The sequence below is a fragment of the Malurus melanocephalus genome, unplaced genomic scaffold (assembly GCF_030028575.1).
Source record: "Malurus melanocephalus ecotype Western Australia unplaced genomic scaffold, MMel_1.1 scaffold_10, whole genome shotgun sequence".
NCBI lineage: Eukaryota > Metazoa > Chordata > Aves > Passeriformes > Maluridae > Malurus > Malurus melanocephalus.
Genome location: NW_026623242.1, coordinates 4,992,337 through 5,108,916, shown reverse-complemented (window position 1 = coordinate 5,108,916; position 116,580 = coordinate 4,992,337). Strand labels below are relative to the sequence as shown.

The window sequence follows — 116,580 nt, the reverse complement described above, 5'->3', positions numbered from 1 at the left end:
TACATCTGGAGAAAGCTTCCAAAACCCATTTCTTAAAGTTGCTGCTGCTTTGGGAGCCTGTGTTTACATCATGGATGCCACATATAGACAGATCTGGGTTAAAGCAATCTGGTCTAAGCAGAGTGTCCTCTGAGCATTGCTTCCAGCAGAGTTTTGCCCTCCAGACGCCAGCAAGTGCCCAGCCGAAGGCTCTGATGCGGAAAGAGGACGTTTCAGATACCATTATTCCACTCATTGCCCTCCTTCAGGCCGGGGAATACCCTTTGCGTGGAGGAAGACTATTTTTTCTTTAGAGGAAGCAGAGAGAGGGATTCACCTCTCATGCTGTACATCTTCTCTTTGGGGCTAGAAGATTCTTTCCCTTTGACCAACCCAGCTGAAATCAGGCATCACTGTAGGCTGAAGAAAAAAACTCAACTGGCTTGGATACAAAGATATTGAACTCTCTCATATATTATAGTGCATAGGCATTGGTTTCCCTCATATATTGTTGGGGACTCTCAAGTTCCATCCCCTCCGCCATACCCAACCTCAAATTCTGTACAGTGTACAAAGTCTGAAATGCGCCCACTACTCTTTATCTATCTTTCTTAGGTGACATGGAAATTGCACCCCCTCTCCTTGAGCCGGATGTCCAGTCCCCCGCTGCCGGCCCGCGCAGGAGCTGCTCTGGGGGCTCCCCGAAGTCGGGACRTTCCCCGCCGGCGCGGTCTCCCGGCACCCTGCGCATTCCCTGCCCCACCCGCCGGGGCTGTGCGGGCGCTCTGTGCCCCTCTCCAGGGGCTGAGCAGCTCGTCTCCGCAGTCACCTGTAGCTAGCGCTGATTTTTCTGCATTCCTCCGAAAAATAGCTATTCTCAGCCTCGATCCCTTCCCGCGTGTTTTACTTAAGTGAGCCAAATGTCCATGTATCAGGAGCGGAGGTGGTGTCGCCTTTTTCGGAAAGATGCGGTGTTTGTTTTCGCTGTCGCCTCCCTGCGCCCCCCAGGCTGGTAGCGCGGGACCGGAGGGGTGTCGAGGGCCGGCTCGGCTGCCCCTGCCCCCGCCCCGGGGAGGAGCTCCAGCCCCAAATGAGGTACGATTTCACCTTTGGGTTCGTCTCCCCAGAGCGCCACTGGAATTACTGCCGTCCCGGTCCCCGGTGCGCCCTGGTCCCCAGCTCATGGCTCTGCTCTTCGCCGGTGGTCCCCGCTCGCTGCCCCGACGTGGAACGGCTGCGTCCCCCCTGTAAAATGAGGGGAGCGGGATCTCCGTGCGGGCGGCGGGAGCCGCTGTTACGCCTGTGGGAATTGAGCATGGAGGGAGGTGAAACAGCCACCTGAACGCGGAGAAACACCCGAACCGACAACAAGTAGTCTAGCCTGGCAGGGCGGCACGGAGAGCGGCTGGGGCCGGAGCCCGCCCGGGAACAAAAGCCACTGTCGCTGCTCCGACAAAGGTAGCGGCGGGGCGGCGGGACGAACCCGCGGGGCTGTGGGGGAGCGGGAGGGACCCGCGGCGGGGCTCATCCCACCTGCCCTTCCCCGAGCTGCGCGCTCGCCTTCGTGATTTGTCTGAGAAAGTAGCGAGCCGAGCTCCACACAGACAGCTTTTCCCAGGGTGTGACTGCTGCCTGCGCTTATGGGGTGCTTGGTAATTCTTCCCAAAAAGCAACCGTTTCCTCCCTCCCACGGTGGGGGTGGGGGGAAGAGAAAAATATCTATGCCTTCTTTTTTCCCCCTCATTAAGCTGTTAGGATAATATAAGATAGATGCCCATTAAATAATTAACCGCACACTTTCTGTTCCATCAGCTCGGTTCGCAGAGCCCCGCGAGGGAGAAGGGGGTGGGGACGGTGGCGGATCCGTACGCGGGAGAAGCAGCAGCAGTGCCATTTCAGTAGCCTGCTTCCAGGGGAAGCGGGAGACAGCCCGGAGCTSTGCCCGGAGCGGGCAGGCGGCACAGCCCGAGTGTGCGGAGCTGGCCGGCGGCGGGTRGCGGGGCGGGCCGAGCCGGGAGGGCTCTCCGCGGAGAGCGGGTCCACGGGAGATCTTAGGGATGGCGGGGTCTGGGACAGGCCGACCGCGGCGAATAGTCCTCCTACCGTGGTGCCTGGGGGGCTTCTCCTCGATTTCTTCTGTTTGCGTTTAAGGCAGAAGCTCGTCCCCCGCGGACCTGCCGGCGACCGGCTGCCCCCCGCCCAGCGACCGGCGCGCCCTCCTCCCAATCGCCGCCACCGCCTCCCGCGCTCTCCCCAGTCATGTCCCACCCGGAGCGATGGGGAAGCTCGAGGACAACGAGAGGGTGATCCTCAACGTGGGGGGCACGCGGCACGAGACCTACCGCAGCACCCTGAAGACCCTGCCGGGGACCCGCCTGGCTCTGCTCGCCTGCGAGTCCCAGAGCGAGTCCCCGGGCGGCGAGGAACCGCCGCCGCCGCCCAACCCGCCGCCGCCGCCGGCGGGAGGCTGCCCGGAGCCCGGCAGCGGCTGCAGCCCCCGGGGCAGCGGCGGCGCCAGCGAGTTTTTCTTCGACCGGCACCCGGGGGTCTTCGCCTATGTACTCAACTACTACCGCACCGGCAAGCTGCACTGCCCCGCCGACGTCTGCGGGCCGCTCTTCGAGGAGGAGCTGGCCTTCTGGGGCATCGACGAGACCGACGTGGAGCCCTGCTGCTGGATGACCTATCGCCAGCACCGCGACGCCGAGGAGGCCCTCGACATCTTCGAGGCGCCCGACCTGCTGACGGGCGAGCCGCCCCCCGACGGCGACGACGACGACCTGGCCGCCAAGAGACTGGGCATCGAGGACGTGGGGGCGGCCAACGAGGGCAAGGGCGGGCGCTGGCGGCGGCTGCAGCCCCGTGTCTGGGCTCTCTTCGAGGACCCTTACTCCTCCCGCGCCGCCAGGGTAAGCGCCGCCGGCGGCGCTCCCACCGGGGGCTGGGGAGGCCGAGGGGCGGCCGGGGGCCCCTGAGCGGGAGTCGGCATCACGGGGAAGCTCGCCCCGCTTGGGCTGTGCGCTCACAAGCTATGCTTCTGTGGGCCCCTGCCAGGTGGGACACTGGTCCACGTGGGGTGGTGATGCTTGTCCCCTCCACATCTGCAGGCAGTGTCAGGCAGCACGGGGGTCCCGCTGCACCAGCATTMTCCCTTGGGACTGTGCATGGGGTGYGGTGGGAGCTGTGCCCCRAGAAGCCTGCAAGGGAGCTGGGGTGACCCCCTGGGGCTGTGGAGGGGTGACTCACTGATGGACCTATTTGTGTGTGGGTGTGAGCAGGAACAGCCCCAGGGCACCTTCATCCTCCCTGAGCTCCTGCGTGGAGGTGCGTTGGGGCCGGGGGAGATGGCCTGAGGTCTCGCGTTTGGGGTCAGGTGGTGACGGATGACACAGGAGAGCGACCTCAGCCCTTTCTCAGCTTTGCTCTGTCTGCACTGGTAGGTGATTCGGGTTCAACAAAGTAAATATGACAGGGGGTCACCCTGGCTCTTCCTCCATTGATTTCTCAGGGTGACCCTGACTGGCTCAGGCACTGAGGGTCTGGGGACAAGACAGTAAGTGATCATAATGACTTTCTGTTATTTAGATAGGAGTTTTAGATTTTGATGCTCATGACTTTATACTTTGATGACTTGGATTTTAGTTCTATCATTTTATTGTAGTTGTCAGTGGTGATACAGGTTCACTTTCAAACCCAGGGCTTTGAAGCAAACAAATGGTTGCAATTCCTTTGAATTTGCAGTGGTATCTCCAATTTAACTAGAAGAGCAACCACCAGCAAATCCTCCCTGCAATACGRGACAGAACTTGCAATGGGAAATGTTTGATTATAAAATAGCAATGAGTATGTTGTAGCATATTTATCAGGATTTCCACAAAGTATTCAGAGCTAGAGCTCATTCTGCAAAAAGTGCAGTTATGGTTGGTGTAATCTCCTGTTCAGTTCCACTTATTTCCCTGGTAGTCTCATGGATGTGTGCATAAGTGTGTRCTTTAGTGACTTCTGGAATTGGCATGATGCAGTTTCTGCCCGCTCACCCCATGAGCTTAGTGAGGTAAGTTAAACAGAAAGTAAAAGTCATCGCAGTTGTTACTGTCACTTGCTGAGTGCCAATGTTTATGTTTTTGAAGGTTGCCTACCAGTATGCTTTTCCTTGACAGCTGGCTCCACTTGATTCTTAAAATACGTTTTTAATAAAGAATGGGTTCTGAAGAAAAGCTACCAGAAGTGTCTCTTTGCTCATCAGTGACATACCCACATCTCGCGTCTTAGCTGTCTGAATTCTAAAGAAAATTTGGCTGTCAGTTACCTGACAAACTGTAGTGTATGCAGCAATTGCCCTGCATGTTTTCTTTCACCTACTGCCTAGTGCAGAATTACTGACAGTGTCAAAACTGTGGCTTTTACGATAGAGAATCTTTCTGCTCAACTTTGCTGGAGAACTGAGAAGTGCGGAGTACGTGTTGAACGGAAGATACCAGGAGAAGTAGGAAGGTAGCATGCTGTTGCATCCTGGACTTGCAGTTGGATTTTGAGCCTAGCCTTTGACAGAACCTGTAGGCACTTCCTTTCCAAATTTTCCATCTGTAYTAGATCATCCTGAAGCAGTAAGTGGCTTGGGTAATGGTATTTCAAGTTTGCGAAATGAATACTATAATTAACAGAATAGTAGGAAATTGCAACACGGCAATATTAATATCTTATTTACATTTTTATAACTTAGAAACTGGTTTAAAATACTTTATTCTGATTTCAAACCCAGGCAGCCTGAGTAAGGCAGTGTCAGAACCATAGCAACAGCGTGTAAATCTGTATTTTCGTTTTCTAAAGATCTGTACTTGATCTTTTGGTAGAGAGACAATTTTGAGAATTTCTGGCGAGTTTTAAAGCATTAAAGTGAATTTGTATTTAAGGACTGGCATGCACTTAGTAAGCACACTTGAATTCAGTAATTTAAGGTGATGGTAACCTTAGTTTAGAACTGAGACAGTACGTTTTTCCACACCTGAAACAAGAGCTGTTACTTTCTGACTATTCTGGCAAATACACTCCTGTTTTATGTCAGCTGAGATGATGACTAACTCTAAAAACATTTGAGTGAAATCCTGGCCTTACTGAAATCAAGACAAAACTCTGTGAACATCAATCTTTGCCTCACAGTGTTAGTTACTGACTCATACACCACTTAGGTTATGGTGGGGCTTCTTAGTGGTAAACTTTCCTTRGAACTATGATCATCATTTCCTTTTAGCATTATTGATTTAGATTCACTAGTGTCTTTTTTGGGAACTACAATGCTTATAAAGATGGGATATTTTCTGTTAATGAAATGGTACTTAATATTTGTGATTTTCTWTATTCTAAACTGTGATCTCTAAAAATAGAAATTTATAGAAATTCAAATATAAGTTGCCATGGTAACCTCTTTGGGGATAGTGCACGCACAAGATTATTCTAGCAAGACCATCCAGTGATGTTATATAAATAGTGGAACTAGTTTGTTGACAAGAAGGTTTACTTTATTTGAGATGCTAAAAAAATTCTACTTTCTAGTGCAGGCAATTTGATAGATAACGACATCTGCTAAACACTGGGCTTGTAAATATAAAATGCAATCCATGTATATATGATTGCTTTGAAACCTGCAACACTTTCTTTGTTTTCCCAAGTTCCGGAGTAAGGTCTGAATGTTATTTCTGTTTTCATATTATCGTTTTGGATTTCMTAGGCTGTGAAATGAAATTAAAGAGTACAGCCTTACTCCTTCTGTTCTGTGCTTAATGGAATGATCATTCACAAAAGGCTATTTGACAGAATGCTGTTACATAGATATGAAAAGCTGCTGGCATAAGGTACTGTCATAGGCAAAGAAGTCGCTGGGCAACTGAATGTTTCAGTGTGTTTGTTTGRACACCTCTGAAACAGACACGTGATTCTTAACCTGACTAGGACATATGCACTGTTTTGCTAGTTAATATCTGTGAGTGATTTTGGTGTCCAGTGGTTCATAAGTGACAGGTGCTTGCTTTGGTAAAGTGCAAAGATACATCTAAGTAGTTCGTAAGAAAGTACGAGAGGCAATATTAAGTGCTGAGTTAAAAAAGTGTCTGCAGATGTCCAGCGGGAACTGGAATGTCAGTGCTCATCTCAGATACCATATTTCAAACTAATTACCTTTAAAGCCTTTCTACTTTTGAATAATAGTTGAAAAATGCTGTTTAAAGAGGTAATTAGTGTTTGTCATTGATTTTTCCTAAGGATTATGRGTTACTCCTGTACTGAGTGCAGGGATTCACCAAGTCTATAGCTATATACCCTTAAAGGTTTGAGAAGACTGTAAATCTCTTCATGGGTAARGAGACAGCTCCTGCCAAGTTGGGGAGTTAAGCAGTGCAGGAGTCAGCGTGGCCCAGGACACTTGAGCTGGCACTCGGGTTCACAGCAGCTGAAGGAAAATTGCACAACTCTTTTGCCAAGGATTTTATCTCTAGGAAAGATCATAATTACTTAGTTTACAAGAAAATATAAATCCTAATTAGCAAGTATTTCTCAAGTTTGCTGTAAGTAAATACTCACTGCAATGCAAATAAACCCACAAATGCCTTGCAGTCTAGGCATCAAGATACTTACATCTTGGAAGTGTTCTTAAAAATACTGATGCTGCTTCATGGTAGCATGGATAGCTGTATTTGAGCAGTGGGTGGTATTACTGAAGGGAAGTACAAAGTTCCCATCTAGTGCTTGACATGATGTTAAATTGTGAGATTCCTGTCAGCGTCCCTCTGCATATACACCAGCTTTGAATATTCGGTGAGGTGATGAATCAGCTAAAGTGAGTGAGATGGGAGAGGGGAAAAATAGAATTTTATAGATTCCCTCAAGAGACTAAAGATACAGAAATTATGTTGGAGAACATTCTTATCAGAGATAACTTACATCTTTATTTGGTGGCTTGCTTACATTTTCTCCAGGTACCTGTTTTGATACCTGTCAAGAAAGCCTTGATTTATGAAGCCTGTCATGTACTATGAATGACTGAAGTGAGTTATATTTTTAGGGCCTTGCCTGTTTTGATGCAAGACAGCTTTTATTTATGGTGGAAACAACACTGCTGCAGTAGTCTGAAATACTGTGAATGGAGTGGTGAAGGTAGATTAATCTAAGAATATATGTTTATATGTTAATCGTGAATAGCAAAGGTTTTCTTTCTTAACAAATAGGAAGCCCTTTAATACATAAGTGGAAATCTTCACTCTGTCTTTTATTCAATGAAAAAAGCAGGTATACTTTAGATTTTTCCATTCAGTTATTAGGCAGTCATCTGTTCGAAAATAGAAAAAAAAATAGCTAAGATTGATACAGAAACTTCAAAGAGGGTGTTCCTTTTGTTGGTAATCAAAGCACTGAATTTATTTGTAAATGAGAAWATAGTTAATTACATTAAATTGGTGAAAACCAATTTTTCCTGAAACATTTATACTATGGGAACTGTCTTTTTTAAAGACACATTAAGATGTGTTCCTAATGACGAAAGTCACAATACATTACTGTTACAGGTATTCATACGCTCTGTAGCTTCATGTATGCATGGCTGACTAAATCACATTGTAAGTAAGTATTATTAATTTACTTCTGGCATGCTGGCTTTTAAAAGTCTTAGTTGGAAATTCTAGCTTAAGGTATGCAACATAAACTAGCTTTATCTACCTTAAGTGTAGATGATGTGTGATGATACTGGCATATCCGTGAGGTAAAATCAGCAAGATTTCTGCCTTCCTAACTTCTGCCTCTTCCTCTACAGCTGTTCTGCCTGATGCTGCTAGTGTTTCCATGGAAACAAGCCAGCTCTTGGCTTCCTCTTCCCATTGAAAACAGCCTTCTCACTGTCACTTAYTCATCTGGGAAAAGGATTTTGTCATGGCTCTGACATAAATGGCACAGTGATGATCTATCCTATCATTTCAGAAATAGATGCTATTAGGTATGTGCAAGTGCATATAGCCAGATTTGTCTTTCAGTAACTCTGAAATAATTTGGTTAATGGACTTAGGTTGAATTTGCTTTCATGTAACTGGAAGTGGAAATCAGCTTATTAGACACAGCCCAAGATAATAATGGTGAGAGAAGTATTTTTGGTTGAAAAATCAGGCAGACCATGTTCTCTTATGTTCTTAATATAGAATGTAATATTTGTCATGTTTGTTTACAATGGTAAATTTCTTAAATGGTTTACTTTGAGGATGAGAATTTGTCCTCAAACTGATTAAGATGGTGGTGGGAGGAATAGCTCACAACTTGGGATAAATATTGTACAGGTTTCAGTGCTACTGTCAGATGTTGAATCACGTTATCATGCACATCATGTGATGCAGCCAGAATATGAAGTAAGTGATGCAAGAAAACTGGTATCATTAAAATCCTTTTATTCTTAAGGTGTTTGGTACTTGGTCCAAATTAAATGTATCAATCAATACTCTGTGAAGAAATCAGCATTTTTGCTTGATTTGGTGAATTTGTGTTAAGTCATAATCAAAAAAGTTAAGAACTCAGGCAACTTCCATACCTTCTATTAATATCCTTCACTGTAGAGACTTTAATGTACTATAAGAGAAGTTTGTGTGAAATTTGCCTATCCTTTTCTCCCTCAGTGATCATTGGCAGAATGTGATTGTTCTCTTCCTATGAAGTTGCCTTGCAGTTGGGGTAGAAGAATAAGAGAAGAGGAAGGGTTCCCTCTATAAACTTTTAATATTTTAATAATCTCCTACAAAAGTGCTGTCCAGTAGTTTTAAGGTGGAAGAAACAAGTTCTTCTCATTATGAAGTGCTGTTTCAGCACTCTATTTCTCCAGAGATGACTCCTGCTTGTCCTGTACTTTACTCTTGGCTCATCTTAGGGAAAGACAGTTTCCTTCAGCTACAACTGGAAAGAAAGGGTTTATGCTCTCTATGTTTAGCACCCAATAGGAGCAGTATGTTCTGTTTAAATCTTCTTTACTAAACTTTTCTTTAGACCCCACTTTTGTCAGCATGGTTTACATAAACTTACTTATTCAGTGTAAAAACTTGTGGGGATTTCTGCAGGTTGTTTTTTTTTTTTTTGTTTTTTCCTTTCAATTGTGAGTAACTTAGGCAAATAAAATACAGATATAGTAATATAATATCAAGCTGTTATTCTATTTGGTATATTTATTACACAGTTCTTTTACACACTCTCATTCTTTCACAAGCACACACTTTTCCTGTACAAATTAGTAATTGCATAGGAATAAAAATGATATATGAAAGAAATGTTAAGCAAAGCTATTCAATAATTTTATATGCAGAGGAAATAGGGGATCTTTGTCCAGTCGTATTTATGTGTTCTTACTTCCAAAGAGCCTTTTTGCTGATGCAAGAGATGAAACATGGGAATATTTCACATGTCAGAAATAATTTATGCTGGTGAACAAAATATTCACTTGGGGTAATATGCAAGGACATAGTAATATAAGTTTCGCTTTGCACTATTTATCAACATGATAGAAGGGATTCCAGTTATAGTGATGACCTGCTACAATTTTTTCCCTATAGTGATATATACGTGTATATGTTGATGTAACTGAATGGTAATTTTGTCTGAGTGCTATAGAGAATGAACATGAAATCACAAGTTTTTGGTTTTTTATTTTGTTTTGTTCCACTAACATGTTTAATGAAAGTCTTTGTTGGTGCTTTATGATGACTAATGCAGTTTTGAAGGAAAAACTCCCCTTCCATCTGTTAATCAGTAGTGTTAAAAATAGAATGCCATCTAATCACATGAAATACAATTTCTTGTGATTTGTGATTTGCTTTACAGATTTCTTGACTGAAGTGGTGCCTTGAAGCTTAAAAATGAAATGATCCAATTGTGTATTATAGCAATGTGTTGTTATTCCTCCTGCTGCTTTTAAGCTGAAAATTCTGAGATGTTGCTGGGGTTTTGGTCTTTTTACCAGTAGGTTTAATTATTACAATAGTGTGATAATTCAGTTCTTTATTGTTACAAGCAGCCTTTTGTAGTTTCTTGGTATTTCTAGGCAAACCTTAGATGTTGAGTCTTTGATATATTCCAGCAAAACCTGCTAAACAGAACAGCATCTTATAAGCTCAATGCAGAATAATGTGGTAACATTCATTAATATGCATGAAATACGACATACAATGTGATTTAGTCTTATTTCTGAAAKAAGTATAGTTTCTTAAGTGTTTACATATTCATTAGTGTATAGCATACAGAATTATATTTTTTTGCTTTGCYTAGTCTTTATAAAAGGGTAAAACATCCTTTGAACATTGCACATTTGACTTGGATAAGTTTTAGAGTACTAAAGATGTAGTAGATACACAGCAGTAAACTTCTTTTTTAATTGTTTAATCCTTACCCTAAGAGAAATGATTCTTTGGCAATGACTTCCACCCCATTAAAATGCTTGCTTTGATAAAAGCACAAGGCTATTCCAGTACTAGGCATCTGACAGTACCTGGGATCTTACAGCAACAGAAATCAAATGCTGAAACTCAGTTAATGGCAGAGAAAATTGCGTTGAAGAAGATGAAATTGAGTAGAGTAAAGGAGAGGGCTGCAGCGAAGTGCTGTGAAGTGCTGGGTACATGTTGTTGCCACAATGAGGAGCACAGGCTGAGTTCCCAACAATTCTGTGAGGGGGCTGTGTTGGCGCTTGCTGCAACACTGAGGGTTTAACCATCCCCAGCAGGACCCTGCTGGTGGGCACTCTAAATGGGGGAAGAATAAATCTTCTGATCATATCTCTGTTGGCCTAAATAATTTCTCAGGTTGTAAACATTCAAAAAATATATTAGGCTTTTATATGCTGCCCACAATAAGATAGAGGGTAATCAAATACGTTGTAATTAGTATTTTAGATAAAGCCTGTGCAATAACAGAATTTTAATTTTTTTTTTTAAATATAGAGATAAAAATTATTACAGGAAAATGTAAAAATGTTTTTGAAGTATACAAATCTCTTAGTATAATTTTTTTTAGTTTTTAGATAATATCAAAGGAGATGTCCTCATTAATCTTTATTTTTACATAGATATTTAAAAATTCTCTGAACTTTTCAAGTGAGAAATCTTTGACAGTCAGTAGTCCTCTACTAATATGAATGAAAATTATGTTTAATAATTGCTTTCAGGAATATCTTCATTTTCACAGGATCATTGTTAAAATCTGAAAGAGTTAACTTGGGTAGTTTTTATGAATATCATCAAAAGTGTTACACAAGTGTTTTTTGTGTCAGGAATTTTTCATTATTCTAAGTTTAATCCAGATACAGTTTGGACAAGAACCAGGACTTGTCTTCTTGGTTTCTGATCTTATTTGGGAAATAAATTTTATTTCACTTGCAGTTCTAGATCTAGATCTAGAAATAAATTTTATTACTTCTGCAGATCTAAATCTGTCAGATTTTCATTTGAATTTTAGGATATAATCGATGCACAAGCACATCTGAATTTCACCTTGAACATCCTTCCCTTTGTCTGCAAAATTATGTAAAAAAATTATAAATAACTCAGTGGGAATGGAGCTTTGTCTTTCTACAGCTTTGTCAGGAGGGGAAGTGGAGAGGGCGGTGCTGATCTCTTGGTATCCGGTGACAGGATGTGTGAGAATTGTTGAAAGCTGCATCAGAAGTTTAGGCTGGACACTAGGAACCATTTCTCTATTGAGAGAGTGGTCACACACTGGAATAAGCTTCCTAGACAAGTGGTCAATAACCCAAACCTCACAATATTTTAGAAGAATTTGGGCAATGCCCTTAAAATCATGCTTTAACTATTGATTGAGACGTAAAGTGGTCAAGCAATTTGACTGGATGATTATTGTATGTCCCTTCCAACTGAAAGAATCTATCCTATTCTAAAAAAAATAAGTTCTGGTCTTCCAGCCTTCTTTCTCTTGCAGTGGAAAATTAAGTCCTTTAATAATRATGTTGTTTCATATATTCATGGTTTAAAAATGAAAGTGTATACAGTAAAAGGCATACAGTAAATGACATCAACTTYTTTTTAGGGTAGAAAGCAAACAGGGTAGGATTTCAATGTAGGTATTGAACATCAGCTTTGCTCATTATCTCTTCATTGTGTTAAATTAGTTTAAACACCATAGGCATCTTCATCTTTTGGCTAGTAAATTTTATTGCTAAGTATTAGAGACTATTTGAATATAGTTTCAAATTTGAGAATCAAGACTTTTGACAGCAGAACAGAGTTATTTTCCTGATTGCCTCAGTGATATACCTGTGTATCTTGGAAAAGAAATGGCTGTGTTTGCCATTTGTCTTCAAAACAGGCRTATGAAGCTAATGTTGCGGTGACCTGCAAATAGTCAACAAAACTGGTTTGATGCATTGCAGCTACAGGGTCTCCTTGGTTAGTCATTGCATTTTTAAGTTAGTGCTTTGATAGCTGAAAAAATGATTTAGGGGAATTAAAACTGAAAAGAAATATTTAATAACAGGGAAAATTACATCTTGGGGGTAAATGAGCCATTATGGACTGAAGTAAAGAACATATTTTCATTATTTTGGTTTCTCACAGTATATCCAGCCAAACCCTAAAACTGGGAAAGATATTTTGTGTTGCATATGTGTTTCTTTTGACTGATGTTCACTGTTTGGTTTGGAAGATGCTGGGTTTTTATGATCTGCAGGTTTATCTACTTAAAATTCTTGCTCCAATTGCCACTTCCTTAATCTTTTAGTGAGATGGAAGCTTTGATCTTTTGATCTTTTCAAATTTACTTCCCTAATGACTAGGTTATGACATTTTTGAATGTGGTGAGTCAGTGCAGTCCCCACCTCCATCCTKGAGCTGTGACAGCAATAACTGTCTCTTAAAACTGTCACTTAAGGCTCTCAGAATTGGCTCTTATTTGTTTCTTCGCTCTTCAACTGCACTACATTTCATTCAGTAACTTGCACAGTCACTGACCCAATGATTAGTGATTCCAGTACTTCTGAATCAATGTCCTTTCCAATGCTTTTGTAGCAAAATTTATCATTTTGCTATGGCTTGAAGTGCAATGATAGCTGCAGATACCCATCTGCTGTTAATATTACTTTAGTAACTAATGAAGTGTTAGCAGTTTTCATTTGAAAATGAAATGAAATGCAACTTACTGAAAAGAAAATCCTTTAAAATTTCAACGACTTTGTATTCTCAAACATTTAAAACATTTAAATTTAGTATTAGGTAGCAGAAATGTACCCCTTCGTCTCTAGACAAGTGCAGATTTAGTTTATGTTGGGTTTATATTTCATAAAAGCAACCTCTCTTGCACTGCTGTCCTGACAGATTATTGAGATGAAGGCATTCCGCTTTGAAATGATACCTGCTTTCTTCAAATATGGAGAGCTGATTTTTTAAAATAATGTGAAGAAATACTAAACTCCTGTTTTATGCTGCTGCTGTTTGTGTGCTCCTTGCAAACAGAGATCAGGAGGTGTGTGTTAGTAATTATAATAAACAAACTTTTYTGTTTGTTTACTGGCAAAGCAGTTTTAAAATAACAAGGTAATTGTTACAGTTTCTTAATTACACTGTGAGTAATATGTAGCCTGCAGAAACCCAAGCCTTTTCTGTGGCTGGAAGAATCTTGGAAAAAGTGGAGGCTAAAGGAAAATGTGAGATCTAGATTTTTCATTGCAGTTCTACTGTTCAAACAGGTACAGTGACAGCTGTGTGCACTGCAGAAATGGGGCTGAAATGTGAGTGTGAGACAGGAGAGAGAATGTTTGGGATCCTGGTGCTTTCAGACTTCAGGTGTTCTCATCCATGTATATATTAATGTGGATGCAAATATTTGTGAGTGTKTATAGATGTATGCACATATACAGACACACATGTACATTTATAAGCAAATTAATATACAGGTCTTCCTAACTTGTAATTATGATAGTCAATAAGATTTTATTTTCTTTTTTTCCCCCCATTTGTCCTTGAAGATTTTAGTGAAGAAGGCTGCATCCTAGATTTCATTACTTAATTCAGTGTTCTTGATATTACAAGTTTAATTCACCTCCAGACTCTAAGTTTGAGTGGAGTGTTGTGGACTGTGTGAATATCTTGCATTTTTAGGCCATGATGGATTAATCTTACTTGATGTGCATATATATTACTGTATTGGCTTACAGTTATTAATTGTGTTTGATATCAGAAGTAGTGTTCCACTCATCATAAATTTTGTCTCACTAAATGTGGGAGAAACCTGAAGGAGTTACGTAACTTAAGACATTTTCCGTGAATTGCTATCTCATTGGTGACTCTCAGGGCCAATTAAAGTGATTCCTGTTTGTCAAAACACACGTTCTTTACAATATTTTATAAGACATTTTAGGAAAGTCATGTCTCCCAGGGATGTATTTTCTCTTTTTCAGCTCTAGTAAGGGGATATTAAATAAAATCAGATTTTTAAAACCTGTTTACATCAGGTTGTGCTGATACCACACACAATGACTTTTCATCTTTGAAGTATTGCAGCCTGTTTTATTATTCATTTATCTGTCTTTTTTTCATTTAGTTCTTTTTTTGAAAGGAGTAGAGGATCAGTTCAACTTAAGTTCATACATCTCTGCTTCTTGTGAGGAATATTGACTAAAGAGAAGCATGAAACCATGAAACCAACATTTAAGCAGAAGATGCAGGATGTCACAATACAGTGAAAGCTGGAAGTGGTGTAGGGATTATGCCATGGTGAACTCATTTGGTCAGGCTAGGTGGGACAATGAGAATGAAGAGGGTTCAGGAACTAAAGAGATAGGGAGTTCTAGAGAGCCACGTTTTTGTCTCCTGTGGTTAACCCTTGCCTTCATAAGAACATACAAATGCTCTCTTACCTTAAAAATAAAAATAAATTTGAAAAAAGTAGTACTCAAATAACAGAGTTTTAAAAGAGGAGGAGATTGTATTTTTGTTAGTGGCTGTCAAATATAGCGCAATGCAGAGCTTAGGTAGTTTTTAAAGGTTGGGGATTGTTTGTTTCTGTGCCTGAATAAAATAAAGCATACATAGTGATTTTGTGGTGTCTGTTTTCTTTTTTTTTCTGTTTTTTTTTTTTTTTTTTTTTTNAGTGGATCTATGATAGAAGTAAAGTATGACTGTAGTAATTTAGTAATTTGAATTTAGTAATGAGTATAAGAGGATATCCTCAATATACTGATAATAGTGTTGTCAGAGCAGAGTTGGAAAAGTGTATTCAGAGAAGAAGGCTTAGATCCTACACCTGAAGAATACGGAAAAAAGAAAACTGACTTCTGTAAGAAAGCAGTGACCCTTTTGTGAACTGAGGCAAAGTCTACATGGAAGAAGATTCTTCACTCATGTTAATAAAAGTTGCTTTTTTGCTTATAAACACAAGGAGATTGAATTAAAATCATAGACCAGTAGAAAAAACCTTTACAATCACGGATTAAAGTGGGATTTGGTACATATTGTTCTGCCATAGTTTTTTTCCCCAAAATTTTATTAAGTAAAAAGTTTCCAGAATTTAATAGTATTCTCTGAATGTCTGTAAAGACCTTTGGTATTCGGTCTGTGCAGTTAAATTCTATCACAAGAGAATGTAATGTCTCAAAGTGAGAAATATTTTTTAATCTTTTAAGTTGGCTCTGCTGTCAATTTGATCTGCAGTATATTAGAATAATAAATATGTTGAATGATCTCATGTTGATTCTTGGTTGTGTTCTGTAGCCACTTTCTAGGAGATGCATTTTATTAGGCTTTAAAAGAAGAAGAAAGAGGGCAGTATTCCAAAGGCATGGCCAGTGTCATCAATACTTTGGGTAGCACTTAATTTTATATTTCAGGAGCATTTGCATTAGTGAAAGCTAGTTGCTATTCTTTGCTGCTTTTTATTAGGTCAATAATTTGTGCTTAATTATATAGGTCATTATTGGCTAAGCATACAGTAGTGTTGTAATTGAGTTAGTGTCAATTTTTCTATGAGGTTTTTTTTCAATAGAAATTAATCCTTAATTCTGAAATATCACTTGTCTTTGTGTCCTGCTTTTCATGTACAAGAACTGTAGCTGTAAGTTTTCCCTGTAGTGAATTTGTCCTGTATAGGTGAATGCATTTTCATGAGCAAGATGTGTAACGTATGGTTTAGCAGTTTATTGTGAAACAAAGCCAAACATTTTGCTGATTGATCAGAAATGTGAATTGTTATCTAATGTGAAAGCCATGGAGAGGAAGAGCATTGCCATCAAAATTCAAGTGTTGATTCCTTGGGCCACTAATGATGTTATTTTGATATTTTTTTCTTTTCTCTCACAGGGGCAAGCTATACTGAATTACTGTATTGGGAAATACCTAGTAGAGAAGCTGTAGTGAATTATTACAGGAAATTCATTAATAGTTTAACTGTGGTGTTTCTCTACTGGGGAAAAACAAAACAAAACAAACAAAACTAACATTTAGTTATGTGTGGCCAAGATTTCAGGATGTGCTTAAAGCGTGTGACGATATTGGCTGAATTAATTCCAGAAGACAGCAGTTGGCAAGCCTTAAGTCTGCTCTGATCGTGGATAGGCAAGCAATTTCTTCATTCAGTTAATTCCTTTGGAATAAATAAGTTGCAGGATAAACAAGTGAGCTCAGTTTCATTTTCTACCTGAAGGGATGCCTGCCTATACCCTTGACAGAGGAAGGCTGGGTTTGGGRGATTTCTTTTGAGGTTTGAAAAATTCTTCTCTAGTGTGTCATTAATAGCTGTGTAACGCAGGGCTGGATTTCAGCATTGAGTCCTAATACAAAGAAATGTCAAAACTTAAAACAACGTATAACATTTTATTTAGAATTCAGTGCACATTCCCAAGCAGTAAACCAACTGTAAAGTATTTGGCAAGAGAAAATTTACAGAACTATAACTTCATGTGTGTCACATATGCTTTCTCTTTTGCTCATGTACTGTTGTGCATTGTTCTGAATTTGGCAACCTGGTTCTGAACCAGGAATGTAGGACAGATCTGATTTCATGTTCACCACATAACTTTAAAAATCCCAAACCTTCATAGGAGTTTACCATGAAAAAATAGTTCTGTGTATTCCTAGTTGTCATTGCAAATTGCTGGCATTGAGTGACTAATTTGACCCTGAAAAAGCTACAAGCTGGTAGCCATTATAATAATTTGCAGTGCATTTTAAACTGAGTTTGGCACTAGTTCTTAGGAAGGTCCTCCTTATGCCTGTGATATTTATTAGTGTGAAAACCCTTAAGAATGAAAGTATTTTCAATTTTTATCAAGTTAAATACCTTGCTTTTCGTAAAGATTGGAGTTGATAGTACTGTTCTGTTGAATCAAGGCTATTTGTGCTTGAAAGAAGCACACTGCTTCCTGTATTAGTCTGGCAYTCGCTGATTCAGGAAAGGATTTCCTAGAATATGCAGGGAATACTGGACGAAGTATTGTCAGATTGATGAGTTAAGCGTGCTAGAGGATTGAAGTGCACCTATGAATAGGAGACCAATCTGCAAAAAACACATTAAGATCTTGAGAAGAGAGGATCTTAGAGGAAAAATCAAATTGGGGGATGATGAAGAAAAATTATATATTTGAAATGGCAGTTAAAAAGAATGGTGAAGAGTGAGGGTGGGGAGGAGTGTTTTGTTTGAAGACTATAAATTAAATAAGGCTTCAGAAATTAGGAACTGGTGATGCCCTGAAATGTAGGTTGTTTTGGTTATAGTTGCACCTGGATTTGTTTTAGTCTTCTGCCTGGGGAARAAATAATACATGTTAACAGTTATGTAGAGTGAAATATTTGCATTTATCACAGTCCTTGGGAATTCTTCAGCTGATTAGAATAAAATGTTGGTAGGGGAAGGAGAAGGAGAAGGGCAGGGAGAAGCCTCAGTGCCCATTTGTGCAAAGCTACAGTCTTCTTAGGTACAATTATACAGTTGGTTCTTTACTTTTAAAAAGCAAAATATAAAATCTATGAGTTTAGCATGAATCTCTCGGAAGATTTATCTGAATGGCAAAAATTATGTGTACCTCTGTAGGTTTTAGAATGGGATCCTGTACTTACATTTGCTTTTTATTTTCTGGAGAATCCATATCTCACAATCCTGACACTGTGCTTGTGTATAACTCTCTATCAAACATGCTACAGTATCTGTAGCTTTTGAAATAAGGGATTTTGAAGTTAAATGCCTGAAAATATATAATGTGGCACAGCAGTTTAACTGTGTTGGGCAAAACTATCTAAGTGTCTACCTGTATGTAGCCATAATAAGAATATTATTTATACAGTAAATTTCAAGAAAACTGAACACTTGAGTGTTTTTTTATTTCAGTTCACAGGAAAGTAAAAAATAGGTCATGTAAGAAGAAGAGAGGCTAATAAGATAAATGTTTAATATTTGAAGTTCAGAAAAACCACTTAGTGGCATAGAGTTTTATTTTTTAATTTTAAAACATTTTAGTTTTTACAAAATGGCCGTGGATAAAATTATCCTCAAGGGACTGTCTTATACATTCTGAGCTGATGCACTTAAATGAAGGCTTTTTCTCCCTCTCAAAACCTTTTTTAGCGCTGTTGTTGAAAGAGCATTGATGCTAAGGATGATGATTCTGCTTTTTGTGTGGCAGTAATCCATAGCAGAAACAGTTCATTCTGAAATTCCTCTTCAAAATAATGTAAGACTCCTTCAGCCAAGCAAAGGATTTCCAGCTCTGGACTGCGTACAAGCAGGACTTTGTTATGCAGTGGCAGAATTAGAGAGGCATGTCAACGGAATGATGAAGCAAGCCACCTCTTCTTTGTTGCTGTGAGTATAAAAAGACATTATAAATCATAAGCACTATATATAACAAAAACATTTCTATTTGCCACATTATAAGTTCACCACAAAAAAAAAAAAAAAAAAAAAAAAAAAAGTACTCTGCTTCTAGGATGCATTTTTGTCATTTTTATTACTGGGTTTCAGATACTTATGTATGCATTCAATTAAGACAAAGACACAGGGAGACGAAGAGCAATAAAAATAAAAAATGAAGCTTGGAGATTTGTTATACCCCTTTTCCTGAAGTATAAGTGATGGCAAGTAAAGTGCCAAACTTTGAATTATTTTGGAACAAACAGGAAGAAATGGAACAACCATGTGTGAATGATGATTTTATGACATCTTTCATCACAGATTCACTTTAGAATGCCTTATTGATAATAGTGGAAAAGAAAACTCTGCCTATATATGCACAGTCAGAAACAGTTCCATTTCTGCACTAAATTCAGATTTTTTTTAAAATTCAAGTATATGAATCATCATCATCTTTGTTTCATGAATTTGTTAATTTTCAGAACAAACTAATTTTCTTTGGGCTATTTTCTACTTTCTGTAATTCACTTGTTTTTCTGCTTAATTTTTTTTCCCTCTTTTTTTTTTTTTCCTTATCATTTGAGGAATCTAAATTTAGGTAACCCATTTCTCCTCTGTAGAAAGATTTGTCAGCAAGGATTCCTCCCATAAGTGTGGGTCTTTGTATCTGTAGAGCTTGTGATGCATCTCATGAGCTTAGATATCAGGTCCTGTACTACAGAATAAATGGTTAGAGTCCATACTCCCCTTTTCTGTTTTATTGAGCAATGTTTAAAAACCCCATAAATTTTATAGACTGAAAGCTCAGAACTGTTAAATGTAATGAACAATGCTACTTTATTTTCAAACACAGTTAGACTTAACAATCTTATAACTGCAGGGAGAGCTGCATCTAATTTTTAATCCTTTCTGCAGATCTGTTGTATCCCTGTTACAGAATCCTCTACACAAGTTCTGCCTGAAAAATTCTCAAATTTTGTGGTATATGAAGACACAGCTGCGTGGCCTGGAGGTGCAATCAGTGTACCTAATATTAGGAATCTTAAGTTACCCATCTTTTTAATAATTTGAGATACGGGCCTTGATGATTAAAAATAGCTGAGGGAGATTTATTCGTTTGGACTCAGTAAACTCTCTTTTGAGTGTTTTAAATATAATCCTGCTATATGTGTGACTGAAATGGGCATTTGTGCTCTCTACTTTTTTGGAATGCATTTTTTTTCCCATAAGCTCTACTACTGAGAACTAAGCAAAGTGCAAAGTGAAAATTGTATTTGTTGCCTAAATGTTGAATTAGCACTGTTCTCACTGAATTGTTTGCTGAAGCTGATTTGCCTAAATCCTTGCAGCAAGCTTCTATGACTATGCTTCAATCAGTTAAAGAGTGCCCAGTACTCATTTAGCTTAGTTTGGCTTCCAAACCCATTTTCCCACACATAACAGAATGCACTAGAGGCTGTCTCTGATGTCAGTAAGTTAATTTGCAAATCAGTTTAGCTAAATTGGAGACATTTCTCTGTGATTTCTGTAAAGGTCACTTGTGATATTAAGGTGTTCTGACCCTTGTAAGATATTCTAGGAAACCACTGTTGCATGCCTGGAGCTATGAACTCTGGTCCTGACTGCCTGAGATGTCTGWAGAATACTTGCTTTCAGTATGCAGTGGTTGAAATTAAAGTATTGGAGTGAAATCAGGTTGAACTGACTCCTATCTACTCTGCTACATCTGAGACACTCACTGCTTGTGTTTAATGCTTTTCTTTTTCCAATCCTTGCCTTAGTCTCTTCCAGCTGTAAACTCCATCTATATACAGAGTGTTGTTGCCATGTATTTGGCTTGTGTATGTTTTGGATTGTGTGACAAGAGTCCTGGGATCAGTTCTGGGCTTCCCTAGTTGTTACTGCAGTAGGCAGAGTAATGAGTTCCCAATGCAATTCGCTGTCAAGTTTGTGAACTCATCAAAGTCTAGCATATTGTAGAGAGCTTGGATGTTCTGTTTTCATCATGTCAGTAAAATCATCTTAATTCCATTCTAGCTGATCTTAATGTGGAAGAACTGTGACAGCTGCCAGTGTACTTTATTKCAACTTTTAACATCACAAAACCACCAAGTGATGTTTTTTCACTCTTCACATTCGTGCTGAATTCCCTTCTTGTTTGCTATGCCCCTCAAATGCCCAACAGACTGTTTGAATGCTCTTAGGATGTGCTGTGGCTGCAGGAACCCTGTAGGGGCAGACCTCTAAATCTGTTACTTCAATRTTAGTGATTTCCATTCCCCTCGGCACACCCTACTTTCCGTGTTTCCAAGGAGCAGAGGCTGACATGGCTGCATCACATGGGAGGATTTACATGAGGCTGGGATTCAGGCTGATTCGTTCAGAATCAGCAGAGAAATTCTTGCAGTAAATAGCAGGCTTGTGTTTTTGTAGTGGATTGCAGCCAGGAGGATGGCAGGGTGAGGTCTGTTTGTCCCCTGCCCTGTGGGGCAGTGAGAGCAGTACTGACAGAGCTGGCATAGACCTGTGGAGGTCCATGCAGGTGCAGCCTTGTTTTTGTCTTTCAGGCCTTTTTTGGTGGCAGAGTAAGAGACGGACCAGAACATTAGCAACCATAAAAGCTGTTTTTCTGCATGAAATAGTGGCAATCACATTCAAAATGGACGACAGCACGTTTTAGTTTTAAAAGGTATGTAAATAGTCCCTGTTCAAAGGGAAAGTAAAGCAGGGGCTCAGCAGGAAGCCTGAGAGGAGTCTGCAGTAGGCACACACCTACTCAGCAGTGCTAAAGTGATGCTCAAGTGGAAGGCACAATGTGCCTGTGCAGCATCACAGTAGCTCAGTTTAATTTCTTTTTATTCTATGAAGCTGGAAAAATTCCCTAACCAAAAGTCTCATTCTGCTGTTTTAGGTTTTGGTAAAAGAAGCTATTGGAGCTGAGTTTTGCTGATTACCCTCTTCTTCATTGAATGTCTCCTCTGAACTGCTGTGCATCCCTGTTCATTTTGAGGAAATGAATGTACCTCTATGTGTTGTGTGGGCTAGTAGATTGTACAATTGCAGCTTATATATAATTTCCTCTGTCTGTGTCTGTCTGGAGAACAGAAACACCAAGATCTTCAGAAGATCTTTTTGTCATTGTAGGTAATAGACCCATACTTTCCTGTGGGTCTATTATATATTGTGTGTACTCACAATATGTAACTTTTAAGTGCAGAAATTACAGTAAAAGGTGTCTATTAAAATTGTGCAGTTAGCACCAATTAGGGAATACCAAAATTCAGCATTTAACAGTAACCATTCTATGTATATGTTTAGGACTCAAGATTGTGGTGCTGGGTGATACTATTTACTTGGACAGTGAAGGGTTGCTGCCTCCACAGTTTGTTCACCAAACTCCATTGCATGGTATAGACATGTTGGTTGGTAGTTTCTTGTTTGTAATGTTCTTACATTTCCTTGAAAGCTATGCAATGAATTCAGTAGCTATAGAACAGGCTATCTGCTGTAATCCAGCGCAAGGATCCCAGTGCAGACTGGTAATTGCTTTTATTCAAGATTAAGATGTATTATTTTGTGCTAAAAGGGTTTCCCTTTCTTTGGATTATATCTGTTCCACCTCTGTGGGAAGTGAAAATACTCTTGTAACTTCCAATGTCATCAGGAAGATGAAAGGAACAGATTCACTGGTGTCGTGGTTTGGACTGTGCTGAAAGCCAAAAAGCACTGCACCCACGAYGTTCCCTCCTTCCCTCCTTTCCCCCATCGGAGAGGGAGAAGGGAGAGCAAAAGCCCAATTATCACGAAAATGTATGGCTTTCAGGTAACATAACATAATTGAGAGAAAGATACGTATGTGCTCCAGATAATGGTCAGACAGGCTAAATAACTGAAGTTGCAAAATAGATTTATTACTACAAACTACTAACAATACTATGGCACCGGGGAGGGGAACAAAGATAGGGAAAAATTTACAAGGTGAAGGAAAAAATAAAAACGGACATTTTAAGAYACCTGTTATCTATTCCAGGACCCATCTCTTTCCCAGGTCCTCCCTCTCCACCCCCCATGTCTTCCCGCACACATAGGGGACAGGAATGAAAGTCTAACATAGATCAAACTACTCATTACRGTTGTCGTCCAACATCATAGGAGTAGTGTTCTTACAGCTCCAAGCTGTGGAAGGTCTTTTCCCAAGAAACAGTCAGTGTATAACTGCTGGTGGCAAGGGATTCTTTTCTTTACCTCATAGGAGAAAGGAAAGAATGTTCTTCAAGGCCAAACTGCGTTGTTTCGGCGGCGTAGGGCCACTATCACAAATCTCCTGGCAGAACACAGCTTCTTTTAAGCATCCACTTACTTCAGACGTAAGGACGTAAGGCGGGGGTATCTCCTCCTCCCCGCAGAACACATTTTCTTCTTAGCATCAACTCGCTTCAAATGTCATGGGGGGTGGGGGGGTGGGGGGGGGGGCAAGCCTCTTCCCCCTTTTTGGCTCCTGATCAGTTCAATCCAGTCCTCAAAGGCCAGGGGTTTTTTTCACTCAGAGCAAGGTCGCTCTCTTTTCTATACAGGTCTCTCATTGATGAAACAGTCCTTTCGAGAACAGCTTGTTTTCTCCATGTTCAAGAACCACGGCAACAGCACAGCAATCCATCTCATCTGCTCCTTACTGTGATCTTGGGTCTCCATTTTTCTTCTTACATCTCTTCACCCTCCTGCTCTGTTTTTCCCCGGTGCATGATACTAAAACTAAATACTAACAACCTAAAAAACTACATGGGGGCYGCCCCTATCTTGTTTTGAATTCTTCTTAAGTACAAGACCATACATCATCACAGAGGTGTAACCAACCTGTGCAATTGGCCCAGGCCTGATGGACAGCCTGTCCATCAACCTCAGAGCCACAATGGATTGGCTCTAAAACACAGGGGGTAGGGCTCCTTTTGCTGGAGAAGAAGGAGAAAGCTTCCAGAACTTCCTCACAGGAGCCATCTTTGTGGTTTCTTAGTCCCATCCTCCCATCACCAAAGATCGGACCGAGTAAAACCATGACAAGTCGTTAAATGAAGTATAATGAGATGAGTCTGTAAAGATGGCCTTGGTTTTTTCATTTCTCATTAAGCTGCCTTCTCAACACTGCTGTGGGCATCAGAATGATTTGTATCCGTCCAAGCTGACTTTTTCCTGAAGTGTGCTAATGTATACTCTGGTCTGTATGGACAGTTTACTGCATAGTGTTCAGCAGTGTCAGAGTACAGATATTTTTTGTCAAAGACCAGGAAATACCCTCCAAACATTGCCAGAAAAAGTAAAGTATTATGGAAAAACTGCTTCTGAAGGACAGCTTCCTATTGCAGCTTTGTTTTTCCAGAAGCTGGAAGCCAACTCTTATTCTCTTAACTGCAGTTAATTACTTCACCCATTTCACAGAAAACTGTCTCCTAGTTGACTAGAAAGAGATCACTTGCCTACATGCCATTGGGAATGCCCTAAATATGAATAAAACCCCTTTGATTTAAATTTCAAAGCAACAGTTCTTGCCAGTGSTACTCTAAAATGTTCGTGCAGTGTGTGGCTGCTCGACATCACTTTGCTATCTTTTGTTTCATGCTTGTATTATAATTTCTAGCAAATGAGAAGAGTTGTGAGAACCAGTTTTACTGCTTTACTGGCTGGTGGAGGCTTATATGGCACATTAACCTCATACTCATGTATTTCTTTAATTAAGTTTGTTCCTAAGTAGTTTAGGATTTATTACATTTTAAAGTTTATACTTACTGGGAGATCTGACTTAGAGAAATTTATGCTTCATGATTTTGACCTGAAGATATGCAAACTTCCAGGGTTTGGCTGTTGCAGAGTTACTAGTTATGTTTAATTCTGGGTCCAAAATAATGTTTTATTGAGTCAGGAGTCAGGCAATGTAAGCAGTAATGTCAAGAGGCATGAACTGACTCATTTGCTTCAGTGTATGCTGAAGCCAGGATTTGACCAAATAAGCATCAGCATGATTAACCCTTTAACCGATTAACACATAAAACATAAAACAATATCCCGTTTCTTCATAACCTCTGTTCTTTTAGCATGTCTGCTTTTATTATGGAGCAAAGATCGAAATATGTGGACTAGGGGATATTATCCATACTACCAAAGTAGTGAGGAATTTAGAAATTACAGCTTATTGGAAAGAGCGTAAGGTGGTTTGTTTTATGGAATGGGATAATGTGGAAAGACACAGGGGGCCTCAAATAGGCTGCTAGATAGGGTAAGCTTTTCCAGTGCCCACACCAAAGAGAGCAAAACATACTTGGATTAAATTGGAGGTGGAAGGATTTAGTGTGCGATAAGTTTCATTTTAGTTCAGTGCCTTAGTGTAGCCAGAACAGATTCTGATGATACTGAGCTGAAGCCATAAGCATGAAACCTCAAGACTTACTTTGCTCCTGTCTCCTTGCATCTTTCCAAATTCTGTGGAGTTGCCAATAGGCTTTAGGATTTAAAGTTCAAATTACACTTCTGAGCTGGACAGTTATAAAACAACAAATAATTGTCTTGGATGAGAAAATTTATGCTTCATTCCCATCCACACTTGCTTTATGTTTTCTTCTTGCAATAGTTTGTAGGAATTCTAAACAATGGTAGAAGTTGTTAAAAATTAGGAGATTATATATTTCTAGTCACATAAATTTGGGAAATGTGCATTTGCCAGTGGATTGCAGAACAAGAGAGTGTTCTCAAATTATAAATTATGGTTTTGTGTTGTCCTGATTAATTTTTTTTAATGCATTCTTACTCAATGTTGTTGTGTGTAGCTGCTAAAAGCACAAAATGACAAAAGTAGTTCCCTATGACTCCTATGAGAGAAAAGTTGTCTGGCAACGTAGACTGAAGTTATGTGTGTTCATATTTAAATAACTGTAAAAATAGTGATGTTGAAGAGAGCCGTAGTTCACCAGGAAGAGTTGGCTGGGAGGTTGGAACATTTTTGCTCTACAGTCTCTATGTGCAGTCATGAATTCCTGCTCCACAATTTCTAGTCAYGAAGCAAGCTTTAGGATTCTTTTACAAGTAGTCTGAAAGGTGACTAAGGATGTGCAGGATCCCATTGTTTTGGCCCCATCAAATTCAGAGTCATCATTTATGATTTCTGCCACACAAATCAAGATTTACAAGCCTGCTCTACATAAGACAAGATGTCAGCCAATTTGTACCWCTGTATCTAGACTCCGTATGAAGGACTTGCACAAGTTTATTAATAATCCAGTGAGGGATCTAAATAAATGCAGGGGAGATAGAAACATTTATAGTGCCTGTGCTTGTGCCAAAAATACTTCATCTTTATTGAGAGATCTATCTTCTCATGGAAAATGATAGCAAGGTTTTTACCTGAAGTAAGATCTGAAAATAGGTTTTGAAAAACTTGAAAATAATAACAGAAGCCTTCTGAAATACTCTCTAACACCTTGAACTCAACCAGTCTTTATCTTCCATGTATTTCTGTATTTGTTAAACTGCTTCTTCTAAATTTGTCATGCCTTCTGATGTTGTGCTTTTTGTTGTTAGTTTTTATGCAGGAAAATGCCTTTTTAATGCTCTTAAATGCTTTTCTGAATCAGAAAACTGTAATGTTTTCCAGTAGTGAGTGCCTTTTATATGTGAAAGTACATTCAAATGCATGAAAGGCAGCTGAAATGCTGGATAGTATTTATTACTTGGCTAGTAATAAATTTGTCCAAACTTCAGCTTAGAGGAGAGAGAATGTATTAATAAATTTTGTGTTGTTATTGTTGCATAATTTAGATATGGGGAAAGAGGAATAATGCGAAGGGGCAACATTTYACTTTTTTAAAATCAGCGGCTAATTCTGAAATATTATATGCAGTAAAAATTTTATTAAAAATCAGGAAAAAATTTTAAGATAGGTTTAAATATTTTGATGTTGAGAGGAAAAAGAGCAACCGAAAAACTAAACCCTGAATAAAAGCAGAAAAAGTGTACATTATGGACTAATCTCTTAACATTTAATTTTTCTGTGGGTTCCTCAAACTGAGAAGTCCATTATATTTATTGTTGAAGTTACTGTCCCTGGTTAGGCATTTAAGGCTTTCTGGGGACCTGAGAAGAAAACAGGCAGAATATAGAGCTCTCTGGAGGACTTTTGCAGTAGCCGCATTAACAAGAAAACCACACTGGATGTCAAACACCCAAAGCAAAACTGGCAGATTGCTTGGGTCACAGAAGAAGGTGTCGTGGGTTCAGGCTGCCTGAAACGTGTACCAGCACATCTCAGCCATGTKCACTTCAGACAACTTTTTGTGTGGTTGTCAGGAGAAGGCTCATTAATTTCAGAATAATAGTTGTCCTGGGAAAGGAAAAGTGGAAACTTTGGCTAAGAATTTCAGTAGAAGTAAGCAGTGTGGAAGGCATTAAAAAAAGAACCCCAAGCCTGGTATGGTCAATGGTCTTGATGAGTTCATTAAATCTCAGGCTCAAGTACAGGCAAATTTCAGAAAAATATAGTAGATGAGATTTCTTATATAAACATGAATATATTCCATTAAAAGCCTGTGTAGATACGTGTAGGGAGACTTTATGAACATCTGTTGGCTTTTTCTCTGTGTTCATTATGCAAAAATATGTCTCTTGCTCATTTTGAAGTTTGGACATTAAACTTAATTGATTCATAAGAAGGTGTCATGGATAATAGACTGCTATTAATGTGCATAACTTAACAAGGTGAGCTTTGTTCTGCTGAATCAGTACGTGTATTTCAACAAAAAAGGCCCAATTACCAACAGAAATGGAACAGAATTTCTTTGTTTAAATAAGGTATAAATAAATGTTATCAATTTAGATTCTTCTCAGTGGAGAAGAATGACAGAAGTTTCAGTATGAGAAATCACAACAGTTAATGTCGCTGTAATGGCAGCTATTCTAAATTAATGGAGTATGACTGCAAGCAGGCAAGGGAAGGGCTTTTCCTCTTAAAGAAGTATTATTTTCACAGACACCATTGGGGAAAAAACCCCACTTTAGAAAGCATCTCTGCCATTTGGAATGCGTACTCAAAATGTTTTCTTACATGCTTCTGTAATGTGTGCCATGATCCTCTTTACTCTGTAAAGTTTGTGTTGGTGTTGTCCAGGTGTCACTGTGCTGTTGTACAAACGTGTAGGCTTGTCCTTGCCCTGTGACTGTCACCTGTCCTGAGGGGCTGAGTTACTTAGTGCCACTGGTGTGAGATTCTGCTGTTGAGTCCCACCTGGCTGATGTGTTGTCAGCTTGCAGACCTCTGAGTCTTTCTCCTCTTGTAGAGCATTCTGTATACCTTTAGTGAGGGACCTTCCTTCCCCCTACATGGGAGAACTGGGAACTCCAGCCTATGTGCTCTCTCTCTGCACGTGATATGAGGTCTTTCACGCAGCACTCACTTTTGATTGGCTTCCTTGGTGGTTCTCATCCCATTTCCCATTCTCTGTCCCATTTCCAAAGTTTGAATGACTGTTTCACTTTGAAAACTCAAAGGAGGAGAAATACTTTTTCAAATAAATAAATAAATTTTTTCAAAATAAAAAAGTTCTGAATGAGTCAGAAATTTTGACTAGAAATGCTCTTTGCAAGAGTAGTTACTAGATGCAGGTCAATAAGCTTTTGAGGAGAAAGACTTTGTTCAACTTGGTGGCAGTTTCATGCAATAGAAATGTACTGTTACCTGTTCCTTGTGCAAGGAACCTTTTGCAAAAGTATGACATGAAAGTTATATTGTGTGAAGGAATAGCTACTAAAAAAATACTAATAATTAAATATTTGATTTTTTTTTCAATTATTGACAGGAATTTTTGCAGTCCTTATGTGTGCTATACTCAATACTGTTTCTCAGTCACTGTAGCGTGAGTTGAAATATGAGTTAACTCAGTTCAATGATCTGTTTGACRGAGTAATGAAGATGGACAGAGTCTGAGGTGAAGGCCTCTTGTATAGGAACGTCAGCAGACACATATGCCCACCATGTAGGCTCATTTTGTTGATAATATTTTTGCTCACAGGACTGTCAAGGTTAACTGTCTCCAACAGATGTTTTACCAGGAGTGCTACCTTTCTGCTGAAAGGTTTTCATCTGGTACAACAGAGGTACAACAGCATGTTTCCCTGGTACTCACGTCATGGAAAAATTCAGAGCAATTCTGCTAAAGGAAGAAATGCTACACTGATGAAAGATATGTCTTGAACATTTAAGGTTAACAAGGTCTTTGAATGGTCAAAGTTGTAAATAATTCAATCAAAAGGGGAAGGGGGCAAAGAAGCCCTGAAAAAATCTACCCCCTGATAACTACATGACTAGATATTCTTATTTCTCAAATGAACCCAGAGTTTGGGCCATGCCATTATAATTTTGACAGTGATTCAAAATGGGCGGTGTGATGATTTAGCTTGTGGTCTTCTGCCTGAGGGTTAGAAAAATGATGTTTAAGTCCTGTTTTATTCACTGATTTGGCTGCCTTGGAAATTAATAATAGGCCAGGTAAATCTGGATATTGAATCCAATTGAAACGACGATAACAAGGGAGGTGGACAATGACCCAAACAAGGATCTTTTGGACTAACTGTCCAGAATATCCATCATGGGGGGCTTTTTGGAGGAAAATGAACCTCCTGGTTGTGTTCTATGTTAAGAAGATTTACTTCAGAAAAGGAGAAGCTGTAGTACCTGTGGTGGCAAAAGAGCATAAAGGGTAGTTGGAAAATGAGTATGTATGATTGAAAGGGCAAAATGGGGCACCACTGCTCTTCCTTCTGTCCATCCCAGGAGTGACAGTCAGTTCCACTGGGAGTGATAGACAGAATTGGCTTCATAGCATTTCTAGTATGATTATTAGCTAGCACTCTTTTTAGAAGAATCTGATCTTGCATCAGTGAATTCAAGATTACATTGGCTGCAATCAATAGCTTTTTTTTTTTTTTTTACAATAGATTTATCTTCATTTTCTTAGTAGAAATKGATGTTTTGCTCTCTGTGTAGTTTCTGGATATATCCAAGGCAGTCGTTCTTTCGATCATGACTTTCTGGCATTTAAAGAGTACCAAGCATTSTAATGGACATGGAGGAAAAGCACTTCAGAAATCTTTCAAGCCTGACAAAACCAGGGTGTTAATCATGGTAAATGGTTATTTGAAGAAGTCTGCCTGGGTAAAGGCACTTCTAGCTTATCTGTTACCGATAGTAAACAGAACTTGAAACATTAGGGGTTTTTATGTCCATCTCTTCTACATGGAAATTTTACTTGTCATAAAACAGCAGAAACTAGAATAAACTTTTAATTTTTCTTAATGTCTGATATTTGGAGCACAAAGAATAAGGTGAGAAGAGCAATAAGATGAAAAAAGTGCATTTTTCTTAAATTCTCTCTCTCTGAGTTTTTATCAATGAAGTATGTTAGCATGAATAATAATTTACTAAGCCATATTTTTGGTGACTTCAAGACAAGTTGGCTACTAATAATGGGAATAGAATTTGGCAGATGACTACCCCAACTCCACAATAATATTTGTTAAATCTGTCTTCCTTTTTGCTATGTTAAATAGAGCTAGTAATCCTAATATATTTTCTCTTCAATGAAGAGTGATAACTATATAATTATTAATGCAATGCCAGTCACTTAAATGTGTGGTATTTAGTATGAATAATAGTCTTTCTTTTAAAACAGTTTTTACTCCTACAGTCATAATTTCATTACTTTTAGTTCATGTCATGTTATTATTAAATGGAGTATACCTAAATGCTCTTCAGAAAGATATTGCTGACATTTCAAATTAGTTTTAGGTCTAATTAAGCTTCCACCATAGCAGATCAAGTATTTGGGGTTTTCCAATTTATCTTTTTTTTTTTTTTTTTTTTTTTTGTGGATAAAGTGCCAGTGGAACAGAGAGAGAGAAAGGCAAGTTGCTGTGACATGATATATTTGATCAGTCATATCAGAGTCTTTTTTCCATGGGGAAATGTTAAATGCAAAGTTCCAAGTGTGTCGAGACACAACTGAAAATTAAAACTGTGCCATTTGAATGTGTTGCTGGTCAGTATGGATGCCACAGAGTTTTAGGAGGCGAAGTAAGAACATCTGATGTATCAAAGCTGATGGGAGTATTGGAACGGGTCGAAGTCTAGGAGAAGTCTTTTTTGCAAATTAATGTTATTAATCACTTTCTTCAAGCCTAGAACCTGTTAGGTTTACATTAGCAGACAAGTAGTAAGGTTAGGTCCAAAGACAGGGGTGCTGAATGCCTTCTGATGCAGAGGCAAATGGTCTGGTCTTTCCAGTATCACAGAATGACAGAATAGTTTGTGTTGGAAGGGATCTTAAAGATAATCTAGAACCAATGATTCTGCCATGGACAGGGACCACTTTTACTAGACCAGGTTGCTCAGAGCCCCATTCAGCTTAAAACCTTTCAGGGATGGGGGACTCACAACTTATCTGGGCAACTTGTTCCCACCTGCACAGTAAAGATTTTTTCCCTGACTTCCTATCTAAACCTCTCTTTCCAGTTTTGGSGGTTTTTTTTGCCCCTTGTCACTCCTTGCTCTTGTAAATAATCTCACTCCACCTTTCTTGTGGGCTCCCTTCAGGTACTGGTAGGCTGCATTTAGGTCACCTGGAAGTCTTGACTTTCCAGACTGAACAAACACAATTGTGTTAGCATTTTCTGATAGAAGAGGTGCTCCATCCCAAGTGAATCATTTAGCACTTGGTCTTGTTGAACCACATGAGATTCTCCTGGGCCCATTTTTAAAATTATTTTTAGGCCTGTGAAACATGTCAGAAGAATACTACCTCCAGTGAAATTGCAGGAGGGGTCACATTACAATTCACGTTTCATTGGTTTATGTTATGAGTGCAGCAGTTTCTGATTTGTGATAGTTGTATTTTTTTGGTCTGGATCAGAGGTATGTGTTGGGAGCAGATTTGACTTTTTTCAGCACTGAAATGTGAGAATGAAATACTTGGAAAGGGAAATTGTGGGTATGTTACATCCATACTTCTGGACTTAAGAGAAGTGTCAACTGATTACCTTTATCCTAAATGCAATGAATAAAACTGCTGTCATATGTGACTTCTTTTATTCCAAAAGAGGAATTAAATGATATTCTGGTTTCTTGTTGCTTAAGTTGGCTCAGAGTTGTGGTTTTCAAAGGAAAAAACCCAAAATTGTGCCAAATTGTATTGCATGCCAATTATGTTTCAGCTTATTAAACTGCTATGTGATTTCTGCTTGACGGATGTCAATAGTCATTTATTACCCATCTTGTAAATTGCTGTAAACTGGGTTTAATGAACAGTGGTTAGTTCAGTGGAGAAACTCTTTGTTTACATCATAATAGAAACTGACTTTTTTTCTTTATTGAATGCACCAGAATGTTCTTATTACTATTTATTGATTTATTTCAGGATTTTTTTCCCCCTCAGTATCATTATCCTTTATTAAGTAGGAAAAAGTCTCAGTTTTTTATGCAAGAATTCCATGGCTAAACTTTTATTAGACATTCATGTTCTTAGGTTTTCGTTTGTGGATCAGATGTTGAAAAGTACTTATCATTTTGACTATTCAGTGGCAAATCAGCTTGGGAGAATATTTTAATTTTGTGCGGGGTTATGAAATGATTATTTGATATTGGTCCAAAATAAAGTGCACAAGAAGCAATTGCTTAAGATTTTGGCATGGGGCTCTGCTGGGCATATCTGCAAACCTTCAGAAATTAATTTAGTGTGGGATGGAGGCCAAAATATACTGCTGCTTATAAGACTGAGCAGTTCTAGGTAGTATTGACTTCCTGTTAAATGTCACTGTCACAATTGATGGAAGTATTTCCTAGACCTGATTAGGATTTTGATTTCATGCTCTTTCTTCTTTTCTTGATAGTTACTTGTATAATTTGGTGATACAATAGGTAATTTTGCCATACTGATTGCATGTTTATTTTCTTCTAACATAGGTAGGAATTTGAACCACATTTCATTTTGTTTATGTAACACAGCCCAATTTACTGTTCTGGCCCAGTTAGAATCATGAAGATGCTTCTAAGTCAGGGTTAAGCCAATAGACTTGCTTATTGCCTTCCTTGTTTAGGCTAGCAGGACAACTGAGATCTTGGCACACATAAAAAAGTAATCAGTGATCCCAGTAAATTCCAATCGAATCACAGAATGGCTRAGGTAGGAAGGGGCTTCTGGAGATCACCTAGTCTGAAACCACGTTCAACCCTGGAACTGGCTGCTCAGTACTGTATCCAGTTTGATATATCAAAGGATGGGGACTCTACAGCTTCTCTAGGCAACCCGTGCCAGTGCTTGACCATCCTTGCAGTAAAATGCAATTTTCTTGCATCAAATGTCGTTTCCTATATTCCAGTTTGTGCCAGTTTGTTTTTTCCTGTCTCTGGGCTCATCTGAGTATTCAGGCTTTTGTCATCATTCATTTTCACTGATGCATGGGACAGCATAAGCTGGGACAGCCCTAAACTTGGCTTGAATCATTGAGATTACCTATGTCACATTTTTTGTATGTTTTAAAGCACTAAGATGAATATCTGTGTGTTTTCTAAGACCATATGGGAAATCAATAGTCTTAATTGTCTATTTGGTGTGATTTACTAGCATTGCATTTTGGTGATTTTTCAGTGTTTAAAATATCACTAATTTGAGTAAAATAAACAAACATTGGCTATATTGGAGGAAAGGTAAATTTCTGTTCAGAGGAAGTAGCACCTTCTTATTGCACAAGCAGCTGGTTATATTTTTCAGCTGGTGGGATAGTAGGGTGTTTTACTTTCAGCAAGGAAGAAATACGGCACAGAAAAGAAAAAGTGCAGATGTTTACTTCACAACATGGGGAAGAATCTTATTAATCTTGCCTGCCATACTGAAGGGTGAGAGCATTTTTCCCTGTTAAAGCTTGTGTAGCTTTCATTAGTTCTTAATTGCCTAGTCTGAGCAATGCATGTGAAATCTTCTGTTATGCAGTGGCAAACATTTCAGTAAATCTCCTTGAACTGTGAGCACAACACACTACCAATAGAAACCATCTTGGATTAATAAAAAGTGTTTTTGTTTATAGTTTCTTTGGTGCTGAGCCATTTCCCCTTTATGTAGAAAATTTTAACCATTTGAAGTGACTGGACTCAGAGACTGCAAGTGTTCCTTTCCAAAGCTCAGACCTTTTGATCTCTTGTGTTTGGGGTCCTCTGTGATCTTCAGAAAAATTACATTGTCTAGACAAATTTTTTTTGTAAGGCATTATTTACCACTACTCTCTACCCTTGTTCCTAAGCTACTGCAACAGTTCTTCAAAGCTGATTTAGCTACCACGGTGCTACTTGTGTTGTCAAACAATTTAGGATATGTCCGTGCTTCTATTATAAGTCATGGTTTTCAGGATGTCACTACATTCCTTCTGCTCAGAAATATTGTGGACAGGGTGTATTAGTAACAAGATTTGGTTTTAATTGATTTGTTCTGATGGAAAGCTCTTGATGACTTTGGCTCGGGTTCAAAGCTCGTGTGAATCCCATGGATTGCTGCGTTGCCTCACCCCAGCCAGCAGCCCCAGCCTTCCATGCATTGTCTTTCCTCTGGAAGGCTTTGCATTATGGTGAAAAGATGAAAGGCTGCTATGAGGGTTTTTCTCCTCTGAGTGATTAGGTTGAAAAACAGCTTCCTTCCAACTAAATGCCACATTTGAGGTCAGTTTAGTGGACAATAAACARTTCTGTTATTAAGACATTTAAACACATGGTTTTCTGATTTAACCAAGGTCATGTTCTCTGCTGAAAGAAAAACATTTATTTTTGAAATCTTTCTCCTGTATCTTCAACAGCCTTATGAATAAAATTTATGTACTTGATTTTCAGATAAGTAGAAATCATGGCTTGATAATTACTTAAAGAGCAAAAAGGAGAATTAAGTAGAAGTATCATGTTCTGATTGTTTTAAGCCTGCAGGTTTGTGTAAAGGCATGAACCTTTATAGAAATAGTTTTTTGGTTCCTTAATGGGGCATACGTGCTTTGGGATGATTCTTTCTTGAAAAGAATGTGTAGRCTCAGACTGTCTGAGAGTTTAGGCAACAAGACATTGCAGCGGGCTTTGTGAAGGATAATTACAGTTGTTTTGGGAAGTAAAAACCCGTCTTCAGCAGCTTCAGAATATATGATTAGGTGTCATGAAGCATTGCCTTGGATTATAACCAGTCTGATTGCTGAGCCTGAAAATCTGGTCCTTTAAACTTCCTGCTGKTTGATTATACTTTTCTGTCATGATTTGGGATTACAGCAAATGACTCCTAAGAGGAAAGGTACCAGAAGCAAGTTCCCTYGTGACTGATCAGGACTGTACATGCACATGTGTAAATGCTGAAGGGAGAGTGAAAACTTTCTGTTCATAAGGAAATGAAAAAAATAGGCATTCATTAAATATCTGCACATCTGGGAGTAGCTGGGGATCTTTCATGAAGAGCACAGCCATGGGTGGTAGTGCATGAAAGGGAGAAATGCTCAGATGCAAGGAGATCCTTGTCTTCCTTTGATCACTGGTTTTATGCATTGCAGCTTTTTTGTGGACTCTAGTGGCAAAAATCAATGTTGATTTAGACTAGCTTAGACTTTGCTGAAACTAGGAGAGCTCATTCTATCCAACAACAAAGATGAAAAAGTTATTTAAGGTAGAACTTGATAAATTTATGATTGGACTTGGGTGATAAAGTTGCTAGAAATGGAACCAACTAGTTTGAGTGCTTGGGTGTCCAGCTTGATAATATCCCCAAAGGACATAKGCCTGGCACTGATAGTGTTTATTTTTATCTTTTGTATATGAGTCTCTGCCCACAGCCCACTGGAGTTGTCCCTAGTCTTTCTGTTATTTATCCTGTTTTCTCAGGGGTTTTTGGTTTTTTTTCCCTTTTCTTTTTTCTATTTTTTTTTCTTTTTGTTTTCTATTTTTTTTCTTTTTTTTTTTTTTTTTTTTTTTTTTTTTTTTTTTTTTTTTTTAAACATGCAAGAGTGTCTGCAAGTAGGTAAGTAGGAAGAACTGGTGCTTTCTGTTGATGCTATAAGAAGTATGAGTGTGTCATCAATCCCTGAACAGTTTGTCACATTCACATGCTCAGACATGTCAGCAGTGTGAAAAGTAGGGGAGCATTGTCAGGTCTGAAAGTCAGGAGTGGGTTAGTTGGTTGATTTATTATCATCTTTATTCCATTGCACAATGGGGTCTGGGCCACTTCCTTTGAGTATAAGGTCTCTTCTGTGACAGAAGTTTAAGTTTTGTTTGTTTGGAAAGGTTTTGTTATAGATAGTATTGTAAAATGTTTGTTAGCAACAACATGGGGTCACATCTTAAAAAAAAAAATCTATCGTTTTCTTCCTGCGATATAATACTTGCCTACTTGACCTGTGGGCTCAGGGTTGATGATGCTGGTAACATTTTCTGTTCCTGTGAATGGAGGTTGAACAAGTCTGGCACTTCTGTCTTCTGAGTATTTGATTTTTATGATCTCATCAATCTTTTCAATGTCCTTTCTTATGAGTGGAGAATATAATACAGAATATTGCTTCGTGCTAAACTTTGTTTTTGGAAAAATACAAATAGAAAAATATCTCATTCTTTTCACTTCTAAAAACCCACAACTTTCACCTGTAGGAAATACCTACAAAGTTGATGTAAAAGATACCTTTTCCATCTGTGTGGAGTATGTGTTTTTTTCCCATTGCTTTTTCACTTTTTTTGTATCAATATATTTATCAGGCAGCTATAACTTCAAAATATGAAGCATTTTTCTTAGATCTTGAATTTAAAGAAAACAAAACTTAAAACCAACAGGCATATGGTTCAACTGTTGTTTCTGTAGCTAAATTGCAGTCACTCACAAAATGTATCCTTAAAAATGTGGTTTTAGTCCTGAGTGGATCTCTCTGAAAAAATATGGATCTCTATAAAATAAAATTATTTAATATTCAGTCCATTTTAAGCATTTGCTAATTTACTTTGTGTTGAGGTAGAGTACAAATATTGTACCTTTTAATTCAATAGGTCTTTTATTCAAACATATTAGCAAAATCCCTTTGTTTAATGAGTTATTTCAAACTTCTCTTGCCATTCTGTAGGCTGCAGCTGTTGACTAATGATTGCTTTTTTATGCAGATCAGTGWAGGAATTGTTTACCCAAATGGTGTTGATCACTTGTCTGTGAGCTACAGGAATGTTTACCATAGAAACATATTTTCTCTTGTCAAAAGAAATAAAAAACTGCTTCAAAATCTTCTGAATGGAGCACTGGCACAGACTGTGTTTGGAAATGAAGCTGCTACCTTCAGAAGGTTTGCAGTGTACCTACCATACCATCTAACTCCCAGCTATAGAACTCTTGGAAAATGCCATCTCTCGCACTGCCTGAGGTGTAGGAAGCAGCATCACAGCAGCTCTTGGGCTAAAAGAGAAGTGTGCTGTGAGCTGAGTGAATTTGCAGGTGTTGTACATGCAGATGTCTTGGGAACAGTCTCAAGGCTGTTTATTGGGGTCAGAACAAGGGCCAGGTCTTCTTGGGGCCTTCCTTAGGGCCAGAGATCAGTCTGGATGTTGATAGGATGACCAGTTTGTTGGAAGTACTTACCATGTAAGACTKTTATATATGGATAGGAAATAGTAATGTGAGAAGTGCAGATTTCTCCTGTATTACTCATACAATTGAAATTCGCATCAGAATTAGGATAAAGATACTTAATTGTGTTTTTCGAACTAAAGGGTTGCTAAATTTTTGTCTCAGCTTGCATYTCCTCTTGTAGTTTTTATTATTTACTTTACAGTATTTTTTTCTCTTCTAAAGAAATACTTTCCTTAGCTGCATTTTCTCCTGCTGTCTGACATGAATTCTGATGTTTTTAGCAGTGTTTCTTCCTCAGTTGGAGAGAGAGGAAATTCGCCAGCCTTCTTTGTCTGTTTTCCATGTGATATAATGCCTTTTGTGATAGGCGTTGACAAAGAACTGAGGTGCAGAAAACTGTGAAATACATGAAAATCCTAAAACCGTCATATAAAAAATTAAATATCTGAGTGTATGAAGCTCACACAGCATATCATCCTACTACATATTTAACAGTTTTTCCTGAGTAGTAGGCAGCTTGCTTTGGAAAGTTCATGAATATTTAATTCTGTGAGATGAAAAGTAACCATGTAGCAAACATATAAGACCTATTTTTTTAAAAAAAAATGTGTTTATTGCTTTTATTTGTGTATGTTTTGTTTTCATAGGGATGAATCAGCATTTCGTCTCCAGAAAACCTTCTAAAATTATCCCCTTCAACTTAGTAATAGTCTTTGCTGAGGCAGACCTCATCAGCTGGAGTTTCCCTTTGTGAAGATGTGAGCTAAGCTGCAGAGCATGACTGTTTCTTTACTCTCGGGGCAGTTCATGACATATTTTTAAAAAGGGAGTTCTGAAATTATAATGCTGAATTTCAACAATAAAATACAGTTTGAACCCTTTTTGCTGGGAGCTGTAATGCTCTGTAACCTTCTGAACTGCGGGCAGAAGGAGAAACCTGGGATGTTGGCAAATGGATTTTTTGACAGCAACTAGCTGGAGAGAAGTGAGCTGTCCTGTATGAGCTGTTTGTCCTAGTTCTGGTGCTCAGGCTGTTGTCGTTCTACTAAAATAAAGATTGAAGAGAATGTGATTTACAGGTAGAAATAACATCTTTTGTTAGATCAGAAGGCATAGAGGGAAGAAATAGGAAAGGCTTCATCTGTGTAAGCCCTTGTCAGATGAGAAACAGTGAAAACAGAGATAGTAGGTTGATAACAATTGCTGTGAATTTAATTATGCAGATCATCTAGACAAGTCAGAGAATTCTTCCTACCTGTGGTGCAGAGTGCTGTTGTGATGGATCATATTGTTTGATCTAGAGGAGGAAAGCCTTAGGCTGGTAAAACTTGCTGACATACAGATTTTCCTTCAAGTCTATAGGTATGTTAGGGGGAAGGCATAATAATTTTTTGTCTGGGAAGTTACTTTGTCACTATGCATTGAATTGTCACTATGAATTTCTTTTACTGTTTGTTGATAGGCATCTGTTCAAACTATTATAATGCAATTTTAAAATTGTTTTATGCCTTTTTTTYCTCCCTCAAGACTATTGATTCTGCAGCACTCTGCCCTCATCTTAAAAAAAAAAAAGTTTTCTTTTTCTCCTCTGTCCCTCCTTCCCTCCMTCCATCAATCTGCTTAGCTTACATCTCACTCTCATTTTTCTTTGTTAATCAGAATTCTCTTTTCTGTGGCAAGATATGAGGGAAGTTAACTGAATATGCCACTACAAGTTTCCCAGTTGTCAAGTCACATGCATGATATCTAGAAGAGATTGGTCAGAAATCATTAAGAAATTATCTGTATGCATTGTTGTTGGAGGCAGAGAAAAGGAAAACCTTCAGCAGCTGCCAGCATTTATTTAGTACAGATGCTGGAACTAGTCAGTCATTCTGCAGCTGTAGCTCTGAGGTGGCCAGGAGATCTTCTGTGAGGGGCCAGCAACTTARTAATACTTTTTTAAAATAATTGAAGAGCTGGTAGCTGGTATCAAATTCCAAAATGGTCCCTTGGGGCAGAATACATGCAGTGGGACAGCCAAGAACACCTGAGCAATTAATAGCTATCAAAGGGGACAGAAATTAATGGAAGAGACAATTAATACCAGACTGAAGATTTGTGATCCGTTGTTGTTTTATTTCTGTAAATCCTAAAATTTACAATAGTGTTCTAAGTGTATTGCCCCRTAAAAGGGGCAAGCCACAACTCACAGAATACATACAATATCCATAGCTCCTCATTTGAAACTGAGGATTTGAAACACTATTTAGTGTAAGCTTGAGAAAAGTTCAGGGTAGTTTGTGCCTGTGCCTTGTGTGTAATAGAATGTGTGTGTTTACACAGAGAGCAGCTGGAAGAGAGGAGAGAAGATTTTCTGTTGAAGAGATAGTGTATAGCTGAACTGTATTTGGAACAGGAAACTCACTGAACCTGCTGCCTTTCTTCCAATTTGCATAGTCTAAAAAGAATGCTGTACAAATGGGCCTGCCCTTGCCTCCCTTGGAGGAACCTTTGCTTCTCCGATCTGTCAAGCAACATGAGCATTGCAATTAGAAAGATACGAAGTTGTTGCATATTCCCATTGGTGCTCTTGCTCCCCCCCCCCCCCTTTGTATATGCCTACCTTTCATGCAAGGGTGGTCACGAGGATTAAATGCTGCGTCATAGTGTTGCAAGATAGGCAGGAGCTCCCTGAATCCTTCTCCTTTTTCCAGTTCTGATTGCTTTTCTTTTTGCTTGTAAGCTTGAAACTATTGCAAGTCTTCAAAGCCTTTAGGCTTTTTCCTCAGCATATGTTTATATCAGTAGAGTACCACTGAGTATTACTTCATTACATTCATGCCCCCTAATCAACACTGTCTCTGAAGGTAGGAAAGATGGAATTTGTTTGCTTATGAATTATGAAGAATTATAGTTTATTAAGTTCCCATTTTAATGGACAAATGAGCCTATGTCTGTGTGGGTGGGCTGGGCACCACACAGTGTGTAGCTGTATGGATGCACAACAATTGCTTCAATTCACTAACTATGCTTTCAAGTACACCTGTTCTTCATCGTGGTTTTCAGCTGGAAAATCTGCCATCTAGAATTAGACTAGGTTTGGAACAAAAAAAAATAAAATAAATGAATGGCTATAAATTTAGGCCAAAACACTTTTGCTCAGCTGAAAGAAAGCATTTTTCATGGAACTTGATAACAGAAACAACTATTTGTTGAGAAATACAAGGATAATTAGAAAGTAGAGTTTCCTATTTCATGCTGGATGATGAAAGAAGAAAGTGAGAGAAATAAGTGAAGTGTATTGGCACCGCTTTAAATTTTGCAGATTGTATTTATTCAGAACCCATTTTGGCTTGAAATGGCAGTTTGTTGAAATACCATTTTTTTAATGTTCTGAGAGAAAAAATAATAAGCTGCAATGACTTTTTTTGATTTAAACGGAATGAATTGGAAAAGATAGGAGGCAGCAGATAACAGGTGTGTTATTTGGCTGTTGCCTAACTTTATTTACTTTAGATAGATGTGCATCTTTTCTTATAGCTGGACAGTGTCTGATACAAGATTCTTTTAAAAATCATCTATGAATTTGGTTTTGAAAGACACGGCACCAACCCAGTACAAGAAACTATATTACATAGTCTCTGCTAGTGTAGAAAAGGGCAATAATTAAGATGGCAGAATGAATCTGTTAAATTACTTGGAGTTTTCTTGTAAACACAAAGAGTTGACGCCGTGTAAGTGACTTAATGAAAAGAACCAGTATGTAAAGAGAAACAGGAATAGTAGGTATTAGCAAATTAATGTTTAGTGGTTAGTTTTACATCTCCTCTTCTTCATGGTGTAGGAGAGTCAGAAACTGAAAAGATGAGCTGGAGTAAGCTTTTATATACACTAGTGCCAGTTCATTGGCCTCAGTGTGATTGCAGAGCTGCAGCAAATGCTGAAATGTGGCTGTTAGGAGGGAATGATAAACCTCCACTGCTAAGGGCAAAGGCAGATGCCCTTTCCTGCAGACATCAAAGACGTTAACAGTTACCTGTGTGTTATCACCACAATAGAGGTTAGTACGACTGAAGAATAATAATTGCAAGGAAGAATAACTTATCTGTCATTCACGTCTTACAAAATGCTTTAGGAACATATTTAAAGCTAAGATGAAAAGCTTTTCTTTGAAATGAAATAAATATGCTTACACTTTTTTTTTCTATGGGGTTGATAAGCCATAGGAGACGACAAGTAACAGGCAGCTTGTTGAAGACTCGTAAAACTGAACTGCTCTGGTAGCTTCCAAAATAGTCAAGGATATATTTTTCCTAACTCTCCAGTCACTGCTTTGTGGTAATTATTACTTCCTGTTGCTATTTTTGTGCCAGGGAGAGTGATTTTTGGTGTTGATTTTGGTGATTTGAAATGTTTTTGCCCCCTTCAGAAGGGGAGTATTTTACTGCTGATGCTGCATGATGCATAAATGATGAGCACTGATGACAGCTGCTCACTCACATTTGTCATCATTATGTAAACCACCATCTGCCAGAAATGGGCACTGTCCGAATAAAAAGCAGAAGAGCTCTGCTGAATATCAACCACTAGGCTGGGCCGAGCTTCAGCAGGGCTGGAATGATTGTCTGGTCATAGACTCAGCTACTTCTTTTTGTGATTGACTTTCAGACAAAATTGGTGCACCTTGGCTGGATGATTTGCATGCCTTGCCTCCCTTGGAGGTGCTGTGCTTCCAAATGAACATTCAGCAGTGAAGGACAAAGCTGATGATCTAAATTGTTTCAAACATTGCCACTGACCATGGTGGCCTTTATACCATGTTCACTGTGTACGTCAGTGCTATATTTGGGAGAAACGTTGGATGACCTGGTTATTGCTTTTCCAACAAGGCAGCTCTAAAATTCTGCAGATAAGTAATGAAAGCACCCTGTGGCCAAAATAGAAAGAAAACAGTAATGACTAATCTGAAACAGGACAACAGAACTGTTTTCTGCTTTGCAGTATAGCACAGTTTGGAAACAAGATAATTTTTGTCCAGTTGGTAAGAGATATTGTATGAAAATGTTCCAGCTAAATATATTTTGAAAAATCCTAATGATCTGAGGAATGACAGGCCTGTCAGCCTGACCTCAGTGACAGGGAAGGTCAAGATCATCTTGAGTGCTGTCACACAGTGTGTGCAGGACAATAAGGGGTCAGGCCCAGCCAACGTGGGTTCGACCTGATCTCCATCTATGACAAAGTGACCCACTGAATGGATGAAGGCAAGGTTGTGGATGTTGGTCAGCCTGGGCTTCAGCAGAGCATTTCCACAACATCCTTCTGGAAAAATGGTTTTCTCACGGCTTGGGCAAGTGCACTGTTTGCTGAGCGAAAATCTGGCTGGATGGCCAAGCTCAGGGAGTGGTGGTGAATGGGGATACGTACAGCTGGTGACCAGTYACTGGTGACACTCCCCAGAACTCAGTGTTGGGGTCAATCCTGTTTAATATTTTTATTACTGATTTGGATGAGGGGATCGAGCGCACCCTCAGTCTCTTTGCAGATGGCACCAAGTTAGGTGTGAGTGTTGATCTTCTGCAGGGTAGGAAGGCTCTGCAGAGGGATCTGGACAGGCTGGATCATTGCTCCAAGGCCAGTTTCAGGAGGCTTGAGCAAGAGAAGTGCCCTTGGGTCACAATAACAGCATGCAGCACTACAGGTTGAGGGCAGAGTGGCTGGAAAGTGGCCTGGTGGAAAAGGAACTGGGGGTGCTGGTCAACAGCAGCTAAACACGAGCCATCTGTGCCCAGGTAGCCAAGAATTCCAATGGCACTGGGTCTTGTGTCAGCAATAGTGAGGCATCAGGACCAGGGCAGTAATTGTCCCTCTGTACTTGGCATTGCCATGCCTTGAGTCCTGTGTCCAGTTTGGGCTTCTTACTGTAAAAAAGACATGGAGATGCTGGAGTGTGTCCACAGGGTGGCGGAGCTGGTGAAGGGTCTTGAGCACAGGTCTGATGAAGACAGGCTGAGAGAGCTGGGATGGTTTAGCCTGGAGAGAAGGATGTTCAGGAGAGATCTTACTGCTCCCTGCAAATCCCTGAAAGGAGACTGTAGCCAGGAGGGAGTTGGTCTCTTCTCCAGGCGACCAGTGATCGGCCTCAAGTGAAGTGGCCTCAAGTTKTGCCAGAGGAAGTTTAGATTGGATGTTAGGAAAGATTCCCTCACAGAAGGCTTGTTAAGCATTAGAAATAGTTGCCTGAGGAAGTGGTTRAGTCACCATCTCCAGCGGCATTTAAAAATGCTGTAGATGTGGCATTTAGGGACATGTTTAATGGTAAACTTGGCAGTGTTAGGTTAATGGTAGGTCTTGATGATCTTAGAGGTCTCTTCCAACCTGAATGGTTCTGTGATTCTAACCTCTTTGTTGTTTAAGTGCTTTTTTGCAAGTTTATGTCCAGCTAGTTTTGCAGTAGTTTGAGCCCAGCAGGGTAGTATTCCACATTGGCCAGCATAGAGTAATACTATAATGATCAACAGCTGAGACAGTTCCTGCAGCAAAAGGATTTTGTTTTGCTCACAGACATTAGGTTGCTGTAATGTTCAAAAATTTCAGTCAAAATTACTGATTGACTGTGAGTCTTAAATAAAAAAATAATACTGAAACTTCAGTTTTCCTCATGTCCTGTAAGAGTCATCACACAGCAATGATGTCTGCCTCAACAGTGCTGCAACACAGTGCTAAACAGGCAGGAGACAAACAAGGGCTGAATTTTGTGTGCTTGAGAGGTTTACTGCTCTGTGTTGACAGTGACACAAAATGAGACATCCTTCTCTTCATCACAGGAAGATGATTTAAATTTAAAATGGTACTAGTGCATTTATTCAAAACTAAATATAAATAGAAAATAACGATGCATGTAAAAACGTTCGTTGTGTGTGGATTTTCCCCAGGAGCAATAAATTAGCCAGTAAAAGGTTTTATGCAGTTTTGTGACGTTTTTTAACTTCTGTGCCACATTGTACTTTAGGAAAAAAAAMCACCTCTATTCAGTTTTATGAAGCAGTAGGAGAACCTTTATTAGAGCAGTTTGTGACTACATGTCCAAAATGATGGGTGCAGGGAACAGAAATTTTAATTTTTAGTTTAACCTTGCTTCATCAAATGCTCAACACATCAGAAATATATATATATATATATTTTATTTTTTTTTTTTTTTTTTTTTTTTTTTTTTTTTATTTTTCACTTGATGTCCCTTATCTGAGAGAGCAGATTTTGCGTTAAGGAGTTTGGAAGTACGAGGACACCAGGTTAGGGTCTGTAGAGTTGTCCCTGTGGAGTATAGCTCAGTGAATGATTCGCACAGAGTCAGGGTGGTGCCCAGTATCAACACACAGCACATCCAGTCTGTGCACAGTAAACAGTTCTGTACCACACACCAGCAAACAGATACAGATCTTCCCCCAAGCTGGACTTCTCCTTAACCTCCTGTTTCTAACAGTGGCACAAAGTCTTCCTTGTTCATGCCTGCATTATTTATGTTTTGCTGCCAAGCCTTTCTTCTGGCTCTTAATCCACCTTGAAAAATCTACTTTTTTTCCTCCTCTTTTGCCTTTGCTAGGAGGCAGAAAGCTACAAGTCAGCTATATTTTCTTTTACTATGTTTAATGCAAACCTCTTTTAGTGCTTTCCAAACTCAAGGAGTCAGCTTCAGGCATGAAGACCACCTTTATTTTTCTGTTGGTGACTTGACTTTAATACTAAATATACTCACACCATCTTTTTGGGTGTGATAAATTTTTCAGTTGTCTATGGCTGTTGCATCTATACTGTAATGCCTAAGCTTTGAAGTCTCTTAGTTGTGTTAGCTTGGGGCTTAAGCTCATGCTCAGCCTCAGATTCTGCATTGTCTTTGTTTATTCAGTTTGTTTCAAGGGATGTAGCCCTGTAATATTGACATGAGAAAAGACCCAAATTTCTCATTGTTTTCCCTGGGTGGTACAGGATTCATGGAGGACCTTCAACCTAAGCATAGGCTCGATGATTCACTTTGTACATCTTCCTAAAATGTGCAGTTCAAAGCCTTTTTGACTTGCTATTTGCAAGGGATTTAGGATAAAAAGGTGGAYGAAACATCTGAAATAGACGTGTGAACCATTCTGCTAATGTAGTTAGCTGTCCTTGTGTGCCAGATACAGAAGTACCTTTATTCCAAGTGATTTTGTCACATTTACAGTTAGGAAAGATTTATATTTCCAGTATTTGTACAGTATTTAAAATGAACCTGTTCTGTTACAACCATTAGAGTGGAACAGCTTCTTTTTTTTGGTTGAGTTTATTTGTTTTCTTCTTATTCTTTTCCCTCTTAATTTTCACCTGAGAAATGATTCATAGGATTTGTTAAATCTTTCTGTAATGTGACACCTTTGGTCTGATTCTAAGAAATTTTTAATCGTGAATTTGCTGTTGAGATAAACTAAACAAGGGGAAAAATGGAAAACTGTTTAGCAGAAATGAACCTTATTACAGCTTTGAGGAAATGACACTGTAATTAAAGCTGAGACAGATATTTTATTCAAATCCCTTCTCTTCAGCTGTGCATAGCATGTTCAAAATAACGTGATAATTTATCATGTTGATGCTCTTTAATGATGGCTTGTGGAGAGAATTTGTACTTAACACTGTGAGAGGAAATAGAGTATTTCTCTGTATATTTAGACTTGTGTGAACTTTAGTAGAAAGTAACTTGTGAGCTGGCTTTACTTTCTATTTTGTCTCAAACTCCAKGTATACTGTTTCCATGGATATTCCTATACAGTGAAATTCTGTCTTCTATGAAAAGCCAGAAAATTGGAGTTTCGCTTTTGACATCAGTACATATGATATTTTCTAACGATGAATGATCTATTTTTGCCAGAAATGGAAAGGAAGAAAATAAAGAAAAGAAAGTCCCCAAAATAGATATAATTTACTGGTTCTTGCATTGCACCTGTTACTGTACCGTATGGAGACTTTTCAGATTTGAGATTTTGGGGGAAAAATAACAAAAGAAAAGGATGTAAATATTAGCACACTTGCTCTCGTTTGCTCCCATCTCASCCATGATATGTACTATTGTGCTGAAAAAGTCATTGGATCAGAAACCTTTCTTTACTTGCAAAGAAGAGTTGSTCTCTTCTGTGTTTCTTTTACGGTTCAGTCCCAGTAAGTCAATTAGATATCAGTTCTCATTTTCACAGCTTTTCCATCCCTCTTTTAAAACCAGCCCTATATATTTTTTCCAATTAGGAAAAAAAGTGTACAATAGACACTCAAAATATTGAAGACTACTACAAAATACTACACAGCTTAAGATCTCAACTGTGAGGAATGTTTATGTAAAAAAAAAAAAAAATCTACTCCCTGCTTCAGCTTTAGTTATCTTTCGTCAGAATATTTTCAAGGAGAGCCTCCCCAGTTCAGGTGCTSAGAGGAAGATCTGACCAGCAACTCTTCACAAGCTCAGATTAGTGAAAGGGTAAGCTCCTGTCATCTTGATCTGTAAGATGAAATTCGTTAAGCTGTTTTAATAAAGCCTGTGCATAGCAGTAGGTAACTTATTTTCAATTTTCAGTTTTGGAGATGCACTGAGATTTTTAAGATTGTTCAGAGATAACTATTAATAGTGCCATGCACAAAAAAGGTCTGGGGTTCTTCAAAGGGATGCACAAATCCTAAAGGGATGCTCAGAGTTACTGCTGTGTGTGATTGCACAAGAAAGTCAGGAGGCTTGCACACTTCAAAAGTCAGGGCATGCAATAGTTCAATCAGCCCAAGCAAATTCTCCTCCCCYCTTCTGCTTGCTCATTATAGTGCATATAATTGCTCAATCAGTTGCATTTCTTTGGAGCATCTCCTTTAGTAGTTAAGAGATTTGATGATCTAAGTGTGAATGGAAAATTGTTTTTTCATATTGAGCTGTTTGGTGCATAATTTACTGATTTTTTTGGTCTTTGGGTAGCATTTTTATATGCTCCTGTAGCTGAAGGAAAAATTGCACATGAAAAGTACCCTGTCTGCCAATATTTAATCTTATCTATGAGAATGATTTTATTTCCATACAGAAAAGAAACATATTTCTTTAAAAAGCATAAGAGTAATTGGTAGGGCTAGAATCTGRATGTTATGTGTCCAGAAAAATTACTCGAGCGTGATGCAGACACATAAAGCCTTAAACCCGGCATGGCTGAGGCCCTCTCTGGGGCGTATAAAGGGAGGTGAAAATACACTAACCAGCATTGTTACACATTAATACTGTAAACAACAGGAAAAACAACAGCAAAGGCAATGACAATAATGATGATTATACAGCTTACTACTGCTACKACTACTATGGCTTTTTTTGTTTTCAGTGAGAACATCCAGGCACATTTGATACACAGACGAATCTCGACCTTTGGTTTCAGTGGTGTCAGGCCACATGTAGAAGTGCTCTGGATTTGAGGGCTGAAGTCTTGTCTGCAGCAAAATAAAATTAATCCATTCTTAAATGTGACCTCAAAAAAATCCAAATCTGCAGTGCACTGTCTTTATCYCTGTACAGTCAGGTAGTTTACATTTCTTACAGGGCACTTTGCACAAAGATAAAGGCAATAAACTGGTTACAAATATTACTGTAAAGGATTTTTTATGATAAGGCAGAATAGTCTAAATAAATTTATTGACAGATTAAACTTTAGACAGAAGTGGTAGGTGAAATTTTATAGATTTGACATGTACTAATTACCTCTAGATCTTGCTATTTCTGACTTACTAGTAAGTAAAGACATACAGTAATGTCAAATCTGCAAATACAAGCTATATTAAAATATTTGAATTTATGTTCATAAGCTAYTTTATTCCCCTGCACACTGAGACAATTTACTTCCAATCACTGAATTGTAAGGTTTTGATGAAGCCACTGCCCTTCAGGCTCATTTTTAAAAATCAAGTAGTTGTGCTGGTTTTTATTCCTGTGTCCCTAAACAGAGAAATGCTAAAGCTCATGATGAACTGGGATGTAAACAGTGAAAAACAGATAAGGCAGAACATTTTGAAAAGGCTGGTTATTTATATTAATGAAAAATAATTTTAAAAGGAAAAGGCTTATAAGTAAAACAGGCATGGTTTTTATTTCCAGCTCTAGCAGAAGATTTAAGGAGCAATTTAATATTTTTGCATGTTTTTATTTCCTTGTCTGAAAATGGCGTGATAAAGTTGTACAGGAAACCTCAGCTAATTCAAGGCTGTAGAGTTTTTAGAGAACTGTGGATGTGTCAGATGGAAACAACTGCAATTTATTTCAGTTGAAATAGAAAACATAAGAATTTACCTTAAGTTGACTTATCATTATGCTACTTTTTTATCTAGAGCATAAAATCATCAAGCAGCTCATTTTTGTAAGTCATAACTTTTATCAGTCATRCAAAATGGTGGAAAACCTAGAAATTAATCTAATTTTCATGTCATACAAGAAAGACCACTTTGAAAGTCTATGTTTTGTTCATTCTGACTCTGAGAGAATGTGGAATTTCTACCAGAAATGTGCAACAGTAATGACTTTCAAGCGTTATCTAAAAGAAAGAAATTATTGCAGTTTTTCAAATAAAGTAAAAGTTGGAAATACTGATTGCTTGAACTCAAAATGCTTATTTGGAAACCCCTAAATTAACTAATTTTCACAGGTTTTTAACTGATAGTCTCTTCTTCCTGGCTGTCCTACCTATTTGATTTTGAAAATGTTTTTAGAGTTCTCCAGAGATAGTACTTTTTGGGGTAATAGACAGCTGAAGTTCTTTGGAGGTACTTTGGTTGAGGTGACTGAAAGAAAGCGTTTGGGTTTGACATTTGAATCTGGTTTAATTTCACATTAGAGCAGTAGGTGAAAAGTGAATATCCTTCAATACAACTGTCTTCAATTAATCATCTTTTCCTACTGGAAAACAGTTTTATATTTAAAATGTCTATCTCATTAGGATTGAGCATACCATTGGCTTTTACTTATTCTGAATTAGAACATTTTATTGTCCCATGGTGAAGTATTTAAGAGCCAGCCTGTGCAAATGAAACAAACAGCTAAAAATAAGTGAATAATGAATTAATCAGAATCATATTACTTACTAAAATGTCTCTAAGGATTAATTGCCTTAGTGAAAAGAAAATTAAATAACATGTATATTTTTCTGGTGGAAAATCAGTCATCAGGAAGATGCTGTCTATGCCATCTGTAACCTCTCTRGGAAGAAATACAGAGAAGAAAAATCTGAAACCAAATTAGTTTTTCATCTGGGAAAAAATACTGAGAGTACCAGGATTAACCTTATTTTAATTAAATGATAAGCTTTGATCAAGTTAGACATATTTGAAAATTTTATCCCTAACTAATTTTGCTGTGCTGAGAAATACAGATACATAAAGCAGGTGAAAGGAGGAAGTTATTTGAGATCCAGAAAGGAAACTCTTCTAAGGTTTCTTTTCAAGTTTGCAAGAACTCAAGGGACTTGTTTGCAAGGTATTATATAAGAGAGAGGAATGAGCAACTTTCAAAGTTCAGGCCCTCTGAATACAAAATCAGTGCAGGTTTGAAAAAGAAGTAATAACCAAATTTGTTCCACCTTTTCCTCTTCAGCACTGGTGGGGCTGCATCTCGAGTGTTATGTTAGTTTTGGGCCCCTCAGTACAAGAAAGACACAGRTGTTGGAATGAGTCCAGAGAAGGACAGTGGAGCTGGTGAAGGGTCTGGAGCACAGGTCTGATGAGGAGCRGCTGAGGGAGCTGGGATGGTTTAGYCTGGAGAGAAGGATGTTCAGGGGAGATCTTACTGCTCCCTGCAAATCCTTGAAAGGAGACTGTAGCCAGGAGGGAGCCGGTCTCTTCTCCGGTCAACCAGTGATAGAACAAGAGGAAATGGCCTCAAGTTGTGCCAGAAGAGGTTCAGATTGGATGTTTAGAAAATTTTTTTCAATGAATGAATTTTCAAGCGCTGTAACAGATGGCCCAGTGAGGGGACTCCACCATCCCTGGAGGCATTTAAAAGATGTTTAGATGGGGCACTTGAGGACATGGTTTGTTGGTGGACTTGACAGTGTTGGCTTAATGGTAGGTCTTGATCTTAGAGGTCTTTTCCAACCTAAATGGCTCTGTGATTCCATATTGTACCTTTATTGGAAAAGGATGCTTCCTTCATGCCTGATGGTAACCTTGAATGAGTTTTAGGCTATACGGTCCACACCTATTACAATGTATAAAATAGGAATGACAGGAATTAATCAGTCCAGTGAATTGACCCAGTCTCATGGTGGTGATCAGAGGGAATGTGCCAATATATATTTTTTTTTAATTTGATGAGAAAAGATGTGTGAGACTTTCCCCTAGRTGCTTGTTTTGTTAATATGTTACCTGCTTTACTTGTTCCTGACAGCTTTTTGCATGGAAATTTCAAAAACTGTTTCACAGTCCTGCCCGGATAGAAGTATAGATGCAAAAATCTGTCTTAACAGAGCTAAGTTGCTCACTGCAACTAAATCAGAATCAAGTAAAGAATCACAGTGTAAGYAATAGGCTAAAGATGGTGGTTTATGTAGCTCTAGGACTTGAAAAATGCAAGTATTTCATTGTCTCTGTTACTTCCACCCTTAGAAATGTGGACATTTGTTTAATTTATGTAAAAATTAGTTGGAATAAATAATTAGCTTTTTTCTTACTTGAATATAACTGTGCAAAAGACAGAAATGCCCTAAAAATTGAGACAAGAAAAATACAGTTCCTCAAACTTTGGCTTTAAAAATAGTAGTGACTTTGGAATAGAATCATAACAAGTGAACTTAAAGATGGCTTTTCAAAATGGGAATTTATAAAGATATAGTTCGTAAAAAAAARGTATTATTTGCACATAAAAATCTACATTTTCACATAAAGGTCTTTGTCTGACTAGAACAGGTTTTATTAGCTAGTAATATATGGTTTCTTGTATGAATTTTCTTTTGAAAGCAATGATTTAAATGGAAAATCACACAAGTTAAAATGGTTTCTAGAGACCCTGTTCTTAAATGTGGTAGTTATTAAGTGTAGGTTAAACCACACTCTTTTTATATTGTGTTACATAAAACTTTAGAAGATTATCCAGGCAGAAAGATTTGAAACACCATAGACAGTTGCCTGTAGTTAGTGTTTTTTGGTGTATCTCTAGAGAAATTTAGAAGAAATCCATCGGGGGAAGATTTTCAGATTTCTCATAAAGCCTTTCCGCCCCCCACTATTTAAATGCAAAAATTAAGAGGCAGATATCTGGGTGACAGCTATTGGAAATAGAAGGCATGAAATTTTTTATGAATGGGAGTAGGATTATTCTTAGCAATTTATGTCAGGCTTGTAAAACATCTTTCGCCTACTCTTTCAGAACTACAGATTCACACTGGGCTTGAAAGACATCTGGGCTTTCAATTATCTTTCTTCCTTTTTGTTCCTAATGGATCGAATAACATCTGATGCTATCTCAGTGAATAAGGTTATTAGCTGTGCTGGAGCAACAGTGATTTCACCATGTTTCTCTTAGCTTTGTATGGAAACAGGGTATGTCTGGCTTTTTGAAGTTCCAGCAGCTTGGCTTCTGAAGGGAGTTATCAGAAGATTCATCTTAGGAAACAAGATTAATTGTTTATGGTACCTCTGAAACCTATGAARCCTTTCAGAAAGAACTTCCATGAGAAAGTCCTCTGCTCACTTTGAATAGGGTCCCAGTAGAATTCCGTTTGGGATGTGGAATGGTTGTACCTAACCCGTAGGCCAAGCATGAACAGGCTTTGTACACAAAGCTTTGAGTTTCCAGAGAATGAGATGGATCTCCTTCCTGAGATGCCCATCTCTCTCCAYAGACTATAGAAGAGTAATTCTGCTCCTTTTCCTCATCTAGCATTCCTCATCCAGCATATTGCTTTCCTGAAGGCATCCCTAGTTAAGAGTGAGTTTGGCGCTATTTGTGTTTCTCCTAATGTACTGGTATGTTCCTTGCATTATGTGCAACCCGAYTTACATTCAAAAACCCAAGGGTATGTATTAGCTCTATCTGGATTTATACCATCAAAAATACAACCTTTAGTATCTACTTTCCTGCTTCTGATTTGAGCTTGGCTGTTGTGGTACTTCAGGTTCTTTGACCCAAATCCATCCTATTCCCTAGTACAACCCTACCTGCAGATCTGTCCAGGCTAGAAGGTCAGTCATTCATGTGTGTGCATGACTTCTTAGCTGGAAGAGTTTGACATGWTTGCCACCTGAGGTTTAGACCCTGTTCATTCAAAATGAAGCCCATTTGCCTCAATTAGGCCATTTCCCATTGATTTCAGCAGCCTGTTACATGCTAGTGATTCCAGCTTCTTCTAACCCTCTCTACAGGCACTTCCCTTCTTTGTTTAACCCTGGCTTTCCTTTTTGGGGAAACCTTATGGAGGAGGAGAGAATACCATTTTATATCTGGGTCTTGACCRCAGTTTCAAGACAAGTCAAAGCAAATTCCTGGACCAATTTTCAGAAAAATTCCGAGCTCCACATTCAGCGACATGGCATGAGGGAGCCTTTTATTAAGATGGGAAAGACTTCTTTAAAACACTGTTAAGCCTGTGAAGCAAACTAGATTATTTTTGCTTTTGAAAAGAAGTTTTAGTTAGGATTTACTTTTATGAAAATTTCCTGCGGGCTGATATTTAGCTGAACTGCAGTCTACTGCAAAAGGGGACAACTGAGTGTTCTCTTGATGTCCCTTAAGCAAATGTTAATTGTCTACACTACATGAGGACAGTAAGTGCTGGAGGAAAGATGCTGCCTGCAACCTTGTGGTAAATAATCAAAGATTGACTAGAACACAAGGAAGGTAACCCTTGGCTAAAGTTAGACTCAAAGTGAGATGTTGCCTGTGAAAATCTGAGCTTAGAGCAAAAACACATGATGGTTGGGGATTTCTGCTAGCTAGAAAACCTTTCTAATAAGAAAACAAGGACTGGCAGGGTAGTGCTATTAGCCTGAATTCTGCTCCAAGGCTCAGGCTTGGACGACACATGGAAGCTGTGACTTTCACTCTCTTCTTAGATTTCATTTAATGAGCTGTAAATGTTATGTGWGAATAACCATTTTAATATTTCTGAGGCTGTCTGCCATGCTAAGTGCTGAGTTCATCCTCAGATAAGCCTATAGACTATGTAAATTGCATGACAAATTTCACATCTAAATATTGAAACATTGATAATGAATTAAAAAGACCTGTTAAAAATGTATGAATGCAGACTTAAAATTTTAATTTCAGCTGCTTTTGTTCCTAGAAAAACAATTTAAAGGCAAATTTCTAGGAATTATTGATGATTTATCAACATATATATCTATCTCTCTTCAGGCTCATAGAGTTTCAAGACTTTCGAAAAGTCATTGGTGTTTTGTAGTGAAGTGCTAGTGCAAAACCAAGTATCATCAGACAACCTAAAGAGATATAGGAGTTCATGCAGCAAAAATATATACAATTGATTTTGAAAAATGGTTCAATGATAGTTTTACAGTCCATGAAAATGTCTGCTTTGACTCTGCTGATATTTCTGGTAAGAATCATAAGGAACAGGAGGCTTGGAGTAATCTTAGTTGATCTTAGTGGCAGTGGTTTTGCTCTGTGGGCAAAATACTGCAGGAATTAAGAAATCATTTCCTCTCCTTGCCTGAATGCTGTGGAAAAAAATGGGACCATGACCACTTTCATGTTTTAACAATGAGTATTTTCTATTTTTTTGTGAATTAGCCATGTGGTGTATCCAGCCAGAGCTTCCATGTGTACCTCCCCTCTTAATGAGCGTGCAAGAAAAGTATAACTGACCTTCAGTCATTTGTTTGCAGACTAAAATAAATCAGTGTGGAAACCATTCCATGCTTACCTACTGGTTTTGAGCATTTCACCCTGAAGTGTAATGCTAAATATCTGCCTGTGTTCCTGCCTGCATTGGTCACGCTGAACAAATAAATTTAAAAGTTTCATTAAATGAATTATCAGTCGTGCTTTATTAAATTATCTATTGAATTTTTTTCTTTAAACTCACATCAAGCAGAAAGGCTTCCAGATGAAAGCTCATTGGCTTGGGAGAAATTCAAGGCCGGCACTGAAGTTTGTGGCATGGGTCCAACGACAAGTGGGTACTCAGAGAATTTACAAAAAATGAAAGAACAGAAGTTGTAACCTTGGTGTAAAAATTGCTAAGAGCATCTCTTAGCAACACAGTTCATAAAAATAAGGAAATTAATGTTTATGTCACCACTCAAAGCGCCTGTCACTCAGCTGTTGTGGCAAAAATAAGGAAGCAAATGTTAATATCAGCACACAAAGTGCCTGTCACTCAGTTGTTGTGGCTGCCCAGAGTAGTTCTGAGGGAGGAATGGAAAGGCAAAATAGTTCCTGCCTTTATTACTTGATGGGAGGAGKGTTATGGAATCACCCTCCTTGTTGGGCAAATGTGGTCCTATCTGGAGCACCATAGGACCCAAGAGGTTCATCTGCTGAAAAAATGAAAGGAAATGCTGATGCATCCAGTTTCTTTATCATCCATAATCCTCCGGTCCTTCTAGTAGGYAGAAGGAAGTAGTTAAACCACCTACTGAAGTTAAACCACCCTGGACCTAGCTTATGTGTTACAATTTGTGGTGTTTCTAAGGGTGTGAAATTTTTCTGAAACTGCTTTAGTTTGTTCCTTCATGTCTTCTTGCATGTGTCTTTATGTACCTCTTACATACAGAGGAAGGACATCTCCAGCAAAGCTTCCCACTCTCCCATCTTTTCTCTGTAGAGCTGTGTATGTCCAACAGTTTACATGTTCTGGGACCATTCTGCATTGAGAGAAGAAAATCCTCGGGCTGAGATACTGCACCTTTTAAGAATACTTACTTTTCTCTGCTGTCTATAAAGGGAACCTGGATGTAAATATGTAGGTCCAGGCATCTATATGTAATCATTAATACCTGCCTAATGCTGTGCTTGCAAATTGTCTTCTCCTTGGATTCCACATAAAATTAATTATAAGAATAATGGACAGAGTAATTCTTCCAGAATTACTCTTCTAGTGTCACTTCATTGGTGAGGTCTAAGGATGAAAAGGAAGAAACTGTTGGCAGGACCTGTTGGTTAAAGCTGTGTTAGAGCACCGGCAAAGCCTTGCTTTACCTGACTGCAGACAAAGCTGGCTTTAGAGTAGCTGGGAGGAAGCCAAATTTCCAYAGTGCCAACCTTCCTGTAAACAAGGAATATGTTTTCAGAATGAGCATGGAGAGCCCACATTCTTGTTTTTTAATATGCTAGCTCATTGAAACTCCCAGGAATGTTGTCTTTACCAATGAGTGAGTGGTTGTGAGTGCTTAAATTCTATGTAATGCACATATTTCTTTATAAAACATAAATTATAATGTTTATATACCTATGTGTAATTTTGATGTATTTTAGAGAGAGAAAGAATCAACTACTGTGAACTGTTTTAATTTCACATAATCCATGCCATTTACTTCCATTCTGCCTGAATACTAGACTGTACCTTTTCAGCATAAAGCTACAGGGCTTAACAGATTAATTGCTGTAATGTAAAATGACTCCAATGTCCCTGCAGATCATGCTCCGTGAAAATTGCAACTAATTAAAGCTTGTTGGCTCTCCAAGTTGATGCAAGTAGAAATAACTACATGCAAAGCTATATTTTCATAATGAATTAACCAAATAGCATTTTCTCCAAGCTTTTTCAGAATTTTTTTGCATGTTTACATCTAATAGATATATTCATCTGAAATTTTGAAGCAATTAAGCCATTACTGATTTCTTGAACTATGCTAAAAACTCTGGGGCAAGGACTTGTCACTTCAGAGTTTGTGAAATTCTGCTCTCATTGCAGTTGAAGGCTTGGTACTATTACAACTGTTTTAATAGAATAAAGGAATCTTTTGATTTCATATATTTAGGATGTGCATTAAGTAATTTATTGAGGCTTTTACTTTGCGTTTTCTGAATAAGGCATATTTTATGGGGACTTACTTAAAAATTGGCCGTTTCCTCGTATTACTTTCACATACTTTATTAATATGACATCTTAATTTGCATCTTCCAATGTAGTAGATGTTGTAAAACTCTAAGATTTTTAAAATTGCTTGTCTCTGAAACATGTCACTTTTACACAGGCTTATTTTCTTTTGTGAAATATTTCATATTTATCAGGGAAATAAAAAGCCCTTTTATATGCAAGGACAGTGTACATTAAAAGCCAAGAAACTGAATGTAAAGCCTAGAAATTATTTAGGTAATGATCTGGGTCTGCACATCTTTGTTTTTGAATGAATCCTGATAGTTATAGAGAGAAAGAACTTAGTAGTTGTTGAATTGAAGGTTCTGAAGCCTTCTGTACTGAATGGGTGACAGTTCAAAAATGTATTTAGAGAAAATGTTAACTGCAGTRTTTGTGAATATTTACAAATCCTTGATGTCTTCTTAGCAGCAGTCAAATAACAAGATGAACAGATRTCTCTTCCAAGTTTCTTAAAAAGAGCTTAAGAAGAGGGGGAAATGACTTATTAAGCATAACTAATGCTGCACAGACTACTTCTCTCTTCATCATAAATTCACATTTGCATGGTGTGGTGACATTCCAGTTATGAATAAAGCAAACCTGTGCTTGATTGCATCCTGACTGTGGTACATTTATAGTGCTAGCCCTTGGCATAATCTCTGTGRCGTTTGCATGTTCAGGAGAGCTGTATGCATCTGTTTTATTTTCAGGCTTTCAAGTAACTTTTTCAGGTTTTTTGGGTGTATGGAAAGGAGGCAACACATGTCTCAGGCTGATTGTTGTGAGGCTGAAGAGCATCAGGAACCTGGCAGAAGTAAATTGCTKCTGGTCTCAGCATCTCACACATTTTTAAGGGGCTCAGGGAAGGTTTTCTCACTGTCTTCAGTGCAGCCTCTACAGTCCAGGAAGCAAGGTGACTTTTGGGGACTGTCTCCTGACACCTATCCCAGTCATTGTCTCCAGCTGGGTGACTTTTCCTAGTTACTGATGCAGGCCTGTGATTAAAAAGCATTAGCTCAGAACATATAGTTTGTTCTAGAGGTTTATCTAATGCAATTTGTATAATGCATAGTCATCCCTGTCTTGTTTATCTAATATGGGTGGAAAATAACTCCGGTTATGAAATTTGCAAGAGAGGCTTGTGGCCACAACATTTTGAAAATAAAATGCATGATTATTTTTATGCTTTTGTTGTTCTTTATGCAAATTGGCTGATGAAAAATGAATGCAGTATTTTTTCTATAGGGAAACTGAATTCTTTACCCTGCATGCTTCTTGCTCATTAGTAAACCAGAATGACAGTTTATATTTTTGGTTTCTTCTCTGTGGTTTAGCATGGAGAATGGCAATAGTTGTTACTGCTTTAATAAATATGTTACTGCCTAATCATGCTGTGTCATATATGCTGTTAAAGTAATGTTAGAAGTACTTGGATGTGGGTGCTTATGTAGAAAAATCCCACTTCTGCCTTTCAATATTTTTCACATCCAGGGAGCAATGTCACTGCACTGCCTCTCTGAAAAATGCCAACAGGTGTCCTCTGTTTGCTGTGCTTCTTCTGCCTTTAGATTTTCTGTAAATCACACCTCCTCCCTTGCTGAGCAAGCCTTTAAATTCTGTCCTGGGAATCAGGAAACTCTGCAGCTCCCACGTGGATAAGCTATGCTCTATGCTGCAGCACATACCTTGTGTGCTCACTATTGCTCTTTCCCTTTCACTTAGACACGTGCATCTTTGCATCTTGCCTCWTCAAATTTTCTGTTGGCTATTGACCACAAACTTCTTTGATGACAATTTTGATGCTGTCAAGGAAGCAATAGCAATAGTTTGCTTGTATCCCTGAGATTATGTAGGCAGATCATCAACAATAATGCCAAATTAATCTTGTTTAGGAATGCTGTGTGGTACTAAGAATTGAACATTTCCATTCATTTATATTGACTAGGTTAAGATGTGATCGATGTTGTGTCATTTTATGAGTCTGTATATAATTTCTGTTCTCATTTCTCCTGACAGTAACAAGAAAATTAGTGAAAACAAAGCTGTTCAATRCATTTGTCATCTATTAGATTCAATACTACCAACAGATGTATTTCCTACAGACTCTTTTTTGAATGTGTTAAGATTGACTTTGTCTTCTTGCAGGCTATTCTGTTTCACTGTAATGATGTGCCATCTCATTCTTTTTATGTAATAGGTGCTCTTGCGTCATAATGCTTTTGTTAATTTTTCCCATACCTAGCTCTCAATAGTTGAAGCTCACTGATCTTCAAAAGTCACCTTGAAATCTGATAAGGACTTGCATGCTTTTCAAAATTTCAGTAAGTCTAGAAGTTAGAAGCAGGATTGTATTATTAAGGGCTTTGGTGTCTGGTAGAACGCAGGAAGWTGTAATGGGAACACTTAGGACCCTTTTCAAGAGCAATGCCTTTGCCTTTGGAAGAATTCTATTTCAAGTGTTAATGCTACTGGGCATTTGAAAACACAGTATTCACTCATCTGTCGGACGACTGAACAAGGTGCCGTTCATAAGCAGCTCACCCCTGTGGAATGGATTGAGTCGTACTGCAGAGAGTGGTGCTAAATCTTTGTTAAAATTCTGACTAACCACCCTCTTCCAGAAGCAATTCTTACAGGGAAAGCCAGATGTTATCACTCATCATGTTATCTGTTTTTCAATTCCTTGTCCAGTAGATTCTGGTTTCTTTAAACTTTCCAGTGAAGTTATGGTGGAGGATGTGGGAAACAAAGAAGTAAATGAAGATAGTAAGGAGAAAGTAGTCTTGTGAGGAGAAGATAATACCTTTTTGACTATTATGTGTGAATACATTATCTGTGCCTCTGACTGGTTTGAAATAATMTAATAATGATAATAATGATATGCAGAGGCAAAAAATCACATTGCAAAAGCTGGAAAATATTGAGACAGAAGGTCGCATCTACAGGATAACATCTACAGGAAGAGAAAAGCCTCCCCCTCCCCCATCAATTTCTGAATTAGGAATGTGTTTTTCAAATAAAAGTAATGGTATTTTCAGTAGAATCGAAACATTTTGTCATATTACATATGTGAATGTAAGTTAGAAGCAAAGTAGTTTTAGACAGCTTCCCCCAGTTTTTCAACTGCTGAGGAAGTTCCTATATTTCTCTAATAGGATGGCTGAAGTTATTTTCAAAATGACAAGCAATAAGGTAAGGGGAAGAAACTATCGCTGTTTTTCCGCCAAGGTTTTGGTGATTCCGTTGAAGAAATCAGGCAGTGACACATGGAAAGAGAGCCCTGTATACAAATAAATCATTCTTGACATATCCCTTAGGCAGTTGGCTTTCTTATGCTATGCAGTGCACTGGGACATACTATTATTATTTCCCATGTGATTATGTGTGTGCATATGCTGTCACTTTCCATTGCTGGAATAAGCTGTTTGAGCTGGATTTTTTAAATATTCCCTCTTTATTAATCAATGAAAAGTCAGTTTGATGCAAATGAAGGCTTTACTGAATTTCATTAACAAGGAAAAGTAATCTTTCTCTCCTCTGTCCCATCTCCACTTGTACAGCTAAAGTGAGTCAACAGCCTCTGAGGTATTGCCTTAGTTGCTGGATGTGGTGTGAAGTAAAATAAAAAAGGTGCAGCTTTAGCTGTCCCTTTCCCATTTGAAGGCCTCCAGTTTGAGTGTGTTGAGTGTAAACAGCTAGCGCTGAAACCCAAAGGAGCTGTGCGAGTATTCATTATCTCCCCACATGTAGACCTAAGGAAAGTTACCTTTGCATGAGGCAGCGGGAAAGATAATTGTCTTTTGTAAATCACCATTTGATGCCCTGTGCCATTTTCAGAGTAATTCTGTTTGTGGTTTTCTGTCCTTCCATCCCTTCTACTTAGAGCCTGGCAAGATAATGATATTTTCACTATATTAAACCAGGACTGAGACCTCTGTGACTCCTGGTCACAATCATATCTGGTTTATCCTGGAGGAAAGAAGAGTCTGGTTATGTTTGTCTGTTCATGAACCCTGTTCTGTCATATTCCTTTTGACAATTACAATTTCTCACTGGCTTTAGGTGCTTGTTGTAGGGGGAAACACGTTGTTTATCATCCTTGCCAATATGGGGAATTTTTCACACTCAGAATTTTGCACAAGTAGTACGGATCATTCTGTGGCAGATTGATTATTCTAGTAAATACTGCTAGAAGTTTTATCACTGAAAATGGATCATTTTTTAATTGATCACTGGGTGTTTCAAGATGTGTGTTTCTGTGGAGGGGCACAGAGAATGTACAGGTTGGCTGTGGCGAGAGAGGAGCRGCTTCCCAACATAGCAACTCTTGTTTGCCCTGAGGTTGCTGTTATTTTCCACTGCTAAACCACTAAGTCGTGGGGAAAGAGACGAGATTTCATCACTCAAATTCAGGCATTTCAATAACCAGCCACAGCCAAGGGTTTATCAGACAAAGCCATATGTGATATTGGCCCGTGGCAGTCCTGCTTTGTCATGGGCCCATTATTTTCCCTCCCACWTTGCTCCCTTTGCAGTTTTGCAACAAAACTTTGTGCAGCTGTGCTGTGAATTGGTTTTGGGAATGAATGACTGAAGAAGTGCATGAGCTGGGAAAATTTAAGTCAGAAAACCAGTCATGAAMACACAGGCAAATTCAAAGGATCATCTGAGGAACCTTATGAAGTATGTGAAGAGAAAGAGTGATTCCTTGATAATCCTCTTTTCTCTACGGAGGGAAGTGGCAGAAAGTTAACTTGGTTGTACTCATGCTTCAGAGGACCCCTGAATTGCCCTTCTCTGTGGCTGTAAATACAGATTTTGTTTTAACAAGCCTTCCCACACTCACAAAATATGTAGCGTCATGGATCTAGTACAAATCAAGTTGCTGCCAATGACATGAGTGCAAACAGGATCCTTTTCTTTCATTGTTTTATCGTAAATTCACTGGTTCAATGGTACCTGCTCTCTCTGTGCTTTATGACAGGAAATAATGTAACTTAGAGCTATTTTGTGTTTCTCCTTTAGCAGCTCCTCATGCCTGAGACTTTGGAGATTTTCCTCCTCCCCTAGCTGTYGTAATGGCTTTTCCTGTTCACAATTAATAGTCACGGTGCTTTGACTGCAGCTGCCTCAGAGCCTGCTCACTGAGCTGGTGCTTTGGGCAGAGAAGAAGTGAGAAGCCACAGCCTGAGGGGTTGCCTTCAAAATGCACCTAGCAGTTGGCTGGTGACTTCAATCAAGTTTATTTCTAAGTATGTCTGAGTAGCTATGCAGGCAGTGTGAGTTATCTTGCTGTCAGATGTGCATGCTGGATCTGACCCATTCAGACCTCAGAAGGTTATTTCAACCTTCTATTATTAAAGTGTTTAAAAATAAACTGTGGCTTTCAGCYGCTGTCCAAGGTGAGGGGATGGTGAATGCGCCCTTCCCTGCTGGAAGCACAGCTGAGAGCCAGAGGATTCAGCTCTTATCACATTGTCAGAAGGAGGGTTATTCTTCCCCATAATCAATTATCAGACTCTTTTGCATGTTATGATATTGTTGCGAGGAAGGAAGGCTGCTTTTGATGCTATGGGTTGCAGAGGGTACATAGAGAACTCCCTAACAGGTGAAATTATGGGTCCATCCTGATCAATGTTTGATAACTTCAAATAAGCCAGCAGCATTTATTCTTTCTTTGCTTTCTCCTCTTTTAACTGTGGGATCTGTCTTAATACAGTAGAGGCATAGCCAGAAAATGGTTTCATATAGAAAGGGATACTGTTTTAGGATTGCAAATATTGTATTAGAACAGACAGAAGAAGTTTAGTTGGAAGTGAGAAATATGCCTGTATTCATATCTGTATGGAGGTGGTAATTTGAAATTATTTTGTTTGAGATGGTGTACGTACTGTCACTTCAAATACATGTTATAGATTTTTCTGCAGAGAGGGTATGGGGAAAGAATGGAGACACAACTTTTTAATCCTTGTGGTTTTGTGTACATCAATGATTTAACAAATAATTTAGAAGAAAGTATTCAAAGCTTAAGTATAATTCTGGCAAAGCTGGAAAGGTGATTTTATGGCTAGCCCCAAGCATGCGTCTTAAGACACAATTGCAGAAATGTGTTTTTTGTATAACTCATTAGTTCATAGTTTGTTTTATAATGAGTATCATAGTGAGTCAACTGGAGTATGAATTTATGTAAAGCAACCATTTCAATACCAAAAAGAAAAGGCAATCAAATCAAGTATTTGAATATCTTCTTTTATTCCTTGTTTACATGGCAAATGGAGCAATAGCTAAATGATATATCCACAAAAGAGTCCAGTAGAATTGATATTGTGCAATCACCATCTGTTGTCTTTTGAAACTCCCTCTTAATGGTATCTTATATTTTACCTTCCTAGCCAATGGCAAAAACGTTTCCCTGCCTCATTTTAATTTTTTCTTTCACTGACTTTGCCCATCTAACATCTTCAGTTTCAGCCCCTTAGTCAAGTGTGTGCTCTCAGAGTGGCTATGTCCCGTCTGCCGTGGTCTCCTGTGCCAGGGGTCCCGGTTGATGTCATGCCCATGTTGTTCCTATGTTGCAAAGCAACTGGTGTCAGTTGTAACCCTTAGAGCTAAATGATCTTACTTAGCCACAGTAATGGACTCTGAAGGCCAGATGCTGACACATCCTGGGCATTCGTATAGGCGTTCTGTGGGCTTTGCCTCCTGTGTACTTCTCTCATGGGACGTGCTTTTCACTACCCGTGCTGCTGACTGCTCATTGAATGAGCTTTCAAAATGACAGTCATGGACTTGTACTGATAGTTGCACCCTCCAGCTCTGTGACAGTGCCCCTTTTGCTGCAATTTTCCTTGTTACTGGCTTCTCTGACATTCGGTAACTGCTTCACTATTGACTATCCCAATGTTTCATTGGAAAACCTGTAAGAAGAATACAGTTCTGGAGAGGATTGTGTAAAAAACAGGGTYATGTTGAATGTTAGAAAAATGGTTATTGCTTCCCTCTCCTCTACTCTCCCCTGCCGTGTTTGAAGAGGATGATACCTGAAGGTGAGGAGACATAACCTGTGTGGAAACAAATAAATTTGTCCTTTTGACATGGAGAGGTGGGAAATACGGAGAAGGTTCAGGCAGGGCTTTGTCTTGATCATCTTCTGAACTCTGAACAGTGAAATATAAAGACTCCTCACCCCTGTCACTGAGTGGTGGCAGATGAAACAGCATTATATAATAACAGGTTTGATGGAATTCTTACTTTCCGATGGCTTCCTGCTGGTTTTGGTGGTCAGTCAGAAATACCACCTTCAACCCCACAAAAGCTGAGAAAGGTAGTAAGTAGGATAATGAAGTATACCGCAAATATCATAGCTCTTCATGTGAAATTTGAGCTGAACATTCTGCTCATAGTTCATTTAGCATGCTCGAAGAGCCATTTTGATGTATAGCATCTCAAAGGGCAAGTACAACTTGCTCATTTTTTGATCTGCAAAATGGAGCACCTGGTTTTCTTACGTCTAATTACTGTTAAATATTTGTAAACAGGTGGAGACATTCTATACAAGGGAGGTAAAGATGAGCCTTCTTGGAAAGAGAAAAATATTTCACTTCAAAAAATGGAATTATAAATGTATGGGAATTTAACTTCAGAGCTGAGATGAAAATTAATGCCACTGAAGAACTTCACATTATCTGAAAGCAAATTTAAAAGTCAAACCAATCAATGTTGCACCAGTGCTGTAGGAAAATATTTCCTTAAACTGAAGTTGTTTCTAGGTCTCTGTAGCATAGTGATAATTAATCCCTATTTGGTATGTGAAAGGCAAAAAAATGAAAGCTGTAGCAGTTCAACTCACATGTAAACCTGCCTTTTTTTAACATTATTATGTGATGTCTAGGGATGAAGGACAAGGAGAGTAAAGCAACTAAATACTTCAAGAATTCTGAGAACTCCCAAGGCGTTAGTTCATAAGTCAGACATCCTTTCCCCTTGGGAGGCTTACTGATGGAATCAAATGAGAAAACAGAGAGCTTGCTTCCTTTTGTACTCTTACTTTTGAAGCAATAGGGAAAGGAGTTAATCAGGTACTGAATTTTGGCTTTGATTTTCCTCTTTTAACCAAGCAGTATTTATTAGATTTTTGGTTTGCTTTGCTTTGGCTTGCATTCATAATTCCATAGGAAGATGCAGTCTGTATATGGGTACACTGAGGATGTAAAAAGTAAAGGSAAAGTATCACAGATACTTTTTAATTATATGAAAACTATTTAATTGTTAGAGAATGAAGTTAACTAATGCCTTCAAAGGCTGTCAGAAATTTTTGGTTTTTTAACTTGGATTTCACTAATTTAAATGCTTCTAATTCTTAATTGCTAATAATTTCTTTGCTTTGAAGATTTAAAGAGCTATCTGAAATGCAATGTTTKCTATGTTTGCTTCTTTTGAACTTTCTTTTCTTTTTTTCTCCATTTGTTCCATATCAAAAAACAGAATGTAGAAGCTAAAGGTCCATCTACCAGGCTAGAGTTTTCTCTTTACATGCTGAAAACCTTGAAATATAAGTAGATGCAGTTATCAGTGATTTTAAAGATCAGCAGTTTGAAAAATTAAGTTTTCACTTCATAGGGACATTATTTCACTTAATGCTTACACTCAGTGGTTATAAATCTGCTTATGGTAGTTTATTCCTGTTGCTGTTTCTTACACAGGAAGAGTTAACCAAGCAGCAAAAYTATCATCCACCTGTTGTGGGTATATTAAAGCAGTTACTTTTTGCTAGTAATATTTTTATTTTTGCCGTTGTTACATGCATATAAAGTCCTGAAACAAGAAATGCAAAATATGTTACCATAAAATATATCTGACTTAGGAAAATGTAGTAATGATAGCACATCTAGGAAATAGGAAATTGGTTGTGAACATTATTGACTCATTTTTCAGATGTCTCGAAATGTTAACATTGGCTCTGTGTATCATGGCTCTGTCTATGCATTTTGTGAAACAAGTTCATAAAAATATTCAAGAGTGCATTTTTCATAGAGCTAGAGTATTGTGGTTTATGTTTTTTTCTAAATCAGTTTTTCTATTATACTTTAATAGCTTACTGTGAGATATAGTAATTGCAATAACAGATATGTAGCACTATATATATTCAAAGCATTGATATAATGGAGAGAACATGAAGAATCTTTTTGAAAAAGAGTGATTTTTTTTTTGGTTTTTTTTTTTCTCATAAAAGAAATGGTGTGATCTATAATTACTTATCTTTGAATTCAGTGGCATTTTACCTTGGGAACATGAGGGAGGATTAGGCTTTCTTAGTAGTTCTGTATTCTAGGCTTTGTTATTAGTTCTGTATTCAGAGTGGGAAGTAGCCAGATTAGACTGGATTTGGTTGAACCAGAAAATGTGATGGCTGTTTTAATGAATTAGGGACATTCTTCTGAAAATTGATATAACTGACTAATGAGGAAACTGTACACAGCCATGTAGCATGGGGTGGCTCTGRCCTCCTGTAAGTAAACTCATTTCACCTTATTAATGTCAGTTTCTTAATTTTTAAAACAAAGAAGAAGAGGTGTGCTGTGATGCTTTGCTAATGTTTGTAAAATGGATTTGTTGTGCTGCAGTCAGTCTGGCTCTCAGCAGCTCTCAGTGCCTCTAAAGAGCCCACTCGCAGCCCTGAATGGTTTCATGTGAATGTGTGTGTTAAGATACTTAAAAATTTCTGGTGATCTCTGAAAATCCGGATTTGTTGGAAAGTCTCTGGGGAGACCTTCAGAACTCATGTTCTCTGAATCATGATGTCTAGCTTGAACAGTAGCAAGGAATTTCAGGTTTGTTCAGTAGAATTTTGCAAGTGTAACAGGAAATATCACTGGTCCCTGGGCTTGTAAGCACTCTTTAAATCATACTGTATCAATGATGTTTTTCTCTTAAACTTTCCTGTGCAATGTTTCTCTAGAGCAAAATATTTCTCAATTTATATTTAAAATAAGAGGGTTTGTTCATTACAGTGCATTGTCGCTCTAGGATAGAGGTTCATTTGTAGACTTACTGTTAAGTGGTTGTTTCTCTATAAAAAGGTATACAAGGTTGTCTACCTTCTTTTAAATAGAAAGAATTGGCCAGTCATTGAACCAACTGGAGCGTAACTCAYGATCAAATTAAGATGGCATACATTTCTTCCTGATGAAATTGCAATGTCATTCTCTTTAAAATTTTCTTCTGATCTGGCTTTAACAGTACATTGGGAAAAATTATTTTAAAACCTGCCCTTACGTTACAGTTTCCTCTAAAGCCTGACTTAGCAGGAATTTCTTGGTTCATAATTTTAAAGCTACTCTATAGCTATAGTCTGAGATGCAACAAGCAGAAATTATTCTGCTGTGCTTCAGGATCTGATACAAACATAGATTTTAAAACAAAGAAAATTTAATCGACTTTTAAAGATATGTGAAGGATGTAGTCTAGTAGTAATGAAATTATTTCATAGGTAAACTCACTGATTTTTTTTTTTTTAAATGAAATTTTACAAATCTGTAAACTGTTTGAACTTTTTCTCCAATATAAAATCTCATATTGAATGTTTCAGACTTTCCTCACATTATGTGAATTTTACATCGGTATTCTCTCTCTCCTTCTCCTCAAAACTGGGGTAACTGAAGCCTATCAGTTCTAAGTAGAATTGTTGTTTCTATCAAATCTACTGTCTTATGAAATCTGCTCTCTGCGTATGACACATCTTCAAGTTGTTTCAATGGTCCTGGTATCCCAAGTGCATTAAAAATGAAGATGGAGGAAGCATTTTCTCAAATATTGGTGTGCACAGGGTTGGCTCAGACTGATCTTTCATAATCTGCAGAGTCAAATGCTCACTTTCATGCCATGTGRTTCAGTTCTAAAGGAGACCTCTTATGGGCCAGATGAATGGTAGCTTAAAATTGCCTCATTCTCTCCGTTGGCTRTTAAAAGAGGCTAGAAGGTAGGAATTCTATGCAGACTCATTGTAAATGTCAGAGAACATCTATTTTCTGGAGCCCCAGTGAGCTTAAGGAGAACATAGAACTTAAAATTCCCCAAGTGGGGCAGCTCTGAATAAGGAGAATATGTATATTTCCTAGAAAATAATGAAGACACAGTAAGGAGTCAGCTGGTAATTTTGGGCACCTCTAGCTCAGAGGACAAATGAGGATGCTCTTTTAGATCATAGCTTTGATGGGTTTGAGGACAGTAAGTCACATGTGGTGTCTAATACCTCTGAATTTGGCCTTTTTACTAGGAACCTGAGAAAGGTGGAAGTTTTTAGCTAGGAAGGAATTGGCACCTAGATGCCAATTTAGAAAAATATGCAAGTGTTAAATTTTCAGCACAAGCTTATTCTCCACTAACTTTGATGAGAGTTATTATTTCTATAACAACAGGAACTTTCAAGATGTAGGAAAACATTCTTTAAAAACACYTCTTTGAGATAACTTCCAGCCTGGTTAAGGATTTCGTAACATTCACCATTGAAAGATGATGTGTGCATGCACATTTTAGATACAGTAATTGTAATAACAGCTATGTAGTACTTTATATTTTCAAAGCATTTCAAAGCACATTTTCATAGTAATATATGTGGCTTCAACTGCCCTATCTCAGCACTTAAGAAACATACATCAAAGAGTTTTAAATCCCACCAATCCTACAAGCTCTGTTTCCCCCTTTCTACATAATTAAGTTAATCTTTCAAGGCAAGTTGACACATGTAGTCAATTGGTTACAGGGATTTTTAAGATCATATTTTGTACTCTTCTAACAGGCTAGTAAGTGTGGTGAAATCTAACTTGGGAAATTTTCAGTCTGCACTGTCAGTTCCTTATTATTAAATTCAAAGGGCATATATGCTGATTGATTTCTGATTAAATCCTTGTCTTCTGGAATTCTCTGTGTAGTTTATATAGACAGTTTCTTTTACAGCCATGTATTAAGAGGGAATGATTCACTGTGTTATGTACAATTATTTGAAATAATAGTGTTTTGATCATTAGTATTTCCAGAATTCCAGACCCTGGCAATGTCAGCTGCAAAAAGAAGTTTATTATGGTTCATATTGTTATATTTTTCCTCATATTTAGCTGCTTTCATGCAGCTCATTATTAGTTGCTGCAAAATTGATAGACAGCTAGAGAAACAACCAGCTACCTAGTGTGGAGCATGAAACCTGCATTTAGTGACTGCTGGGATCTTGAGTGATGTKCTGTTATGCTGGAAAGATGATATATAAACAGTATACTGATGAAGGAAGAATTTTTATTTGGGACTTTGACCAAGGTCAACTAGATATTAAGGAGAAGGTCATGGGCAAAAAATGGTTTCACCAATAAATGGCCCAATTTTCTGCAGAATGAAATCAGGGATTTTGCACGATTGACAGACAAAAGGAAGAATGCAGTAGGAGCTACAAGATAAAAGATTTAATATCATCACAGTGAGCTGATGGGTTAGATGCTGCTCTGCCCCTTTGAATCTGGACTTCTGAAGTTGCTGAACCAACATGGATTTCTGTTCCCTCTGTTTTTCACTATTACAGAGCAGTGGTTTCTGGAACACATCTGCGTTTWTCTCCTCTTGTTCTGGCATCCCTGTGGGAGAAGCATCCAAGGGAGGTGAGCCGGGGAGGGTGACAGGGACTGGGATCTCCCCTTGGGGACTGGGATCTTATGCCTAGGACTGTTTGCTGCCCTTGGGCTTGCTGAAGCACCATGAGCAAGCCTTTCCATCTGGCACCAGGGAGCAGCTGTGATGTGGGACAGATACAGGACTGTTACATTCTGTGGAATTGGAGTACACTTTCAGTAACTCCAGCGTCCTGTTGTTGATAATGGCATGGCTGTTGTTGCTATGAGAAACCAATCTCATATTGGCAAGAGAGGAAGATGGAAGATTAAATGCTTATAGCATGTTTATTTACTTTGTCATTAGGAAAGCAAACAAATTAATTGCCTAATGCAAGGTCAGGTTAAAGATAAGATGATTTTTTTTGTTGTTCCTGGTGAAAATATGGTCTCTCTTTAGATGTACTCAAAAACCATCCTGAATAGAGGATCTAGCATGCTGTGGAAGTTACAGAGCAGGCCACAGCAATGACATATTTTCAGGTATGTAAATATGCCAGGTAGAGGTCCTGTCTTCTGAACAGCAGCTCTTTTTCCCTATCCTTTGTTACCAAATGTACACAAGCAATTCCCAAAACTGTCATACTGGCAGAAGGAATCACTTCTTTCATTCAGTGTTTTCCATTCCTGGTAATTGTGATCACCTCCTTCCTCACAGATTTGCAGCGTTAATTCACCACCTGCAGACATGCCTGTACAACAGTGCACGGTCTGATCTCATCTACACACAGTTAGTGGCCTGAGACTGAGCCACATGTCTAAACCCAGTCTTTCTGTGGGAGGCAGTAGATGTTTGTGGAAAGCTTGATTTGGATTGTGGCACAAGTGACTGCCAAAACATGTGTGAATGGCTAATTATGTTAAATAGGTACTACTGATCAGAACATGTGTTCGTCCATGCCCCATTTTTCCCTAACCAGGATGTCTACCTGAGGAACCAGGATACTTCTCGTAAGAGGAAACACTCTAAATAATCATCTGATCGAAGGCCAGCTCTAGGAAAATGATTTACCTTTATTTCTGGTGTGTTTTCTACCCTGCTGGGCTAAGAACAGCTCATTTAAAGGTCCCCTCCATCTCCCTCAGGCAGACCGGCTCCTTTTTTAATGTGTCGTTCCAGTATCTAGTGTTGCTTTTGCAGATCCTGTTGAGTTCTTCCTCTTCCTCAGTCTACCAGGTTGAGAAAATAAACTTTTGAAGCCTGGGATTTATTTCCTCTCTCAGTGATTGTAAGAAAATCTCTGTTACAGTAGTCAAAACATGGAATAGTTTATTACCTTTTATTGGATCTTACATTTTCTTCATTTCTTAGAGTTTTCTCCTTATTCAAAATGCAGGCTGAAAATTTAAAACATGGTAGAACTGCACATATTCAGAATATTCAAACACACAGAACACTTACACACCCAAAACAGGAAGAACTCCAGAAAATTTAAACCTCTGCCTCACTGTGTTTTTATCTGTGATTTAGACCAACTGTCCAAATTACATGTATCTGAGAAACAGAAAATTCTGAAGAAGAGCTACTTCAGTACTGCATGGAGGCAGCAAGCCTCTGAAATAAATCAAATACCTCTATTTGCAGGTACCTTATTAAAATAATTAAAAGGATACTGAATTGAAAAAATGTTTTATTTTTCTGTATCAAGTATGTGAGTCTTCCTTTCACTCCTAACCTGGGAATTTCTCCTGTCTCCTCTGTAATATAGTTAGCCCACATATGATAGCAGCTCTCAAGTCTGGCCTGAGGTTTAGAGTAAATTCATGCTGAAGATCAAAATGAATCTTCTAATCAGATGAATGCCTTTAATTCAAACATTTCTGCTGGCATTTCATAAACTTCTGTTGCATCTAAGGTAAGAATATCACTTAAGATTGAATAAGGCTGTGTTTATTTTTTCGTTTGTACTGAGCTACATTATGTGGCATAATTATTAGCACTATTCTTAGGAATTAGGACTCACTTTATGGAACTAATGTTTGGAAATAGCATCAGCTGTTTGTTTCCTATAAGCCATTCCAGCTAGTAATCTTAAAAAAGGCAGAGCCATAGCCTTAAAAATGCCTTGGGGGCAGATGGGTAAGTTTTATTTTACTGATCTTTTCTGTTACAGCAACCTATCCGCTCTCACCTGGTTTACAGTGACAACAGAGTTTTTTAAATTTGGCTGGTTCAGGATGAAAGGATTCCAATGGCTTGATGCATACATAYCATCCAGATTTAGTTCAAGAAACTTCTGTCATGCCCTTAGCTTGGTGGAGATATTTAGCGGGGACCTGGGACAATTGGAGCTTTCTCACATACCCTGTCACCATTTTGAACTTCATTTCAAGCTTACTTCTGAGGTAAATGTGTATGAAAATAGTAATTGATGATTCATAGATCAGTATATTGCTGTGTGTCTGCATGTCTTACAAGCCTGGGCTGAATATATTTGTTGGGTACTTTGAAATTACATGAGCTTTTCCAGATTTAGTTTGAGTAAAAGAAAGATCTTATAGCCTCTGTTCCGAGCAATGGATTTCAAGTTTTGTTTTATGGCTTCTCTGTAACTTTATTACACCCCATAGCTGCAGAACAATACARCAGCAGTCTGTGCACACTGAGTGAGCTTGTGCACGCACAGGCACCTAGAGTCGGCATCACATTACCAAAAATCAATGTGCTAATTGCTATGTTAGCAAGTTTCTTAAGCACGTGCCTCACTGAAAACTCTGAATTGCACAGTCACTGTCTCAGATGGTCTGACATTGTCAGGCTAGGTTACTTTTTTTGTCTCCCTCTTCCATTTCCCCAGTTCAATGAGGTTTGGGTTGTTTTCACCTCTCYGTTCCAGCATTATGAAACTTCACTGCCCTGTACTAAGTTATTTTGTTATTACACCGTGCAGCTGCATTTGTAATCAGGTCTTGTATGGTGATGCTCAGGCACTAAAGGACTACAAATCTGAATCAGCTTATATATTTGGAAGAGAATCATTGATACTGGGAACAAAAAAACTAGCCAAAAAAAGAAAGCTGTCTCTGGCAGTGTGGGTAACAGTAAGAGCTGCATTACGACATTATATAATCAAAGAAACAGATGAAATGTTAATCAAGTGAAAAAAATTTACAGAAACCTGTGACAGCAATGAATGAGCTCTAGAAGGAGGAGCATAAAGTTTGGTATAAATCCCATGTAGAAATGAAGATGAAAGTTCAGGAGTTGAAACACAGAGTAAAAACTGGTATTTCTATTGGCTTTATTTTCCAGAAAGCTAAAGACCTTTGTCAGATTCACGTGTTGGCTACATGAAGCCTGGGCAAACAGCCCTCACCAGACCAGTCCTGTGTTCTCCTTATCTCTCCCTCTAGTGAATATCCCCTATTTCCACTGCAGGAGGTGCTCAGTGTTTCATAAAATTGAGCCTGAATAGCTACATATGTTTGGTTCCAGTTGATCTCTGGATACCTTTTTTAAATTTCTTTTTAATAGAAACAGTATCAGTGCCAGCTGTGCAAAATGGAGAATAAGAAACCCAAACCCATAGAAAAARCTCAAACCCATACAAAAAGCTCACCCTTGCTTTGTCTGATTCCTTCTGGAGCGAAGCTCTTGTGCTGAGTGAGTGCCTGTCCAGGCCATTTGTCTGAAGGCCAGTTTTTGTTCTGGACTGGCATTATAGTATCTTTGTGAGCTCCCCCCTGCTATCACTGCAGCTGCACCTGGCACGAGGAAGCAACCCACAATCTAAAAAGCTCATCAGAACAATAATGTCTACTTTTCTCTTGACAGGTTAATTAATTGTGTGCCATTATATTTTGTGTGTGGTTTTGGATGGTTTTGATACTTCTCTTTCAAGTGTGTTTTCCCAGTAGGATTTGAAAAGGCTGGTGCATTGTCTGCCTGTCTGTCACATCAGATGTGCTTGATGCAGAAAAAAGAGAGGGAGAGGAAAAGAATGGGAGAGTGTTGGGCTGTTACAGTTAGAAAATTTTACTCACTGGGAATTGGGATAAAATGGTGGTTTAGGCTGACCAGAAAACAAAAACTTGGTTTCATTAAATCTTGGGGTTTGAAGTTTGTTTAGGCCCTTAGAAGGCTGGGATGGGTGGACTCCACATCAGTCCAAGGCTGTAGTTTGGGTGTGCATTGACTCCTTAGAGACTTTGATATGGTCTTTCATCTCCCCTGTGAGCATCTGGACCCTCAGCTACTGGGTTTTTTTTGGTGGGAARCCTCTTTTTTGGGGGGGAGATGAGGGAGAGTAGAAATTAAATTCTCTCCTGAGGCAACTGGAAAATTTCACAGGCAGTTCTTGTTTTAATAACAGCAGTTTTTCACCTCTTGGATTACATTTTTCTATAAATTTAAGCAGCAGCATGCAAATGTGCTAGAACTAAGGGAGTTGACCACACATTATGATTTTTCAAACTGGATCATTTCCAGAGGTTGTATAACACTTCTTTATGTACTCCCACCCAGAAATATATTGAGACTTATAGGAGGAAGAAGTTTGACAGTTTTCAGCGTTCTTGGAAGATTCAYGGCCACAAAAAGTTTTAAAAGATGTAAGTGCTTTATTCATGCATTAAGATTATACCAATGTCCACATTCATCATAAAGGAAGATATTCCTAGAAGAGTGTTATTCATGTCTCTAGGTTTGGAGGACATCTGATATATAGCCTGAGACAGAAGCTTTGTCTCCATGCAAGAACTTGGCAGTGAAAGATCTTGCATGCCATGCAGTGTGCTGTGCTTCCAAATGGGCACAGTAAGGTGGAAATGTGTTGGAATTGCTAATGGCACTTATTGGGCACTGCTTTTGTGTCCACTCTGTGTGGTACTGATGCAGAACTTGTGCCCTGGCATTGAGAGTTCAGCTTCACATGAATGAAGGTGAAGGACCAAGAGAAACAAATCAAACCAAAGTGCAGTGACTTATCCAAACACCCTCACTTATAGCTGGATGTCATTCACAGTTTAGGAATTTTTCATTTCTAGATTAAGTCAATGCAATGACAGAGAAGTGAGAGACCTGAAGGTCTGGGAAGCAACCAGACTGCATAGGAGATGTGGGAGACAGGTTATTTTTATCTGAACTTTGATGGTTTTCATATCTGTTCTATATGAGAAAACTAGAAATAGTCCTTTTTKTTGGTACTGGGACAATCTATGACAGTGTTGTGGCCCGGGAGCTGCTTGCTCTTGCTGTGGTGGGATGGAATTGAGCTCAGGATCAGGAAGCACTATAGGCACATGGCATTCAAAATCCAAGCCCACACAGTACAGGCGCTATCACAGATCTTTCCTGAGTACTTGGCTGAGGGGGATGAAAAATATTCTGTGTAGATGAATCTCTTTATTTACTAATTTAGAAATTATCTTCTCTTTTCATTGTTTTCCTCTAGAGAAGAGGAGGGCTGGGTTCACAGGTGGGAGTCACCCCTGCTGCTGTGAAATTAGATTAATGTAGCTTATTGCAGTGCTAACAATTCCCTTTGTCACAACATTCTTCCATTTGTTGATGGAGAGGCTACTCTCAGCCGTGGTATCTTGTGTGAGTCCTGCATCACGCTCACCTGGCACCAGTCAACAGTCACTCACTGTCTCTCCCTGGGGGCCAAATTCATAATTGTGCTGAGAGACATGCACCAGAGCAGCCTAATGTAAAACTGCAGGTCAAACACAATGATGTAGAAGTGACCTGTATTGCAAATATAATTATAAATGTAGAATACTTGGTAAATCTTGCACACAAATTAGTTTCTTCTGAGCTATTAATGTGTTGAGGGCAGGGGAAATACCTGACTGGCTGGGATTATAACATCTCCTTCATTAAAGGAAACCGCACCCTTTTATTCCTAAAATGGAGCAGAAAGAAGATCTCTCTCTGCCATGTGCTGCAAACTAGAAAGAACCCTTTGATGCATTTAAGTTTGCTTCTGTTTGCCACAGTCTTCCTGGTTTGTCACATAGACTCTATCAATGTGTCTCTGCTTTTGCTTGGCAAAGTAATCCTGAGCAATGCAAGTGATAAGTTTTTATTAAAATGTTTTAATGATCATCATCTGTCCAAGTGGTTTCAGTCCAAAAATACCCCTCCCCAAGAAAACCCCACAATGATGTTTTAATGCAGTTTTGTTATAGTTCTCAACGTCTTAAGAGACAAAGTGTCTTAATAGTTAAGAAAATGGATTTAGGAGGCTGGTAAGAACACTGATATCCTGGTAATTTTTTTGGTTTGCCTCATAAAACCACCAGTGACTGACTTCTGCTGGTATGTCACATGCATATTTCAGCAGCAAAAACGCTTTTAGTTCCATGTACAAGTAACCTGCTCTTTTTTAAAAAGAGAAGTATCCAGGCAAATGTAACCAGTCTTGAAAGGAAAGTGCCAGCAGTAAATATCTCATGTAGACCTTAAATTGGAAATAGAAACTGCAAAATGTGCCTCAGTGCAGCATTGCGTGCCACTCCTTTTGCAGATTACATTCACAAAAGGTCTCTTGTGAGCATAATCTGCCTGGTAGTGGCAGCAGTGGCAATTCTTTCTCCCACAGTCCCCATTGTGCATAATCGTCAGCACGATCTCCACACATGTCAAAGACCTCCTTTACTGCCTGATTTTCTAACTCCAGTTTCACCACAGAAATGCTCTCCAGAGAATTCCCTTAATGCAAAGTTTCTAGTGAATGCTGCAAATGTTGCTTTTCATTGCTGTGAGAATCATTGTAAAGATACCAGCCCAAATAATAAATATATAAATAAATGAAGAAAAATGCCAGCCACTGTAAAGATAACCAGTACAGAGTTATTTGCCTTTAGCTAGACCAAAACCCTAGTTGCACAGAAGAACAACTATCCCAGCCAATTCAAATGGTGTGTTCAGTCTGACACATACATGATAATCAGAGTATTTTTTATTGCGGGTTGTTTTACTGTAGGTGAATTTTAGACATCCAGAACGTCCAAATATTTATAGTAAGTTTATATTTTTCCCCACACCCCTTTGTGTGGAGAACGTAATTAAAAAGATGTTGGAATGGGTCCACTGTGTGTTTCAGTATTGATTTTCCATAAGTAAGCTAATAATGTAAGTCAGAAAATAAGTTTAGAATCACAAGGAAAAGGATAAAGATATTTATTTTCTGAATAACTGTTACACCTCTGAAAGAGATGAGTTTACCATAAAAAAGCAGAAGTGCAATAGACAGAGAGCTTTCCCTGGCATATTGGGGAGGCTTCTGAAGCCTGCTGGATCTGGATGAACACTGTTGTCCATATCAGCACCTGGTTGTGAAGGAATATATGCCATGGTGGTTGACAGGTTCCAACACAGGAATTCATTCCTTGATTTTCCTGAGGTCGCAAAGCGAGTTCTCTATGGTTCCCCTGTGTTGCTAGCAAGCTCCTGCTCATCAATAACAAGCTCCTGAATAAAGAAACCTTCAGCAGTGAGATGCACAATGTTGCTGGTGTTTGTTCTTGTGCTGATTAGCCCAGCCCTGAGCGCAAGTATTGGAGTCAGTCCCTAGGGCAAACTGGTGATAAAGCTCTAAGAGAATGTTTAAACTAAATAATAGGAATATATTTGAAATGGTGCTGTTCCCAGATTCGGTGCTAGCCCATAATGGCAATAACTTAGAACATAATCTATATATTAAATAAATGTATAAATTAGATTTGAAAATAGTCATGGGGACAAGGGGCTGGGGGAGCCTCTTGGGTCTCTGAGTCCAATCCTCTCTTATCACAGGCCCAGTGTCATATAATCCCTCTCATAAACGTGCATAATCTTTTTCATATGCTTAAACATACTCTCCCAGGTTCTAGAGGAGGGACTTGAGTTATCTTTCATCTTAGTTCAAGTGTCTGCTTTGAACAGGCAATGAAATCTGAATGTCATAGTTGTCTGAGTATCCTAATAACTGTTGCACTGGTGACGTTTTGTTACATTTGCTTTCTCAGTTCAATTGAACTGTCACTTCTGCATTCCTGGAGACAAGGATAAATGGAATTTTAAGGTATTAAAAATTAGAAGTAAGCTACATATAGTCATTTACCTATCTTTAGAAAAACCTTGAGCAAGACTCTGGACAACTGGTTGACCAATGCAATTTTTTTGCATGGTGGAGCCAAGAGAGGTCTGAAAAACCCATGTGTGTATGAAGTAGTGTTATCTGGGGTGATATGCTTAGTTCCTCAGGGTCCAGATAAGCCTAGCTGACTACAGTTGGAATGAATAATTCACTGTCTCTAAATTTAGCTTTGATCTATGTGATTGTGTTGTGAACTTGAAACATACTCACATGTATCGAGCACAGGAGTTTCAGCAGCCTTACTCTTCCCTCTCTTATAAAAACACCCTTCTGACCTGAAATTCATCTCCAAGTGCACAACTCTTTCAGCTGTACTAGTGTGTAATGCTGCATTGATTTAGGTGTCTGAAAGATTTTTTTTTTTAAATATTAAGGCTTTTCAGAGGGTCATGTGAGATCATGGAGGAGCTGCAAGGACACTGTCCTGTCTGGCCTAGGAGAAGGTTAAAGATGAGATACTGTTTCTATTTTATAGACTGTCTAGTGATTTAACTATAGAAAGGTGTAAATATTTCTCTGTAGAAGAGCTGTTTTAATTTTATTAGAAGATAGATTTGTTTAATTAGGGGCAGCAAATATGCTCCCTTCCATTTTCCTGGAATCTAGTTGATGCAGGGGAGGAAGCCTTCAATCTCAAAGTGACACCAGGTTTGAAGGAAAAAATATCTTTCATTAGACCAGTAATTCGCTTGGAAAAAGCAGATGAGTTTCCAGGCACTGTGCCCTTCAGATACAAATATAAAAGTCACAGAAACTGCACAGGGAGTGTAGACTGGCATGAAAATCCTGATGAGATTGTGAGATGAGCAGAAAAGATATGTGACAGTGAGTGGCTGGACCAGGGGACCATGGAGTGGTAAGAGCACTGGAGCAGAAGGAAGATCTCTTGCTTTTGGAGATGGAAAAGAGGAAAGTAGCTATGATTCATGTCAAAGGACAAAGGCTTGAAGGTCCAGAAATGTGGAGAGAGGTAGAAAAATACAGAGATGAGACTAACAAACTGAGCAAAGTAACTAACTGAACAAATGGCCTGGGACAAATATCAGGGTAGCATGTGAACTGAAGGCTGAGGCTGGAGCCTGGGAGAGCGAGGAATGGAGGCACATCAGCTCTGGAAAGAGAGCTACATGTGAAAATAAAGAATGATGAGAGGTATATGACATGGATATACAAATAAGGTAAGAACAGGCTGTTCAGAAGAGAGGAAGAAAGTCTGGGATCCAACCGTAAACCAGAGGAGGAGAGCTGGAGCTGAGAAAGGGAGGGGATGACAGGGAAGAGACAATACCAGAGCAGGGACGCACTGAAGCTGGAAATGCAGAAAGGATCAAACTGTGGACACCTGAGGAATAAATTCAATCTGTACTTTCTAGAGGATTTTTCAAGTCAGAACCAGGGAGCTGGAGGCTGCTGAGCCTTGGCACTGTGCTCTCTGCCATGAGTCAAGTTAAGCTGTTGTCTACCCTGCCAGTGCAAATGGCAGAGAAGTTTTGTCTGTGGGATTGCAACTGTGACAGCTCCTGGAAGAAGCCACAGGATGAAGTTTCTGTGTTCATGATTTGCTTTTATTAAATCTTGATTACTCCACAAAACCTGCTCCATTAAGACTACCATATCAAGCAACTAAGGGTTAGGCAAAGCCACAGTCTGGGTATCCTATTCCTTGTGGATTTGTTTTCCCATAACTAAGTTATAACCATGAAGCAAAGGTACCAGTTAATATAAAATCTGTTTTATTACTGTGGTGTAGGTGAGAACGATTAAACCAATGCTACTTAAAAATGTATAGAAGGAGAAGCTTACAGTCAAAAAGAGAGTCATTAATCGGTAGTTTCTGGGCATTTCTGARTATGTTGAAAATGGCTCCATCCCTTCAGTTTTTAAGAAATAGTTTGGTAGTTTTCATTCCAGCACTTCCAGTAAAAGTTTTATTATGTTGTACAGGAAAAACACAGGCCTTGAAAGCTTGTAATTCCAGAATGTTTTCATTAGCTTTGGGATAACAAAATGAGGTTACGTGAGTTGTTTATAAGGCTTCTCTGATGAAAGCTAAGACGGCCTCTATGACAAATCTTAATGGACGTCAAGCCTCAAGATCTCTTCTAAATTCACCCAAGTGTAATCTTAAATTAGGCCATCAGATTTGTTTTCAGTGAGAGAAAACATAGACAAAAATGAGCCTGAGTGCTTAAAAGATGATGCAGATGAAAATGTTTCTGTAATTTTAATGGATGTGAGATTTATGTACTAGGCAAACTACATTATAATAGAATTTTCATCAATTTGTCTTATGAATGTCTCTCTTTTCTCCATTGTCTGCATCGGTGTGAAAGCCTATTAATAATGAATACTATTATACTGAAGATTTTTTTCTGGTTTTGACCTATTGAGCCAAATGACAACTTCTCATTGTAAGTCAAGTGCAGAAAGAAAGATACTGCCTGTGTAGTATTTCAAGTTGCCAGGTCCCAGAGTCTAATCTTTGCTGTAATGATGCAAACAGYGGGTAGTCTAGAGAAGGGCAACAATGCAAACAGAGAGGCTAATTTGACACATTATGTAAATTTGGGATTGGCTGAAATGCATGCTTAAAATCTGCATTCTTCCTCMGACAATTTTAGCTTCATTTTGGAATATGGTCTTTCAGTGATAAGAAACCTCTGAAAGTCTTATACCAGACCAGAACACAAACTGTGCATTCTTCTTTTTCTCACCTTTGCTCTGACTCCAGGAAGAATATCCATTGCGTTTTTGCAGCTGCTATAAATATTTTGCCTGTTTGATTTATAGCAATGTTTAATGAATGAGTGGCAGTGGTTTGCTTATCAAGCCACATAACCATGCAGACCTTTTCAGAAAGACAAGGGCAAAGGGAGCCTTACTGATGCCTTTTTAAAAAATGATTGCTAGAATATAAATGCCAAGTCTAGTTAAAATAATGCGCACAGCTGGCTGTTAAACCAAAAACATTGCTGCAATAGTCACAGCTCAGAAAAATCACAAGTGAAGCACGCTTCATAAATTCAAGTGAACAGAAAAGGAAGCTTCTGGATGCAGCATAATTCAAGGACTCAAGGACCTCTGCTGAGTCTTCAAGGGGCAGTAGCATGCAATGGGATGTATGTTGTGTGTTGGTGTGACATATTTTGCTTAGCTGCTCCATGGGATGACAAAGTCAGATGATTTTGATTTGCCTAGTGGGAAAYGACAATTGTAATTTAGGAAATTACTGATCTTGGATGGTAGGCAATTAGGGATGGCATCCAAGGGAATGTCCTGGGCAGCAGATCAGTCCTATCCCCGGGACTCCCACTGTGTGAGGTGTGTTCCTGACACTGAAATTCACTCTCAAGCCTTCTTTCCAGTTACTTGGCAGAGAAAACATTTTCCATGCTGAGCAGGAGAATATGTGTCTAAATCAGAGCAGCTTTGTAAATCAGTTTTTAATTCTTTGGGAAGATGTATATAAATTAAATGCAATTAAATTGCAGCGTGATTTGTAACTCTGGTTTTCTTTATGATCTGCTTTAAAATGTAGATGTGACTAAGATTTGTTGAGTCAGACGTGTATCTGGGTCAAACTGGTGTTAGACTGCTGATATACCTAACAGCTTAATTGGAGTGATTCAATTTTGGGCCTGGATTTCTGAATATGAAAAGATGCATTAATAACCTTTTAATTTGTGCTCCAGCTGGTAATGAGAGACAACTGTTTTTAAAAATAATAACAAACGAGAAAAAAATGAGCAAGCAACAGAACATTTGTGTTCTCACTACTACATGCTGATAGTAGCCGCTCTCAGCCGTAAATACTACTGCACCATAAATTTACGCATTGGACATTAGCTATAGGCTGTTCTTAGTACATCAATAAAAGTGTATTGACATACAGATTTTTTTCATTCAGTTATGACTATGTGTAGAATTGTAACAGCAGCAGTTTAAGTGCTAAACTGGATGCTAAATATTGTTAGCAGAAGAAAGTACAAATGAGGTAGAACTGTACTGGGGATTTGAAAAGACTTACCTTTTGTAGGATGAAAGCAAAAATGTTGGCAGGAATTGTTCTAACTGTGGCTTGATGTTGGTTGAGAAATTGTAATGGCCAGAATTTCCCAATTAGGATGCYGAGGTTGGGCTGTTAAACCTTTATGCAGACATTAAAAAAAACACTTTAATGCTGATATTCTACCTTATCCCCCAGAAGGAGGATGACTTAGACATTTTTGGAGACATAAAATTGTTCTTGGTGCCTGATACTTGATGTATCATGTTTTTGTTTGTCCTTTGATGATTTATTTAAAATGCTGTCTGTATCCATTCCTTAATCTTTGGCGAAAGGTAATATAAGAGATTATGATTTATGAGTGATGAAGTAAACTGATAGTATGTTTGCCTTGAGTTTGTAGTTTAAATGCCAATAGTGTGGTTAGTAGCTACTGATGGTTTGTTTTTGTACCAAGTATATTCAGATACAATGCACTGAAAATGCATCACATCATAAAAACATGTGACTTTTCCTTTTTCTTTCATAAAATAATAATTTTCCAAATGCAATTTGCAGCTAGGGAAGAATAGCAGCTTTGAGAAATAGAGTTGTGAACATATTGGTGGTATATTTGGTGAGCTATTTAGGTTTATGTAAAATGCATGTTAATATTGAAGTTCCAGTACACAGAACATTAAACTGTAGAGAGAGGTAAGTTCATCAAAAGAGCTCATTCTGAAATCACATTATGATTTTAACAGTCTCCTGATAGCCAGATGGAATTAAACAGAGGAAAAAAAAATCCATCATGTTGAAATCAGAAATGAGGACAATCTGTCAAACTTAAACACAGAGACAACTCTCTTTAAAGCTGGAAGTGATATCTAATTCATTCACTTAGTTCTTTGCTACTTTGAGTAAAGTATGCCATGTACTTTACAAATGCAGGGTTTTTTCCTGCAGAAATAGCATTCATAGTCGAGTCATTTTCCCATTGAATGCCCAAAATCCTCAAATTTATTGGATTTTTTAATGGGATTTTTTTAAGACGTGGGTTTTATATGACTAAACAGCTATAAAACTAGATTAAAAAATCAGCATTGCAAGTTACTTGGGGCTGATTAGAAACAGTATGTGATTTTGGCTTTGTTCCCTGTTTGACTGGGTCTCACTCAATCCCCCTACAGAACTAGGGGGATTTCATAAAGCCACTGGCAGTTTGGAAGAATAAAAAGGCTGGAGAATATGTCAGGACAATTATATGCAAGATTTACAGGAACAAAGACTTTTCTTTTCTGAACCTTGAGAGAAAGGAAAAAGAATCGATATCAGCTTATAATGTTTATGATGGGAATATATAATTTTAGTGTAACCACTATTGACTGTTTTAACGTAAGAAATAGCTTGATGAATCTTAAAATAAATGTGAAGAAAATTTGTAAAATACAGTTTTGTAATGAATATATGTGACCAAATTCTTGCAGTCAGTGAGACTGGATGCATTTAATGTATAGATCAGCTTTTTGTGGTCAGAGGATTAGTAAGAGAAAGAAACTGAATCAGTTATTTTTTTCAAATAATTTGTATCATATTCTGAAATATGACAAGATGAGGCTTAAACTAACAAATGTGAACAGACATCACTGCAAATTATTTTTAAATCTGCAAAGTATGGATTTTTCAAAATGAGTATGGTGTCAAAAAACCCCACTGCTTTCCTTTTAAGTATTCTGTTATCCTACAGAAGTGACCCTGTTTTGAGGGTTGTTTAGCCTGAATGATCTGGTGGGAAGGCAAAGAACTCTTGAGTGGAAACCTATCTCCTCTTGTTTTGTTAGGCAAAATTAGGTTGTTCAGTAAACTCTTATCTTTTGTAAAGAAAGCAGGATTTTGGTTACAATAGTGAGCAAGCCATCAAAGTTAGTTTCTTTAGGGAAAAAACACCGCAACCTCTTTTCTTGGATGTTCTATCCTTGTATTTTTAGTCTAGGAGTGTGGTGGGGAGGAATATTGATTTTTAAAATTTGCTTTAAATTCTAGCAACATGCATGTATCAAATCTCATAATGTGCCTGTGAAGATATTTATTTAAAGCAACATTTTAATCTTATTTCTTGAAAGGCAATTCTGTACCTGCATTAGAGTATCTTAAGTGTTGTATTTTCAAGGGCTTATTAAATATTCAGTCATTTTCTTTTTCTGTTGTCAGCTGTGCCAAGGGCAAACCTTCCGTGTCCTGGAATGTAACTCAAACTAAATGAATCTTAGAAGCTGCTATTAATTGCTCACATTAGAAAATATACATTGCATAGTGAGGGGGAGTTGAAAGAGGAGGTGTGGAGATCCAGCCCCAGAACAAGTTGTGTCCAGAAAAGATACAAACTTTTCATGGGAAAACAGTGAAATACTGTGAGAAAATTTATTTAAAAACTTTAATATGAAGCAAGAAGTAACGATGGCTATGACTATTAACACTTCACTGTGCATTAACCTCTTCACTGATTATGTCCTGCCCATTTTGGAACACTAAATCATTTTGTAGAAATAGCCAATTTTAAGGGTGCAGGATGGACAGATGAAACTTACTTTAAATATGGAGTAATAGGAGTCTAATTTTATGGATATGTATAATACACCTGAGTGTGAAGATGAGTTTCTAGCTCAGCTGTTGTTTTGTTTGGGCTCTGTCTAAGCTGTTAAGCCTGAGAATGGCTGCAGTAAGGCCCTGGCTCCTTCACTGGACAACAGCCAGGCCCATGTCTTGGATTGCTTGGAAATGAAATTTGGGTCAGAAGTGCCTCTGACCATGTGCCTTTTCCTACTGTGAAAGCCAGACATGGCCTATGAGATATGTTGTCAGGTCATTTGCAGCCACAATTTTTAGTGACCTTAACTTTTCAAGCCACTTAAGGAGCTGTGTGCAAGGTAAACCCATGACTTTGGACTCAAAAGTTCTGCTAATCCACAGACTCCTCAGTTTGGTGTTGTAAAATTGGTTGTCAATTTGGAAATTGCTTTAAACTCTGAGCTACTCAGTCCCCCATGAGACACTGAATTGCAAGTACGAATCATAAGGTTTTCTGCTTCCAACAAATTATCTGCAGGCATCCCACAGTCATTGTAGATTTGTGTGCTTCATTGAAAATCAAGTAATACATGATTAATCCACTTACTGTGAACATTAGTGGAACTTGACAACAGAGCTTGGCTGGTGATCCTGTCAACCAGACAAGCTGGGAGATGGAATCTCTACTGTCTGAACATGTGATGCTGACACAGAACAGCAAAATTAGGTGCACGTTGCCTTCATATTGTGAACAGAGGGAACCAGCAGCCTACTGAGAGCCTTAACTGCTTAATGAGGAATGTTTTGCATGCTGGGCATTACATACTGAACGTTTTTGTAATTTTTAACTGCTCTTTTCTGGCAAAAATGGACTGAACTTTTTCTTAATCCAATTTGTATTAATTTCAAGTTTGAAAACAGTGGCCCCAGAGTGTGCCTACAACCATTCTGTCACTTAGAAAAGTGGTTCTCTCAGAGGAAAAATGAAAGCCTAATTGAAGAAAGTTAACTTTATCCCGTCCATTGAAACAATATGAATCAATTACTTATAAAAAAAAAAACCAAAATAACTTTATAAGGCATGAGAAAAGGATCATGATTACTTGGATATTATTTGAAATATGCCAAGGCTGAACCTGTCTTGCAACAAGTCAAAACCTAATTTTTCAGCATTTTCCACAGTGAAAGGTTGCTAATGATTTAAACAGAAAATTGTCTCTTGCTTAACCTTCCTGAAATAAGAAAAAAATCTAAATCCTTTTAGATTTCTGTGCTTCATAAAAGAAAAAAGGAAACAAAGCAAAAGGTTGTGTGTGCTATTCTGTGGAACTGTTGCAGGACTGAGTAATAAAACTTGGTCATATCCACCAGAGAATCTGTGAGTTCAGATCTGTACTGACTTTGTCTGAAATGTTCTGCTTGCCCACATGAACAAAAATGGATGTATATTTACATTTAGAGAGGCTGGAATTGGGATGAAGGAGAAGGAAAGCATAAAGAGGGGATAGCACATAACTTGATTTAGTTTCTGTCATTACAGATGTGTATCAAAAACATGCTAGAGACTTTTCAAAGCATTGCCTGGTATTATGTAATATAATACTAAGGAAGAATCTTTGTTAATGTAAAGTAAATCCCTAAGCATTTTTTTGTTTGAGTGATCAAATGTTCCTTCTTGGAACACTGATCTTTGTATTTGCTTCTTGCATGTTCTCTGAACCCTCTGATTATTGCAATAACATTTTGGGTCTCGTGTATGAGGCTTCATCTTGCTAGGTGCCATGCATGCCTGCCCTGATCTAAGGAGATGACAGTTTAAAACCAAATGCAATGAGAGATAAAAGGAATATGTGTCTTTGCTCAAAAGCAGTGATATCATGCATATGCATGGCAAAATGTTTGAATATTATTGTTTTACATTTGTGTGAATGGTTATTGTGGGTTTACCAAGAAACCTGCCACCACATTGATATTTTTTCTTGTCTTTGTTCTGTCCTCTGGAAGATGACTGTCTTTAGGATAATGGAGTGAGGTAGCAGATTTTGGACATGACTGAATGTCTTTTTCCTTTGGGGATAATAAAACACTGAATGTAGGTGCACAGCTAAAAATTTCAATCTGCCTTGCCAAGTGCCAAGTGCAATGTCAGTGCAGTGTCAACGTTAAGCAAAACAGTAATAAATAGCTTGTCAGGCAGCTCTACCTGTAGGTAATCTCTTGGTATTTAGTATTTTTTTAGAAAGGTTCTGAACCTTTGAAGGTTCTTTAGAAAGGTTCTCTCTTTGCAAAATACAGTSCAGATAACGGTGGTAATTACATATTGTTAGATTCACGGCGCTATTGAGCAGACATTTAATCTTTATGATATCTGAGTTTCTATCTGGTAAATTATATAGTTGTTGGTAAATTTTACTTTGGCTAGGCTGAATGTAGTTTTATTTTCAGACAAAAAAATGACAGTTGTCTGAAATCACCTAGGTGTTGCTGTTGAAGAGGTTGCCCAATATTTTATCTGTCAAAAGTTCCTTCCCAAGTTACAAATTACATGCTAATTTAGCTTCAGTGATTCTCAGCCTCTAAAGATTTGTTTGCTTTTTCCATCCTTGACTGAGTAGCAGGATTCTGGAGGATGCTCTAGGAGACACCCAAGGGTCATTCTTAACCCACCAGTGGCTTAGAGTCTGATAAATTTTCTATCCATCTTGTGGAGAGGTTTTGCAAAGATCTGCTGAGATTAATTAATTGATTTAGGCTTTATAAATCTGGTTGCATTTGCTGACTCTAGTTGTCTCACACAAGATTGAGGCTCTTTTGTGCATGTTAGTGTCAGATGCTGTGAACTATGAGCATGCAGCAATTTTGTAGTTAAGGCACAGGCAGAAAAGTCTGTTCAGTAAAAATCAGACAGTGTAAGATTGTTTGCTCAGCTTGTGGCTAGAAGTCCAGATTGGATGATAWGTGTTCAGTTCAGTCCCTGAGTCAGTCCTTTTTGAAGGGTACCAGATTTGGAGTGTTTGCAATTGTAGGGCATGGTGTAATAACTTTTTTTCATTGACTGAGGAAAGGAAGCCATAAATAAGCTGCAAATATCTGATATTTGTTGTCTTTACATGGGATTTTCCATAGATCCATCTCGTGAATCTGAATGTAATAAATTTGCCAGGCCTGCATTGAAAATTTAAGCTTGTTTTCAGAATAAAAGGAATTCTCTCTACAAGTTGTAGAGACAATATTTTGTTGTCTAACTAATGTTCTGTGTTAGAAAAATSTGGCCATTCCATATTGTAGGAGCCAAAATGAGTTCCTGTGGCACATAACAGGAACTGCTATTACTAAATTCAGTATTCAGTACACAAAATCAGTTTTACCCCAATGTTGTATTCTGGATTGAAGTGACAGAACAGACATTGCTGCTTATGCCTTTTATTTTGTCTGCCTTGCAACTACTTTTTTCCAATGAGATTCAAGATTTCAGTGTGGTAATGTATAGGACTAGGTATTTTTGAAAACCTGTTTAGGCATCTTTTTACCTCTTCAGGCCCCTAACACTTTCAAAAATCTTCATGTCTTTGGAATGCTTTTTTCCCTCGGGATGATATTGTCTCTAAAATGTTTATTTAAATGAAAATTAAAAATAAAAAATACTGTTCTTTATATACCACACCACTGCTGTTTTAGTGCTAGCTAATATGGTGGTAATGTCATTGAAAAGAAGTTAACCATTGTAGCAAAGGAACAATTGATCTCAAAACACCTTCAAATTCTGTGTATTTTACTCAGTGTAAGAAAATATATCTCCCACTCTAGCTGTTTGGCTCATTGTTAATTTTTGTGATCCTGTCCTGGATTTTCTCTGTTACTCAATGCTTCACTGTGATTACAAGATGAAGATCAGGCAGTATATGCTTTTTAATTCCTAAACAATCCTCTGTGATGGCTGTTTCCAGGTTATTTACCTGTATTTTATCAATTCACATGCCTCTACTAGAAATGAATTTGTATTTCCCTTTTCTTTTTATTGTCCTGGATTGGTAACTTGGTTAGGACGACTGTGGATGCTAAGACTGTGGCAAAGCTCTGTTACCGCAGTCTGTGAAGTTCTACTAGATTTACTTTTAGTGCTGCCCAAGAGAATCAGTGAAGGATGACTACAAACAAAATAAGCTATACAACAAACTCTACCTGTAGCAGAAGGCATTTTCCATCAGCAAGTATCTTGAATTTTTGAATCATTGAAAATCCAAAGGAAGCCCAGAGTTTGGATCTGCTCCTAGATCCCTCTAAAGTGCTCTTGGAGACAGGTGTGAATTCTGAACCATAATCTCAAGACATTATGGTCAGCCCTATTTTCCACTGGGTGAGAGGTGGTTGTCCTTAAAGGTTGCTGTGATTGGTGAGTACAGGGGCTGTTTGCAAGACACCTTGACAACTGAATCAAGTTCAGACAATTTAGCACAGATTAAGGAATTTGTTGCCACTCTTGTAATGAGTTGCATTTTGTCAYAGTACCCATTGCCAAGACTTTTCCTGCTCCTGGACTCCTGGCCTGCATGTAAGAGCGGACTGCTGCTCTCCTCTGGCCCAGATGGAACTTTTCATGCATATGAATTTGTCGGCCATTTGGGGATGAATGAGTAAGAGTTTTACTATAAACAGTGACATCGTTAATATTAATGTGAAGAGCTGTGTGGTTCTGATGTCTCTTTTATCTCTTTGTGTTTCAGTTCATCGCTTTTGCCTCTTTATTCTTCATCTTAGTTTCAATCACAACCTTCTGCCTGGAAACACACGAGGCTTTCAATACTATTATAAACAAAACTGAGCAGGTCATCAACGGGACAGAAGCTGTGCTGCAGTATGAAATTGAGACAGATCCTGCACTGACATACGTGGAAGGAGTCTGCGTGGTATGGTTTACATTTGAATTTTTAGTACGCGTTATTTTTTCTCCCAACAAACTTGAATTCATCAAAAACCTCTTGAATATCATTGACTTTGTGGCCATCCTGCCCTTTTACCTAGAAGTGGGCCTGAGCGGGCTCTCCTCAAAAGCTGCTAAGGACGTGCTTGGTTTCCTCAGGGTGGTAAGGTTCGTCAGGATCCTCCGGATTTTCAAGCTCACCCGGCACTTCGTGGGCCTCAGGGTGCTGGGCCACACTCTGCGAGCCAGCACCAATGAATTTCTGCTGCTGATAATATTCCTGGCACTTGGTGTTTTGATATTTGCCACTATGATCTACTACGCAGAACGGGTGGGAGCCCAGCCTAATGACCCATCAGCGAGTGAACACACACAGTTCAAAAATATCCCTATCGGCTTCTGGTGGGCTGTGGTCACCATGACCACCCTGGGATATGGGGATATGTATCCACGGACTTGGTCAGGCATGCTGGTGGGAGCCCTGTGTGCGCTGGCGGGGGTGCTCACCATAGCCATGCCCGTGCCTGTGATAGTTAACAATTTTGGGATGTACTACTCCCTGGCCATGGCAAAGCAAAAACTGCCAAGGAAGCGAAAGAAGCACATCCCTCCTGCTCCTCAAGCCAGCTCACCCACCTTCTGCAAGACAGACTTGAACATGGCCTGCAATAGCACGCAGGGTGACATCTGCCTGGGCAAGGACAACCAGATGATGGAGCACAACAGATCATCAGGTAGGACCCCACTGGAAATGCATGTTCTCTGAAAACACTTTATAGACCAGTATGTTTGGTAGGGGTCAGAAAGCAGCCAGTCTTTCTGCCAGGAGAAGATGTAGCTCCCACCCTTCTCCCCTCCAACATTTGCGTGTGTCAGTCTCATAGAGGACAAAATAGGTATAGTGATGTTCCCAAACCTCTATGTAGCTGGTCTATACAGTTTTGCTTGCTCTGTTGAGAATGCTTTCCTGCTGATGATATCAACCTTTTCTTTTGCCTGTTGTTTGTTGCGTTGTATGGATGTTTCCTGTTTTTCTGCATGACTGTGACTATTTGAGCAGCCACCGTGTCCCACCCTGTTGGACTCCATGGTGTTTTGCCTCAGTGTCTGTCTCTTGTGTCAGCTTTGCCTGTGCCACATCGTGGCCTGTTAAGCAAGATCCTACAAAGAAGCAGTCATTTAAAAGGAGCAGGTGCTTTACATCCAAAGCCCAGCACTCAAAGGAAATAGGAAGAAATTTTCTTTCTAGTTTTCTTTCCATTTGGCATTCTGCTTCCCTGGCTAAAAGAACTTCCTTCATCTGTGTTAGATGAAACATTGCATGATATTTACTATTCATTAAATTATACTAGCATAGCTGATGTAAATCTTGTCAAGAAAAAAGCAAATGACAGCCTTTAGCACCATCATTGCTTTTACAGTTGATTTTTGTGATYTCTATTACCTTATTTGTTAGAGTTCCAAATGATGAATAAGAAGTATTTTGTGCTTTGCTCAGTAAAATTGCATATCAAATGACAGCCTCAGCCCCTCCAAGCCACTGCTGCATATTCCAAATCTGTTGCAATTTAAGACTAAATTTTACCTCTCAGTGTAATTGAAACAAACAWTTTAGCATCAAGAATATTTTCATTTGTTTCTTAAGCATATTTAATCTTAAGCCAAACACAATCTGTTTATAAAGCTCAGATACCAGTCAGTGCACTCCTATTGTAATGCTGCTAAAGAATAATAAGAGCAAACCACTCATGACTGGTGTCATTAGTAATTGACATTTAGTTTTTAAAAAGAAGAGCCTGGAAAATCGGTCTCTGAACAATATCCTTCTTCGATCTGTTGCTCTGCTACTGAATAGCATCTATGTTCAAAGAAGCTCGGTTTCACACTCCGAGTTACTGTTYACAAAGTTAACACAGCTTTTTGAACATCCTAAATATATATAAGAGGATGGAAACGCTTGAAAAGACTCAGATTGACAGTAAAATGTAGTTAGTTTTTCAGTGCTTTGACTGGTACCCTCTTAGAGATAACATCTTCAAAGTGTTAATGATAACTACTTTTTCATGCCATCAGGTCCTACTAAAGGTGTTCTGAATGGAGAAGGCTTAGTGTGATTAGAACTGACAGACACTTTTTGTGTCTACGGCTTTATTTACAAGGAGTTATAATCTTTGAAGTTAGAAAGAAAGAGATTCAAGAAGAAGCCATTTTAAAGTGTTGTCTTCCTTTTCAGTGGTGCCACCGCTCGCATCATGCACTGCAGCTTTATTTTCGGTAGAGAATGTTATTAGAGTCACTATGAATTATGTGCAAAACTTTGAAGCTTGAATTTTGCCCTTTGCATTCTCAGTTGGGAAAAAACCATGCTCAGGTTTAAATGCAAAGGTAAAGCTGAAGTTACGTGCTGTACTGAGACTTTTTCCCTTCAAGTGTGGCCTGAATTTGAAATAGTAGATAATTTTAAAAGAGAGTCCTTTGGGAGTGACAGATCAGGAGAGGTACAAGTTTTGCCATTTGACAAAATAAAGTACAGAGACCAAAGAAAGCATTTTATGTTGGTTACTTATTATGACAAGCAGTGCAAGTGTAATAAATACGGAAATGAAAGCTAAGTGTGTTACTAAACAGTGTATAATGCCAAATGTTGGAAATATAGCCCTTCTGGGTGAGGTGTTGTCTTTAAATAGTTAAACAATATATTCTAAGCAAAAATGCCTAACATGACCTCTTCTTTAGCACAAACAATAGCCAAAATAGTAAATAAGTGTTTGAAATATCCAAGGCATTCTGACAAGTTACAGTCCAGAGTAGGTGAGCCTTGGTTTGACTATTTCTTAATTTAGGTTAGTTTAATCTAATTTTATATAAATTTTAGAAGAACAAGAAAGTCAAAAGATCATTCGTTCCTGAACAAAAAATATACCTTTTGCCATTTTATACTGATTAATGATGAATTGCAGTCTTGTTTTCTTCTAATGACTTATTTTATAACTACTTTTTGAGTGATGGGAATATCTGGCATTCAGCATAAGCTCTTTGTGATGTCTCATTTCCTCATTCATTATTGTCTGTAAATGGGCATGGTGCTTTAACCAGTGTTATCAGGTGAAGACAGTGCAGAAAGTGAGCAGCCACTCTCACCTGGTGAAAGGCTCCCTCCCATCAGACGTTCTAGTACAAGAGACAAAAACAGAAGAGGGGGAACATGTTTCCTACTGACCACAGGTGATTACACGTGTGCTACTGATGGAGGGATCAGGAAAGGTATGGACTTCTTTCATTAGATTGTAAAAGGTTACTAAGCAATGTGCTTGTGAAAAACCATCTTAGAGTAAAATGATGTGCACAATTCTCTAAGAGGAAAGACTATACTCACAATGTATCTTTTTTTTTCTTTACTCCTAGTCATTCTTTTCCTTTTAGAAACACTCATCTCCTTTAGTCTTCAAAAATGTGCTTGATGTTGGACCCTCATTTCATTTATGTCTTCATTTGTCTGTAATCTCTAATAGAAAAGCCTGCAATTCAGGCCTTGCTCATTCAACCACTCATCATTCGGCATAATTTGTCATTCTAAAAGACAAATTAATCATATTATAACTTTGTCCTGCTCTTAACAACTTAACAAAATTTATAGCTGAATACAGTTAAAGGTTGAAATGTCAGAAGTAAGCAACAATTTTCTTCTGAACATAAAAAAACATATCCTGAGATGCTATTAAGATTTCTTTTGAATAAAAGTTTGTGCTTATAATGCAAAAAAAAAATATTTTTTCCCTTGCCAATATACCACTGATACTAAAAGACTGTTTAACCCAACTATAATTTAACTATGTAGCGAAACAATGCTTGACCTTGCAAAGTGCTAAAAATGCCTTTCTAGTTACTCAGCTTCCTCAAGTCTGATTGCTCACTGCTCAAGAAACAGCAAAACTGTTTCTTACTTGTATCTCCCCCATGACTGTTTTACCCCATCAGGCCGCTGCTGGCTGTGGCTGCAAGCCTAACATCAGGACACAAACCTAAGGTCAGCTGGGCCAGGGGTAGTCTTCCCATTTTTGTAGAGAAGAGCTGGTTTTGTTTCTTGGCAAATTATATTCTTCTGAAATTGTGCCATTCCAAGAGATTTTACATTCCTGAGTGCTGATGTGTTGTTGTTCAACTGAGTTCATCTGAAGTGGCCATGTGGCACTGGATATTTTTGCCTGAGATTTTCCTGGCTTTTTTTTTTTTTTTTTTTTTTTTTTTTTTTTTTTTTTTTTTTTTTTTTTATTAAGCTTTCTTGGTGTATGGCAACCACAGCTGTCCCAGAGAGCCATATTCTCTAAAAGGAATTCTCTTTGGGTTGTTCTGAAAATGCTCTTTTTTACTCTTCAAAGCCTGAGCTCAGTAAGTTAAACCTGTGAAGGCAGACACACAAGCAGTTCCATGTGTATGGTATTTGCAAAGAGTATGACTGTCTCTGTGCTCCGGCATTTTACATACCCCTGCACATAATGTTTCGCTTAAATGAAAATTCATTGCAAGCATGGTTTCACACAGATTTACTACATTTTCCACTGAGAGTATATTTCATACTGTCTTCTCAACAACTAGGATTATTTAAAGTATCTCTAATGGAAATAATCATTGAGGAGGTCAAGAACAACTGGATAAGGTAGACTGCCATGGCATCTTGCAAGATCAGGTTTTTGACTTCACTCATCAAGTTATGGCAGTAACCATGACTAGAACAGATCAGAAATAATAAAAGAAGTTACCTATCAGCTACTAAAGATGTATTTATATAACAGTAAAGCATATTTTATCCTGGAACAACTTAATTTGTAAATTTAGATTTAAAAGAAAATGGTTCTGTAGTTTTTACTGGAAAACTGGGGCTTGAGTTCAGAATGGACAGTTTTTTGATGAGAAATGTGCTCTTTGTCTTGTTCTGATGATAATCTCAGTTGTGGCTGAAATGTACTAGCTACTGGCTTTGGAGGCTATTTTGTACAGAGTAGGTAAGTTAGCCCATGAACAGAAAATGTCTTCAAGTAATATACAAATGGGTTTGAATGCTTAATTTCATTCACACATCAAATCTACTACTTTTGTAATTTTTTCCCGTTCCTTTCTTTATTTCTTTTGGTACATCCTTCTTGTTTGGTTTGTTCCTTGGTTGAGTCTTAGTTATGTTCAAGTATAGTTTAATCTGAGCTTTTTTGCATTAGCATTTTATCTCCAGTCTCCAAGATGATACTGATTCAGAGCTGATCCACTGAAATACCTGAAAAGTACTGGGTTTGGATCAAATGTTTCTCTCTGTTCATCTTGTGTGTCTGGTTTTCATTTTTAGGAGTTTCTATTTTATTTGTAATCTTTGTCATCTTCCTCTATCAGTTCTTTCCTGTTATCATTAGAAGAGTAGCAGGAAAATAATCTTAAAAACTACTTTCCTCGTTTCTATGTAAAAAAGTTGCCTGATTATTTTGGGGATTTTTTTAATAAGCTTTATTTCTACAGGGAGTTTAAATATATACACTAGCATTGCTCTTCYCTTCAATTCCCTTTTCAAACATAATTCTTTCTAATCTGTATAAACACTGATAGAAACTCAGAAATTGGAGACTGTTTCAGAAATGTATCAGAATTCTGTGTAGTACCACAGTGTAGTCTGCACTTGACATCTGGAGAGAACATTGCACAATGTTTTAGCAGACATGAGATTATGCATTTGCTTTAAGTATAGTTTTATAGCATACAAGACTCAGTAGATAAGAAATATGTTAATTGTTGTAAGGGGAGAGCCTAAGATACGATTTTTCATTAAGGTGCAGTTACCTAGGGATCTGGAATTTGAGCCAGTAGCCATTAAAATCAGAAAAAAAAAAGAAAAAGCTTGCCAAGATTCCATGTAGTGTTTAACTTTTTTGTCATTGGTATTTTACAGTTTCTGTGGAAAAAGTCTCATTATTTATTTCACTGTAAGCAATTTATACCTGAACACCTTAACCTGACAAATGCTTAAATGCATATTTGTCTTGAAGGAAATATGTAGTGCCATTGAAGTCAGTGAGGCTTCTGATGCTTGCAGTGAAACATATCCATCTATTTGAGGAGCAAGGCCCAGCTTAATCTCTGTTGTCTTTCCTTGCTGATATCTCTCTTCAAACCGATGAGCAGATTCTGTTCGTAACAAATGGGGTTATTCAGGAGCTACTGAAAATACTTGAATATGAAGATAGTGATGCAGTGAATAGCCAAGTTTTTTCATTGTTTACAGCATAGCCTCCACAAGGTGAAAACAATCCATAGCGGCAAAAGTAGGTAGCTAGACCGTGTATGTGAACAGAAATGTCYGCCAGTGCAATGTTCCCTTCAAATTGTGAAGCATTATGTGGTTGCCTCATTTAATGATTAATTATTTACTACTTGCTTACATGGATTAATACCATTGATTTTGCTCAAATCATCTGGAAAAGAAGCACAAATTCAATATTTTATATTTGCCATTCAGGAGACATTTACAAATATGTCGAACTCTGCTGTCTTACTAGACTTCAAAATTAGAAACAAAGTCTGAGGGTTAATATTTCTGAAGATGAAGCTTCAGATTATGATTCAGTCCTCTGCAAAAGTGATTCTCACATACCGCATAAAATTTATCTGGTTTCTGGTTTATTTATTTTAAAGAAAAAATTGTCCTTTATTAGAAATTGACTTTAGTAGAGATTGTATAATTCTAACAGTTTCTGTAGTCTGTCTTAATGGGTTTTTGATTATGCKTAGCCAGATAGCTCAGTCACCTTGGTGGGGTCCTTTATCTTGTGCTCTGTGCAGCCCTGCTGAAGCCCACAGAGTGCTATTAAGTGGAAGGAAGTGAAAGAGCAGGTCAGAACTCTTGTGTGGCAGTCTGTTAAATTTTTTGGGGGGGAAAAATAGATGCATTAAATTGTAAATAATTTTATTTCATAATATCTTTCAGAAGTAATGTGTCTCAGCACTGAGTTCTTTTGCAGGCAGATTCCCTCTGAGTCCCTGATAGCTCCTTGGATTACATTACATTGTATTGTTTGTCTTTGTCTATTTTTTGGCTGAATTCAACTGATGTCTGTGCATTTTCTCACACAAGGCTATGAAAAATCTCGAAGCTTAAACAACATAGCTGGCTTGACAGGCAATGCTCTGCGACTGTCTCCAGTAACATCACCCTACAGCTCACCTTGTCCTCTAAGGCGCTCTCGGTCTCCCATCCCTTCCATCCTGTAAACCAGGTGGCATCAATCGGCTACATAGTAGTAAATCAAATACTGTTTACCACATGTTGGAAATAAATGTAGCATTAAGCGTAGGGTCCACAAAGATGGTCCAGCTCCTGCATGATACAACTGTCAGTAGTAAGACAAGCCACTTGGGTAGCTGAAGATTTTTGTCTTGGCTTTTAAAGATTACTTCAGGTAGCATTTCTCCTTTTATCTACTATATTGTCCTACGTTCCTGTGGCAATAAAAGGACAGTTAGTGAATGCCGTTGTCCAGTAAATTCAATAAATAAACATATTTTCAGGGAGATTTACTTAAAATAATGTGCTTCCAAGTAATTGTCACTCCATTGAACTTCCATTTCTTGTGACTCTAATCCATTCTGAAGATGTCTGCTCTGAAGGGTCTGCTCATTTGCATGGACCATCCTGTCTCCATCACCTGACAAGCAGTGTTGGCGATCGTGGAGACCACAGAGGGCTCTGGATGTGTGTTCTCACATTGTTACCATCCTGCTGAAATGAAAGCACTGATAAACTGGTCTGCATGTGGGATTGTTTTTCTTTGTTTAACCTTTTCCTTTATTTTTTAACTATCTACTTGTTTATAAACGACTTTATTTTGTGATTGACTTATTTTGGTACTGGATTGCTGTATCAGAGTTCTGAATGTCTCCGGTTGTTTGCACACAGATAACTGCAAAGAGGTTGTCATTACTGGTTACACGCAAGCAGAAGCCAGATCTCTTTCTTAATGGCTTGGGGAAGGCACAAAACATGCAAGAAAGGTAAACGCCATCCAGACTTGCAATTTTAATCTAGCAAGTGCTGCTTGGTACTGTAGTAATTTCTCTACTCCAGGGTTCTTCAACATTTTAAGAAGCTGAGTACCAAGTGAAATTGAAATGATTATTGGGGGCTTTTTTGTACCGCTGTAAGAGGGTAGTAGTTCTCAAGTCGGGTTTTTGACCAGCCTTATACCTCTGGATCATGGGCTTCAAAAATTTCTTCAGTCAATGTTTTCTGAGGTGCTTTGTCCTATATGTTGTTTGTCTGTCTGTTTTGCAACCTGTCTCCTTGTATTCTCCATCTGTCTCCATAAAGCACAGAGATACCGTTAAAATGCCCCCTTCTTTTGAGTTGAACTGAGAACATTTTTTTCCCTTTTCTCTTTTTTTTTTTTTCATATGGACTATACATGTGTGTATAGATAGAAATATGCATATTTTTCAAGTGCAGTTAGTATTGTCTAGACTAACTTGTGTGCACTCCTAAGATTTTTCGAGTGAGATTTAGTAGCGGCTTTTCAGCACTGACCGGTTGCCTATTGCATCAATCTTCCTCTTAGCAACCAGCATTCATTACAATTTTGAAACTGTATCTTTTCTAGTGGCTTTTTTAATTCAATATTAACCTCTGTTTATGCAACAGGACAAATGCAATGGCAAATTTGAGGTTCTGGGCTGGTGAGGAAAAATTACCCTAGAGTTTTAGAACTACATGGGGGAGACCATATGACTGAAAGCTTAAGAGATCCTTGAAATTGTTGAATAATACCTGATTGTCATGTTTTATTTTTTGTTAGGAAAAGAAATACAACTTATTGTTGACCATGTAACATGTTCTTCTGTATATAGCCTAACCCATAGCATGACCTGCATGTCAGAATTCTTGTACAATAATGTATTTATCAAAATATACATTTCTGATATTTAGAGATGTACATTGATTTAGTTTTGGTAAAATATTGTCAATAGAGAGATAATTGCAAACAGCTTTTAGCAAATGAATTAATATAATATCTGGTGCTGCTGTTATATTAACTACAGTGTTGTACAGAATTTATCATGGATTTTTGACTGCTGAAAAAGGGACAATGGAATTTAGCCATACCAAGGAYTGTACTGGAAAGAGACTGCTGCTGCTGAATGGGCCCTGATAAACAACTGACACCTTGAGGAAGTCACTGAGAGTTTGCGTGCGAAGTAGAGGTTGTTAAAGAAGATGAAAGACCGCTCGTAATTACTGCTGCCAGAGGAAGGGGTGACAAGTCACTGTTGATGAGTCAGTGTAAATAAAACGTGCGTGCATGGAATATCAGTTTTTATCTATATCAAGGAAAGCTGAATTCATGTCATCATTGCTAAGGCTCCATGCAAAGACCCACACCCCTGTGTTTATTATTCCTGGTTCCTGCAGTAAGTTGTGCTGTGGATCATACAAAGACACGCTTTGTAATGATAGTGATGTAAACTACATCTGTCTTGACTCCTGTCATACTAATGGCATATATTGCAAAAGTCACAAATTTGACCAGAGTAGGTTTGCATAAGTCCTTGCTTTCTCATTTTGCCATGACCTAAATTGTTATGAATTCTAGTGTACATGCCAAGTYCTAAGTTTGCTTTTCACTTTCATAACAAAAATGTGACTGCAGACAAACATCACTGACTTTGTTCACAGCACACAGTCTTCTTTCATTGTTATCTCAAACTATAAGTATTATCAGAAATAAAATTCTGGCAGCAAGACTATTTTGTGGTTTTTTTTTTTTTTAATTCAAAGTATTGCAAACCCGACATCAATAAGTATAAAAGTTGTATTAAAATTATATTCTAAAAATGTATATTTTACATAAAATATATATTCTTTGATAAGTTACTTTCTGTGATTTTTGTGGTAAATGGATCTAGTCTATTCTGTGTTTATGAGACATTGTAGTGCTACGATGTGGTAATTATGTTCTCCCCATCCTATTCAGTGGGAAATTCTCCAGAATCTGTTTTGTCACCCTGGTGTCCCGATTGTAGGGACCTGTCCCAGTTGTGAAACTCTGTATCGTGGAACTTCTGTGAACATGTCAAGGTGCATGCACAATCCTGGTGGAAACCAGTGGAAATGTAATACCTGAATTGGAGAATAAAAGGCAAAAGACCTGGGGAGGAACTTGGAACACATCTTCTGAACTGGCTCATGCGCTTTCTTTAGCTGTATCGGTCCCCTGCCTGCCACTTACCATTCCAGTTCTCAAACCAGCTTCTTGGAATAAATGAGGAGCTAATTCAAAAGTAGCGTGAGCTGGCTTCTGCAACAATTGAAAATCTATCAGCTTGTTAATGACCCTATGCCTCAGGTGGATATTGCGGTCAGGCTGCGTATTTTAAGTCTGATGGGAGTTTTATTGCATCCTGGTGTGAAGTCAACCTAAAAAGGAGGTGATAAAAGGTTGCTTAAAATTTATTTTATAATGTATTTCAGGCAATGAGAAATCCCCAAATACACAAGCAGAGTGCCTGAGAGGGGTGAGGTGGCTAGTACAGCTTTTACATATGATCTTAGAGGCTGTAGTACAGTATTTTGGCATATGTGCTGTAATGGRAGAACGGTTCCAGAAAATGGGATCAGAAAACAGGTGTTCAAGTTTTAGAAAATGTGTTACAGTGATATATCAGGAAAGCTCWCTGGGCTGAGTTTGCCCATAAAAGTTTTTTGTACGGTGATTGTGAGCAATACCCAAGTGATGACGAGGGGTACTGGTCAGCCAGCACAAGGCTCACTGCCAGCTCCAGTCCAGTCACCCGGGGAGATTCTGCCCCAAGCTCCTAGAGAGAGGTGTCTGGTTTCCCTCAGTGCTGCCCAGGGACATTGACAGTCCCCAGATGGCATGAGGGCACGAGGGTGCATTTTGTTGGTCAAGTTTGCAGAAAACATTGATGGCCAGATGATGTCGGACATCTTCTACTGTCTCTGGATGGTAACAAGCCTGGATGGATCTGCACCGACAAAGGACTTTGTGTCCAGAATTTCCGGGACTCAGCAGTATTTTTGTCCTTGAGTACCAAGCACATGTTTAAATGCTTTCTTTTAAATCACACCTGAAGGACAAGCTGCTGGTGAGTCTTGTAACTATTCATGTATCTTGAAACTACAACCCAACTCTGACTATTCTAGGAGGAAAAGTTGGCTTAACCACCAGCTCTCTCCTGTTCCTCACCTGCTTCTGGGGTCAGGAAGGAGTGAAAGGGCATTTTCATTACAGGTGGGTACCAAGGTTTAACTTTCTTAGGCTAAGTAAGGCAAAACCTCACTCTTCAGGGTACTGCAGTTCCTCTGTCAGATATAACATAAAGATTGGGATACACATTCTTATTCACTTCCCCTTTTGGCTATCCTTTAAAGGAAAGTAGATGCAACGATCAGAAGCAAAATTGCACCTGGAGAAAGGAGTTTTGGTGCAAGCAGGAAGATGCCGTATGGGTATTCTGGGGATCAAATAACCACCAAAGGGTAGTTGTGGCCATCTCTGGGCTTGAATTAGGAGTCTAAAAACCTATTTAATCCTTGAATAAGTATAACTTAAGAGTTAGAAATCAAAGCTGGAAAACAAGGAGTTTATAAGCAATGCATMCACTAAGACAATTTAGGAGAGGCTGTTGCTCATTTGCCTTTTAAAATTGTAAAGTCAAGATATCAAAAATGAGCGTTCTTTTGACATGCAACAACAGGGTTTATGCAAAGATCAAAAGCTGTGATGTGTTGTGGAGATGAGTAGATTATGGGATGTTTGGACTTTGAAGGCAGTTATTGTTCTTATGAGGCCTCATTCAGCACTGAGAAAATGTTTCTATTGCTGCAAATTTTGAGACACTGCATTATAAGTATTTATAGGTGTGTACCGTAAACTGGTGCCAGAATTGCTAAGAAGCATGGAGCGAATTATAATTAATATAATCCTGTGTAATCGGGGGCTTTATCATGTGTGAAATAATTACTATTTATGAAAGTTCTCTTACAAAAGGTCTGGATTAAATTAAAGCTGCTTAAGGAGAAGGAAATTTAAGGAATCTGTTCAGATGGGTAACTGAAAACTATAGGGGGAAGGGCTCAATCTGACATGAGCAAACCACAGTTAATGTGAAATATGAATTTTAAAAGTCATGAATGAATTAACTATATGAAAGAAGAGAGCATTTTATCATTTGAAAAAATCATGCAGAAGTCAGATAAAGGAAATTGGAAYGGAAAACTATTAGAAAAAGAAAATTAATTTATTAATATGCTGTATTACAAGCAGTGGCTTGAACGATTCCATAATAGAGCCTTTGAAAACTAACTGAATGAGAAGAAATTACAAAAAAAGACAAAAGGTTTTTATCAAGTCAAAGTTATCAGAAATATTAATATTTCTATAATACATTATTTCCCCCTTGGAAATAGTCTTTATTTATTTAATTTCCCAAGAGACAAGTTATTTTAAAATTGGTGGGTTTTAAAAGTCATGAGTTGGCTCAGGAGCAAATACTGAACTGTTAGTGCTKGGTGTTGGGTACCTAGCTGGTGTGCCATGACGAGCATTTCTCTCTTACTTCAGTGAATATCGCTGGGGCATACTGAAAGTGCAGAGGTGTCTGATTTCTAGCCCCAGAGACAGGGATCTATCACATGCTGTATCCATGGGAAGGCAGGGATGCCCTCCAGCCAGGCATGAGTGGTGCAGAGCTCCTGTCTCTGCAGCACAGCCTGCAGAAGCATCCCGAGTTTGGTCTAGGTGCAGCTTCTCCTTGCCTTCTGGCAAAATATGCRTGCTTCCCCCACCCTCCTCAACCTCCTCCCCACAACCCAACCTTCTGTAACTTGCATTTTTTTATTACGAGCATGTTGATGAACAGCTGACAGATTTCAGATTCATGCTTTCACAGCTTCACATTCGCAGATGGCAATATTCTAGCATACTAAAAAAAAAGAAGTTGGAGGTGGACACTTCTTGAAAATTTGGCACAAAAACATTATGCATTTCATGTAACATCTTCTGTATTATTTGCAGGTGGAAGACTGGAGATCAGTTTAAACCCGGGTCACAGCTAGGCAATCTGAAACTTTTAGGATATGTACCTTTTGTGTTCTGCATCTGGTTAGAGCACTGCTACATTTTGTTACCACATGAAGCTCTCAGTTTTCTCCTCAAATGAGATTTGGGGATAAGATACGAGAGCATGTCAGGGAGTACTATTTAAAGTTGAAACTGGAACTGGCTTCCCAGGGAAGTGGTGGAATCACCATCGCTGGAGGTATTTAAAAGTCTTGTAGAGGTGGTACTGGGGAATGTAGTGAACAAGGCAGTGCTGGCTTAATGGTTGGACTCAATTATCTTAGAGGTCTTTTCCAAACTTAGTGATTGTATGATTCTTATAGGATTGCAAACATGAATTATACTGTGCAGAAAAAGATGCTCCTTGGGAAACACTGAGGCTGTAATAGATGACTGTACCTTAACAGCTTTTTGTTTTGCAGAATGTTACGAGCAGCTTTTCTTTAAAACACGGAAAGCAGACAATTTTCTGTTGGCCTCCTCAGAGCACCATTAAACTTACATAAGATAATGAAGTACCAAAGGAAGAAAGTGGAAGTTGTTCCCCTTGACCTTAAGACAGCTTATTTGCAAAAGCAGCAAGATCAGACTTCTTAAAGAAGCCTGGCCTTTTCAGTGAAACAATGCAAAACTCCATCAGTCTGAATAGTAGTAAACCGTAGCCACATTATCCTATTAAGCTGATGCTAAATATAGAATGGATTTTCAGTTCCTTACAGGGATTTCCTTGCTTGTGACTAAATGCAGCACCGAGGTTTTATGAAAATCTTATTTTCTTCACGGTATGAATATTTTTTGGTACAATGAAGTTTGGTAGTCTGAAAGTCTTCAGATGATGCCATTGTTTAGAGGCAATTTTTGTATCTCTTTAGCATAAAAAGTCAGGTTTTTTTCTGAACTGGAATGCTGGAAAGGGCAGTAGAGGGACTACTGAAGGACATGTTTTTCTTGAACTCATGAAATCTGCCACATGAGCTGTGACCACACAGAAATGAAAATATACAGCTTTCCCTATATCAGTGTTGTAACACTGTCTGTAACTCTTACGTTTCTGAAACTCTCCTTAGTTTTGTTTGGAAATCACAGCAACAAAATTTATTTAGTTACTGCTGTTTATAACCTCTACTTAACCTTTGAGAACTGTGCTTTAAATCTGTGAATAATGGAGCAATTAGGGAGCTTCAAAGCATGAGGACTGTGCTCAGAGAACACTAATAGTTTCATCTGTAATTGTAATTCATCTGTACTGAAGTGTTTCCTCAATGCAAGACATTATCTGAACAAGGTGCAAGCGTCAATTGACCTCACTAATATGAATTGCAAAACTGTCCTTGGCTTACTTAATCAAGACTAGATCTTGGGAAGCAACTGGCTAATGGCATGGGCATTTCCAGGACATTTATCATCAGCATCACAGAGTCATAGAATTGTTTAGGTTGGAAAAGACCCTTAAGATCATTGAATCCATCTGTTAACATGGAAAGTCCAAGTCCAGCACTAGACTAGCTTTAAGTGCCACATCTACGCATCTTTTAAAACTGCAGATAGTTTGGCAGCACCAGTGTGCACGCCTGGTGCAAACTCTGAGCAAGCTGCTTAGGGTTTTTTCTCCAGAGCTAAAGAAGATGGATCGTTCATGTCTAGAAACTGATGTTACCTTTATCTTAGATACCTCTTTATTATGGGTCACATTGACAAATTTATCTTTGTGAGTGCCTGTTGACAGAAAAGTATCCAGATCTGTCTCGCTCCTGTCGTGGGGACAGAGGCCCAGTACAGAAATAACATGGCCCTGCTCCAGTGCTCTTCACAGTGTTTTGCTTGGTCTTGCATATGTGCAGTGACAAGAAATGGACATATCTCCTTCACTGCTTCAGAAATAGTTTCTTTTTCAGCACTTGTGTTCTTCTGAGACAGGAAAGGAGTGAACAATCAGAGCCTACCTGGGAGGGGACGCATGCTCGGGTGCACATGGGACGGGCATGTTCCGATACTGACTCCTGAGCTTGCTTCTCACTTTTTGGTGTTGCAAGAAGTCTCTGGTGAAACCATCCTGTCGTGAGCTCTTGGTGTACTTCAAGAACACTTCTTGGAAGAGGGTTTGGCTATGTGAGAAGCTTTAAGCAAAGCTCCTGTTTACCTGTTTGCTTTCTTTTTTTCCTTCTGCAGTCTACTGAACACACTATGTAGATTATTCCCTTGTTTTCTTTTCATGTGCCTTCACTGCTCTCTGTCTTCTGCAGTTTTCCTAGCTTCAACTCTGCCCATCCTGTGTTCAGGACTTACCAAATGCCTTCTTTGCCTGTCTCCTCATTACAGTGCAGCTGTAGCCTGCATGAGAGCTGCTGGGAAGGGAAAAGGTAAGTAAATTTGGAAATTAATTGCAAGGACAGAGGCATGTAGGACTGAGACTCCTTTTGAAGCCAACTAAAACTTGTTGGAGATGTTGCCTTTTGCAGTTGCGTCCAGCCCAGCTTGGAATGAATTTGCAGTTCTCTGCAGCATCTTTTGTATGGCTGCCACAGTTGGGAACATTAAATTCTGGAACCACAAAATGCTGTCTACAAAGCAGCACAGCTGTCAATGAAGAGCAGTTTGCAACTGGAATATGTCCAGTGCCTGGGCCACTGCAGAGGGACATGCCAAAAAACCAGATAGAGATGATGGCTTAGAAATCAAATTCACAAATTAGATTTTCCAACTACATATTCACTGAACTATTCATTTACCAATCAATAYAATAGTCCTGAGCAGAATGATTGGAGTGCTGAATATGTCATAGGCTATCAAAAAAATAGTGACAAATACTGACATGATTCTTTCTGCCCTTTTTAAAGCCTTACTGTAATAGTGAATTTCTTCAGAAACAAGATAAATATGATGAAAATAGATGCATTAGCTAAATTATTGTCAGGAATTAAATATCCCTCAAAGGTAGCTACAAGAATTTACTTCAAGAAAAGTTTTTATATTCTAGTTCTAGATGGAATCTCTGAATTAAGTTTCATTCATAGTCCTCAGGACAGTTATAATAAGGCATGATTTCTAAACTTCTATTGTCCCTATTACTAGGAAGCCTTTTTCACTTATTTGTATTCCAATCTTTAGGCAGCAACAGTAATTTCTTTACTCAATAATTTCTTCATTGCCTGTGTCTTTTTAAAAATACTAAACAAACTATGTTATCTGCTTATCCAAGTTTTCAGGAGAGAAGTTTTGTAACAGCTGGCAGGGCAGGCAGGCATATGCTCAGCAACAGAGATGCTCCAGGTTATGGTCTGTAGTTCACAGCAGGTCCTTGGAGAGATCTGTGGGCCTGGCTTTGTCTCGGTGGGGCTGTTGCTACCATGTCTAAGCTAAAGGAAGGGGTTGCGACTGCAGCTGTCTGATTCCCCATAAAAGTTTCAGCACACAGAGCTGAGAGGTGCAAGCATCTGTCTATGGCCAGCCCTGGGATTTAATTCGCTGCCTTCCTAAAGAGCCCAGCCCAGCCCACTGAGCAGTGTGGCTGTCCTCTGCAGGGCACGCTCTGATGTTACAGCTGCACTGCCAGCAGCACTGCCAACACTCTTTTGGGTCTGGGTCTGATTTCAGCCCTGCAGCTGGCTGCCTTGGTTGGGACCTGGCAGTAGTGTGTGGGGAAAGGGTAGCAGTATCCAAATCTTACTAAGCTGTGCAGTTCCTGACAAAACTTTTAGGGACTCAGATGGAACAGGCTGCCTGTCCAAGCAGAAGTGTTATGTGACAGCCACCACAGTGCTRCAGCATGTGTCTGTGTCCCCTTCTGAGAATTTCACAAGGGTGTTTTCTCCTTTTGTGGTGGGCTTCGCCCCCTGGGCTGCTGTCAGGGAAGCAAGAGCTGTGCAGCGAGTGACAAACATGTCACAGCCCTGTCTGTGTTCCCCTTGCCTCCATGGCTTTGCAGAGTAGTCACATCATCACAGAAATATTTATATAATGCCACATCTTGGTGTTTCACGATATCATGTGCTTGGCATAAGCTGCAAATTGTACCACATGACACAAGGCAGTGGGAGGCAGGGGATGTGCTCCAAATCTCTCTGTAGGAGCATGCCTTTGGGAGCTCAGCTGGAGGTGATTTTATTTTCAGAGATAGAAGAGTTCGTGCTTTTGCCCATTGAGTAGGTGGGTGGATTTGGAGTGTTATTCAAGTCCATGTGGGCGTGAGAGGAGGACAGATGTGGACTGGATGTTCCCTGTGTCCACACACTGGCCTGTTTGCACCAAGGCCCAAGGGATCTGTTGGATGTGGACCATGGCGTGATGGCTACCCCAAATCAGTCTCAGTGGCCAAATCCTGCTGGTCCTCATACGCTGGTGCTCTGGGTGTGAGCTGAAGGGGGTGAGCTGTGCTGCACAGGAGGCAGACACTGCAGAGGGGCAGGTCAGTGGGGACAGCTGTGCCAGGGCTGGGCACAGCTATGGGGCAGCCTGGTGGGGTGCRGGTCACCCACTGCATGTGCTCTCCTGCTCACAGCCAGAGACATGGGCCCCTTTGTCACAACGTTGTACCTCTCTCCTCCCCAGGCCCCTTGTTTTCTCTTTTAGGGCTTGATTGGTCTCCCACACCCTAAGGGAAAACACAGAGCATCCCCCAGGATGCATGCACAGAAAAACACTTGCTCCTTGGGTGCCTTAGTTGTGGGTAGATCCTCCTTTCCAGGCCATCACTTCAGCCACCAGCTTCTCTACTTCCTGAACCATGTTGCACCCCATGCATCTGCAGCAGCAGGAAACTGAGAAACCACTCTGCATTTCTGGTCCCAATGAAGTTTTATTCCTGATGCTCTGTGTAATGCGTTGTCACAATGAAAATGGTACCAATATGTTTTTCACCACAACCAGCCCAAAACAAGGTCAAGGTTTGTTAGGTGACTCCATGGGCTTGGTGTGGACTCTAGATACCTAGAGATGCAGTTGTTATTGTGCATTTTGCTTAAGGGATTATACTGGTTTTGACTGGGATTGTGTTAATTTTCTTCATAGCAACTCATGTGGGATATTTTTTGGATCTTCAATCAAAACAGTATTGATAACACACTCATGTTTTAGCTGCTGCTGAACAATGCTTGCAAAGGATTCAAGGCCATTTCTGCTTCCCAGAATACCCTGTATAGCTTTAGAACACTTGTTTAATATAATTGTCGTTCTAAAATGATGTTGGCAAGGAAATCCCAGGAAAAAAATTCCTTTAGAAGAATTCAGGCAGTTTAATGGATACCCATTAGCCCACTCCCTTACTTTTTCTCTCCTGTCATTCATCAGAAAGCTTCCTATTTACTGTCTACAAACAATAAAACTATAGTAATGATTAAAGTACTTTTCAATAATTGTCTCAAATGACGGTTACTGCGTTTTTATCATCTTGATCACACTTTCTTCTTAKCTAAATAAAAACTAGAATTTTTTTTTAAACTTTCTTTTAATATCTAACATTATCAAAATATGACTTTCTCTTGTGGAGTACAGAGACTGCTATATGCTGGAGAGATACCGTTTTCTCTAGAACTAATTTTTAACTTCTCACGCAAGGAGAAGTGATAACATAATGTTTTTACTGGACAATAATAAAGAGATAATGACAGCAGCTGTGTTGTGTGGGTCCTGTTCAGAGTTGAGGGTTCTTAACTTTTTGGCTTTGCCCCCTTGTGTATCAACCACTTAGTGAAAGCTACTGTTAGATAGTACTACCACAAACTGATTTTAACAAGTTGTGATGTAAAGCTGAAGGAAGTACCTTGTGTAAAAAGTCTTCGTTGAATTTCCGTTTCCACAAAGTTATTTTCAGATTCTGTATCTATGCATCCTTTTCATTGAGACCATGTTCAGCTATCCCTAATACCCATTTGCTGAATCTGCTTTAGCTTCTGGGTAAGCTACTTCTGACACGACAGCCTTTGCTATTGCATGCACTGCTCTGAAGAGGATCAGCACATCAGTCCTGTTTCAGCACACAGAGGTTAAATGTCACTTGTCACACTGACCCTCCTTGCAGGATGGATCTGAGCAGACAATGAGTGCTGCAGAGAGATAGGTTCTTCTGCTGAAAATGTGACACACACAAACAAGTTCACAAGGATATCCCAGTAGCCATTAAAATATTCAACCAAACCCAAATCGTGTAAAGACTGTTCAAACACTCCTAATTGACATGAATTCAGAATTTCTCTTATGTTCTTCTATTCATGTCATAGCCAATCTCAGTTTAGGGAAGATGTTTCTTCCTGCCAAGTAGAATTGGGAGCACAGTTTCAAACTAAGGAATTGAAATTTGCTGATGAAAGTGGTATGAGAAACATTAAAGCACACAGTGTTTGCCCACTGCACAGTGAGAGAAGGGATGAAAGGTGAGGGGTGCACTTGACAGGGCAGAACAAAAATCCCAAATCAACCATATGTGGGGCTGTTCCCATGGAGCAATGTAACAATMCTGTCTATATAGTCTGGGGTCAAAAGAGAGAAAGGTAAACCCTGCCCCTCCACCGGTGAAAAAAATTTAGAAATTGCTTTTCTGTCGACCTTACCCAAATCACAGTGCAGCTTGTTCTCAGAACTTTATGAACATTATGTCCTGTAAATTGGCTACAGCAAGAGTTCATTTGCAATTTGAAGAATGAAAAGTCTGGTGATTCCTGCCAGTGAAAAGAAGTGGCACTGGCCAATCTACTACAAAACTTGTTGTTTGTAACACACATCAAAACAAGGTCCATCCCTGCCTTTGACAAGGGATGCCCATGGTTCATTTCCTTCTTTGGCTTCTAACTGCAGATATGAGAACACACAGAGTGCTGCATTGTGCTCATGATCAGAGAAAAGTTGAGTTGCAGGAAGAGAAATCTAAGAAAGGAAAAGTGGAAGTACAAGGACAATAACTCTTCTTCTGTTTGTGTGTTTTTATGTCTCACTCTGCCTTTCAGCGTGGAAGACACTTCCAAACCTAGCTCTCTTKGCCCCCAGAGGAAGGATATAAATGGTTTTGATAGCATCAGTCAGACTGATGGGCTGTGAGTGCTCCATATTGCTTTACATGCAGCCTTTGAGCTTCTGCCCATATTTCATGTAGTCCTTACCAGCAGCAAGGTAAGTTTAGAAATATGACTTTTCCAGAAAGCTCACAAGAAAGTGCGCTCTGGCTTGCAGGTTGTTCTTTTGTTCTTTTCCTCAAAAAAAGGAAAAAAAAAAAAAGCATCAAAATGGCATCTGTCTTCAAGTTTTCAAACCAGAGTGGCCCTGTGAAATTGTCTTTTGAAATTGCAAGTATATGAAGAGCACTAATGCAAGAGTAAGTAAATAACTATTAGCTATAATAGAAGATTGAACCCGAAATTAAAAATAATGGAACTGATGGAAAAAACTCTAGTGAATGCCATCATGTATGGACATCAGAAGCYGCTGGTTAATAGGTAGCATGCCAAGAGCAGACTTTTTTGAAGTGTGAAGGTGTCTTTGTGCAGACCAGGAAAAACTAGGAAAGATAGAAAAGAAAAATAACATGCTGAGTCTCGAAGTTTTACTGCAATCCACTCATCCAAAGTCTGCCTCTGAAAAGATTAATGTCCTAGAAATCTAACTATGAAAGGAGATCTAGATTGTCTGCCCAACTCTGAAAGTGAAAAATGGTAAAGGAATAAATGGCGCCCTAATAATTCAGGGCTAAACTTGAAACTTCAGTCTTTCATACTGCTTTAGAGGATATGAACAGATTCAGAAAATGATCTTCTGGAATGGATCTGTGGGAAAAAGAATATTTATATTTTTAATATTTTTAAAGTCTATGAAGCAAAACTTAGACATATATTCTAGACCTAATTATTTTTCTTCTCTTGTAGGATTGGTCCTGCTCCAGAATTGTCTATATTGATAGCATTTGGAAATACTGTCTAACATAAGAAAACACACTCTGAATGTGGCCTACTGTGAGTGTGGAGTCCATGGGTCTGTGAGTGATCCATATTTCATCTGTCTGTGGTCATCTGTGATTGATTGTAGCAAACACATCCCTTACTGGACTTGCATTTCTGTAATAAAAATTACTACATGGGAATTAGAAGTTTGTTTTTCTCCAGTCATGTACAYCCACAACTTTTTCCTCCAAAGGCCAGTGCAGTAAATATTCGCAATCCTAAACCTTGCTTGTTCTTTTGTGATAATTAAARTAGTGCCCTGAATTCATATCATAGTCTACACAAAGATAGGTGTCACTCAAATTAAATGGAGGTTCCAGTAATATTCAATGATAAAAATATTTGTTTAAAGCCAGTGAAAAAAATGCTTATGGATATAACTCTAATAAATGGTTTAAAAAATACATGATGACTCATGTAACAATATATTTGAAAGCATGTGTTCAGATCTAGAAAAGAGTCTCTGCTAGTTTAAAAAAATATTTTTGAAAAAGAAGCATTATTTCCACCAGATTAAACAAATTGGTGCTTACTTTGCTCCAGGCAGCAAGTTTTTTTGCCTTTTCTGTACCACCAATATGGGCTATTTCACTTGTCTTGTCTTGTATTTTGCCACATGTGACAAACCTTTAGACATTTCATAATGCCACAGTTCATCTCAGGTCAATCTGAAATATGTCTGGTTCCTCTCTGAAATTTTTCAATCCCTGAATGACCCTCACAGAGCCTTTTAAATGCATTTCTTTTCCTGTAAGCATTTAGGAATGATGCACCACTCTGTTTCTAGAAAAAACTCAAACTCCACCACTGAGAACTCTGCCTCTCACTGGCGAGAACATGCCCAAGGTGGCATTTAATGGGGGTGCTAATTGCTTCAGTGTCCTTCTGCTCAGCCTCACCCTTTTGATCTGAGCTCTGGCTCAGTTTTCATCAGGTGGTACAGAGTCTTGGAGAGGTCCTACATGTACCTGTGACCCCTGGGCCCCTCTTGCACTTCCAGATGTCACCTGTCTGGAAGTGCAGAAGTCAGTGCTGCCCTTTGGAAATGGCAGTGCTTTGGTCTTTTCCTGGTAATGCTTCTCTCCTAGGAAGTGTCCCATCATTTTGATATGATTTGCAAAGGTCTTTGATATCTGTGTGCTTAAGTATCCAGAAGCATACTAATATTTGGTTTTCCTCACAGTGTTGTAGAAGTAGCCCATTTCTCCATGGAAAGCTTAGAGTTTATCTACAAAGCACATCTTTGTGTTTAAATGTCTATCTGGCATCCACATGAGCTAATAAAATCAGTCAGCGTGGGTTGATTAGCCTGTTCAGGGGACCGGCATAATGCAATTACATTTTGTCCACCACCTGATTAATTTTTCCCAGCCTCTCACTATCACTTCTTGTGCCATTGTCATTGTCTTCTGCTGTCATAAAACTTCAGGACTTCTTCAGCTTCTTGAACTGTTGCATAGATTTTCATCCAAAGTCCTCTTAAAGCTTCTGCCTGGTAATTGCTCTAAATGCTGGTAATCTGAGCAGGAAGATCAGTCCCAAACCCCTCACTTCTCTAATATTTAGAGTCTTTGGCATCCTTCCTCTCTTGAGTAACATGCACTCTGGTGAGGGCACCAGAATTTTATCTTTTAAACTCTGCATTTTTCCACTATAGATATTTTCCTCACTGCAGTCCTGACCTGACGTTGTTTATCAGTTTTTCACAGCCAATCTGGAAGTGGTCTGCTTCATCCTTTTCTTGTAAAGTTTTGGCACATCCATCATTTAACTCTCTCTGATGTAAGGCAAACGGCTTCTGAGATTGAATGTGTAAGTGCTTTTCRTTGTGCATGTTTCTGCCAGAAACTCTTGGTTGTGATTGCAGACCACCGAGATGAATGTCAGGGCTAATATCTAAAACCTTCATTCTGAGAAATGATCCCTTCCTAGTAGAGTAAGGAGGTACACTTGAATGTGTGCATTTATGCAAGATCCATTGACTTTAGATGTGCTTAAACTGTGTCTTTGAGTGTCTTAGTGAATCACCTTTATGATCAAAATCCAGATTTCAAAGTAATGCCCTTTGAGCARATTAAGATCTTGTAAGGTATTTCTGTGAGATGTTGCTTAAAGATTATTTCCTTTTCTAATTCTTCAGTAAGGTGACTCAGCTCCTTCTGATCATTCACAAATATCTGCTGGAAGCTTTTAACCAGTTCAGGAAAATTCTGGCAGCTTCAAACTGATCTCTCTTTCAAGGGCAACTGTCGCCTCTGCTTAGTGATAGTCAGAGAGCAGGAAGAAGTTCCAAACAACCATGCATAAATTAACGTGAAAATAGCAGCATTGAATGTTGAATGGCTCTGGAGACTGCACGTATTTGGGTTATTCATTATCATAATCATATGTAAAGTTTTGTCCAACAAGGTTTTTCCTTGGGAGATCTCACACCTTTATCCACAGTTTATGAAACGCACTGCCTCAGAGTGTTGTTCCATATCCCTTTCTGGTCTCACCTGTAGCTCAGGGACATGGAAGAACTTGGGTTTTCACCATCAGCACTTACAGCCTGCATCCAGACCCTCCAAGATATCACTTAGTGTTATCTGATCCCAAAGGGGTCTAGTTTTCCACCACTACCAGAAGTAAATCTGTCCATCTTCCTGCACAGCTGCCTTGAGTGTGCCAGCTGCTTTCCTTGTCCTTGGCAGATCAGCAGCTGGGAGGCTGCAACCCTTCTCCAGTTTTGCAATGAGGGATTCAYGTGCTCAGATTTGTGGATGGAGGGACATTTGTCAGATCTTGAGGACAAATAAGATGCCTCTGTGCACATGGAAGTGGGTCACTTGACTATCCATCCCCTCAGCCTTCCCTGAGCTTCCTTGCCCCCCGATTATGGACAGGACATTGCACCCTCAACATATTTTGATCTAAAACTCTTGGTAAGGGTGTATCATAGAGAAAAGCTGATAAAGTAATATTTCAGAAGCTGTGTTAATCAAATATTTATAAATCAAAATATAATTCCTTAGAATATCATGGAATTATTTCACACAAATAGAACACTGATAAATTTTTTAAACACTCACACCATTCTGAATTGCAAATTTGATAGGAACACCTGAGTGACAGCTGGCTTTCATGAACAGAAATTTAGCTTGGAGAAAAGAARTGATCAGCGGTCTGGCCCATTTTGGGGAAGAGCTGGCTGGCTGGCCATGAAGCATTCACAGGCATGGAAAGCATGTAAATCCCAGACAGTCATAAGGGAAACTCACAGGGTATCTGGGTTGGTGCTGTGATCACGGATCCATCTCTTTCCTTATAAACATTTTTACAGCAGCTAAGAGCTGCTGCTGTGCTTTCTCTGCTTGTTCAGAGTGCAATTCTGAATTAAACCCTGTTAGTGGAATACAACCTCTTAAAATTTACTCTTTAGCCAGTACTTATCAAATGTCTGTTGCCCAAGATCCACTTTTCTGTATACCCTTTCACAGTCCAATGTGGTAAATGTATTATCTTTCTGATAGTGTTTTTTCCTTCTTTCTTCCCTTCTTGGTTTGACTTCCYATCTGTTCATGCTGGTTTGCCTCAGATGAGATCTTGGCTCAGGTTACACAGACCTGCTGAGGACTTGCTCCTGGAAGGTGTCTGTCCTGCAGGTAGATACAACGGGGTTGCCCTTTGATGGGCTCACCTCTATAGGAAGCAATCAGACTTGGGGGGAAAACTGCTTTTGTCTCCTCTCTTTGGTTTCTGGGGCCTGCAGCCTGCTTTGTGACACCCAGGGACATCCTGCAGAGATGGCAACGCCTCTTTAAAAGGGGAGGTGTGGCCTGATACACAAGAAACCTGCAAGAGAATATGCTTGAGTTGTCTTCCCAGGTTTGCTTCTGACTTGCWGGGAGATACTGGACTCTGTTCCCCAATTCTTATAGCTGCATTAGTACTGTGATATGTGCTGATGTCTTTAATAAACTGAGTTTTATGAATGTCAGAATGATGATTATTTGGCTCAGACTCATTCTTCTGAAATGCTTACTCACATGAAAGATTTTTTTCTTTTCAGAGGTTTGAAAGAAAATTTGGCTAGATTGTTCCTTTCAAGTAAAGCAATCTCACATTTGCCATGGTTGGATGCAAAGTTGTTCAGCACTAGCTCTTCATTCATGTTCTCAAAGAACTTCAAAAGGGATGCTTTGATGTATTTTATGGACTCCTTCCAGCTGCTGTATGGCTCATAGTGTCTGTGCTTCTGTAGCAAATCGGGGCTTGTGGAATTTTTACTATTTTACTGACTGCCTGAGGAAGTATTCGGAGGGGTGCCTTTTGAACAGCCCACAGGGGCTGGATATCAAGATCTCAGTCATAAATGGAATATTTACATCAGCAGCAAAATACGCTGTGTTCCTGAAAAGAGCTACCCACTTCTAAAATCTACCCTTCCCTGTAGCTCCTTAGATTTCTACAGAGGGAAATTGCAGTGTGCGGCATCTTGCTTGCTTCTGCCTTCATTTTCCCTGTTTCTCAACTTCCCAAAGAGGTTTGTTGAAATCCCTTAACAGTCCCACTGGCTCTGCATGTCCCTTGGCACAGTTGTTATGCTCACCAGGCGGTAACTGCTCTCTTAAAACTCCTCTCCCTGGGAGCAAATGGGTGGCGCTGGGAAGGGACCCAAGGAGCTCTAGAAACCCTTTTTCATGGTGAGAAAGCCCGATGCAGCCTGGCAGCTGCTGTGTCCCCGTGAGATGGAGTGCTGCTGTCTGTCAGAGGGATGCCGGCGGTGCCCTAACACAGCCCTGCGTCTCTCTGGTGTATGGAGTGATCTGTGTCGTCACTGCAGGATCCCTCACCGGGGCTTTGCTCCGGGATCTCCTGGCCCTGGGTGACCTAAGGCTGAGTGCTGACCTGTGAGCTGCCCACAGCTGACCCACGGCTCCACCAGTCCTGCGCTGCAGCCAGGCACAGGGTGCCACTGCCACTGCTCAGCAGGYACCTGGGGTGGCGGGTCTTGCAGCTCATGGCCAGACTTTAATCTTTGCTTTGAACCTATGCCCATCTACAACGGTCCTGACATGCTGGGGTCAGGATCAGAGCTGGTAACTGCCCAGTGGTGCCTGGTACTTTGTTGTCTGTCCTGGGCACAGAYGTTTTTCCATGGCTGAGCCAAGACCATGGAGCTAATGGAGCAGGAACTAAGGACTGCCACTGACCTGACCATCACATGCTCTGCTGATAAAAGCCATTGCTTTGACTGGCTCAAATACAGATATTTTAAAAGAAAATGTGCATCAGACTGAACTAAAAATCCCATCAAAACTTACTGTGTCACATGGTCCGGACTTCTACCCCTGGGGAAAAGCTGAGAAGCTAAACAGCGTGTGACTGATTTTTAAGTCCAYCACTTAATGCACTATGGGTCTGTTGTTCAGATGCTATGATGGTGAACATGTTATAAGAGCTGACACAGAGCAGAACGAGTATGAAAAAAGTCAGACATCATGTTGAATTTGCGATTCAGATTGAAGTGCATTAATAATAAATTGAAAACATGTATTATATATGGAGGTCCTATTGAAACATTTCTTGAGGGCAAATGAATTTTAGTGCCATAGCAGAATGATAATAGTTTTAGAGGAAATGTAGATTACTGTCATTTCTTTTGCAAATTGTGTTGAGAAAAAATTATGAACAATGACAGGGCTTACACAGTGTATATCATAGGGAACTCAACCTACTGCTAAGCTCTGCATTTCCACTTCCAGCCTCAGAGTCAGATCTCTCTTTGGTGAAGGGAGAATAAAAAATATGCTGTGGGCCATAGGTCCAAAAATCACTAGGAATATGCGCAATGATTTTAAAGGAAAAATTGTTGATGCTGGAATTAAAGACCTCTAACTAAAGTCACATTAGTGTGAGAAATCCAATCCACTCATCTCATAAAAAATACATGAAGTATTGGTAGCTGTCTGGATACTTATTTTTGTGCTTAACCTTAAGGATGATGGTCTGTAAGTGGCATCCAGAAGGATAACTTCAAATCTTCCCTCCTCCAATAGAAGGCAGGGACAGGTAGACAAGAAGTGTAGTCACAACAACACATGCTCTGATTGCCTCGGAGCTGTCAATCTCCCTTTGCCCCAAACCTTCCATATAACCCTTTTCATGTTTTGTTGGGCTTGTGTGGCAAGGTGCCGATAGTGGAGGGGCTACAGGAGTGGCTTCTGTGAGAAGCTGCCAGAAACTTCCCCCAAGTGTGACAGAGCCAATGCCAGCCAGCTCCAGGCTGGACCAGCCACTGGGCAAGGCTGAGCCAATCAGAGGCATTAGTAACACCTCTGTGATTAAGTATTTATGGGGGGGTGGGGAAGGAAGAAAAAAGAAGCTGTTGGGCAGAAGTAATTGTGGCCAGAGAAGAACAGAGTGAGAACAAGTGAGAGAAACAATTGTGCCAGCTCCAAGGTCAGTGAAGGAGGGCTCCTCTCCCTGAGGAGGAAGCAGTGGCAGAAACAAGGAGTGATGAATTGACTGTAGCCCCATTCTCACTGTGTCCCTGTGCTGCTGTGGGGAGGACATGGAGAATCAGGAACAAACTTAAACCCAGGAATTAGGAGAGAGGTCAGGGAAAGGTGTTTTTCAGATTTGTGACCATGGTGGAGCAGGCTGTCCCCCTGCAGCCCATGGGGTCCACAGAGGGTGCAGAGATCCACCCGCAGCCCATGGAGGAGGGAGGTCCCCATGCCGGAGCGGGYGGACACCGAGAAGGGTCTGTGTCCAGCAGGAGAGCCATGGAGAGAGAGGC

The 116,580-nt window shown here is 39.0% G+C and overlaps 1 protein-coding gene across 5 annotated transcripts; it reads left to right on the top strand.

Moving 5' to 3' along the window:
• The first annotated feature begins 2,119 nt into the window (after positions 1-2,119).
• On the top strand, positions 2,120-99,023 carry KCNC2 (potassium voltage-gated channel subfamily C member 2). Of its 5 annotated transcripts, XM_057377946.1 has the most exons (5): positions 2,121-2,888; positions 88,563-89,493; positions 91,856-92,023; positions 96,696-96,790; positions 97,832-97,874. In XM_057377946.1, exons 1-4 carry the CDS (start codon positions 2,256-2,258, stop codon positions 96,755-96,757), a joined length of 1,794 nt encoding a protein of 597 aa, XP_057233929.1. In that variant the 5' UTR covers positions 2,121-2,255; the 3' UTR covers positions 96,758-96,790; positions 97,832-97,874. The 5 variants fall into 5 exon arrangements, with proteins under 5 accessions (XP_057233953.1, XP_057233944.1, XP_057233929.1 ...); XM_057377970.1 differs by lacking the exon at positions 97,832-97,874 and having other exon boundaries at positions 2,120-2,888; positions 95,874-96,759; XM_057377938.1 differs by lacking the exon at positions 96,696-96,790 and having other exon boundaries at positions 2,125-2,888; positions 97,832-99,023.
• The last annotated feature ends 17,557 nt before the right edge of the window (positions 99,024-116,580 follow it).

Bases quoted from the DNA above. Each gene is read 5' to 3' on its own strand.
- KCNC2 (XM_057377970.1), top strand. From the start codon at position 2,256: ATGGGGAAGCTCGAGGACAACGAGAGGGTGATCCTCAACGTGGGGGGC. The intron at 2,889-88,562 runs GTAAGCGCCGCC...TTTGTGTTTCAG, and splicing joins ACTCCTCCCGCGCCGCCAGG to TTCATCGCTTTTGCCTCTTT. The intron at 89,494-91,855 runs GTAGGACCCCAC...TGCTTTAACCAG, and splicing joins GGAGCACAACAGATCATCAG to TGTTATCAGGTGAAGACAGT.